The sequence below is a fragment of the Cryptomeria japonica genome, chromosome 11, assembly GCF_030272615.1.
Source record: "Cryptomeria japonica chromosome 11, Sugi_1.0, whole genome shotgun sequence".
Taxonomy (NCBI): domain Eukaryota; kingdom Viridiplantae; phylum Streptophyta; class Pinopsida; order Cupressales; family Cupressaceae; genus Cryptomeria; species Cryptomeria japonica.
Window position 1 is genome coordinate 670,578,695 of NC_081415.1, and position 144,179 is coordinate 670,722,873.

The 144,179-nt window shown below is 37.7% G+C and overlaps 1 protein-coding gene across 1 annotated transcript; it reads right to left on the minus strand.

Moving 5' to 3' along the window:
* Positions 1-21,586: 21,586 nt before the first annotated feature.
* LOC131070705 (E3 SUMO-protein ligase MMS21) lies at positions 21,587-83,963 on the minus strand. Its single transcript, XM_058006310.2, has 9 exons — positions 83,906-83,963; positions 83,685-83,742; positions 74,372-74,492; positions 74,139-74,210; positions 48,959-49,069; positions 48,742-48,852; positions 47,625-47,764; positions 22,059-22,150; positions 21,587-21,977 (listed from the first exon to the last, which is right to left on the minus strand). Exons 3-9 carry the CDS (start codon positions 74,444-74,446, stop codon positions 21,838-21,840), a joined length of 741 nt encoding a protein of 246 aa, XP_057862293.1. The 5' UTR covers positions 74,447-74,492; positions 83,685-83,742; positions 83,906-83,963; the 3' UTR covers positions 21,587-21,837.
* Positions 83,964-144,179: the final 60,216 nt, after the last annotated feature.

Here is a 144,179-nt window from a genome sequence, read left to right on the forward strand (position 1 = left end):
CAATTCTTTTGAGTTTAGCTGTTAGTCTTGAATATTTGTGTTTTAGAGTCTCGTGTGTACCTTTCACTTCTAAAAAGGAAGATGTCCTTTTTTTTTCATGGACCAATCATAGTGGAGGATATAGCTTTGGTTTTTTCTTTGCTCCTTGAATGAAGGTTTTAAAGGACTTGTGTTCATCTTACCACTTAAAATTCATCTAGCTAGAGGAAATTACTTTGTTATCATGTAGTTTACTATTAGTTTGATCTGTTCACATTTATTTCTATCGAGCTCTGATTTGTATAATTTTCTTAGTTTAAGTTAAATTTTCCATAACTTGTCTGAATTTCAATCGAGTCTTGATGGGTGCAGATGTAGGTTATCCTTTCTGAAGTAACATAGCAGACAACCTTGTATAGTCAAAGTATCTACTTCATGTTGGCTCTTATGCTACATGGATTTGTGACCTTAAAAAGATATATCTTAGAACACCTAAGAGTTTACTATCACAAGACCCTCAAATTTGGAGAGAATATGAGTTGCGGGTGATGAATTGAATATTTGCAAAGAAAACTACTTTTAATGGCATCTACTATGATAGAACTAGTTAGTACGAGACCAATACTTTGCATGTGTTATTTGTAAAATTGACATCAAGAACTCCCCAAAGTATGCCACCTAGAACCACACCGGTAGTCATAGTAACATTCAAATGCAGGTAATTTTTTATAGGTCAAAACCTTTGAGATTTCTTACTATTACAAGGTGAAGATTGGAAAAAAATAGTTTGGAAAGGAGGTCCTTAAATTACATTGGGTGTGGTGGGAGACTTAGAAGAGCCCGTGTCATGACCAAAAGGACTAAGTCGACACACATTTTGCATTTTTACTTGTAGATGTGCTCAAGCAAAGAGGAGAAAATTATTGATGTAGACTTAGATTCCACCATTGCAACTACAAGGTCTTGATACTAGAGGACAAGGAATGATTGTTCCACTCGTTGGTGTTGATGAATGAAAAATGATCTACATTTCATTGTGGATAGTGGAAGTAAAAATATACTTGATCTCTAATGAGATAGTTAAGAGGCTTAACCTAGAAAAGATGCCTCACTTGCATCCATATGACTTTGTATGGGTCATTTGATGAAGAGGCATTCACGTCAATCAATAGTTTTGTTTATCCAATTGCATTCAATTGTTTAAAGATGAGGTGGTCTATGATGTGCTATCCTTAGATTTTGTAATGTTCATTTGGGAGAATCTTAGATGTACAAGATTTATGGTATCTAGGAGGCTAGACCTTGTAGACTCATTTTCAAACTATGCAAAATTAATAAAAGGACACCAAAACTAGAGCTCCTACAAAAATGATGTCTTCGATTAGGATGAAATTATGTTTCTAATTACGTATATTAGATGAATTGATATATTAGGATTATGGTGAACCAACTGGTATATTAGATGAATTGAGATATACCTCTCTTCGAGATTACATTCTAATCTAATGTATATTTATGATGCCACAAAGAAATTTATAACTGATCTACTTACAATATTCAAAGTGAAGATCCATATCATGGGAAAACAAACAAATATAATAACTAAGACTATAAACTTGTCTAAGATGAAAGGAAAGAAATCTAACCTACACTAACCTCCATAAAATAGCATTTCTCCTTGATATTAATTATCACTAATAGATATTCTACTATAAATAAGTGAAATGAAACCCCACCTTGATCCAAGCAACCAAATCACTACTTGATGGACAAAAGACTAGAAAAGGGAGATGCAAAATCCAAAGGACAAAAAACAGTCACAAGTCCTCAAGGTTCCCATTTACAAGATTTCGCTCAAATGAAAGGAGGTTGAGCTAAAGGGGGAAATGAAAAATGAATCAATTTCATAGAGAATCCTTGCAATAGGGGAAAGCGTTGCAATAAAGCTACTTTAGTGTCCAATTTGACATCATAAGGGCGTAAATGATCATTGCTATGAAATAAAGAGGGGTTTGGGTCATCATGTACACAATGATAGGAATAAATAATCATTTATGGATGATGGAAAGGCCAAATTATTATCATAACAATCATTTTCAAACTTAGCATAGCAGCCTAGTGCAATCTTAGGTCCCATGAATGGTCCAAAATTGAGTGGAACAAGGATTTATCATGTTGTATGTATAATGGAATTTTCTACTTTCACTTCTTGATTTTCCTTCCTTATTAGGGATAAAGATGGTCTTCGGTATTACAATAGAATTGTGCAATTCTTTCCACAAGATCAATTACCAGAAGAATAAAATGAAAAATAAGATATGGATGCAAAATTATGAAATGTTATTACACCATTGAATACTAACAGTAAAAGAACTTAATTGCTTACAAAATTTTAGGTGGGGGTGACATTTGTAGATTCAATTTCAACTAAGACATAGTCCATGCTATTGTACATGAATTAATGTTGGTCACTAATTGAGAAAATACAAGGGTTAGATCATGACCATTGATTATAAATATCAACATAATTATGAACTAAATATAAATAGGAACCAAATATATAATGCATATGAAGATTTAAGTTTTACTTGAGGAGTTGAAAGCATCATTGGCTAAACACCCTCCTTTAATGACAACATTTTATATCTTGATCACCACTTGAAGATGAACAAATGTAAACCTCCATCAAAGGTTTGGTGAAGATATCTAGTAGCTACTTTTTAGTAAAATTATAAAATGCATTAATCTTTCCATAAAAAAATTGCACACAAATTCAATACATGTCTATCTCATCATGTTTCAACCATTGATTTAGCACTATAATTTTAGTTGTATGGACTAGTAGACTAGGGGTGATATTCACCATGTTAGCCTTTTATACTATTGTAATTTATTTATTTAATAGTCAATTAATTATGTCATGGAGAGGGACAACTTGGACATTCACGTGAGGTTGGGGATATTTCTTATTAATTAATATTCTCAGGTGACTTGAAATATATGTGTAAGTGCCACAGTGTGAGGAAGAAGACATTGTAAGGCATCATTGAATATTTGACATAAAGAAAAAAAGGGAATCTATGATGAATTTTAATGTATGACAAACATATATAACATTGTAAGGGGAGTTAAAAATATCTAAGGTGATGTGTAAGAAGTTGGTTGTCTTCTTTGGATTTGGAGAGTTGTAAGGGGAGTTAAAAAGTATCTAAGGTGATGTGTAAGAAGTTGGTTGTTTTCTTTGGATTTGGAGAGTTGTTATTTTGTCCTTTTATAGGCTATTTTTGCCCTCTAATAAAGTTCATGAGAAATGTATTGAAAATTATGAAAGAATACTTTAACTATTCAACACAGGTCATGAAGTCTCTTTTACATGTTGAATACTAGTATGAGTGAGTCCATTGTATTGGAAACATTTATGGTTTCTTGGATTATATTTGCCTATGCACTAGATGCAGAGGATATTAGTTTGTATTGTTGTTTTACAAATTATGTTGTTGAATTAAAGAGAGAATTCTTGTTGATTTACCCTAGATTGTCATTAATACATACTTGTACTCTTTTGGTGGTTGATTTTTGTTACACAAAAGAGTTTTCTTCATGTATATTAGTGGTCTTGTAGTTGTCATGCCCACATTTGCACATGGACATGAAAACACAAACTAACAATTTTTTTAATAAAACAATAATTAACTAACTTCTATCATGTTGAACATTATAAATTAATGTGGGCACATGTTGATGTTGTGAGTGCAACATCATGACAAGCATGCCACATGAGGTGAGGGAAGGGATAAAATGAATGGGTGTTACATAACCCATTTCACACACCCTACAATGATGGGGGTACTCTAATTAGGATTTGACATCCCAATGCAAGTGCCTCAAGGGAGGACCTCCTTGAGATATCATTCCCTCTAGGTTCATAAGTGATAGTGAATTGGTCAAGCCTCCAAAGTGTGACCTAAAACTCATAGCTAACTATACCCTAACTAAACTAAATTATATCTATTTTTTTTAAAGTTTAACTAATCAAACCAATGATAAACAAAACAATTAAATGCAACTAATAAATAAATAACAATTTTATATGAAACACTTTCAAATTTTCAATAATTTATTATACTAATTTTTTATTAAATATTAGTTATGAATGGTTTGTACTCATAAAGAATGTCACTTGACTAAATTAAAATGAAATAAAATTAAAAATCAATTTTAAATTACTCTTAAAATTTAATTTTTGAAATAAACTATACTACAATATAATTTTGAATTTTATCTAATTAATTATCATTCACTCTCAACTAAGTTAATTAATTAATCCACTTGCAAGTTCGCATCACCATAAAATGATTACAAGTCATTAAATAATTAATCTTAGCTTATTAAATAGTACAACATCAATTAATTGCAACACCTAAGGGTTTGAATTTCTTAAAAGTGTGCAAGATTAACTTATTCAAAGAAAATTAATTATCCTTAACTCCACTTAGGGCCTAACCCATTAGGGCAACACTAGAAAACCTAATCTCAAATTTTAAAAGGGCACCAACTCCCTTTCCTTGAGTTTGCACAAAGGAGGGAAAGTAGCGAAGGGGAGGTAAAAAAACAAAATTTCAAAATAAAGATTTATTTGTTATTTATATATTTAGTTTGTTTATTTATTTTATTATTATTATATTTTGATAAAAATTATCTCCTCTTTAAAAAAAATTTATCGTTATTTTGAAAAAAAATACAATAACACATACATACATACATACAAACTATTGATCCTTCAACGAGTGTTGAGTATCATGCATCTGAGCTTGGCCTGGAGGATGTTGATTTGTTCACAATGCAGATGTCAAGTTATATAGATTTTTTTATGCATTCAGAGTTGTCGTCGATGATAGCTCAGTTGCATAGTCCACTATACTCATCATTACTGTGACACGCCAAGGCTCAAATAGATGTAGATCAGTGTGACACAATTGAGATAGATCATATGGATGATTAAGTGGATGCAATCAATTTAATTTTTTTTTAATTATTTAAATAAGTTTTAACTGAATGATATATATATATATATATATATATATATTGTGTATGTTGATGTGACTTAGTTGATGATATTGTTATCATTGGACATGTGAGGTTTAAATTTTATATGTATATGTGTACATACATGTATATCTATATTTATGCATACATTCTTAAATAATTATAATCTAAAATATATTTAATGCATTGTGTAAAATTTTATTTCCAAGACTTGACAAACCCATCAGAGTAAGATTCTCATTTAGATAATTGCTCAACGAGGATCCAACATGAAGATCGGGCTCTGATCTAGAGTTCCATTTGTATGGACAATTCCCAATATTTACGTATATATACATTTGCATTTGATTTTGTTATGTTATGGTAGATTTGATGATCTCTAGACATGTATTTATCCCTAGACTTAACTAGTATACCTATCTTTAGAGAAATATAGGTAAAGTACGTCGAAAGGTATCATATTTGTTCATTATTCTACTTCAAAAATAATTATATTGTTATATTGTAATTAACATTAAATTATTAGTATATTATGATATTGTAATCAATATTAAATTATTATTAATATTAAGATATTACTATTTTTTATATTTTTATATTTCTATCAAACTCTTCACCAAAGCAAAAAATCTATTAAGACTAATTATTATTATTATTATTATATTATCATATCTTTATATTATTGTTATAATATTATATTGTCATAATTATGAAGTTAACTGTTAGGATGATGGAGATAGACAGAAAACTCAAAGTGAGTGGTGGTTTAGAGGAGAAAATAAATAAAACATTTTTTTACTTTTCATGCACTAAGTGTCACAAACATGTCAAGTTTAATGCTTATAATTTTTATTAACACATATTTGTGCATCCATTATGTGATGGAGATAGACAAAATTGATTAATAGTTAAGCTCAAAGTGAGTGGTAGTTGAGAGGAGAAAATAAATAAAATATTTTTTGATTTTTTGTGCATTTAAGTGTCACAAATACATCAAATTTAATGCTTCTAGTTTTTATTAACACATATTTGTGCATCCATTATGTGAGTGTAATACACCTTCGCCGTAATTACATATACATTTGATTTAAAATGTACATGTGTTTATATATGGATATACATTTAGATCTTAGAGACATGTTTTCCATGTTTCATGATAGTTCACATTTGTCCCTATTGATTTATGTTTGATATATTGACATGTGCATTTGCAACATGACTTGATTAATAGTTAAGCTCAAAGTGATGGAGATAGACAAAATTGATTAATAGTTAAGCTCAAAGTGAGTCGTAGTTGAGAGGAGAAAATAAATAAAATATTTTTTCTTTTTGTGCATTTAAGTGTCACAAATACATCAAATTTAATGCTTCTAGTTTTTATTAACACATATTTGTGCATCCATTATGTGAGTGTAATACACCTTCGCCGTGATTAAATATACATTTATTCTTAAATGTACATGTGTTTATATATGGATATACATTTAGATCTTAGAGACATGTTTTCCATGTTTCATGATAGTTCACATTTATCCCTATTGATTTATGTTTGATATATTGACATGTGTATTTGCAACATGACTTGATTGCACACATTTGCTTATCATATGCATACATGTGTTTGCTTATTTTCATCTATGTGCATGTTTGATTATGTTTATGTTTATGTTCATCTATGTGCAAGTTTGCGTTTATTTTTTCTATTTAGGGAATGTGTGAGTAAATGATTTATATATGTTATGTTATGTACAATATGTTGAATGAATATATGTACATGTTTCAAATTCATTTGCATGATATTACATGGGTCCAAATGTTTAGATGAACTAAATTTGTTGATTATCTTTAAGTTAAACATGATGGTGTTTCTTCTCTATCCCTTTTGATTACAAGGATTAAATAAATAGATTTAGTTTAAACTTAACAAGTTCTAATATTTAAGTTTAATTTGTAAAGTGTACTCTACACTAATTAAATAGTATATACATATCATGCTTAAAAGTGTTACATTAAGAACTTGTCACAAATTAAATAGTACTTCATGGATCCTTAAAAGCATCACCTTAAATATAAAAGCGCATTATTTAGTACTTCAACCTTAAACTCCAAATAAAGCTCAAATGTCAACTTACATTTCTTGTACATACATACTTCTCTTCTTAGTTTGGATCCTAAGAACATCAAAATTAGTATGTACACCATATTTAATTTATTTCTTTTTATTTAAATAAATATAAATAGTTTAAACTTAATAGATTATAATATTTAAATTTGATTTGTGAATTAATTCAAGCATAAAGTGGACTCTACACTAATTAAATAGTACATCATCCAAGTCTAAAGTGTCACATTAAAATTTAAAAGTGTTACAAATTATTTATTACTTCATTCTTAACTCCAAATTAAGCTCAAATGTCAACTTACATAAATCTTGGTAACAAAAATGTACATACATGCTTCACTTCTAAGTTTGGATCCTAAGAACATCTAAATTAGTATATACCATATAATTTATTTTCATTGATTTCATCATTAATTTGTGTCCAACCAAATTTAAAATTATCGTCATCAACATATTATAAGTACTTAAAACAATGGAGTTTAAACACTACTATACATTCTCGAGAACATATGTATAGTTGAGCTCAAATCATGGATATCCAACTCAAACATGTGGTTCAACTCACTCTTCAATAACATGTAATATTTTTTGATGATCATCACTATCTAGTCTCCATATTTTTTGTCCCCATGCATGTGTAATTGCATAAAGATAGAGGGAATTAGCGATTACTAGGTGACTATACTGATATACCTTGTTCTCAAATCGACAATCAATAAAAATTATCCCATGTTGAACAATTTTGACTTGTTTGAGATATATCATTTGCAGTACAACTGAACCTCCACAGTAAACAACATGAACCTAAGGTAAGACATGTGCACATAATGTTTTCACTCAAGGTATATAATATAATGTAAGGTAATTTACATGTACATATATATATATAAGTCCACCTGTGGGAAACAACATTCCATTGCTTGTTTCAAGTTGTGTTAACTTCTTCCTCTCTTCTATGCAATGCAGTAAATTATAACTAACACATATGTTTACAAGCTTTGTTATGACTATAAAAACATCTCCTCCACCAAATTTACATGAAAAAATTATTTAAAAAATATAACTATCTAGACTTTCATTAAATTTAACTGATCTAGCACTAAACTTTATATAACTACATTGTATTTATATTAAATTTATCAAGTAGACATGTACCTTTTCTAATCAATCTTGAAACATGGTTATAATCAATTGAAATCAAAGGAATTCTTAAAAGACTTCTTCCTCATCTTCATCATGTGTGTTAGTAACGAGTAGTGGCAACCAAATTCCATTCACCAACATATCCACATTGTTGGTTGTTGCATGCATTAAAGTTTTCCAAAATGCACTCATATCATAAACAAGAGAAATCTCTCATGTACAATGTCCATCTAGGACTAGTATATGTACTCATGACATAATGCAAAGATCTTATTTTCTCTACCATCTTGAATCCATGCATCAATATTCTATCCACGCCTAGATGTAAAAATTATATTACATATTTAATAAAAATTTATTTGAAATTGAAAACTTAAAAAAAGCATACTTACACATACAAACATGTATATCTATTTATACCTGATATCTCTTAAAACACTGTGAGGATGTATCGGTTCATTCTTGAAGATGTTTTGGTCTCATTTGATGTAAAATGTTTCTTCCACCATTCAAAAACATCATGTACATCTTCTATACGATCTCCCAAATAACTTATTTGATGCTTTTTTAGAGGATGTTTGATGCAAGCTCCTACGCCATCTTGTTCACCCATTTCATGCCCACTCTCAAAGAAACTTCAAACATTTAGTATTTTATAATTTCGATGATATCTACATAGTGCATAAAATGATCGTGATGATTTGAATTGTGTCACACATCCATCTGTCCCTACAATATTCTTTTTTTATTTTTACACCCCTACTTGCCAAATTCTCAAAAAAAATATAAAGCGGTGTTGTACAAAAAGTGTCATGCTCTTTATCAAAACTAATATATAAGTGATATTATTTCTTAATGACATTCATCATATGTACTATCAACACCATCCAAATCCAATTGTGCATATCAATCACACGCATGCACCATAATAGTAATCTACTTTGAAAAATAATAATCTGGTTGAATCTCTTTTTTATGTACAAAAGAGTAATTTACTACAAAGTCAACTATTATAGAACTGTCCCAGGTGGCATAGTATCTCTTATTGTTTCAAATTACTATGCTTTCCACTTAGCAAAAAGGCATGATGTAAGTACGGTTATATCAATTTTCAAAAAATACATGTAAATGTTCCAATAGGTATCTCCTCTTCTACATAGTTTAACCTTGTAGATTCTTTCCCAAAATTTGTTTGAAACTTTATCTACTTGTAACTCTTGTCTTTGTTAGGCTGATATCTTTGTTTCTCAAAGGCATTTTAGCCAAATTTTCACATGTTTCACAAAGACCTTTCATGCAATTTATCTGACCAATTGTGTTATCATCATCTAATGTATCACATAAGATGGATTTTATGAACTAACTTACCCATTTAGGAGGTGCATTTTGAAAACCATCACTTTCTTCTCTCATTTTTTGAAACACCTGATAGTAGATATCAAATTCAATATCATAATGATAAAAATTTTTAGAAACCTTGTTTATCTTCACATAATATATGGCTTTAACCTTTCAAACATTGTTTTCCCAAACTTTATATGAGGATTCAAACCACAAAAGTTTGCATACATCTCATGTTGTGTTATGTCTAGCCAATGTTTTATATAATGTTCACAATCATTGGGCCCAATCCTATGTTTGATAACATTTCTATTATTTGATGATGGATAGGTATGCTCATTCCAAAAAGCTAACATCAAGTTCCTAAAAACATCTTCAATCATGTTAGAACAAGGATCTCTACACATAATTTCCCGATTGCCTTCCGAACCATCATCCAAAACCTTTCTCCTTTTAACATATTTTGTTAGTGTCTTTCTATTGAAACCAATTTCAATCAAAAGTCAAGAGATTTGTCTATTTCTTGGTATTATTTTAATTAAAATAGATGTCAACATCACACACTTCTTAAAATGGTCTTATTCATTGATCAAAGATCATTTCCTAATGAAATCTAAACCTTCTTTAACATTTTCAACAATATTGTTTTCTAGGCATGAAGCTTTCCTCTTTTTCAATGTTGAATCTACACCCAATAATTGTAACGACTCTTTTAGATCATTACAAAGAAGTAGAAGTGATAACAATTGGGTTAAGTGTACCAAGATTATTAAAATGAGAATTGATTATTTTCTTTATGGTTTTATTCGTTTACCTCCTATTAGTAAATCTAGGTTGTTTGAAATAACATTTCAATTTCTCCATATCCATTTGAAGTAAATGACCTAAATTTCTATAAGAAATTTTTCTCTTCACTTCTTTACGTGGATTTATATGCTCATCCATACTAGTACAAGGAAGCAATATTGACCCCTCTTCTACATGCATTGTTTGAACTTGGGTCTCCTCCCTATCTTCAACAATGTGTTCTTCAACCTCATTTGCTCCAATATCTAAATTTGACTCGACTCTTGCTTGAGAAATTTCTACTTGTTGAATTTGTTCTACACAGAAAAGTCATATATACAAGAGAAGAATTTGAAATATATTTAACTACTCGAGTCAACTTATAGGTAGAAAAGAAACAAAAAAAGAGGACCTAGAGAGAGAGAGGGGACTTTTCTAGAAAAGCATAGAGAGAGAGAGAGAGAGAGAGAGATTTAAAAAGACTTAAGTCAATCGAGAGAGAAAGAGAGGACCTATCTAAAGAAGGATATATATATATATATATATATATAGAGAGAGAGAGAGAGAGAGAGGATCTTAGAGAGAAGGATAGAGAGAGGACCTAGAGAAGGATCTATAGAGAAGACCTAGGGAGGAATAGAGAGATGATATGTCTAAAGAGAGGAACTTAGAGAGAAGGATCTAGAGAGAGAAAGAGAGGAACTTAGAGAGAAGTATAGGGAGCTCGAGAGAAAGAGGACCTTAGAGAGAAGGGTAGAGATAGAGGACCTAGAGAAGGATCTAAAGCAAGAGGACCTAGGGAAGGAGAGTGAGAGAGAGAGGGGGGGCTTAGAGAGAAGGATATAGAGGATCTTATAGAGAAGGATCTAGAGAGAGAGAGGACTTTTGAAGGAAGGATAGAGAGAGAGAGAGAGAGAGAGATGACCCTAGAGAGAAGGATAAAGAGAGAGGACCTAGAGAAGGATCTAAAGAGAGAGGACCTAGGGAAGCATAGAGAGAGAGGACCTTAGAGAGAAGGCTCTAGAGAGAGAGAGAAAGAGAGAACTTAGAGAGAAGGATAGAGAGCGGACTTTAGAGAGAAGGATAGAGAGAGAGGACCTAGAGAAGGATCTAAAGAGAGAGGACCTAGGGAAGGATATAGAGAGAAGACCTATCTAGAGAGAGAGAAAGATATAGAGAGAGGACCTTAGAGAGGAGGACCTAATGTGAAAACCTATGAAGTCCTAATACACATTCAGTTGAAACAAATATAAATTATAAGTTGTTCAAATGATGTCCAACAAATTCACCTAGTAAATAATAATATATTGAACGTGTTCAACTAGTCCTAGGAGATATTGGTAGTTCAACATATATAATTCAACTTAATGTGCAATCTTATGAATTCCTAATACACAATAGAAATAAATATTTAAAATTACAAGTTTAAATGATGTCCAACAAATTTGCACCTAGTAAATAATAATATATTCTCACATGAGAACAATTGGTACTTGAGTATGAAACTTATGATTAAATAATACAAATATGATTTACTTAATATGCAAACCTATGAAGTCCTAATACATATTCAATTGAAACAAATATAAATTACAAGTTTCTCAAATGATGTCAAACAAATTCACCTAGTAAATAATAATATATGGTTGAACGTGTTCAACTCGTAGGAGATATTGGTACCAACATATACTTCAACTTTATGTGCAAACTTATGAAAGAGAGACCTAGGGAGAGGGAGGGAGCTCGAGAGGCCCTAGTTTAGGAAAAGAGAGACCTTAGAGGCTAGTAATAGTTAGAGATCTTATAGAGAGAGGGAGAGAGATCGAGAGGCTATATTGGGAAGTGAGACATAGGCTAGGAAGAGTAACTAGACCTTCTAGAGAGATATCTAGATCTAGATCTATAGGGAGATATACATATTTAATATTTAATCTCGAGGTCCTATACATGTCTACGCAAAGAGAATAGTTAGAGAGGATGAGGGAGGAATGTAAAAAGAGACCTTGCTAGGGATAAAGATGAATTTGTAAGAGATAGATAGAGATCTAGAGTTAGGGTGGAGAGAGAGAAAGAGAGACATGTGCACTCAAATAAGAGTACAAAAGGAACCCATAGAGAGATCTATCTCAAGAGAAGGTTAGAGAGAGGGATCAAGGGAGAGAGTTAGAGAGAGAGAGAGAGACTAGGCACAAAGGAAGGAGAGAAACATAGCTTAGTAAAAATAGTGGATGAGAACGAGAATTAGTAGGGGAGAGAGAGAGAGAGAGAGAGAGAGAGAGAGAGAGAGAGAGAGAGAGAGAGAGAGAGAGAGAGAGAGAGAGAGAGAGAGAGAGAGAGAGAGAGAGAGAGAGAGAGAGAGAGAGAGAGAGAGAGAGAGAGAGAGAGAGAGAGAGAAGTAGGTAGGGGTCTAGATAATGAGGAGTAACTTAAAACTAAATGAAACTAGTTCAATGATATCCCTACTACATGCTAAAAACTTATACTAAATAGGAAAGAAAATATTTTTGGAATAATATTAAATAGGGAAGAAAATATGCATACCTTGTTTCTTTCTATGATATCTTACCGAATTTGCTTCGCATAACTATTGTTCCCTTTCTACTAAATACTTTTGTGGAGTCTTACTTTGTCTTGGTTTTTTATTTCCCATTTTCTTCTTCAAGTAAAAGATGACTTGACAATTCCTCCATCAAAAGCTTTCTTTTCCAAAAAATTTCTTGATGGATAGAAATGTAAATTAATCTTGCACTATTGATATGAAAAAATGAAAAAATAAGTTCATATTTATACGCATATGCATTTGAAAAAACAAATAACTTAATCAGTCAGGTCTTCGAATGAAGACCAACCATTAAAAATAATTTTAACTATCGACCTTCATTCGAAGGCCTCCATACCATATTTTTTAATATTGTTTAAAGGAGGGGTCATTTGAACACCCCTTTTTCAAACCCCTATTTGTTCAAAGGGATTTTATGGGGTTCAAACAAAGGGGTGTTCATTCAAGCCCTCTTAGTTTCCCTTGCCCCCCTCCATCTATAATTTTTTGTAGATTTTTGGTTTTCGAGGCTCAGTTTGAGGATCAAAATGGAATCAACTTGGCAATCCAGCTGCAAGATCATAGTCCCCGAAACAATTTTTCCATCAAGTATAGTTTTAATATGTTTTAGTTTTATTATACATTTTTTTTAGTTTAATTAAACATAGATTTTTCACCGAAAATCAAGCTCTTTGATCTACACGTGAAAAAATAGTAGATAACAAGACAAAATTCTAAAAAATATCTATCCAATTGGTATTGATGTCCTTGATCCAACCAAGAAATTGATTGAATTCTAATACATACAAAAAAAGTTATGTTCCTTATAGTACACTTATGTCTAAATTGCGATTGATTTGACTCCAAAAATTAATTTTAAAAAATCAATAAAACATTATGAAACCAAATGCATATAGTAGACATCATAGTTACAAATCTAGATTCGGAAAAAATAGAATTTTATCCTTCAAAGAAAAAAAAAATTATGTGGTTTATAGTACACATCACTCTTTAAAAATGGTATTTACTTTTAAAAACTAGTTATTGAAGGAGATGGAAAAAGAAATTCAATTTGATTCGTGTGTGTGTGTCTGTGTCTGTGTCTGTGTCTGTGTCTGTGTCTGTGTGTGTGTGTGTGTCTTTATATATATAAAATGTCACAAATCACTAGTTTGCATCATCTTCAAATTCCTCACAGTTTAGTAGTTATAGATGTTGGAAAGTGAAGATTAGTTCAAAATGTTCATTACAATGTCAAGTTTGGCCAAAAAGTGTAACCCACTACAGTGGGATCACCCTAGACCCACTAGAGGCCTTTGCAATGCAAGCATGCCCACTCTACTAGTGTGACATCCCCTATGTGACCATGCAAGATTTTCAACAAGTGGTTGGCAATATGCTCTTGCGCCTCTAGCAAAACGTGCAAAAACTTAACCTCGTTTCTCAAATATTTTATTCTACTCTATCTAAGTGTACTATGCATCTTGCTCTACCTATTTCTATCTTTATCTTTTCTCTTTGGCCCTAAAGATGATTGTGCAAGCCTAGGACGCTTGTGCAAATGGCCCTTTTGGATGTCAATGCATCTTAAGGACACCAACACAACTTCTTTTTCTACAACAAATGAGTGGCCTGAGAATGGACACGCAGATCCTAGACGTATGTGCTCCTAAAAAAAAATCTAAAAGAATTAAATGAGTAAAATGAAAGTGAAAAGCAAAGAATTTTGGCCTACCTTGATGTCTAGCTCCTTGCCTCCTCCACGACAGCCCAAAGCTCCTTGCCTTTAGTAGGATGCAAGTCTCATCTACAAGACATTTTTTGTTGTGGCTTTATAGGAACATAATGAAAATCCCTATGATAAAAAGTGAAAATAACCCTTCTATGGCCCACTTCTTGAGTATATAGCCTAATTTTGCCCAAAATTTTGAATTATTTTAATAGTGGTTCTAGATCATCCTCTTTCCTGTTTTTTCCCACCTAACTAAGGGCAAAAACACAATGGGGCATATACTCACTTTATCAAATTTTTCTTTCTAACTTACTAACATTTCCTTAAGCATTCTTCTTGCCAAAGTAGCTTCTTCCGATTTTGGTGCTAAAAAGTTTTCAATTTTGCAATAATTGAGTTGAAATGTCAATGTTTTTTTGTTGAACACTCATCGCACTCATTCGCCCAGTTGATCTCTACGGCCTCTATAGTATCCTTTTTTAAGGTAATAAATTCACTTAATACACTTCATGAATTCTATGTTTACATCTTCCTAAGCTACTTTAGTGTGTTTGATCCCTCATGTCGACCAACTCACTAAAGTGGGGGCAAAATGAACCTTGTGCATTTATGACATTTACACATTGAGCATGATGCATTTATAACAAAATTCATCATTGAGATTTCATGATTCTAACTTCATGGATTGCAAAGATGAAGCATTAGCAACCTATGGCTCAAATGTGGAATCAAATTGGCTAGATGGTAGCACGATGCATAGACGCCTACGTGACACACAAATGTCACGAAATGATTCCAAATTCGAATGGGTATTCACACATTAAAATCATTTCGATGCATGTCCCTACACACAAACATGTCTAAAACGACTATTCTCACCTGTTCCAAGCAACAAAACACACTTTTATATCTTGTTTTCACATTCTAGCTATTGAATCTCATGCTCTCTCTCACAGCAAAGCTCTACCAAAATTTGTCTACACACTTGCAGCAATCAAAGATTCTCTCATTTGCAATCATGTTTATGATCTCAACAGAGGGGTCTTCGCAACGTAATGCTCTCTTATATCGTATCTCGTCTAAAAATATTATTTATTAATCTCTAAATTCATTTATTATTTATTTGTATTTAATCATCTATCATTTAATCTTTAGTAGTAGGGGTTTTTCTCCATTAAGTAGTGTTTGTTTCTATTATGCAATCTTTTTATCCAAGCTATCTATCTAGTTGTCTGTAGAGATGGATGTTTGTAGTTGTTGTCATTGATGTCAACCTGCAACTTGTGTGTTGTCATGACTGATATGATGATTGTCAAAATACGAGGAGATTCTTGGCAATTGTTGTCACTAATTGTCAGGCATTGTCATTGATATAAAGTATAGATGGATGATGGTTGCAGATGCTCTATGTTGTGGATAACCACCTTCTTGGTGTCTAATGTATACACTCAGTATAATGTGTTGATGTTGATGATGATGTTGATAATATGTTTGATGGCAAAGATGGTATAACGACAATATCACATTAAGATAAGGATTAGAAGTGTTATGATGATATCATATTCAAGACGAGGATTAGAAGTATTAATTTGATGATTAGAAGCATGGCAATAAAGTGGATGTGGTTGTGATGATCTTGTGTATGCTAGAGGATGGTAGTTTGTCTCTCTTGTTTACTTCTGAGTGAGAAAATAGGACATTTTGGTCTTTGGGAGATTGGTGGAGTATATAATTGCAAGAATGCATGCTAAAGTCAGTTTGGACAAAATGATTTGCATTCTTTTGCATTTCATGATATGGTCTTGTAAATTTGAACATAATATCTATGCTATGTGGACATTGCACTCCTATCTTTTCAAGTTCCTGGTGTTGCAACCAATGTGGTTGGTAATTGCAGTTTGTTGGCAGTCTAATTGCCTGTCGAGATTGGTCTGGAAAATACTTTGCATTTCTCTACATTGTTGTTTTTGTTGCTGCAGTTTAAAGGACATGCTTAAAATATTTGTGTTGTGTCTCAGTTCAATTTTGAGGTGTTGAAATGTTTCGCAAGTGGAATTAATGTTGTTTTGTTCATTACTTTGACTTTTGGCCCTCTTAAATGAAGTGTTATGTATCTGTTTGTGTTGTGCTAGCATGTTTTGATGTGACAATGAAAAAAAGTATTTGGGAATGTCTTCGGATGTTCAAGGAACATCCTTATGTTCTTTGTATTATGTTGAAATATATGTTTGATGCCGCATTGAGTTTGGTGTTAGTTTTTCAAGGTAATTGTTGTACTTTGACCAACAGCGTTTGTTCTCTTCCTTGTGCTACATACTTGGGTGTATGTGCTAGTATTGGAGACTATGTTAAGTTGTATTTGGGTCCTACTTTGGTTTGAGAATTGAATTAATTCATTTCGAAGATATGTTTTGGGCCGACTGGTTATGTGTTACATGGTTATCTACATATTACCTTGTTGTTGAGTTTGGAGGATGTGCGCCAGCATGTGTGATGTTTGGGATTGCTTAAAAAGTTGTAATATAATATTTTAGGTCCTTTCTATGTCCTAGATTGGACCACTTTCATTGCAATTGTGTTTGGTGGCCGACTTGATAAGACTTATGCTTGTCCCCTATTTTGACCAACCTAATTGATGTTTTGTGATGAAGAAGATAATATATATAGAAGATCAAATCAGTATAGATGTGAGTGTGTGATTCAGGATAGCGAAAAATGTGAAGTTGAGATTGAAGTGTGAGGTAAAAGTATAGGTGTCAAATTACATAATGGTTGCTTGTGTGAGCAACTACATTCAGAGGAGATTGTTGTAAGTAGTGTTGTTGAAGGCTTACTCATCTTGTTTCATATATTTGTGTACCTTGCTCAGAGATAGTCAATCTCCCTAGCAAGTTCTTTGTATCTTTCCCTGAGACAACAAATCTGAACTTGCAAGTCTCTTGTATCTTTCCCTGGGGTGGTGCACCTCAGCCTGCAAGTCCTTTTGGGAGCAGTGGGCTTTCTTAGCAATGCACCTTTGTGATTTAAATCTCACTATGGTTTTCTCCTTTTAGGTTTTCCACGTAAATCCGGTGTTCTTTTGTGTATGATATTCATTGTTTTATTTTTCATTACTGATAATCAGACTAAGGATTAATTAGTTATGAAGTTGTGATTGAAAGTATAAGTGATTGTTCAAGACTGATTCACCCCCCCCCCCCCCCTTGGGGTGTGTTAAAAAATGGAAACACCGAGACAGGGTTTGACTGAGGCAAACCCACATACAACCCCAACAATTTTTCATATCTTAGTGTGTGTGTATAGGTTACAAACAAGCCCGACGAGTGCGACGACATTTATGGCACTTATTCTCAAGTTTTTTTACCTTTGCCCATATAGACGACAGTGTGGTGCACAAACATCCCTGCGACACACTAATGCCCGAGGCCAAGGCTTTTATAGTTTAAGGGTAAAATCTTCATATTGTAAGGCTTATGTTTTTGTTGTCAAAATACTTTTATCTTATCATATGTTTTAGATATTTAGCATTTACAGTTTACAAGCATAGTTTAGTACAATTAGATTTCCCTTTTATGTATTGTTCTTCCTAGCTCACTAGAGTGCCAATAAAGTGAGGTAGTTAAGGGCTATTTGCTCCTTGAGACCTCGTCATCTTGAGGGTAGTGAATCCCCTCTTCTACAAAATCATTCTTGTACTTTAGAAAGTACATTCATGTATAATGAGAGTAATCATCAATGAAGGTGAGTGTATACTTGGCTCCTAAAAAGGAAGGAGTTGGAAAGGAGATAAGGTCACTATGTACCAACTCAACTAAGGTTGAAGTATAATAGGACATATCCTTTAAAAAGGGTTCTTGATGTTTTCCAAGAATGCACCCTCAACAAACACCCTTTGTGCATGAAACCTAAGAAGCCCAAGCACTATCTCATGTGTACTCAAATGTTGTAGAAACCTGTAATCGACATGACCGAAGCGTTCATGCCAAAGTTTACTCAAGGAATATGCATAGGCAATGTTTGATGAACCACAAGATGACTCAAAATCAAGAGACCTATATAATTTGAACCCATGGTTAACTCAAATTGAAGCAACTATTTTCTCTAAATGATGAAGTTTTTTAAATAGCATGTAGCAAAAGCTCAACTATCCTCCCATCCATAGTATGACAAATCTGATATAAAAAAATATTGGTAGAAATTTTGAGAACAAAGAGAACATCCTCCATACAAATGTTTGTCAATTGTACAATCTTTAACCCCAAAATTGACATATGTGAAGAGTTACACACTACAATCTAAGAATCACTACTATTAGAAAGTCACAAGAAAATCAAATGAATGAGTCATGTGATGTGAGGCTCTAGAGTCAACAATACAAATATCTAGTGAAGACAAAGCCTATGTGAAAGAGCTTGGCCTTTGCCTACAGTTGTGGAAGAATACTTGAGAGGATGAAATGGTGTTTTATTACATAGCTTCCTCTAAAGCCTCTAGTCTCTTCCAACATTTGGTAATGGCATGTCCCTATTTGCCATAAAAACTACAAAGTTCTCTAGATTTCTCCTTTGCCTTTGAGGAAGACTCACCAAACGTAGATGGTTTTCCATTTTCAGAAGTGGGTTGGTGATTTTGTTTTTGATTTTTGCTTTAGCTTGGAAGAACTCTCTCTACCTTATGAACATTATATCTTGGGCTTCTATATCTTCTTTCCTTTCCTTTTGGATGAATGTGTGACCTATATGATTTTTGAAACTAAAAAAATAATGTAATTGTGCCTGCTTAGTTTATGTTCTCAAGTCAAACGACTACAAAAAATATGGAAAGAAAGCATGATAAATGTCTCACCCAATGCATCCATGGTACAACAGAAAGTATAAGATAAGACGGGATTAAAAAAAGATACATTTTGTCAATTTTATCCTTCCCATAACCCTACAATAGTCACCTAAGAGACCTAAATTTTACTAGAAAGTCCCTAATAAAAAGAAAGGAATTAGGTGCAAGAGTAGTCAATTCTACCTCAATTTGTAATACATAGAGCTCATCAACAATACCAAATAGCTCCTTGTAATCTCATATCTGCTTAATAATGTGAAAAGATTCATCGTTAAACAATTTGAAAAATGTAGTGCAAGCATATCTGCACTACATTCTAATGTGGACCATGATTGCACTATAAGCAAATATGATTGCCTCATCCATATTGTTCCTATAGACAAATCTTTCATATTCCTGAGTGAACTTAAGTGGTTTATCATCTAATGTGGACCATGACCCTTTGGACACGAGTAATCTAGGAATATGAGTGAACTTAAGTGGTTTATCATCTAATGTGGACCATGACCCTTTGGACATGAGTAATCTAGGAATATGAGTGAACTTAAGTGGTTTATCATCTAATGTGGACATGAGTAATCTAGGAATATGAGTGAACTTAAGTGGTTTATCATCTAATGTGGACATGAGTAATCTAGGAATATGAGTGAACTAAGTGGTTTATCATCTAATGTGGACCATGACCCTTTGGACATGAGTAATCTAGGAATATGAGTGAACTTAAGTGGTTTATCATCTAATGTGGACCATGACCCTTTGGACATGAGTAATTTAGGCATTTGAGGTTTCCAAGAGTGATAGATCGTGTGGTGTATAAAAATCAATAGAAGATGTTTACACCATTGTATGTTTGAGTTGTGTTTACAAAATAACTAATTTAGTGGAATTAAGTGTTTTTTGATCCTTAGATCTACCAAATGACCGAATCCCCGCATCAATTTTGGTTAGAATTTGAATGTACTTTTCTAGTAACCTATACAATCCATATTTTTCGTGAATGGCCCTTTGTATCAGGTGTATTCTTCTCATTTTAAAAATAATCTACCTTTAACGTACTTAATCTCAATATTGACATATGTTGTTTTACTATATCTTCTACTCTTTACCTTTGAAATTGTCCATATGCAGAGAAATGATTGCTAGACCATTTTTAACATCTATAAATTTTAGGCCTTGTGACACATAGGACCAAGTTGCAAACCTAGGATTCGTTTGTGCCCTTAGCTGTACACTAGCCCTGCTTGACGAGACTGTATATATATGGTGGTGCACATGAGGTTGATCAGTTTTATTTCTTTACATTAATAATGTTTTATTAGAAGGCTGTTGAATAGCAAAATTCTGATTGGAACACCTGCATGGTTAGAATAGATTCTGTCAACGGTGACAACTCCAAGATAAATTTGTAAGCTTAGAATGTCGATATAAAATTAAATGAAATAAGTCGATCTGCATGCATGATGATTAAGCCAGAATCTCGATATGCTTGCCTAGAGAATATAACTATTAACATTCAGTTTTAGTTTCTTTACATTAATAATGTTTTATTAGAAGGCTGTTGAATAGCAAAATTCTGATTGGAACACCCGCATGGTTAGAATAGATTCTGTCAACGGTGACAACTCCAAGATAAATTTGTAAGCTTAGAATGTCGATATAAAATTAAATGAAATAAGTCGATCTGCATGCATGATGATTAAGCCAGAATCTCGATATGCTTGCCTAGAAAATATAACTATTAACATTCATAGCTTTGTGAAAATCAAACTTGAATAAAAGATATATGCTCAATTTATAAAAAATAAGGCAGCAGAATTCATGATTCCAATTTTCCAAAAACAAGATGTAGGAAAATGATTCCATCAAAAGCCAAGTTAGACATCAAAAACCTTTTATCTTGGATTTAATCTTATCAGTTTATTCCGCCACTCATCTAATCGCACGGTATTGATTTTTTCTCCACATATTTTAGCTTGCGAAAAAAAACAAGGAATTTTAATAAACTTGAACTTATCAAGGCCAAAATCTGGAATTTCTGAACATTATCATAAATTGACCAAACTAACAAAAGTAAAATATTATCATTTATAGCAGCATATTGAAGCTTCTTTGCACAAAAAAACTTGTTTTGGCTCAATTATGTAAATATTACTTGCATATTACAATTCAATTAAGAATTCCAGGAATTTTTCCATATCAAACTAGTCTATAGTTATATGAATAAATAAAAAGTGTCTTGCAAAAATTCTAAGCATGGCTCAACAACGAAGTCCATTAATCAGGAGATTTCTCATCTTCATTAGATGCATACCATCAATCCTCATCAATCTCAGTACAATCTGCTACAATTTGGGCTTGTGTGGATTGATCTCCTCGCAAACGTAACTCTTCAATTTCTATCTTTAGTAACGGATCACAGATGAGTATCTCAGCAGTAAGCATTTTTGGGCAACCTAAAAACAAAAAGGAACATATGAGACCATATCAAGACTAGTAGAAATGCTGGTTAAAAGAAAACAGACAAAACAAGTAACCTGCAGCAGCACATCTGCAGCCACGCTTTTTTCCAATCATCCTGATATGATTCATAACTGCCTCCTTTTCATATATATGCTTGCACTCCATGCTGCAAAGAACTCACAGTTTTCAAAATATTATTTTTCTGTAGTGCAATTATTATGTCATTCAACAAGGTTGTACATGAGAAGAACAAAATCAATTTACAAATTTCAAACTGAGAAACAACACGTGACCAACCATTTGGTACAAACCTAAACAAATTTTGCATTATTTGGCAGAATACTCATAATGCAAACATTTCTGTTTGCAGCACAATACCAGAAGCAGTACAGGCTTGGTTGCTGGTTCAGGTTTGGGTACAAGGATCTAGTATGTCAATTCGCATTAAAAAGGGGGGCTATAGTTGGATTTGGGTTCTCCAGTACAAAAACCATATAAAAATCATAAATATATACATTTTTTCAGCCTAATAACAGGAATTAAGTTTAGAATACACAATAGAATCATATGATAAATAAAACCACCATAAAAATTAAAATTTCTACTTCAATGCCAATTCATCAAACTTGAATGTCATTATAGATATTCATTGTTTAATATTAAAATAATAATATAAAAAAAAATACTATTAAAAAGGTTGGACATTGAATAGGTTGGACATGATTAAAAATCTTGTGGCAAAAGCTTTCCGTTTTGATTTCATTTATTTATTTATACACAACAATTAAAAAGAAACTTTTATTGCCATCATAATGACAGCATCAATGCCCATATATTCCACAAAAAAACTGTCCCAACACCCCCAGCAAAGCCCTCACAACCACTTCCCTCCCAAAGTACGGTCAAACTCTCCAAATCTGAGCATTAACATATTCCACAAACTTGGGCAGAAAAGACCTTGCCACCTCATCAGTATCTGAACCTTTGACACCCCCATGTGGAGATAAAAATCATGAGCTTTGCCATAGTGGTAGAAGCCGAGGGATAAAAATCATGAGCCAAAATGTAAGTGCAATGAAGCCAAGCAAAAGGTGCAACACATGGCAAGCCGAGGGATCTGTAAGAATTTGTTGAAAATAGCCAAGATCAAGAGCACATTTAATAGCACAAAGGAGATACAAAATATTTGATACGAATAAACTGTAATCTAATCAATATGCAAAATGAGATCAACTGGATCATTAAGATTACATACAATGTAGATAAATCTGCTTATAAAGGCAAGGCTAAGAGACAAGAGAGCACACAAAGATGACATGTGCCTCAATGAAATGTAAGGGTAGGTAGGAGAAATAGTAAAAGTGGTGGAATTATCATTCCACAATAAGTGGATATGATAAAGTAACAACAATATCACAGCATAAAAGGTGGAATTTCTCTTACATACACACTCCCAATGTATGTACATCCCTAAGTGTCTCATATGCAAACTACAATGTTATGCATTTACCTAAGTCAACTTCAGTAAGGTGTAATTATATCCTATATGAATAAATAATTACACCAATACCCCCCCTTAAGTGCAACTTAGGGGAATGCACTTAAGCTAACAATGCAAGATGGGTCCCGGCTACTAGGCCATGTTAGGTACCCATTTACAAATGAGATGCAATCAAGCCAATGCAAAGAAATCTCTCACAAACAAAGAAAGGGAGAAAACCAAATGGGAAAAAACTCCCCCCCCCTCCCCCCAAAAGAGAGATGAATATGTACAAGAGAACTCTCAAGGAAGTATGTGAAGGACAAAACCCCATGTGAGGAAAAAGTCCCCCGCATAAGAGAGAAGAAGAGAGACCAAGTAGCCCCCCCTAAATGTAAATCTGCACCAATGGTAGAAGCTCGAAGCTGAATGATGAAACTGCTCCACGATCGTCGAACAACATTCCTTCCCTTGGGAAAAAACAAAACCAAAGCTGTATCCATGAAGTCTCCCCAATCATGATGGGAAGATGTGTTGTTGTGTAGCTAGGTCGGATCCCTTATAGGGCCGACCTAGTGCACAAAATGCCAAGTGGCCTGTCAGCCTTGGCATTTGGATATCTCAGTTGTATGAGTCTAATTTGGGGCAGACCCTATTTGGGCGAACCACTTGTGTGTAACTTGTGAGTAAGTTAAATGTAACTTGCAACTAAGGGAGACTCATATGTAACTTGTAATATATAGGTCTAACCCTATCCTTGGCACCAAAAGTATATGGCCGACTTGAGGTCTATTAGGAGGTATTGATTCATATATATGCAAGGTCATGATTGCATCAATAGACATGAATTCAGCAGCATGAAGGACATTAAGCGTGCTCGAGGGTGACGATAAGAGCTTATCGTCTGTGGTTGGGAAGGCAACAAATCTGATGTTTGCCTGTGGTTAACAAGCACTACCATAAAATCCACATGGTATCAGAGCGGGTTCTTTCTATAGAGCCTAACCGTTTGAAGGTAGATCTTGTGCTTTTGAGGGAGTTCAATCAAAGTAATTTGCAGACTGAGAGATCTAAGTGGAGGCAAAAGTCGATTACCAAGCCTCTCAACTCAGACGTGAGCATCGCATATGCTCTACGGCGAGTAATGACCGTTGAGGTGCCGATGATCGCCATAGATTTGTCATTAGTACTCAATGACAGATTCAATCTGATGCCTTGGCGTTGAAAGTCGCCAAGTCTGGTATCGAAATGCTGACGGTAAGTGGAGTCGCTATGGACATCTCTATTTGTTTTAACATTCTATATTCGAATTCGAATTCGGGAAGGAGAACATGTTGTGGAGGATTCTCTCTGGCGATCGTAACATTTTACTAGCAAATGACGGAGATCGCTCGCTTCACGGCGCTCGTGGCTAGAGACATCGACAAGGTGGCAGCAAGCATTCTGAGGATTCAACGAAGCGACACGAGTCGGTACGCGTGCTATCGACTGCTCAGTGTAATGGAAGGTTGAGATCGAGCAACAACATAGTGGCGAGTTTTGTGATGATCACATTAAGCCGTACACAAATGTGAAATGTGTGTATGGGGACGAAAGCGAATGGAGGCACCTAATGATCAGGAATGATGGAGAAGGCCTTCGTGCAATAACGCCTTGCAACAACTCTCACGTCATCCTAGAAGCTTCGAGAGTCATATGAAGCGTTCGTTTCGCTAAAGCCTGCATAGGCATAATTGGATGGGGTTGCGAATCCGATGACATTGCAACTAAAGGTCCAGTTATTCGAGTTCTAACTTATGTCGCTCTTGAAGATCATCTGACATTTGTCCTAGGATGGGCACTGCAGCTTAGCATTCTGGCACACCCTGCTACAGGTGGATTTCTGTCGCATTTATGTGGTTGGTCCATCACTTTGTTGTGAATGGTATTAAAGGCAGTTCTTCAGATGATGCTTAAGCTATGCACGAAGCAGATATTGTGGGCAGATGATGAGTGATGGCTAGGGCCAAAGGCCATGCAGCCATCAGATCATCACTAGGTGCTTCGGTGTGATCAATCCAAGTGAATGGAAATTGCATTGCTGAGCAAAATTATAAAAGATGAGTACTGTTTATGTTTGAATAATCTTCATGAATTTTTCATTAAGTCATGCTACATCATTGAATAGTGAATCATGTATTGACATTTCCTCTAACTATCATTATCTCTCTCTCAAATGCTTCCAGGACGAATCAGAGATTGCATTCAAGAAAGGAAGATTGCTTGCATTTCTTTGTAGAGGAAGAATCAGCATTTAGAGGGAGTCTGACATATCGTCAAAAGTAACCTTGGACAAGGAGGTCAGAAGATTGATTTCAGCTTCAGAGGGAGCTTGACACTTCAGCTTCAGAGGGAGCTTGACATTTCAGCTTCTGAGGGAGCCACGTCATCAGGAACATTTGGTTAATGCATTTTTCTCTGTGATGGAGAAATTTGAGGTGAAAGCCCTCGTTAATGAGTTCTTCTCTGTGAGAGAGAAGTTCGAGGTGCAATCCCTTGTTAATGAGTTTTTCTCTGTGAGAGAGAAGTTTGAGGTGCAATCTCTTGTTAATGAGTTTTTCTCTGTAAGGGAGAAGTTCAAGGTGCAATCCCTTGTTAATGAGTTCTTCTCTGTGAGGGAGAGGTTCGAGGTGCATTCCCTTGTTAATGCATTCTTCTCTGGGAGAAGTTTGAGGTGAAAGCACTTGTTCCACCCTCTGCGAGTAGGTACGATGGAGATGCATTCTTCTCTGGGAGAAGTCTGAGGTTAAAGCCCTCGTTCCACCCTATGTGAGTAGGTATAGTGGATCCACCCTTTGCGAGTAGGCATGGTGGTAATGCACCCTTCTCTTGGAGAAGGTTGAGGTGAAAGCCCTCTTCCACCCTTTGCAAGTAGGCATGGTGAGCCCACCCTCTGCAAGTAGGTATGGTGGGTATTATGGAAGAAATTCCATGATGTGCTTGTTCATCCTCTGGGAGTAGCTATACTGAACGTATTATTCATGGGAGTAGCCATGGTGGTAGTCACTATGTGACTTGGTTATTCAAAAGGAATCCTCCCTAGCTAAGAGGGAGTGTTGTTGTGTAGCTAGGTCGGATTCCTTCTAGGGCCGACCTAGTGCACAAAATGCCAAGTAGCCTGTCGGCCTTGGCATTTGGATATCTCAGTTGTATGAGTCTAATTTGGGGCAGGCCCTATTTGGGTGAACCACTTGTGTGTAACTTGTGATTAAGTTAAATGTAACTTGCAACTAAGGGAGACTCATGTAACTTGTAATATATAGGTCTAACCCTATCCTTGGCGCCAAAAATATATGACTGACTTGAGGTCTATTAGGAGGTATTGATTCATACATATGCAAGGTCATGATTGCATCAATAGAGATGAATTCAGCAACATGAAGGACATGTAGTGTACGATAAGAGTTTATCATCTATGGTTGGGAAGGCAACAAATCTGATGTTTGCCTGTGGTTAACGAGCACTACCATAAAATCCACAAGATGTAGTTAAAAAATTCAAGATGTATGGAGTCTCTGAAAACTGCTCAAGTGTCCCCATGTTGATGCTAAAAGTTACCCCCTCCAAAGGTGGTGTACTGATCCACACTGCTGAAAAAAGCAATTCAAGATCTAGTGGAGATGAATGTAGAGCAAGTTCCAAAGACTCACATGTCTCCTGTAAGGATAAAGAGACCTCCTCCAAGTGTTGTACATAAGAATCCACAATCATGTCAACCTCGAAAGAATGATCATGTAGAGAATGAACAAGAAGGTCAGCGTGTTCCCTCGCAACAATCGAAGAATGATCATCTTCATCAAAGAGAAGATGAATATGATCAATGATGTCTCCCAAACCTGCAATGTAGGACTCCACAAACAAACCTGCAATGTCTGTCAAGTAGTCATCCCAAAAAGCTAATGCTGGAAGACAAGATATATCCTGCTGCACTGAATCACAAGAAGGCAAAATTGTCGCAACATCTGCATCATCGGGTGCAATAAGTAATGTGATATCAAGAGGAGGAGATGAAATGCAAGGCTCAAGAACCGGGTCACATGTGAGAATCCCCAAGTTCAAGTACCCAAAGTTCTCCTCGAAATCTGAATCATCATAAGAAGTGTGATCATCATGTGAAGAATCAACATCATCAAAAGGACCAAAATGTGAAAAAGAGTACAACCGAGATGCATGATCCACCACCCTAGTTGCAAGGATAGCTCCTCTCCAAGTCTCTAATGATAACCGAATCAAGTGTGAACACCATAGTTCTCTTTGTTGCCCCATGAGTGATTTGATAGATGGAAAGAAGATTATTTGTCATATGAGGTACACACAACACATCATTAAAGGAGTTATCCCCAATGGCAATAGATCCTTTCCCAATCACATTCATGTAAGTATGATTGCCCATCAAAATCGGTGGCATGTGGCAACGCTCAAATGAAGAGAACATAGACTGCGAAGATGCCATATGATGAGAAGCCCCTGAATCTAGAAGCCATCTCCCTGAATCATGACTTGTAGTAGCACAAAAAGCTTGTCCTTTATGATTCTTTCCCTTATCAATTTCCTTTTCTTTTTGAGGATGAAGGAGAAGTTGAAGTAGACATTCTAGAAGGTAAACTGATTTTGTTCTTCTCAAGAAGATGCTTCAACTCATCAATATCCTTCTTGTAACAAAAGTGTTCTTCATATCCTGACTTCTTGCAATATGCACAAAACTACTTCTCCTTAGATGATTTCCCCTTAGATGAGGATGAGGATGTAGAATCACTTTGTTGTGGAGAGGGTGGTTGTGTTTTCTCTTGTTGTGGCTTTGGCTTAGAGTGTTTCTGCTTTTGTTGGAGCCCTTTCCTTGATTCCCTTGATTAGCCACCAAAGCCATGGACTTTGAAGACTTGAGAATCCCCATTTGCCTCAACTTATCCTGCTCAAGAATCAACAATTCTGTCAATGTAACAAAAGATGGTGCCTGGTATGTACTGCTTGTCAATCTTTGAGTATGGAAGCTAGAGACAAAGGCTGCATAATCTGATGGAAGCTTGTGCACCAAATTGAAAACAAATTGATCATCATCCTTGGTTATACCACAATCCATAAGTTGTGCTCTAAGCTCATTAGCTTTGGTTGCATAATCCTCAATGGAATCAAAATTCTTGGGATCAAGACTCAGAGTTCGCTATCAAGCATGTACCCCTTAACCTTATCAATTTTTCCATACAAAGAAGCAAATTTCTCCCAAGCCTCTTTGACAGTTGTACATTTTTCAATATGAAAGATAAGATCCTTTGAAACATATTTCTTTAAAGTACCAATAGCCATAGAGTTTTTAACAAGCCAATCAACTTGAGTATTAGGATCAGCCTAAGGATCTACAGGTGTTGTTATTGTTCCATAAACATATTGTATTAAACCTTTTTCTATTAACTTGCTCCAAGCATCAATTTTCCAAGAATTATGTGCAATTAACAAAGGAAACTTAAGTGAACCCATGATGAAACAAAAGAGCACAACATCAAAAGACTAGCACAAGAGAGACCACCCCCCCCGCCCCCCCCACAAATTCACTTAATCAATGAAGCCCCAATCGCTCTGATACCATATATGAATTTGTTGAAAATAGTCAAGATCAAGAGCACATTGAATAGCACAAAGGAGAGACAAAATATTTGATAAGAACAAATTGTATTCTAATCAATATGCAAAATGAGATCAACTGGATCATTAAGATTACATACAATGTAGATAAATATGCTTATAAAGGCAAGGCTAAGAGACAAGAGCACACAATGATGACATGTGGCTCAGTGAGATGTAAGGGTAGGTAGGAGAAATAGTAAAATGTTCCATATGAGGTGGATCACCCACCGAAGGTGGAATTATCATCCCACAATAAGTGGATATGATGAAGTAACAACAATATCACACCATAAAAGGTGGAATTTCTCCTACATACACACTCCCCATGTATGCACATCCCTGAGTGTCTCATATGCAAACTACGATGTTATGCATTTACCTAAGTCAACTTAAGTAAGGTGTAATTATATCCTATATGAATAAATAATTACACCAACAGGATCGAATCAAAAAATAAAGAGTCGTTTTTTTTTTACTCTAGGCACCTACAAATTTCTAGGTTCATCCATTTTATGTCACTGATGTGTTAACTCTTGCTTGTCCTAATGATTCTTATGGTTGGATTAAAAATCACATTGAGTTCACTTTTAGCTAACAAGATGAATTCACCTGACCTTCTCACCATGCCTAGTCCTTGTGGTTGAGTTAGTGACCCAGTGAATTTTGTGCCATGTTTGCTTACGTAACCCATCCTATTTGATTGCAAATTATAAGGATGTTCCCTATGTTTACCTCACTCACCACTAATGTGAATCCTTGGTGATATTGGATCCTTGTGTTGTGGGTGAACTCGCAAAGTGTTTGTTTCCTTCGTGTGTGCTTATTTAACTTGAGTTTGATCGCATTCTACCGGCTTTTTGAAATGCTTGTGTTGGAGTGTTTGTGGAATAACCTTAAATGGTTAGTTGAACACTTAAGTCAATTAATTGCCTTTGTAAAATGGTCTTATGCATTTAATATTGAGTATATTTAGAAAGTTCATTAAGTTAAAAAAAATAGTTTAAATTCAATGCATTTGTCAATTTTAGTAAAATTGCTATGTTGGTCATTTATCATTTGACATAAAAATGTTAGTGAAAGGTTTTTTGGAATTATCTAATTGCAAATATCCAAGAGAAACAACCTTTTCTAAATAGCTTGTTAAGTGTAAAATGGAAAGGAATTTCATTTTGGGATTTTTAGGGAATTTTGAAATGAAAAGTAAAATTCGTTTTCATTCATTCTTTTTGTTCTATTTTTTTATCTCCTTGTGGGTGTGCATACTTGCTTTGGAGGATTGGATGGTGATTGCTCGTGGATTGTTAGACTAGTAGAGAGGAAGGATCTCAAAAATCTTGCAATATGTGTGTATGGAAGCAAAAATCTCTTCTAGTTTGAATAAGAATTGTATTCAAAAGACAAAGGTATTCCTCCTTTTGTTTCATGCTTATGCTTTTGGTTCATGCTTTTGACAATGCCCACAATAGGTGGTTACATATGATCTTCCATTTTCCTAGGTAGTGAATTGTGAAATAATCTAGCATAGTTATGATTGATTTTAATTTGATGTATTAAAATAATGTCGTTAAGTTGGCAAAACTTCTCCAAAATTTAATGTGATAGCATTTTTGTATTGTTGTTGTATTTGGAACAAAAGGGTATTGTTAGAAAACGGATTGATCGTTTTTCTAAGTTTTTTTTAACAATGCAAAATGGCCCGAAAACTATGCAACTAGACTATTTATGGCATAAGAGCACCATTTGATTTTAATGTTGATGTTATAGCAGGAGGAGTTCTCTTTCCCTTAACTGCTGTATTAATTATTACTAACACTTTATTCATTTCATAATCATTGCTGTCTTATTTCTGCAATTTCTTTATTTACTAAACTGTTTGTTAGTATTCCTACGTGTGTATATATTAGTTAGTATTCATTTCCTTAACGAATGATTAAGGATGGTTGTCTATCGGACTTTTGGTCTAATCGCGCCCCCTTGTTTTGACATGTTACTTTGATTGAGCTCATAACCTTTCAATTGCCTTGGTCGGGTATTTTATTCCTTCGATCGAGGGGGCATTAGAGTGTAGTATCGGTGAATGATATGCTGTGTTTATGCATGTGAAATCTGTAAAATATATATGCTGTGTGGTCAGTAGAAAATATAGCTGTGCACATACGTATGATCTTTGTGGATTGTATGCTGTACATTTTTATCCAGCAAACTCAAACAATCAAACCAAACAAATTGGAGAAAACTAGCGCTAGAGAAAGGAAGCGATATCTTCAGCATATTAACATATTGCTTCAGATTGATACCTAATAAAGAAATATTATTTCTGTATCTCTGCTATTCAACTTCTGATCCAAAATTAACATTTAAAACTATGAACTTTGAAATTATGGAGAAAATTTAGTGAATAGTGAGAAACATGAAGCTTCCGATAGTGATGAAGTTTTTTGCATGTTTCTTAAAATTGTAAAAATATAAACTTTGGATCTTAAAGCATGTGAAAGCTTTTCATTTTGTGGGATAAAATATCTGATGTTGGAAATGTGATTTCCTATCGTACAGATACAAATGTCATGTTTTTCAACCTAGTTTTCCATACTATGATCTTTCTGATCACTTTGGACATCTTCATGAAAACCATTGTGATATCACACACAGTCTTTATCTAGTTGTCTTTTCCTATAGCTCATGGGTTGTTATACCTAATTTGTAAGTGATTCTGTTTGCATGAGTGTTATGAGATCATCACACTCATTGCTGGTGTTGGTGGTTGTCACCATTCTCTTGTGTGTTATTGGTTGTTGATTGCCATATCCCTTGTGCACTATTGTTTGATTATGATTACGATGTGTTTGATTATTGGATGATACTGGCATGCCTTGTTTTCCATGCTATGACCATTCGGTGTGAATGTTGACTTAGCATGTATTAATGAACAAACTGCTATATATTTTTTGAGAGGGTTCAATCTTTTCTCAACTAAATTGAAATGAAATGATTAGTGTTGATGAATGGTAAAGCACAAAGTTGTGTAATAAAAAATATTGATACTCCCTATATCAGCCAATTCCTTCTAGTTATGGTTGGGTTGTGCATACCCAAGTGGTGATTTATGCATTGGAGCCATGTTGTGTGTGATTTCAAGTGTGGTTGTGCATTAAATTCTATTGTATTGTTGTCCCCAAGGTGTTATGCATTGGATGGTGTGTGGAACCTGTTGTGACGTTTTCACACATCACCCCATTGCAAATGGGAACCCCCTCTTTGCTTCAAGTCCTAGAGTCCTTTAGCATGTCATCTCTTGCAAATTTGAGAGAGTAGGGTCAATGTCATCATCAATCTGATTGATCGAACCTTATGGTGGCAACACATTGAATGGAAGAGGTCAAGTAAGGTCAATTTGAACAAGATTAGAAGGAAGTTTGATGGATGAATCCCTTAGATCAAAGATCACCAATTATACAGGATTTCCTTGCCATCCCAGAGGTTTGATTGCACTTTGTTGGAAGGCAGATCGCATAAGGCAAAATTTGGTTAAGTATATGAAAATTTCCTTTGCTCCCTTGCTGGAGCGAACCTACTTCCATTGCCACTTGGTAGGAGCAGCTGCACTTCCATTGCTCCCTCATAGGAGCAATATTGTTTCCTTTGCTCCTTCAAAGGAGCGGACTTCCTTCCCTTTCAATCTAGGAGGTCCAAGATACCTTTGATCATCATGAATTGCAATATGGAGCCTTGGTCAAGCAACGAATTTGATTTTCAACCAACAACCTGGCCTAATAGACAATTTGGCTAAGTATGTGCAAACTTCCATTGCTCCTTCTTGGGATCGAACTTGCTTCCTTTGCCAATGGAAAGGAGTGAATTCGCTTCCTTTGCCAATGGAAAGTGTGACATGACTTCCATTGCATACCTGAAGGTGATTTGGTAAACTTGAACAAATGAAGGAACAAATTGATAAAGACATAATGGAATGATGCTGGAAAATTTGAAGTTTAAATCATTTCCCTTGCTCCCTCATTGCAGCAAATTCACTTCCTTTGCCAATGGAAGGAAGCGAACCTACTTCCTTTGCCAATGGAAAGGAGTGACATGGCTTCCAAGGCATTCATTGAAGATAATTTGATGAATTTACACGCATGGAGAACAAAACCTTAAGGCATGAATTGATGAAAAGGGACAAATTGATGAAAAGTTGCTAAGAGCAAGCTGGATGGCGAATTCAATGCACTTCCTTTGCCAATGGAAGGAAGCGAACTTCCAAATAACCACACTAAGCAGCTAATAAATAACAATTTTGGCGCCAAAGTTTAAATTCAAAAGGAAAATGTTTAAAAAGCAATCAAGTCAGCCACCTTAAGGAAATAATATTAATTTTAGTTGAATCAATGAAGTTGGCCTAAGAACTGAAAAGACACACCTATTCCCTTGAAGGTTTATAAATGCCAAGTCAAATCAGTCATTTGAACACAAAAGCAAAGCAAATTCCTTCCCCAAACAGCAAATTTAATCTAAGAGCAGCGAATTTAATCATAATGGCAGCAATTTCATCTTCAGCAAGGCAGCCTGGGCAGAGCTAAGTGAACTTTCTATATGTTATCAGAGCTGTAGCAAACACAAATCAGACAAAATCAGAGCTATAAGGAATAAAAGACGGATAAAATTAAGTGTATAATACGTGTGTTTGATAACTACTTGTTTGTTTTGCAGGTGGTAAAGGAGGAGATCAAAGGGGCCAGATTGTAGGAAGATCAGCACAGTACTCCAATGAGGAAATTTCCACATCAAGGTCAAGGTCCAAGATACAAGGAAGATCAGAATCCTACCACACGAAAGTCTATACTATAAAGTGTATCAACAATCATCACAACTTCAAAGTGGAACATGGAAATAGATGTCTTCAAGAGGAAGGATTTCATCGGCAAGCACAAGGGTATCAAAGAAGGTGACTACACAAGAAGGATTTTGAGGTATTCAAGAACTCTCATTGCATCATGATGACATGAAGAGGTCAAAACCTTGAAGTGTAATGGAAAGGTCATACAACTATCTCAAGGCAAGATAAGCAAGCAAAGATGGAGGATTGACTCGACCATAACGATGCTTGCCATCATCATCACCACATTGAGTGATCTTGAGATGTTGAATATCAAGAGAAATTGCTCGACATTCCTTCATGATAATCTATTAAGTCTACAAGCAAACTGAGGTGTCATCCTAGTCATCATTCCACCAATCAGAGGGTTCTACATCAGCATGTCCCGATACAATGCACCTAACGCATCATATGGAGGCACAAACTCCAATGTACCTACCCCCACTATCTATTGGCCAAATATTCTAGAGAAGACATGTGTCCAAATATTGTAATTATTTCATTGGCTAAGAAGAGTTTGTTCCAACAAACCCTAATTAGGGTTTCATCTGTAATCTCGACCATTGATCTCAAATCAATCTGAACCTTTGAATTGTAATGAGCTCTCTATATAAGGCTCAAACTTCTCATTTGTAAAGGTTAATAGGAGGTTAATAGCGAATGGTTTAGAAATAGTTAGTAGCTCAAGAATAGTTTAACAGCAGATAGCAACTAGAGTAGAGTACGAGAAGAGGAGATTGTTGCAAAGAATTGTAAATGAATATACTCTTTTCATTGAAGAACCGGTGAAATGTGTTGTTCAACAAGTTGCATGGTTTACAATTCTCATTTGCTTTCATGTCAATTAGTTAAATGATAGAGCGTTGTGCATGATTCATGGTGGAACTTCTTATCCATACCACTAGCAGTTTTTCGATGGCAAATTCGCCTTGTGTGGTCAACTGGAATACTTAAATGGGCTTAAATTCAATTGTTATTCAATCATTGATATGCATTTAATTAATGGTGTCTATGCTTGATAATGATTAGAAAACCATCTAATTTCCTTAGAAGATCGCATTAAGCTTTGTGGAGTTGTTGCTTTGCATGTCAAAGCAAGGCTTAGTCGAGTTTCACCAAAGACTGTCCATCGTTCCTACATTCTTAGACTTCTTAAACCATACGTCTTTTGCGCTTTTTGTTCTCCAAACAAGTAGTTCGAATCTAAGTTCCAGCAATTCAAGCATTCAATTATTCAGCGTAAGGCCCCTTGGAGTAACAGCAATCACAATGACCAATTGTGCTTATCCACAAGTTGTGACCCGACATTAGGAACCTTGGAGTCTTCCACTTGATCACATAGTTTAGCATTTGGGAGGAATTTGCTCTAAGAGAGGATAAGATACTTTTGGGTATTTTACTCTGTGTTTGATTGTGCCTAAAAAACACATCAACAAAACCCATGTGCAATCATGTTGTGGATTACTAGTGTCTTACTTGATATCCTTGTTGTGTGTAAGTGTATCGATGATATTCTCTCTCGCAACTTGAGTTAACTAGAGTGGCATAGGCATCTATTGGACTCGACAATGGTAATATTGTAGAAAGGCGGGTAACATTTCCCCTTGGTCCCCTTCTAGAAGATCTCTTGACAGCTTGAAGAGTTCTTAGTTTGGTATCAGTTTGGTATATATGCCAGGTTGTATTATGCCTTGAGTTATGGAAAGATTGTAATCATATTATCATTGTAATTAATATTGTATTTGATATTGGTTTATGCCCATCCTTGTATTCTTCAAATGTAGACTTGTAATTGTAACAATTATTGTATTTTTTATATATTGGTAGGAAATGCATGTGTAGGCAAGTAATTCCATTATCCATGCTTTTGGAAAAAAGTGCTCAAGTGATATTATTCACGGATGGGTTATAGATATTCATTGAAACTCTATGGTGTAGTTGGTGCTCATCCAACTTGTTGACATGTCTTTTAGGATGGCGTCTAATGCAAAATAAAGTTCCCAATGGTCATTTCACTCTCTCTTGATCAAACTTAAACCGTATGCTAAGATTGCAATAAGATCAAACGGCTAACTCCAAGGTTCCTTCGTGCAACGAACGTGACTCAGTTGGCTGATGTGTTTTACTGGTAATCCAAGGGGCCTTACGAGTTCTCAAAGAAGAATAACAATTGTGCAATTTCTTGGAATTGACTCGCGGATAATTTAGCTTTGAATGGCTTGTTTTTAGGATTTCTTGATTTAAAATATGTGGAAAGTAAATGAGAAGGGTTTAGAAAGCTATTCTAAATCTAGTCTAACTTAATCTAGAGCTAAGAACAAGGAGACGAGGATTGCTCAAGTGAGACCAAACCACACTTCACTTCGCCAACACAATACAACTACACGAGGGTGATGCAATCTTCAGAGATTGTGCATTAATTTTTTATATCATCAATGAAAGCCATCAATTTGAACAACATTCACTTGATGATCGAAGTTAAGCATCCACATAGAAAAAGCTCAAACTAACCTTGCACAATTGATAATAATCAGCTACCAACCAAAGGTATGAGCAAGGGTCTACACTATAAACAACCTCATCAAATCTCATTCGTCTAACAACTTTAAAGCAAATCTAATCTAAATGAAGAGAGCAAGACCATGCAGATTGCTAAAATAGAACAAGAATACACCATCAAATCGAACAATGTATAAGTTTGCTACTTCAACAATCTCAAAAAACAATCTCTCCTCTCTTTACAAATGAGGGGGGGTCACCCCTTTATATAGGCCTCAAACCATGAAGACATGCAAACCCTAATTAGGGTTTTCCCCCAAAAGATTCCCCACACATGATGCAACAAGGTGGGAATCTGTAATAAATGCCCATGAAACCCATATACAATCAATTCAAACATGCCCAAAATAGCATCCATTCGTGCAATAAATGCACCACTTACATCAAGTTCGCCTTACATGCAATGGATATCCCATGCAAAAATCGTTCATGCTGCCATAAATGCCCATTATTCCTTCATGTGATGCCAACATGCGCAAGGAATCTATCATAAAATCATAAATGAGGTGGCTGCATGCAAAAGATTCTTTGTAAATTTAACATGCATTGACTGTGTCGTCGTTTAGTCAAAATCTTCCAGCAATAAGTGTGCCACCATTACTCGGTCAAAAGATTCTCGTCCGGGAATGGACAACCATTATCTCGTTCACTAATGGCATAAGAGATAAATTTGGCAATGACAGCTTCCAGTTCTCCTACGGAGACACTTGGCACACTTTCAATCTTGAACTCCATCAAGGTGATTTCCTCTTCGCTCTTGGAGTTCTCCCATTCCACCATCGGTTCCTGCGTCTTCTTCATTATGCTGGAAAATGAAGAAACATTCTCAGAATATTCCTTGGAAAAGGACCCTACAAAGAAGAATTCATGCAACTAGGACCTCAGGAAGTTCAGCATCACTCCGCCCTCATTCAGCTTTCTTGCGAATAATGCCTCAATCATGCTGATAATTTCTTCCTGTACCCTTCTAATTAAATCTTTTAAAGTTAAATACTCCATGCTAAATCGTTCAAAGATATCCTTTCCGAGGCAAATGGCACAAAACCACCGCGGGAAGTCGTAAATTTCATTTTCCTGGATTACCTTCCCATCAATCAATGTCTGCTTCGGAATTTTCATCAAAGCTCTAAGTCACGGTATGGTCAGGTCCTGGTAAATGTGAACATCCTCCCATAGACCATCTGCCACTTCAAGTCGGTTTAGAAGGGCAACAAATCTGGAATGAAGATGAGCCAAGTCTTCATTGAACTTTCCAGTTGCAGCAAAGACATCTTCCACCCATTCCTTGGAATGCTAGGCTATTTCCCTGATTGTTTCAGTGTCATCAATGATCTCTTAAGGAACAGAGGGAGGAGGAACAAAAGACAAATCTGCCTCCCTAAGCAGATGCTTGAAACTTTTAATATACTCACACAAGGCCCTCTTTTCACTTTTCAGCCTCTTACATTTTTCTTTCATTTTCTGCATCTTTTCTTTCATAGCCAAGGAAGATCCTTCGAAATCTTCCACAACCTGCGTCGTGGAAGCGCACCCCAAATCAATTTCCCTAATCACATAATCACTTCACGCAATTTCACTCCTATCCACGTCTATCGCGGGCTCAGCTAAATGTAGAGTCCTGGATCCAGACTCATCTCTCGTGATTTTGGAAAATTTCTAGGCAGCTTTCTTCTCTATTGGCTGATCCATTCTCTTCAAGAGTTCTTCCAATTCTCGTGCTGGATCAGTTTTCTTTTCTAATTCCTTCCTAAGTCTATCTCTCAGCCAATTAGGAGTGGAAATTGATTGATCCTGAATCTCCTTTTGCGAATGTTCCTGTGCAATATCCTCCATTTCCTCAAAGATCATCTCCACAAAACTATCCTGGCATGGCTCTTCTGGATGAGAGGAAAGTTCTTGCCTTTGCACCCTTGGGCTGATTTGGCCTGTGTGAAGTGCTGACGTTGAGAACATCGTGTGCTGGAGCACTGTCAAGAAGATTAACCTGTGGCGGATTAACTGGATTTTCTTGTGCAAACATTTCTACCTCCTGCATACTGGAAGAGCTAGCCGGCGATTGAATCCCTTCCATTCTTGCCCTTTTCTGCGGTGGTTCTTCCTATTGAGCTTCCTGCTGAATTTTCGGCTGGATTTCTTTCTTCCTTGTTGTTCTTGGCCTTTCGGAGCACTTTTTCCCTTATTAAGCTCAGCTTCTTTCTGTTGAACTTCTCCTTCTTCAGCCTGAGCTTGTGAAGATCCTTCAGTGGCCTAACTATGGGAATCTAGACTTCCCATCAACCGGTAGCTTAGACGGACATTTCCTTCTGTCAACCTCCTGAGATGTCGATCAACCCAATGTTTGATGACTTTCAATACAGGTCTGGCCAAAATGTCCCAATCATCAATTTCAAGCTCTGACCAATCTGGAAGTTGAATGGGTTGATCTTTCACCTTTTTGAATTCCGGTTGCCTTAAGTCTGAGTCCTCCTTGACCTGATCAGGCACTTGCATTATTTCACCTATCCTAATTGTGTCAAGGGGTAGCCTGGAAAACATTTTCTTCCTAACCTCAAGGTCATCCTTGGCACCTGCCCAATAATCTTCTAGGTGAAACTTGTGCACAAATTTTAATCCAGCAACCTTCTTGATTTTACGATATGGATCATATAGGATCTAGAGGTGTAAAATACCAAGCAGCAGAACGCCAATTCCTCTGCTGCTTTCTCAACTGCTGCAAGGTTTGGGCACACTTCTACATAATCACCAAGAACAACTGGGAATTCAATGGACAGCTTTCTTTTCTTCTAAATTTGGTCATAGGCCGCCAATTGCCTCATAAGCTCAAGCAACACCAGTTTATCAGATGGATACCTCAGTAATTTATATGGCTGGTATGTGAATCCCTACATCCTGATATAAGTGAACTTTGGAAACTGCAGGAATGTAGCCCCAAATTTTTGTACCAAAGCCCTGGCTTCTGGCAACACTCTCTTGCGAAGCTCGTTTTGCATAAATCTAGTCAGGTACATAGCAAAAGTGTCATTTGCCAGTTTGAAAGAATCAGTGTTGTAGAGGTGCAGCTGAGGATAACATTCATGAACTTTCAGCAGTGCTGATCCGCAGCCCATGACTCCTTTTCCTGGTAAACCATCGAAGCCACCCATCCTTGCAAGTGAATAAATTACATAAGAGCTCATATAGAAGGATTGGGTCTTCTTCTCCTTCAAATCTTTCAGTTGTTCATGAACATAATGGCTAATTAACCTAGCCCAGTCTACCAATCCATTTGCATTCATGACCTTGCCAATGAAGAAAAACATCCACGTTTCAAAATTTATGGCATGTGGACACCCCATTATTCTGCTTAACATCATGATCAAGTCCACATACTCCTGCTTGAATTCAAAAATGGTGAGCGTCTTAGGCATCTTGGAGATGTGAGGCCTAGGTTTTTGTAACCAGCTCTTGTTGATGACCTCCACACATCTATCAGGACCTGCATCGTATATTGCCTTAGCTCCATTCATAGTCTTGTAGGTCATGGAATGATGTGAGGGAATTCCAAAAGTTTCACCAATAGCCTCCGGAGTCAAGTTGGCAAAAAGTTTGCCACTTGCTGCTAAAATAGCACTTCTTTCCGAAAAGTAGTGCTTCGCGCATTCTAGGATCAATTCCAAACATTGAATAAATGGAGGAAAACCAGTTGCCGCAACAATTCCACTTCTGACAATTTTAGGAGAGGTAGGTGATGGATTATGCCCTGTTGTTCCGAACATCCTAATTCGGAAGGCAGCCAAATTGAATGTACCTAAATTTGTATAGCTGATCTCCTTCCATCTGGACACCATCTTGGACTCCGAAAGGAAGCCATTCATCTCAAATTTTATCTATGCCTGCCTACTGATGGTTGCCGCCTTGCTTGCCTTTGCCATTCTAGGAATAAATTAGCACTTCCTGCGAACAAAACCTCTTGAAAAGAATAAAATATTCTCCAAGTCTGACTTCTTGCACTTTCTCTCCAACTTTTCTTTCTCCAAATTTGCACGTGAAGAATGAATTGTACTTGTGCGTTTATATAGAATTCCTCCAACATGCTGCTAAGTTGGCAAAGGTCAATTTGGGCAGTTGTTTTGATGATGCGTCATAGTTTCCTTTCCAATACGCCATGCAATTGGACCCCACCATCGTAGTTACCAAAATGGAATTTTCCTTTAATGCCTTGAGTTGTGTGTCATGATTTGGAATATTCTCTTGCCAACTCGCCAACCTTCCATTTTTTGAATTTTGGAAGATTCACCTGAGATTCACTTTATACATCCATTGGCAGGAAAAACCCTAGGAGAGAGAAAACTTCAAGAGAGAATATTTGACCTAGGAAGAATTTTCTTGAAGCTTTTTTAACTTTCCTTGCTCTGGAGTTTTCAACAATTTTCCACCATCTCCTATTTTTTAGGGATTTTCCACAAATTAGGGCTTTGGGACCAAGAGAGAAATTTCTCCCACGAATCTAAATCTGAAAGAAATTTGAAATTTGGATGAGATTTGAAACCTAAAAATGGATTTTTAAAATTTGTTCCCCAGGGGAATTTTCTGCTTTTTCTGTCCATCCTTAACCCCCTCAACTTGCTCCTTGTCTTGGAAAATTCTCATTTTGTCTTGGGCGTGGAATCCAGATCATGGAGGAAATTTCAACTTCTTCAAGTTTATCCTTGGCGAACCCATTTTGGTGCACCTCTTTGTGCAAGAGCACTAAATCACCCTTGCGAAGGAATTTTGTATTTGTGTGATTTTCCATGACTTCTCCATTTTGGCGCTTTTCACCAGACTAGGGCACCATTTTGCTGTGATGAAGGATTTTGCAAACTTTACCCTTTTCCTTGGCATACTCATTTTAGCGCCTAACCTTCCACCTGGGCATTATTTTCTCCTTGGTCATGGATTTTTTCCTTTTGCACGTTTTCCTTGCCTGTCTTAGTTTGGCACTCTCCACCATGACTGGGGTGCTAAATCACACAAGTGATGGAACTTTGTATTTGTTAAGTTTTACATGACCCTATGGTTTTGGCGCCCTTCTCCTTCCTTGGGCACCAAATCACCATGGAGGAGGAATTTTAGACTTTCAACATTTTCCATAGCAACCTTGTCTTGGTGCCAGACCTCAACACTTGGGCGCTAATTTCATGTAGGGAAGGAATTTTCAATTTTTCCATTTTCCACGACTACTTCATTCCAGCACCCCATGACTAACCTGGGCGCCATTTTGCCATGGTAAAGGAATTTCGTCACTTTTTGGATTTCCATGGCATTAGGAATTTGGCGCCCTTCCTGGGACATTGGTGCTATTCCACCCACATGGAGGAATTCGACCTTCCTCTAACCAGACTTAGTCAATTTTAAACCTTTTCCACGATCAAGATGCAATTTGGGGAATTGAAGTGATTCTCCATTCGGACTTAGAAAATGCTTTTCCCATTCTCCGGATTTAGAAATGATCATGAACACCTGGTCTTCAGTGCCTACCTACGAAGAACCTGCCACAAAGAACCTTTCCAAAAATTGAATTTGCTTCAAAGTGTCAACATTAGAGCAAAACAGGACGCAGGGGGACTTACTAAAAAAAGAAACTTGCTAAAAATAGTAAGTTTGATTTTCGGTGAAATTAGACCAATCCTGACAGTGAAATCCCTAAAAAATAGGAACTTTCTAAAAATAGAAAGTTGCTCAGACTTCGCTCAAGTTTCACTGGGAGGTTCCTCAGAGGGTCCTAATTCCAATGTTACGCTCAGTTTTCAAAAACCCTAAAAGGAAAACCCTAAAATCTAGGACTAAAGGAAAAACCCTAAAACTGACAAAACGAGCCCTGGACTTGGCCAAAATTGCCCAAACAAAAAGCAAACTTGATCAAACTGACCCCAAAACACCTACAAACTCAGAGAACTGACGAGACTGCTACGACCAGACCCAAAAAACCAAAACCAAAAGACCAAGAGGGCCTAAAAAGTAGGCGGTCCCCATTTGGAATGGGGTGATGTGTGATTAGGTCACAACACTACGATCAATTTGATATGTCATTGTAGCATAATTGATACAGCATGCTTTGTGCTTTGGAGTTGCACGCCTTGTGTGTCATTGTGTTGTGTCATGACACCCTGTGTGTATAAAGTGTGTAATGTGACATGTTGATATTGTATTTACATAACATAAAATTTGTTTGTGTTTTGACCGCTAATGTCTTCACTGAAAGCTTGGGGCAGTACAACCCTGATTTGACCGTCAAATCATTGAGTTTGATCTTATTTGGAAAGAATAAATTTAGGTGAATAATAGCATTTTGGGTTTAAAAGAATCCCTTGATTTATATGAATTTTATACACGTTGGACATAGACTCCAAATAAATGTTTGGTTCAAACCATTTCTTAACAAACTTGGTTTGAGGCGGTTATAACTTTGCTTCAAGTCTAGCATGCTATAGGCTTGTTCAACCTAGCTCTATCTATGTCTTAGTTTGTGTGACCTCATTTTTACCTTTGAAGTTTCTTCCAAGTTATTCACTCCATTGTTTTGAAATGTGTATCTTTGTGGGAAAGCATATAGTCAAGAGTTCAATTGATTAAGGCTTTGTATCCCCAATTGACCTACCTCTTGAGGGGGTAATCCTAGTGTTTCGATGTGGAATGAAGCAATATGGCATTCTTGTTCCAATCCTTGTGTCCACGAGAGAATGGGATCGTGGACTAGTGTTTGATATCTGCCTTAAAGAAACTCTATCCTCTCACCCAAGCGTTATGGTGACTTTACCATGTCTTTCAATTGTGTCACCATGCTTGGTGCATTGATGTTTCATGCCTTGTGTGTCATTGTGTTGTGTTATGATACCTTGTGCATGCATGTAATGTGGCATCTAGATTTTACATTTACATCACAAAATAAATTGTTTTCTTGTTTTTTACCTCTAATGTCTTCGACAAAAGCTTGGGACATTACAGCCCAAGTTTGATCAAGACAAATCCAAAGTCCTCTACACATCTCCTAGCAAAATACCCTAATATACCAAATTGAAATATGAACCAATTACAAACATGTTATATTGTGGCCTCACAAAGTCCTTAGCATGGTTGAAAAAATAGAACTCTGCAATAACTCAAATGACCCAGAATTTTCAATCACTCGAGACTCTACAAGAACTTGGCTAACCAAAAAATTCAATCACTTAAAACTTGATAAAAACTTGATAAAATTTGGCAATAACTCGGCAAATTTTCTGAACATTAAAAAACACATAATTTTGAAAAAAATATTCTTCAAAAACATGTATACTATTCTAGGGAATATATAATTGATTCCATTCGTATATGGATCAAAATTTGGATATGTTAATTGTGGACTAGAGGTCCACTCCCTTCATATAAAAAAATTAACAGCAGTCTAAGAATCAACCCTTAAAAAGAGGTACCTTGGAAACTAGAGCAAACGGCTTCAGCAAATCCATCCCCATTGAAATCCCTAACAACTATTACACAATAGGAACTTCGGCTATTTTTGTGAATAACTTGTTGCACAGCAACTGAAAACTTGTTACACAACTAAGAATCTTATGAATCAATTGAAACTTGTTGAGCAACAACTGAAAACTATTGTGCAGCAACTAAAACCTTGTTACCCATCAACAAGAAATCCTGTAACGCAGCAATAAAAAACCTTCCTACACAATAACTACAAGTTACGGCTATTCCCTATCACGAGTAGCTTCAAAATTTGCATGATTTTTAATTAATTCAAAATATTTCCATGAAGCAAGGGATTAATCAATGATAATGTGGTCATCATGATCTATATTATTTTATAAATCAGAAGACGAGTTCAATTAACAAGGTGGCATATGATTATAAATTACCTAAGTTACCAAGGTCTACAACTTGGTTCCTAGTCCAGGTTCGGTTGCATGTGGATTCAGACAGAGTCCAACCCACAACTTGTGGGTTCAGCCCTACAAACCCAAGAAGAATTTTGGCACTTTTTAAGGGCCCCGTGAAGAATTTGAAAGAAATGTTAATTTTTTACTTTTTTTAAGTGTTTTTTTTTGCCAAAAAGGCAAATCCAACCCCCCCAACCCTAATTTGACCTCTTAAAACACCAAAAAGGTAAAACCTATTTCATTTTTTTCACAATAGAATGAAAAGCAAAACTCTTTGCTCCATTTTTCATTGCTCATAAAATCTGATTGCTTACCTGCCCTGAGGGGGTGTAGGGTAGGACTCCCAGGGTAGCTAATCTAGATGAGTGAATAGAGACTTGAACTGTTCACCTTCAGGGTGAGATGGGTAGCGGGTGGCCTTGCCTCTCACCCTTTCTCGCGAGATCTCCCCGGACCAGCACTTTCTCGCAGAGAAACTACTTTCTTCCGGGGGTTCAGGATGGCCTGCTGATTGAACCCGTGTTAACGGATGCTCGAGTAACCCAACTCTAGATTGATGCTCGGACAGTGAGTGCCCCCCAGGCCCTACAATTCTATGGGGAATTCGAAAATGAAAGCTCAGGTAGGCGGGAGTAGAACTGTTCACTCTTCTGCCTAATCCTTCTTCACCCCCGGTGGGAGGGGGTGTTGGAATCCAGCTGGAATGGCCTTCCGAACTGCCCTGCTTTCTTGTAATGTCCCCTATTTAATCTTGCCCTCATTATAATCAAAACTGCTTGCTTCCTCTCTTTATGAATTCTGAAATTGGTTATGAAGTTTGATGCCCCATTGAATGGATCGACTGATCTTCTTCTTGGTTTGATGCCTTTTTCAAATGATGTCTCCTTCACTTTATACCCTTCATGGAGACCAAGGGTCACATATTTTGGTTATTAAAAGATACATCTGTTTGGCAAAACTATTGCCATTTTACTTCTTATCTAATCTTCACCCATCTCTCACTTCTCAAATCTGTCTTTACTGCTTTTCGAATCTGCATATATCCCATTTAAGATCTACATATCTTCCTCTTCTAGATCTACATATCTTACTTTCTTCTTTCCTTCTCAAATCTCATTTAAGATCCCTCCATATATTTATGCTCTGAATATGCTCTAGATCTTCTCCAATTCCACTTCCTTTCCCTCATTCCATTTGATCCCTCTTCCCTTTTATATCTCCCAATATGAGGGAGAGGTCACACCTCTTCATCATGTATGCCCTTTGGCAAAAGACTCGACCTTTCACAATTCCCCCCTTTGAAATAGTATAACCCTTCATAGTTTATGTCCTTTGAAAGAGACACAACCTTTCATCATTAGCAGCCTTTGAAAGTGTGCAGCCCTTCATTTCCTCCCCATTTCTTCGTCTACCATTTATCCTTCTTTTATTCCTATCCTCCATTCTCTCTTCCTTCCTCTCCCCTCTTTCAAATGAATTCTTCTCCCTTTTATATCTTGTGTTTGAGGGAGTCACAACTCTTCTTGCCATGCCTCTTGACCTTTCATTAAAATTAATTAACTTGTAATTACATTATATTTTATTATTATTATTTTATATTTTAATTTTATTATTATTATGTATTATTAAATCTTATTTCAGGAAAGGGACATTACAACCCTGTCCTGAAAGCATCTCCGGGAAGCAGTAAAAAACGCAACTGATGGAAACATTAGGTGCCTTAATAAAAGCAGACTCTCCACAGGCCAAAGATAGTGTATTGTAGTACATGGACTGTCAGAATTAGTTAAATCTGTTAAACAGTTAAACAATGAACCATTGATAAAAACTTTGGAAAACAAGCTACTTCAGATAATAGTCTTAGTGGCATCCTCACCATCAATTACAGAAGCTAACAACTTACCAAAACAAACTTAATTGCTACTACCGCTGCCAATGCTAGTGCCAGTGCCAATGCCACTCCCAGTGGCACTGTTTGTGGTTCTTTTAATTTACCACTGCATATGAAGGAGAATGATGATATTTTTGATGACCCATATGATATTTGATCAATGATGGCTGATTGTTGAAAGTTGACATTATTATTTTTGAACTAAAACATTAATATGATGGCATATTTACTATTTTGCTGTGTTATTTGAACTTACACTTTAATATACATCATGACAGCCGAGTTTTGACTATTAATATGGTGGTGTATTTTGCTATGTTATTTGACTATTAGCATAGTGGTGTATTTTTAACTTAAATCTGTATATATGTATATATTTTTTATTTTTCTATGTTTTTGTACTAATGAACCCAAAACCCCAAAAAAAAATTGACTGAACCAACCTGCGAACCCAAACCTTGAACCCGAACCCGAGCCCAAACCAGGACCGGTAACTTAGTAAATTACATATCTATATTAATATTTTACAAATTTCATCCATGGAAAGCATGGGCCAAAAATAATTTTGTTGGAGTTTTAAGACCTTTGAGGATCTAGAGGCAGCAAAGCAACCCCCAAGGGGATCAAGGGGCAATGCCACTTGTAGGGGCACTGCTTCAGGGAATTAGTGCTGATAAATAAAATTTGAACAAGCAATACTTCTTCTCATTCAAATTTCAAATAGTGTTGCTTTTAATGGAATAAATAGAGGAATCATAATAATGCTCCATGGACCATACCCACATTTAATGCAAAGACTAACCATAAACATGTAAACAGCCAAATCTGTTAACACTAATGAGCTTTTCTAGCAACCTGTTCCCCAGAAACAACCTACTGAGTTTTACCTAAGGCGGCAGTATAGTTCTAAAGCAATAATGTAAATATCTATGCTATCTATTTACAAAAATATTCTATAGTAATTACATACAAATAATTAAAGCAATGTGAAGAAAAAATAAACTATTAAGGAAAGTCTTCACTTTATTTGTTTTTAGATATCTTCATCTCTTTAATTTGGACATTTAAAACCTAAAGTTATCTAAAAGATATATTTTAATATCACTGGAGGGGGCTCTAATCAATTGCAGGCACATAGCAATCTCCTTGTGTTTCCAGCATATTTTTAAAGAATTTTATCTTTGCCAAACCATTTTCATACTCTCTCACCAAAATAGTACTTAAAACCTTTATGAGCAATGCAAAACAAAATGTGGATTTTTGAAATAGCCAAGGCACCATCCATACCTGCGTACAGGATCTTTAAGCTCAGTCACGGGTTTCCCAGTCAAAGGACAACTTGTGTTTACAAGGTTGCACTGACTGCTAGTCATAATAATTTCCTCATGCTCCTCTCCAGGCATTGGTTCATCTGCATGACGAACCCTCTGAAAGAAACCAAATAAGAAATTGCACAATTCACATGTTATCTTTCAAACAACTAAAATGCCCTTAGTTTCCATGGAATAGCAAAACATTATTTGGCATGAAAATGAAATGGCATCATCCTTTTTATTTCCCCCAAAAAGAATATCTACACTAAAAAGGGAATCATAAAGAAAGACACATTTTGAAGTTGATAAATTTAACCTTTGTAAATAAAAAGTTATCTCAAAGATGATCTTGATAACAAATAAATTATTACTATCATAAGAAAATCCTACAACTGACATTATTAAGATTAAACAATGCTAAAAACAATGAAAGGTCTAAGCCATGCAAAGATGAACTAATAGACTAGTGAAATGTTAGTTTCACCCTTCACTTGACAGTAAATATAATCAAAGAGCAACATTTCAGGCAGCCAAATATCCTTTAATCAAATTGCTGCAATGTGAAATTGGTAAAGAAGCATAAGTGATGTTGAGCATTCTGTGAAAAGGTGAGAGATTTGCCTTGCGATGGATTAATAGTGTTTAAACTGTGAGATCTCTGCAATATAAACTGAGAACAACATTAAAGCAAACCATTATAAGCCAGACTTTTCAGATGATTAAGAACCTAGATAAACCTACCATAAAGTTCACATACAAACTGACGAGCCTTCATGCCTGTGTTATGCATATCATAGAAGAAAGGATTCCAGATAGAAATCACCCAGCAATTTAAATATCTCTTCATCTAAATGATTATTGTGATGGTGGTGACAAAATTCAACCCTGAAAAAATCAACCTTATAGAGACGGCTTATAGAAAATGGCTCTCAGGCAACACACAAAATTGGAAGAGACATTCATCTACGTCAGTACTCTTATACAGATTGGGATTTCAAAATTCAGTACTGAATAATTCAAAAAAATCTTTTATCATCTAGACCATTAATCAGGTTACATACTCTCTTTAATTTTGAGAATAACGACCTTACCCAAATAGCTTCCTTAAACTGCTTGTAGAACACATGATTTTCAGGAACACAAGGAGTATCTGCTTCTAGTTGAGAAATATGCTCATCCAAAAGCTTCTTAAAATCTGTTGACTTCAGATTAGGAAATGTAAAACAAAAACAAAGCAAAGTCAGTCAATACAAGTTCTAATTGGAAACTGGTGAATTTTTTTATAAGAAACCTTTCTATCTTGAGTACCTCATTTGAAGAATTGTAATCCTTTCCAACTGCCTGAAGAGCTGTACTTAGATGTACGATATCATCAGAAAGAGGGATCAATTCCAGAGTTGCTTTATCCAATTGCTTCACCTTTTTTAGGCCCCTCAAAATACAATCAACATATTAGAGGTATAACATAAGTTCAACCCTTAAGCTAAATTTATTTATATTTCATGTAAAAGGGCACATACAAAGATGTTTCTAAAACAAAATATTGAATCCACTTCATAGAACAACATTTATCAGAAGATAAAACCATCAAAATATACACACACCACTATTATTAATATACCAACCATGGTTCCCCCATTCATGAGGTAACTGATAAAAGAAAATTGATTCTATTCCTCAAGGAAATTTCCTCTTAATTATTTCACGAAGATCAATTTTCATGGAGCTTATATGAGAAAATTCAGGGCAGGCAAATGTCATTGCCCTACTCAGAAATTCTTCAGGGCAATTTTGTGATGTCCCCATCCTAGTCAGGGTTTTAGAGTTGATGAGTTAGCTTATTTTCTGGACCCTCGTAGGCTAACAGGGTATGGACAGAGGGCCATGGGGACTGTGGATGGAGGATGATGTTCTTCAGTTCAGAGTTGGGTTCAGTTCAGGCTTCGTTTGAGCCATTTCTGACTCCATTTGAGAAATTTTCTATTTATAGATGGTAAGTTGGTTATTTTTAGACAGGCCTCTAGTCACATGGGTTTTGGGAGCTTTATCTCCAGCTTCTGATGGTTCATCTTTTGGAGTCATATTGAGAGAGATGTTAATTTTTCAGTGAATTACAAGCAATATTTAATTAATGACGTTTATTATAAAGTCACATTGACTTTTTAATAAAATATTTCACTTAAATTTATTTAAGTGTTACATCCCACCTATGCCCTAGTTGATTTTGTGCAGTATTTACGGCCTGATACATGTTAACCCCAGTGCATTTTTGATATACTTGTAAGATGTATAATGTCCCTAGTTTTATACTTTAAATGAAGGATTTGTTCAGATGATTATGCATATGTGAATGATGATAATTATGCTTTCTATGATGATTTGATGTACTTTGATTGATTAAATTGATGAAATTGCAGTTAACAATATGATATCATGTTTCACTTTTGTCATGAATTATTAATTGTCAGAACTAGGCAAGATTTGGATCTAACCGATTTTCGTGGGCCAAGTGTGTGCAGGAGACCGTCGTCCTCCACGAAAGGAGGGAAAGTATCATCGGGTCGGGAGGTGAAAGGAAGGAAAGAACTCAATGCCATTTGAAAACCTAACCTAAGCCAGGTAAACCTATGTTGATCTTGTTAGACCTTGTTAGCCAGTGCGCTAGGTAACCTAGTAGGTCAGTGCAAAGAATTTTGGGTTTATAACCCTAGGGTTTGCCGCTTCTTGAGGTAATTATTATTTATTATTATTTAATTAATCATTTCATTATTATTAATCAAATTTAGCTAGGATTAATGTTACTTTTATTATATAAATATATATTTATGTATATGTATATATATGTTACATATATATCCTATATGAATACCTGGGTACGGGAGTACGTATACCTGGTCGTATACGTACTACCGCAGACAGGTATTCGTAGGGTGTATGGGCCTCATATATATAAATATAAATAAATAGGTATATTTAATTAATTTATAATTTGTACGGCAATGTTTATTTTTAATTAAATAAATTATTATTTGCCAACTTTAAATTGGCAACTATAATTTAAGTGAAGGTTATGTGAAGGGGAGATATGAAGTATGTCCCTCCTAAAGTTGCTTGGTGATTGGCTTAAAAAAAAAATATTATGACAATATTGAAAGGAATGTAAGTTTTTAATAAAACCATAATACATCGCTCCACCTTGCCTCATGATTTTATCGAGTATACAGAGGTTTGATAAAAAAAAAAATAGAGAAAGCAAGTTTAAAGAAAAAAGAGAGATTAAACGTATGAACAATACTCCCTTATACATTTTGATATCATTTGAAAAGAAATTTGGAAAGCACATAATATATATATTATTTTTCCTACATTTCATACTATATCGATGGGAAAACATATTTTTCATAGGAAGCATGTTTGAGTGCCGAGAATGCTTATCGCGTGAAGGAGAAGCTTCATGAGGAAGGAAAAATGCAGATCACGTGAGGAAATAAGCAAGCCCTGCGTGACTCCTTGGGCGATTTGAGAATTCCGCCTGGTATTAGGGCGTAGCAATGAGGATAAACGTTTTGGCCACATACATAAGCGGAAAAAGGAAGGAAGGAGGATTCATTCTCTCATTATTCAACCTTGACAGCAGAGAAAGGGGTTTGCTCGACATTTTCTTGTCTTTTGGCTGCTATTTTCTATATATTTTGCTGGAGAATCTCCATCACTAGTCTGCGTTTTAGGAAATAAGAGTTTCAGTTAGAGACAACTTGGAGAAAGATTTCTTCTAAGAAATCAGGTCATGATACCACTTCCTAAACCCTGCGAATTTGTTCATATTTCTTCCATTAATCTTAAATTTCGAAATTATAAAAGGAAAATTGCAGAAATTTCTCTGTTATATTTAAATGCTTGTAGTTTAGTGAATTACTTGGAATTCATGTGGGGATTGAAACCCTTCTGCATTTTTATGAAGTACATACGTTGTTGTTTTCTGCTAGAGCAAATAATAACCAGCATGATGAAATTCCATAAAATTTTGTGTAGGGTTTTGGGTAGTTTGTAAATGAAATAAGAAAGAAGGTATGTATACATATATGTTTGTATATATATAGGTATATATACAAATATGTATGTAAAGATGCCTGCAGGTCTGAGAATTACTATTTTATTCCTTTCAAACTTGTTTAGGAAGAGAGGGAAGAAATTAAGAACATATACCTCTGTTTTGATAAGGGTTAAACTTGTGTAAAAGAAAATACCTTCTATTTCTGCAGTATTTTTTATAATTAAACAGATATGCTTACTGTTGGAATATTAGTTAAGGTATGAGTGAATGTAATTACTTCTTACCTGTATAACTATGAAGTGCATAATTATACGTAAAAATATATATACATGCATATAAAGTATATATATATATATATATATATATATATGTAGAAGTATAACCTTGTGAGGGTAATTTATTTTGAAAAGGCAAGACATCTCTATTATTGTAGTACTGCTATTATCTTTCCAAACAAGGAATTTAATTCTTCAGCAGTCTCGATAGTATAACTGAAACCAAACAGCAAACTGCAGGTCTATGAGATAGATTTACATGCATTCCGCAGTTAAACTACAGTAGCAGCCTTTGTAAAAACCTAAGCATATTATTGCAAACCTCTACTTACGATCTGGCTGTTACGTTGCTTAAAGAAAATTAAGCCTAAACCTGAAGAGTCTGATAATACTTAAGTGTATGTGAGGGTGCGGGTACAGGTGCACATTCGCACATGTACTTTGACTTATAACGACAAGTATGTACCAGTGTGGTTTATAACTGGTAATACTTGACGTATACGTAAAGGTATTTGTGCTCTTGTGTCCGTGTATGTGTACCTTAACATGCACTGGTAAGCATATTTCGGCATAGTGGTGCAGACTTATACCATTCAATGGAAGGGTGTTCATTTCCTAGACAACGTAATGAAGATTTCGACCTCTTATTCAAGATTATTCAGAATCTCCCTTAGACTGCAAGCTAGGACAGCTCTAAGATAACATTTTCTGAATGAGATTACCTCTCTAGTTTAAGAAATTAACCCATACCCTAGCCTGGGAAGGCAGTGGGTAGAAGAGCACTATTGTTCATGATGCAGTTAGCATCGCTATAGGGAGGTCACTCTCAAGATGCCAGGACAGCAGAGACATGTCTGGCAAGTTATATTCCATACTCAGGAATTGTGCATACAATTGCCGGCTCTTATGCCCCCTAACTTCCCAAGCCTGGGATTCAATTGTTACATTAGAAAACATTGTAGTTTGAATGAGAAAGAAAATAATGATAACACCGAGTACTAAAATTGTATCCAATGAATGCTAACACAAAAGTTGGGCCTTAGTTCCTTTTGGAGTTCAGTTGAACTCTTAGAGCCTAGACTTATTGCCGAGAAGGGTGAGATCATTGACAGTGCGTTAATTCATGCTTACAATGTAAAACCTTGGCCGAGGTGGTGCTACGTAATGCATGCACTCATCTAATCTTTAGTACCGGATACACCTCTAGTCAGAGTGTCATACTAGTAGGGAGTTACCCTTAGTGTATGACTGACTAAGAGTGTAGGTCCTAACACCAAGTCTCAGATGGCATTGAGTTCTCTTTTTCCTTTACCTCCCTGCAAAGGGCCAGGCCAATCTGAAGGATATGGCATGGGGAACTAGACAGTCCGTGGTTGAGCGTAAAAGCGTCCTAATGATACTTTCCCTCCTCACCAGTATCATGACAGAGTTTTGAAGTTCAAAACATAGCATCAGTTGCAAAGTACTCTCTAAACCCTTTCTCTCTTTAATTTCATACAAAGTTATTTATTTATTATTCTTACATGTATGCTTAATTTTAGTTCAATGTAATTTAATCTTTCAATTATCGTTATTCTTGTTTCCTGTTTTTTTTTTTTTTTAAATTCCCTTCCTTTATGTTATTTGCTATGTTTATGTTAACGGCTATATTTGCAACAGTTAGATTATTTGAATTAATATCTCTTTTAAATTTTTAGCATGTTACCTTAAGTGAGTTATTATTTTTCTCCATAGTTGGGCGCCCATATTAAAAGTGTTTTAACACTTAATGATATTTTTCAAACCCTAAACGCAACCCTAATTAAAAATTGTGGGTTTTTGCATAAAGCCGCTCCCTTGAGAAATCAAACTCATTAATTTGTTGATCATTTGATATCTCTTCCTCTCTAAGTTTTGGAGCTTGAGGGTTTCAGACCGGATTCTTCATTGGAGAACATCTATTCTTCAGTGCATGGTAATGGTGAGACTATGAAAGATCAGTTGAATTGTTGCAGCTGTGGTTGGCTTCATTCAAAAGTCAAATTGGTGATGATTGCAGGCAGATTTGGCTTCTTAAAGGGCAGATCTGTTGTAGGTTTTATTTTTACTGTTATTGCTGTTAATTTTCTGTGGTTTGGAGGCCTCCTTTCCCAAACACATAGCTTGCTCATTAAATTGGCACCAACTTCTACTGTTTAGGCATCTTATTATTAAAATAAGAGCAGATCTGAATTGTTTCCTGAATAAAAATCAGAACTTTGTAAGTTGCTGATTTAATCTTTTCATTTCAATAAATTGGCTAAGGACCTACGGGTATACTTCTAAAATCTCCAATTTATTGTTTCAGCTGATTATTTCATGTATTATTTTCAATATGTGTTGAAAATTAAGAAACCCCTTCTGCAACTTCTGCCTATTTCTGAAAGACCATCTTTAATAATCAAAAATACAAAAAGAATTGCAAAATTACAGCAGGTTGAAGAATTGAACCAGCAAGGGTTCATCACAAATTTATTAGTGGTGGATCTTTTTTCCAAGGGTGGGTCCAGTACAAATGATGAAACAGAGGCCCTTCTTGAAGATAACTAGATTGCTTCCATGCGTTGCACAAAACTGATTATAGGAGATTCTTAGATGATAATTTCTAGCCTAGTCCAACCAGCTACTAATAGTTAGAAGCTAAATAATTACCTGTAAGAGGCATGTAAATTGTGAGAAATTTGAGGAAGTAATCTTCCTAAACTTTCCCTGAAACTGCAATCCGGGGGTTCCTGCCCTAGGGCAAGAATGAAAGCATGCTCCGGTAACAGTATCAAACATTGATGCTCTGGCAAGCGACTGGACAGAACCTTTCTAGATTGATGCTCGAATAGATGGGCAACTGAGCGAGGGTGAATGAAGGTTTGAACAAACTAGCCTATAAAATGGTAGGGCGCATGCTCCTTCACAGTTAGTTCCCCTCCCCGGTGGCTAGCCTAACAAATATATCCGGTCTCCCCACTATCCTATTGCGCCTACCTCCCTTCACCCCCGGTGGGAGGATAGCCTATCGTTAATCCGGCTTTCTCGACTAATCGGAAGGATAGGATAGAATTCTAGAGTCGCTGCTTCCATGCATAGTCCAATGGAACTCCCACAACTATTTCTGGGTGGGAGGCATAGAATGAAAGAACTCTATTGGCCGGGTTGGATCCGATAACTCCTCGACCTAAGGGAGGGAGGGCCAGCCAATACAGAGAGGACCATCGGGCGGGTTAACCCTCCTCCCAACAGCCCCACTGAGACTAACCTTCACTGAACAGGAGAGTCGTTTCAGGGATGCAACAAGGCTGCATTTATCTAACTAATGCTGGTATTGAACAGCTCCAATTCTCATCCTTGATGAGCAACAATCAAAATTAGTTGGAGGACCTCCTTCCCATTCAACCCATGGATCTTTCTTTTCTCTCTAAGGGAAAAGTCCACAAAAAAATTTAGCCATCTTAAGTGGGTTATTAGACTTGTTTAAAGCAGCAAGGTTAGGCAATATTGTATCCCTCCCAGAGTGGAATTTCTTTTCTGATTGGGCATAATCATGATACTTCAAGGTTCCCTATTTACCCCATTGCATGGCAACAGAAGAGGTCAGTTGGCATCAGTATTAAAAGGCCCTTGCCTTTTACATTAATTGGCACAGAAAAATAGGATTTTATCCTGCAGCAGAGTGAAGGTAATCTACTTCATTATGTCTTATCATTCTGGAAATTGGTCTCTCTTTTCTCTGTGCAGGATTTTTCAAGGCTTGGTCCTCACAGCTGTCAGAGGTGCAGTCATGCAGAGGTAGTGTGTGATTCATTGTATCGATGGGTTGTGTCAGACCAGAGGCTAAAGAAGACCTTAATTCCAGAACTAGATACTCTAAGATTTACAAAACCAATCCTTGGCCAGGATGGAATTGATAAAAGTGAGATTTTTAGAAGCCAGGCTTCTAGTGCAACTAACTTCAAGGAAAAAATGAAGGTCAGGGCTGTGGACTTATCAATCCGGGACTGGATTCTCCACAGCTTGCTCCAAGAAGCAGAAAGTATTATTCTATGTTAAAGTTCAGACAAGAAAAAGAAGGTCAGGATCAAAAAAGATTCAATCACAAGCATGGCTGAGGAAATCTGTGCCCTCCAGCCAGCAATTCAAATGGTATTTCTCAGGAGTTGGCCTCCTACTATAAGGATTTGGCAATGTATGGGCATGATTTGAGGGTCATCCTTTGGGACGGCCATTTGAGGGCTTCCAGTCTTTTTATGCTGTCTTCTCTTTCAAGAGATAGTTTGTTTCATTCTGAGAAATGGACTTTCTTGAAGCCAGAAGTACAATTCTGCTTCACAGAAGATTCTAAAAAGCCAGACGTGTGGCCATGAAAAAGGAGAGGCCATCTGTCAAGGTTGTGTGTTGGGGAAGGAATGGAGGCTTCTGCAAGTCATGGGCTTGGAAAAGTCCCAGAATTTATCGAAAGCACATCCCTCTTCAAATTTGCAGGTGCTCTATTTTTTGCTTTGCTTTTCTTGGGTGATGGCTGGATCCTAGTCAGTCAACAAGGTTAATGATTTTTTGCATTTGATGGGATGGGCAGTTTGTCATTTAGGATATGCACTTTTAAGTGCAGGAGGTATTTTGAAATGTCATATTTACTACGTTACCTGGGGACATGTCCCCAGGCTAAAATCCCCCGTCCCTGAAACGTCCCGACTTGGGGACGGCTAGGGGACATCCCCCCTGCTGTCCCCAAATTTGCAAAATATGCAGGAAACATCCCGGAAACTTGGGGATGGCAGTGATTCTCAAAGGGGACATCCCCCATTCCCTGGACGATTGGGGATGCCTGTGACGTCCTCTAACCATCCTGGGGATGGCCAGCCGTCCCCCTTTTCCCAGCACAATTAAAAATTAAAAAAAGGCTAAAATACTCAAAAAAAACATTCTTTTATTTCTTTTGTGGTCCCCACACCTCAGCAGTAGTACATTTCTGGGATGATGGATTAACTGTATTTTGAGAGTGAAATATTGATGGTTGCCATTTTTGTTCAGTTTGTTTCAGTAAATAAGTTATTACATATTCGAATCTATTGGTTGCCCACATTTTGGAAGGCATGTTGCATTATATATACAGATCAGACAATAAATTTTTGAGAGGTAATTTTGATTAAGTAATTTTCACTGATATGAAAGGTAAACAGGTCTGAATCATAGCCAAAAGCACTCAGAAATATGAATATAATGCTTGGTAATGAGTTTCACAAACACCCGAAACTTGGTAGTGCATAAAGAAGCAGTTGTAGGTCATGATAGTAATGGAATACTATCAAAATATCTTCCAACCAGAAAGAAACAATGAACTACATGCAAACAAGTGCATATTGACAATGAATTTTCAATTATGAATGCATATTGAGTATTGACAATGAATTCTGAACACAAATATGGTATGTTAAGGTTCTATAATGTACATATAAATGCTTTATCCATGTTTTCGTATGAATATAATGTATATATACATGCTTTATCTATTTTTCATATGAGCATTTAAAATTTCCCTATATATTTTTAATTTTCCCTATACTTTATATAGCCATCCCCCTTTGCCGTCCCCCCGCCGTCCCCAAAATTGGCAAAAAAATTTGCCGTCCCAGAAACTCATCCCGCCATCCCTGTCCCGGAAACTCAGGGTAACATAGCATATTTAGACTGTATAAATCAGACACCAGTTTTTAATCAGTTAATGTAATATATATACTACTTCAAATTTCATGGATGAGGATCCCAATTTAACCCTTAACTAATTGAAAATATACCAACCATGGTGAAGTATATATAAATTGTTTTGACAAAAATAGATCTGTACAACCATTTATGTAAAACAAAATTTTAAAAATTGGTATGGCAAGTTGTGTGGGATACTAAAGTGATTTTGAAGATGGCATGGAAGATGAAATACTCAAAGCATTGCTATTGAAAACTAGATTCATCTTGATTGACAATGATCCACCTTCTGTTTAAATAAATTAATATCCCCTTGTGAGGTGTGTTGGCACATGCCCTAAATGCAAAAATTTCCCAAGTCTTTTGTCCTCTTTGTTGCTATGGCCCTACTTTACCCATAATTGATATTCAATCAAAGAATTCCTTCAATGGACCCCCTTGGTCGATATACACTTTGTGTTGTGCTTTACTTCCCGTTACATCCTTGTCATGTGCCTAAACTTCAAAATGTAAACAAATTCTAACTGTGAATAATGCAATCCCAAAACTGGGTACCCGCTATGGATAGCTAACTCAGGTAACCACAAATAAAAACAGGCAATAAACTATAACAACAAATTATAATAGTCCTTAAGTATTTAGAAAATTAAAAAGACATGAATAGACTCAATCTTCTTTTCAATCACCTACAAGCACACAGGCCCATTACCTTGACAGGAATATTCAAGAATAATTCAAAAACAGCTCTATAATGATCCAGTAAACCCTTCACTTATTACACAACCTTGGAGGTGAAAATGTATTCTATGCTCTATGTATGGCAGTATGTCCCAAAATAAAATAATACTTGTCTTCCTTTTTGTCTCACATTCCTTTTTTCTAAAAATAGTCTACGGACTCTACTCTCATTTCCCCTTTGATAAATTCCCACTCATATGCCACATGATTATGGTCTCATTTGACTCCTTCACAGAAATTTCTTGATTGGTATTCTATTTTTTTATATGCCTTTTGAATACAATGTCTTAGACTCCACGAATCTCCCTCTTTTCATTGCACGGCCTTCTCTTCCTTTTTGGTTATTCTGATTTTAAGAATACTAATCATCAGTGGTAGGGAAAAGAATAGACACCCCCACTCAGCAACCTCAAACATGCCAAAATAGAAACCGTTGTGCAATCAAGCCAAGAATACAAGCCGCCAAGAATTTGAAACTGCTGCTACCATATAATGACTTGACCAGGAATAGAAATTCCATGCAAGGATCAAGCTGACCACTGACCTAAGGATTGATATGGAATTTTGAATTTGTAACTGCCGCCACAAATAGAACAGCCATCAGGATAAAGGAGAGTAACCACTAACCATAATGTGATTAATCTACTGACCAAGTCGGGCCCAATGGTAACCAATTGGTGCACAACATATTTTAAGATCTTCTATAAATAATCCCATGACCAGGTTGATGTCAGCTGCCTTAAGAAATGGACGTAGAAGAGGATAGGCGATGAATGAACCAGCACAGAAGAAAAATGACTTATTCAAACAAAATTTGAAAAGAAAAAAGCAGTTGCAAAACCTAGAACCACAAACAAAAATGAGAGAAGGAAAGGAAAATGAAATTGTTCGAGATATTTTTTTTTTCTGTAGGATCACCTTTTTGCCCAGATGCACCTGCATCAATGAGGATCTTTGGGTTAATTTCCAAGCTTGGCTGACATTTCAAACTTTCAAGATTTCCTATCATGGCCTCTTTTCAAAGCTAATTTTTAAGTAGGCCTACCAATCACTTCATTTTCAAAAAGGTCACTTGAATATTATTTAGCTCCTATGTAAAATTTTTAAAAGTGCTTTCTACACTTTATTCAAATGTAATTCAAAGGGGGGAAGGGGCGCCTTTGGACATAATATAAAAATTATTTTTAAATTCTTGGAAGAAAACTAAATTAAAATGAAATAAAATAATTTGTAGGGCTCAAAAAAGGCAACTACAAAAACAGGTGAAGGCACAAAGCAAATAATCCAATTATGTGATTCGCGTTTCCTTCCAAATTGAATCATTCGAGGACAAAAACCCTTGATATGAGAGATCTTGAGGATGAAAACTCTCTTGGTTTCCATATTTAAATTTGAGGACAGAAACCCTCTTATCCATTAGAGGTGATTCCATCCAAAAATCACAATTGTGCTGATTTGTTGGAGATTTATTGAAGATTTGAAGTCATTTTTCAGTTGCTAAAGTGTCACTACAGTGTAAAAGGTTAGATTTGCTGATTTTGAAGGGGTTATGAAAATTGTTGCTGTTTGTGAGATATTTCAGCCATCGGATCCATTGTAATACATGTTTCCAACCATCAATTTGAAAAGGATTTATGTTGTTTATGAAGGTTTAAATCTGCCAAGTATCATATATTCCACCGTTGTACGACCACATAGTTGCTGATTTTCAGAAATTCCAGAACATTTGCTGCTATTTCCTTGATATGGCTAGGGCTTCAAGGTGTTAGATTATTTTACCAGTCATTGATGGCTTATTGAGGAAGGCTTCAGACCTGTTGCCATCTTTTGAAAGCGTTTACAAACCTATTCATGCAATTCCCAGCCACCACAGTATAATGTCAGCTCTATTTTTGCATGTTTGGTGTCCATTTCAAGGGTTTGCACCCTTTGGTACAACTGTACAAACTGTTGTAAGTGAAATTTCTGAAAAAATAGATATTGATGCTCATCTAAATTGTTGTATACTTGTCAGGGATATTAATTTATCATTTTGGTGCCTCATTCTAGATCTGATTGCTGCTATAAAAGATGCTCACTTACTGTCATAACACTCAGATCTGCTTTCATTAATAACCAAGGTTACCCCAAGTTTCTGGGACTAGCGGATGGGGGGACATGAGGGACGTTTTTCCAAGTCACTGATTTTTCGAGCCATTTTTGGTGATGGCTAGGGGAACACAAAGGGGATGGCTATATACAATATAGGGAAAATTTTGAAGAATTGTTGAATATTAAAATATACATGTACATCATACAATGATGTTAAGTATGCTTCATGAAAGGCTGGGAAAAGCAATATATATCTATATACTATATAGCATATGCATGTATATATGTGGCTTTTCCCAGCCTTTCATGAAGCATACTTTAACCATACTTTAACATCAGTCTTCCTTTTGAAAAATTGCATCAACAAGCTTATCCCTAGAACCTTCAACCAAACCAAATCTAATTTCATCTCCAAATCCAATTCTACCCAACCCTCTTGCACTCCCATGGCTTCCCTTCCATACATTGAAGGCATCTCCCACAAAATATCCAAAATCCTTCTTAGGAAGGCCCTTTGTTTCACTTTCAAACCTTGCTCTACTTTATGAAACCACATCCCTCCTCTTAAGGACCCTAGGGACATCTATCTCGAGTCCGGAGTCTACAAAATTGTCTATTCTTGTGGCGTCCCCTACATAGGTGAGACAGGCCGCTCTTTTAGAACCAGTATCAAAGAAAACATGGCTGACATTAGGCATGACCGTTCGCTCAAAACAGCCCTTGCTGACCACTCCTCCACCAAACACCATATTTGCTTAGAAAACACACAAATCCTATCCAAAGAAAATAACCTCTTTAAGAGGAAGCTCAAGGAAGCCATTGTAATCCACATCCACCCTTCTAACCTTAACTGAGATAAGGGATGGAACCTAAGTTTTTCTTGGCTACCTCTCTTATATAGCCTTAGAATCCACCACCTCACCCCCCCTCTTCCCTCCCATTGAATCATCCTCTCCCCTGCATGTTTTCTCTCTTTCCCTTGGTCCCTCGTTCCTCTCCTTGTTTGTTTCCTATCTTCCCCCCCTTCCCTTCCTTACCCGGTTTTTCCTCTCTTCCCTTTGTTTCATTTCTTTACCTCAGTCTTCCTTCCTTGGTTTTCTTTTTTCTTTTGTGGGTCTCTCCTCTTAGTTCGTTTTAGCATAATGTTTCTTGTTATTTTATTAATTTTTTTTTTTGTTCTTTTCCTTCATTTAGTTCCCAATCTTCAACTCCTTCACTTGTTTTTTATTCCTTTCATTTATCTTCTTATTTGCTCCTTTTATTTGTCTCATTTTGTTCCTTTCTTTTATTTCTCTTTGTTTATTTTCTCTATCCATTCTTAAAGATTCCTTTATTAGGTTTCCTCCTTTTTAGTAATTACTTTTTTTCTTGTTTCCTCTTTCTTAATAAGTTTAATTAAGACATTTGACTTGTTCACAGTAAACCACATGTATAGAGAAGCGACTTCTGAGGCTGATAGATTGGCTGGCATGGCCATTGACGGAGAGGAAATCAATTGAGGAAAGGTTATTATAGTGGGATGTCATGGAGATGTGTCAGGCCTCTTGTAAATGCCTCCAGCATTACCTGCTTCTTGAAGCCTTTTTCTGTTTTGTGTTTTGCTGAAGACTGGTGTCTCAAAGAATCACAGTCTTCCCTCGCTGTGGCTCTCTGCAATTCATTCCTGAATTTTTTATCTGAGTGCTCTCTTTATGGTGATGGATCGGTTGTCTGATGTTTGCATGGGGGATCTTGCTTGGTGTAATGTCCCTTCCTTTGGATTATGGTTTCGTAACTCTTATCCAGTGTTGGCTAAGAGCAATCGTGGTTGATCTTTGGCATAACTGGCAGATTGACTTCTCAAATGGATGTCTAGGTCTCTATTTCTGGCTGATCCATTCTTCTCACTGAGGACACTACTGTGGGTGTTCTAGGGGAATAAACTCACTGTAATGGATGCCTGTGTTTGGAATTCCTAGATCTAAGGGCTTGGGAAACTTGAGAAGAATTAATCTCTTAGGTGGTGTTTTAAGATACACCTCCCCTTGTTTGGTAACATCCTCTTTTTTGATCAATACAAATTATTGCTTAAATATCAAAAAAGTTCAATTAAGACATTTTATATCTTTTATAGCAAATTTTCCTCCTTTTAACTTTTTGGCTTGTTTTACTCTTATCTCTTCCACTCATATTTCCCATTTTCACTTATTTTCTTATTAATCCACTTTTTTTGTCATTTTTGTTTTCTCTTGTTTTTTGTTTATTTCCACTTATTATGTTTAATTAAGATATTTTATATCTAATATATCAAATATCTTCATTAAACATTTGTCTCAGCTTTACTTTTTCATTATCATTTACTTAAGCACATTATTCTCTTCTTCATCTAATATTATAGGTTTTCTTTAGTTCATCTTTTTCTTCCCCTTAAAACTATTTTTAAGTTTCTTATTTATCTAACTTCATCTTTAATTTTCCAATTTGTTATTTTAAGATTTTCTTGTTCAATTTGTTTAAGATGCTCATATATGATATATTGAATATATTTAAACATATTAAACATCTTGTTATTATTCTCCCTTTGCTTTCCTATTATCTTACTTAAGCTATTCTTTCTTTTTAGAAATTTATTAATTGTTCTCAATCATTTGTGTTTTCTCTTATTTGGGCAAGTTTAGTTTAGACTTTAGTCTATATCTATTATTCTATTTTTTTATATTTCTTTTTGTCAATAATTAATTCCTTGCCATACTTCGAATCACATGCCTTCTACCTTCTTCCCCAACAACCTCTTTTTATTCAGTCTTAGCCTTCAATCAATCATTTTTCTCCTTCAGGTGCTCTTTATAATCCTGATGATGGATCACAGAGTGTGATCCAAAGCGTTGATGCAAAAACAATTGTACACAGTTGAATCCAGAGATCTTAAGTAGCAAACATCATGGACTGTGGAGATCTGATGGATTTAATCAGTCTATTATGTTCATACATACATAATACATACAGACACCATAACACCTTGATTTCATATATTCTTCTTGCTAGTAGCATTTTAAGCTTTGATATAAAAAAATTCTGCTTCTAAATGTGTGGTAACTTTCTATGCTAATATTTTTCAATTGGCAATTGCCAATAGTTCTTTGTGTATCCCATTTCAATCAAATGATATGCTAGTTTCCAAAGTCATTAGCTCCTCTTTTTCATCCCAAAGCCATTAGTTCTTATTTTTTGTCAAATTGATCTGAGGGTAAAGTGGACAAAACCAGCTTGCTTGTTGATACATTGTTACTCGTTTATTGTCAACCACATTGATACTGGAGAAAATAAAGCAATCAGTTAGATAACGTCTGCATTTCCAAAATTTGAAGGAGCACAATGCAATGTAGTTCTATTGAAGAACAGATACAGTGCATTGCAATTGTGATTTCATCCAAATTTAAGGATTCCTGTGTTTCATGTTAATTCTGAATGCCAGTGATACACATATAGATACACATGGATTTTATACACACACATACAGGTAGAAGAGCATCCTGTCGGAAGCCTCACCGACCTATTTTCTTCTAGACTTTTGTTTTTTTCGTCATGTATTGCATTTCTCTTTTCTGTCTACATAGCTGTAAATGTCATCAGGCACACTTTTCTTTGTTAGAGTACTGTGGTGGCAATTTTAGGAATTTTTATGTAGGCTCACTTTCCATTGCATGTAAATTGAGTAAAAATTATTTAATTTGTTTTTGGTAGTGAATTTTGTCAGTTAACTATGTTGAGAAAATTTGTACATTTGTCTTGGAATTACACAGTTTCTTTGTCTAAAGTAGCTTGCAATCATTTTAACTCTATGAAAATATTATTGTGGTTTACTGTGGCACATCTGCAAACCAGATCTGTTCTTCTAACATATTCAAATTTCAAATTGGTGGATGTATATGTTAAAAAATTGGTGAATATATGGAAGTGTTCTTTTATTTTTAAAAAAATTGGGCTTTGCACTGGGGACGTCCTGCCGTCCCCAGGACAGTGTGAAGTTCCCAGCATGAAGCCCAGGCATCCCCTGTGACAGGACATTTCCTGCAAATTTCCACTGAAAGGGGCAGCCTGGGGACATCCCCTAGGCATCCCCAGGACAAGGATGGGGGTTTTAGGCCCGGGTACATCCCCAGGTAGCACTGTTAATAACTTATGGTGCATGTGGATGTGTACTCAAAAGATTTCATAATTTTGCCAGCTATTATACATCAGATCTACTTCTGCGATTGTCATATTTTTGTCATTTGAGGGTTCCAAAACTCATACCAGCTTGTGAGATGTTGATAGTTGTGCATTTTCATTGATAAGCGTTTTGCAAATTTGCCATATTGCTGATCAGCAGTGATTTCAATAGAATTTGGCATTGACATTTGGTATTTGATCGTCATTACAGCTTGCACATGTCTTAAAATTCATCTATTTCTTGAAGTTATACGATTGGGAACATTGCATTTCCTTTCCCAGCATGCCTTTCTTCCAATTGCAAAAGTCTTCATTTCCCCAATTCCCCGCATTTTGAACTTTCAAGATTCTCCTTTCTAGCATGCCTTTACTTCGAGTCCTTGTTTCCACAATTCCCCACATTTGGACTTCTACAATTTCCCTTCCCAACATGCCTTTCCTTTAAATCCCAATTCCTTGAATCCCCATTTCCTCTCATTTCAAACTTTCAAGATTTCCCTTCTCAACATGCCTTTCCTTCAAATCCCCAACTCCCCACATTTTAGACTTTCAAGATTTTCCTTCCCCGCATGACTATGCTTCAAGTCCTCAATTCCAAGAGTCACAAATTCTCCACACATCAAACATTTGGGACTTCCCTTCTTAACATGCCTTTCCATCAAGCCCCTATTCTCCAAGCTTTGATTTCAAAATTGTGAGGTTTCCCTTCCCAACAAGCCTTTCTTTCAATTCTCCATTCTCCAAGTTCCCCCTAGTCCCATTTTCAAATTTTCAAGCCAACCAAACCTTCTTCAAAGTTCATCCACACAACACATGTGCCTTCAACCCTTGATTCCCTACACCTCCATACTTTTGATTATTTGTCTCCTACGAACTTTTAGGTTTTCCCTACTTGTCTATCCCTTCCTGAAACCCAATCTTTGCTCCCTCGTTTTCCTACTCCCTTGTTTCCCACAAATATTCGGGGTTTGCCTTTCCTCTTTGCACTCCCTATGAAGGACCACCTGGGTTCTACCCTCAATCAATCCTCACTTATGCAAACCTTGAAGGTTTTTTGTGCCAACCTACCTCTTGCAATATTGTTTGCAAAGTTCTAAAATTCCCAATGTTCTACCATTCTACCTTCCCAGGCTCATGGACCTCTATCTTCCCATGCACCTTATATCCCTACACCCCAACCCATAGTCCTTCACCCATATATTCCTCTCACAAACTTCTCAATCCCCTCTTACGCTAATGGACCCTTTGTGCATGCAAATCACCCTACCCCCTCATTCAAATGCAAGGCCCACCTACGTCCTTACATTTTCTTGGACACCACTAATGCTCGAATTGACCGCAATCAATGTGTACAATCACTCAAGTCTTGCCAAAATGCCATTGGACTCCTCAAAGGTACAGATCCATGTGTGAAGCCATATAGAGAAAATAAACGCAAGTATGAACACTTACACGCCATAAATGAAAACCCTAGCATTATAAGTATGTGTTGAGACCTCTCTAAGCACAAGAAGACTACTTTAATGTTCCAAAACATCCAACAACAAATCTGTGGTGGATTTTGTTGTGTGGGTGTTTTATGCTACTTTCAATGCTTTGACATGTGGTAGGCACCCCTTGTTTTCCTACCCAACGTTTTGAGGGTGTTGTGATGCTATATATGTGCAATTTTCTGCTTGCATAAGGATTGATCGCTGAGCTAGTTTCCTAGGTGCATTACATTTTAGGTTGTTTGAGGGCATCAGAGTATTCAATGAATGTAATGCATGTAAATGGATGTCTCCATGGCACTTTGTAATTATTAAAGGGGGTGCTTGAACCTAGTTGCAGGTCCTCTCTTGCCACATTTGTTGGCATGAATATAACAAGGGTTAGATGAATATGTGATAGATTCTAAAGAATTACATGCTCTTTGTAATGGTCTTTCCTTTGTTTCATATGGTCATTTTCAGTTCTATGATAGTCTACTAAGTATGCCTAGTTGCCTAAGTGTCAGCTCTGATTTGTATGTGTATACATATCTTGTTACATTTATGCTCTACAAGTTTATTCCCCTTTATCTTGTAGATCGTGAATCTATTGTCCAATGGAGTAGGCACCAGTCTAGGAGGTGAAGGACCAAACACTCCTTATATCGGTCATTTTTTGTCCTCATTAGTTTAGGAGAAGATTAGAGCTCCACATGCTTTCATGATTTAGAATTATAACCCAAGGATTATTTTTAAGTGGTCACAAATAGCTAAATCGTTAGTGAACCATGTCGTGCATGCCTTGCATCTTGCACTTTTGTATGAAAAATTAAGTGGATTTACTTTTGGGGATATTGTAATACTACCATCTTTGGATGCATGTGGAAGGATGTAGTTCTCAGCTTAATAAGAGGTTTTATAAGTTTGGAGACAAGCACATTGGATATAGCTGCTACTGATTTAGTCATGTTCATCATCATCTAATATATGTCTTATTAAGGATACCTCTAGGAATACCCTCCCAAGTTTACATGGACCCATAGCTGAAGGTGACTTTATCCACTCACACTCATTGGTCCATTAATGCTACAATCTGATTATTAGCGCTGCCCATCGCTATGTTGATGCTCTCTGGCCTTAGGTGTTGTTGGCGCTTGTCATTAGGATTTGTGGGATTACATGTCTAAGAGCCAACAAGATGTCCTTCAGCTTAGATGCCACGATTTGGGGATTTATCTTCCATAGAATTCACCCAGAACTTACACCTAGCCTCCTGGGAAAACCAAAGCCAGAATCGCCCAACTTATCATTTAACATTTGTACATTTTAGAATGTAACATGTCTATTGGGAAAACTTGAACACAAATCTCTTTTATGAAAGCCTCGATGATTTACCACACTCATCCCACTTGATGTAATTAAAAAATGAAAAAAGAATAATCAATACAGAATTTTTTTATCAACCGACCTGGACTCTAAGGTTTGCCAAAATCATTTCTCAGATTAATTTTGGGTTTGTTACAACTTGGGTGTCAAAACCATCATTTGTGATTGAGATAAATTAATGGCAATATAACACAATAAACTTGTGAGATTTTGCCAAGAACAAGGGCACAATGAAAAGTATTAAAATAGAGACAAAAGAATGACAAGAACAAACTGTATTCTCATCAATATGAAAATGATCAACTGGATTCATCAATACAATGAATATAGGCCTTCTTATATAGGCAAGGCCATATGGATGTACGAGCACACAATCATGACATGTGGCTCAATGAAAAACAAGGGTAGGTAAGAAATACTAGGGGTAGGTAGCAAAAATAATATAATATTCCACAAGAGGTGGATGACCCACCGAATGTGGAGTGTAACAGCAAAATAAGACCACAAAAGGTGGAATTTCTCCTACAAGCTCTATCCCTATGTGCACACTTCCCTAAGTGTCTCAAATCCAAACTACGAAAAAATGCATTATCCTAAGTTAACTTAAGTAAAGTGTAATAATATCCATAATGAATATTTATTTACACCAACACCCCCCCTTAAGTGCAACTTAGGGGAATGAAGACTCAAGTCAACAATGCAAGATGGGTCCCGACTACTAGGCCATGATAGGTACCCATGTACAATATGCAAATGCAAGAAAAACTACGCAATGCAATCTCTCACAAACGGAAAAAGGGAGAAAACCCAGTGGGAAAAAACTCCCCCCCAAAAGAGAGATGAAAGTACAAAAGACTCTCAAAGAAGGACAAAACCTCAAAGAGGAAAAAGTCCCCCCCCATAAGAGAGGAAGGAGAAGTCAGCTGACCCCCCCTAATGACACATCCTGCACCCCCAAGAGAGCTCGCAACTGCTGGAACTTACTCTCGGTGAAAGGTTTGGTGAATATGTTTGCAACCTGCTCCGCTGTAGGACAATACTGCAAATCAATGACCTGCTCCTGAATGAGCTCTCGGATATAGTGCATATGAATCTCGATGTGTTTGGTCCGCTAGTGCTGGACCGGGTTCTTCGAGATAGCAATAGCACTCTGATTGTCGCAATATAGAACTGTCGGTCGTGGAGTGGTGAACCCAAACTCTGTGAGAATCTGCTGAAGCCAAATGGTCTCAATTGCTGCGTTAACAGCGCCTCGATACTCAGCCTCAGTCGAAGAGAGAGCAATAGCATGTTGCTTCTTGCTCTGCCAACAAATGGGGCCTGAACCAAGGTGAAAACTGTAACCAGAAGTAGACTTACGATCATCAAGATCGCCAGCCCAATCGGAGTCTGTAACCAACCAAGCGAAGTCCTGTGCTTGCTGCATAGTGAATCCCATAGTGATGTGTACCCTGGATGTAATGAAGGATGCGTTTGGCGGCTTTCCAATGAAGCTCATGTGGTTCCTGCATGAAGCGAGAAACCATGCCAACTGCAAATGAAATATCAGGGCGTGTATGAGTCAAGTAGATGAGACTACCCACAAGCTAACGATACAAAGTGGCATCAACTGGTGGAGAAGAACACTGAGCCTCAAGCTTGACTCCTGAAAGAAAGGGAGTCAAGGCAGGCTTACAATCAGCCATATGAAAGCGTGCAAGTAGATCAAGAGCATACTTGGGCTGCGATAGTGTAATCCCGGAAGGTGACTGTGAAATCTCTATCCCGAGAAAGTAGTGCAAAAGACCCAAGTCAGTCATAGCAAATCTGTCATGCAAAGCAGATTTGACTCTGCTAATGATGGATGCAGTACTCCCTGTAATGATCAAGTCATCAACATAGAGCACAAGTATCAAGTGAGAGTCATCCTGTCGCAAAATGTAGACATTCGGGTCGGAATGACACCTGGTGAACCCTGCTGAGAGAAGAAAGGAATCCATCTTGGCATACCAAGCCCTGGGGGCCTGCTTAAGGCCATAGAGAGATTTCCTTAGTCTGCAAACCAAGGAAGTATCTTGGATGAAACCCTGTGGCTGCTCCATATAAATCTCCTCATCAAGATCACCATGAAGAAAAGCACTCTTCACATCCATCTAATATACAGCCCAACCATGAGCTGCAGCAATAGCAAGTGTCAAGCGAATGGAGTTCATCTTGGCTACGGGTGCAAAGGTCTCAGTATAGTCAACACTTGCTACCTGGGAGAAACCTTTCGCAACAAGTCAAGCCTTGTACTTATCCACACTACCATCCGCAGCATACTTAGTCCGATAGATCCACTTACATCGAACCATCTTTCTCCCCTTAGGGAGATGGACTAAATCCCATGTGTTGTTCCTCATCAAGGAACTATACTCTTCCTCCATAGCTTGGTCCCACTCAGGAACCCCTGATGCTTCCCAAAATGTCTGTGGATTGGAAGCGGTAGCAATGAATGCATGTGGAAGATCCTGATGCTATGATCGAGTTCTCCGTGTATCTGAAGGATCCCCAACAAGAGAACCCGCGGACTCAAGTGTCTGTCGAGCCCAACGAGGTCTAGGTGGAGGTGGAGAACGAGGCTCCTCAACTACAAGTGGACCCTGCAAAGGTGTAACCCTGCGAGCCGGAGTTGAAGGAATCTCATCATCTAAATCACAGGCATCACTATCCACAATGGAGGAAGGTGGAGGAGGTAGAGAGGCTAAGCTAGGAGAGCTTTCCTCGAAGTGAACACTCCTCTCAATGAACACCTCATGTGTCTCAAGATCCATCAATCTATATGCCTTAACACCCTCAGGATATCCAACAAATATGCAAGGCCGACTCTGAGGTTCCAATGCCTTGCGTTTCTATGGAGGTATACGAGCCCATGTTGGACACCCAAAGACTCTGAAATGTCTCACAATCGGTTTCCTACCAGCCCAAGCCTCAAAAGGAGTAATACCTTGCAAAGCTTTGTAAGGAACCCGATTCTGGATGTGTGTGGCACAACTGATAGCCTCGGCCCAAAAGGCGGGATCAAGAGAACATGCATGAATCATACAGCTAGCCATTTCTTTGAGAGTTCTATTCTTGCGTTCTGCAACTTCGTTCTGCTGTGGAGTGTATGCTACAGAATGTTGAAGATCAATCCCCTCAAATGTACAAAAATCATCAAGTCTTTTGTTCACATATTCCCTTCCATTATCTGTGCAAAGAATCTTCACCACTTTCCCGGATTGCTTCTCCACACGATTCTTGAAGTCCTGAAATCTGTCAAATACTTCACTCTTATGAATGAGAAAGTCGACCCAAGTGAAGCGGGAGTAGTCATCAATGAAGGTGAGGACATAGCGGGCCTTACTAAATGAAGGTGCTGGAAATGGACCTGCTACATCGCTGCGAACAAGTTGAAGAACTTCCAAAGCTCTCCAAGCTTTCCCCTTATCAAACTTCTCCTCGGGATGCTTGCCCATGGAACACCCTGAACATACACCCTCTGAAAAACTGATTCGAGGTAGACCTGTGACCATGTCTTTAGTGCTGAGCTGCTGAAGATAGCGGTAGTTGAGGTGACCAAACTGCTCATGCCATAGCTTAATTTCGGAATTTGAATGAGTAAGCAAGGCCCTAGAAGGTGAACTTGGCACAAAGTGGGAGAATGAATAAAGCCTTGAGTTGTCATTGACTTGTCCCACTGCTACCAAGGCATCATCATCAAGTTCCTTTACCACAACTGAATCTGGTGTAAACTCAACCTTTTTCCCATTTCCATAGTGAGTGATTTGGTAGATAGAGAGAAGGTTGGTAGACAAGTTAGGAACATAGAGAACATTCTCAAATGTTCCATCATCCATGTCAACTGAACCTTTCCCTTCAACCTCTACTTGTGTATCATCACCTATGTAAATGTGAGGTACCTTAGATGGCTCCAATGAAGAAAACTGCTCCTTTGTAGAACCCATGTGATATGAGGCACCCAAGTCAAGTATCCATTGCGGTGAAGAACCTGTTGTAGCCACAAATGCTTGCCCTTTTCCCTTAGAATGTGAGGAAGAGGAAGGAGATGAATCCTTCTTTGTGTAGGCGAATGGCAAGTTGATGTTGTGTTTCTTGAGAAGATTTGTCAACTCATCAACTTGCTTGGTGTGGCATCGATGCTCATCATGACCATACTTCTTGCAATATGCACAAGTTGGTTTATCCTTCTTATGTGGTGTCCCCTTCTTGGAAGAGGATGATTGTCCTTTTTCCTGTTGTGGCTTAGACTTGGAGTGCTTCTTCTTGTTGGAATCTTTGCCTTGACTTCCTTGATTCCCTTGATTAGCCACCAAAGCCCGGGACTTTGAAGACTTGAGAAGCCCCATGTTCAACAACTTAGATTGTTCCAATATCAACATTTCTGTGAAAGCATCAAATGAAGGCATAACATAGGAACTCCCCACTGTCAAATGATGAGTTTGGAAGCTAGACACAAATGCTGCATATTCTGGTGCAAGCTTGTCCAACAAGTTGAATATCAACTGAGCATCTTTTTTGTCAATTCCACAATCCTTAAGCTTTGCTCTTAGCTCATTTGCTTTGGTGACATAATCTTGGATTGTATCAAAACTCTTGGGATCCAAGTTGGTGAGCTCATTGTCAATCTTATACCCTCTGATTTCATCAACTTGACCATACAATTTCTGAAACATATCCCAAGCATCTTTGATTGTAGTACACTTCTCAATATGAAAGATGAGGTCATCTGATACATACTTGCGCAAAGTTCCAAGAGCCATGCAATTCTTAGTGAGCCATTCTAACTGAGCATTAGGATCAGCCTTAGGATCAGGTGGTGCTGCTATTGTTCCATCTATGTAATGTGTGAGACCTTTTTCCATTAATTTGCTCCATACTTTAATTTTCCATGATGCATAATTATGTGGAGTTAAAGGTGGAAATTTATGAGGACTCATTGCAACAAAAATGAAAGAGCACAAGGAAAGAGAGGCACAATCACACAAGACACCCCCCCAAATTCACTCAATCAAAGAACCCCCCCCCCCAAAAGTGATGATTTGGCACTTTATACTTAGTGCATGTACAATGGGCCACTTGCAAAAAATGGCAAAGTGGACTTCTGATTTCAATTTTACAACTGCCTCAATAAGGCCAAAAGAGACTCAAACTAATCATGCAAGAGATCTAAACTAAGATCCAAGCAATTTACAAGTACCAAATTGGCCAAATAAGACCAATATCTGAAAGTACAATTTCTACTTAAAATCTCTGAAATCTGATCATAGATTATAAAAGTAGATGAAAAAACATGCACTTTCAAAAAAAATGGCACCTGAAAAGGAGGTCGTATGAGCTCAAACGAGGCCTTTGAAGTTGCAGAATTGAGGATTAGACAGGTACAGCTGAGAAAATCCAAAAATTCCGAAACACCTGTGCACCAAAACCAGAAAATAACCACACCACTGCGAAGAGCACGAAAAATTAGCCCAAATCAAAAAAAATTGCACCCAGAAAGGAGCAAAATTGAGCAAGTTATGGGCCTCCAAAGTTGACCCAAAATCCAAACTGCTCAACGAAGAGGGGTCTAAAAATTTCCAAAGAAAATGCTGACTGGGCGTTGCTAACTGGGCAGAAGGTACGGATCCCTTTCAAACTGGAAAATAATTCTTAGAAAAAAAAAAAATTTTTTTTTTTTTTTTTGAAAAAAATTTGAAAATTCCGTACCATACCGCTCAAATTGGGCAGAAAATTTCCTCCACACCCAAAAATCGATTTTCGCCAAAATAGGTCGAATTTATACTCGATTTTTATGGAAACGGCCTCCCGGACGCAATGGTGAGGTCAAAAACGCTCTAAGATGCCTCCAAAAAATGCAGTTCCTTAGATCCGAAAATAAAAGTCTTCCGTGATGTCTCCAAAAACCAATCAATGAAGCCCCAATGGCTCTGATACCATGTGAGATTTTGCCAAGAACAAGGGCACAATGAAAAGTATTAAAATAGAAATAAAAGAATGACAAGAACAAACTGTATTCTCATCAATATGAAAATGATCAACTGGATTCATCAATACAATGAATATAGGCCTTCTTATATAGGCAAGGCCATATGGATGTACGAGCACACAATCATGACATGTGGCTCAATGAAAAACAAGGGTAGGTAAGAAATACTAAGGGTAGGTAGGAGAAATAATATAATATTCCACAAGAGGTGGATGACTCACTGAATGTGGAGTGTAACAGCAAAATAAGACCACAAAAGGTGGAATTTCTCCTACAAGCTCTATCCCTATGTGCACACTTCCCTAAGTGTCTCAAATCCAAACTACGAAGAAATGCATTATCCTAAGTTAACTTAAGTAAAGTGTAATAATATCCATAATGAATATTTATTTACCCCAACAAAACTGAAAAGCCAAACTAAAGCTTATTTTAACATTTCATAAAGTCAAATTAGAAAACTATGTCGGGACTTCTGATTACTATAAAAAGCAGTATAAATCCAATCTGATTATTACTTGAAAGTCTCGAACCCATGTAGATGCAAAATAAAGGGATAGTGTGTTACCAAATCAGACTTATTCTCCTTCTCTAAATCCTGTGCAATCATTTTGATTGTCACCAGCAAGTTCCGTACATCCTAAGAAAAGAAAAAAATCTATAAATAAATAATGCTTGAACTGAAAAATATTCACAGGTTACAGTGAAAACTGCTTGAAGGCATACAGGGTAAATACAACATAATAAAAACCTTTTTGAAACATTCTGCAGTCAAGTTTTAACTTTACATCCATCACTTACAGCTATCAGCGAGTGGTTTGATGTCTCCAAGTTGGAAACAGTAACACCAATTCTATCTGCTGTAGACATTGCCATTTGCAGATGCTAAGATTCACACGCAAACTTAACATCGCCTCATCCCCTGAAGACAAATAGAAGACAAGAACGTAAGTCATATTTCTATTTGTCCAGGTCACTCTTCACCTAATGTGCCATAGTTTCTACAGGTGATAAGCGCAACCCATTACAGGAATAAATATAGGGCATTTCCTTATTTTCATTATTTTTGGTAACTTTATATTATTGAAAACTATGACATCTAATTTACCAGAATATTTAACATTTTATATTTATCCAAAACTTTAAGACAATTCTTAGCTTCATTTATATTTATTATATGCTTAATATATAATTTAAAATAATTTAACAATTAATATTATAAAATAGTTTTAAAATTAAAATTACTATATATCATATTAGTATGTCGTTTATTAAACTATATGTAATAGTTATATAATAAAATTTAAAAAGTTATAAATTAAAAACTTGTATACTTAAGAGTATTAATAAAGATAAAATATATTTATTTTTAATATATAATTAATATATTTAATTTTTTAAATATATTTATGATTTTGTATGGACATACCCAGTTCCCCCAAAGAAAAATGTTGTACCAGCATACCATACCCACATATCCAATTTTGATTACGATTCCAATTTGGCAACTTAGTATATTTATGAACAAATTTTACAATGATTTTGCAGATTGATATATGCCTGCTAAATCTAACAGTAGTATACTTCCACAGGATTCTACCTCTGAGATCTTGATATAAAATTTCCATTTTTTCATATGACTTGAGGAACAGAAGAACAAAAGTTTACATATGATTTGAACCTGCTGTAAATCCATAAGTAACCATAGCATTCCAAAAATATTAGATTAAGACTTAAATTGAATGAGTTGAATGACACCACTGCACATTTGATGCATTTGCCATAATTCCTCAACTAAGACTTTTCATATATGAACCATTGAACATATGAGTGTCTTGGCTTGCTGATGCAGATTGTTCATAATTGTCATTATGTTCAGAGAAGGAATTGCTCTTGTGAAAGTTGTTTCTTCTTCTGATATCTTTGCACTTTGGGCCATAATTATATCAAGATTCAACAATATAACTAGAGGGTGATACCTGACTAGGTAAATTGAGGATGAAAACCTCTATTCTGCATTTACTGTTGTAGGATAGGCATGCCCGTCTCTTTAAGGCCATGTCACAAGAAATTTTTTAATCTTGAGAAGTTTCAACTTACTGGATTTATTGTAACTTTTGGATTTGAATGGTTACCTTCCACATTGGACTCTCTATCTGCTCTACATGCTACAAACATGAATTAGAAATAGTGCTGGGAAATCTGTTCGAGTGGCGGATGGAATAGGCAATAGTTCTGATTCTCTGAAGGATTTAAAACAGTTAATATTTATTACCAATCTACAAGGTGCCAAAGTTGCTCAGCATTATGATGTTGTCTTATCTATAGTATGGATAGTGCTTTACTTTTAAATCAAGCAACACTCAAGGAAGATGACAAGCATCGAGAGAAATTTTCAATAAATAAAAATTCCAGAAACAATTTATTCTTTTGATGGATTTTGTCAATTGACCCCGAGGGCTTTAATAGTTATTTAAATCCAAACTTCAAGATATCCTATGGAAAAGATGTCCCTCTATTGGAATGAAGTAATATGCTAAAACAGGTCCTATAGAAGCAAGTGATTTTTTTGCCCATGAAAATTGCCTATGTGGCAAACAGCGGGTTCGAGTTTCACCTAATCACCTTCAAGTTCACGGAAAGGTAGCTCCTCACTTATTGCCTAAATTTTTCGTATCTTAAGTTTGGTAGAAAGAATCTATACAGCAAAAGTTGATGAAACAAAGGTTGGTTGATTCCAAATGATTTGCCTTATTTTTAAGAAATTAGAGAATTAAATCCTACTTTTTTGTGTCCATCTATTTGTGCAAGCAATATTGACTTTTTCTAAACATTATGATATCTGGACAAGATTGCTTAACATCGTGGAGGTTTCCAAATTCTGAACATCCTAATCATTTATTCCACTTTCAATAAAACCAATATCACAGGATCAGATTTCATTATCTGTAATATATACTTTTTGCAAAAAAAACAAAAACTTAAAAGTCTATAGTTCAATGCCACAATAAAGGATCCATCCAAATTTCTTACCAGAATGACAACAAGACAAACGTCTCAAATGTAGACTAGTATACCTATATTCTAAAAAAGATATATGTAAAATAATGCCGAGAGATAATAATGCTGCACTCTTTCACTTTCATTAAAGATGTAACAGTTTCATATACTTAGAGACAAGTGGCAATGATTCTATTTTATTCAGAGTAATAAAATAATACTTATAGAGAAACTGAAACATGCATGCATTTACCTGTCATCTACACGTCAAATTTATTCAAAATCAATTTTTTGTTTACGGATATTTGAATGTCATTGTAGATGCCTCTTGACATAATAACATCATTCTCAATTCCATCAGCCACCTGTATCTGAAACCCCATATGATGGGACTAGTTATCCAGTGGTTAAACTCAAACAAAATTCCCCCTGCACTTCAAAGCACATTGGCCATACTTAATGCAATCAAGGCATCTTAGTGGAATCCTAGAGAAGCTCGCTTATGAGGAACCTTCAAAAACATTACGGGAGGGATCTTATTCTAGTTCTCAGAACACTTTCCTGGATAACATGCAAACAACATTAAACACTAGACTTTAAGGTCTAGGCATTTCAGCTCATAAAATGAAACACACGTGATCATGGATAAATTTATAACACAAATACTCCTTATTCAGAGCTCAAATAATTATTGACATGAAAATAAATAGCCAAAGTCTAAAAGGGAAAAAGGGAAAAATTAACTTATATAATATATCATTAGTGGGTATCTCTAAAAGTCTGCCCAAAACTCACAAGTCCAGCAAAGCAGAAATCGTAACATTTAAAATTAAAAATGAACTTCCAAGTCATTTTTCTTTTCCTTCCATGTTCCAGTCATACAGCCAGCAGAAAAGTGACCTATGAGCAAGTATATGCAACTACAATTTGGCTCTTGGAATTTCTTTTTTCATTTTCACCAGAGGCCAAGTGTGTAAATCATTTTTAGCCGAGAATCAGAAAGGAATCGAGCAGAAGGCTGTTTTCATCTATTAAATTAAAATACTACTGTCATTTACAGTTTGAAGGCATTTTGCACGTATGCAGTGGCATCAAAAATCAATCTATATAACAACGATGCAAAACAATTTGCCCTAAAAATAGTCAACAAGGATTTCAATAGCATGCAAATAATACATCTCCAGCAAGCCTGATCTAGCGGAAAGGAAAAGCAACTGCTATGGTGACAACCATGTTCTATCTGTTATGATGGGCCTGGATGATAGTAGGTGCAAGCTCCTGGTGAATTTGAGCAGAATGGAAACCTCAACAACATGGCTTCTATGCTAAAAAGAGTTCCATGCAGCAGTAATGGTGCATTCAAGGGTTTTAGCTGCCATTGTGGTGAATCTTAAAGTGGGCCTATCAAAAAAATAACAATTCAATTTAAGTCATATCCTTGCAACATAAGGCCAAGAATAGCCAAAACTTGGCCATGTAAGGCCTACCTCGAGAATTGGTAATGGCCTCTAGGAACTGTAATTATGAACATACAGCAAATAGAGATGGCCAAGTTGAATTCAGAGACAATAAAGCACCCATTCTTAGATATTAAAAGCACTTGAAAAACGAAAGTATCACCGTATAAATACATGAATTGCGTGATAATTTGGTTTGCGTTGAGATCTACTGGTTAAGACTTATTGTCCTTAAAAAAAACTCTATTCAAGTTGAGTTATGTCCTTGCGATGTGAGCCTAAGAATAGCCAAAAATGGATAATGTAAACCCTAACTCTAGAATTGTCAATACCCAGGTCTGAACCGCTGGCCCTGTGAGTAAATGATCTGAACACAAACTTATGTCTACATTTATTTTCTTCCAAGATCATAGTGAAATACATGTAGTAAATGCACAATCGTATGTATTTCTTAAGAAGTGGTCTGCGGATCGAAATCTAGAATTACTCCTCACCGAAAAAACATATGTTGGGGTTTAAAATCTTCCAAATTTCAAATGAAATTAAATGCTGTGAATTGAAGTCAGTAGAACATGAAAGGCATACCTGAAATTATAGTGTTGGCTTATGCATTGGACTGTAGAATTTACTTGATGCAAGGTCAAGTTTGGATTTAAATTTAATAGGAATTTGAGTTCTAATGCTAGATGCCACTTGAAAGAAAAAGCAAAGCACGGGCAAAGGTTTTAACGATTCAAAAAAAACATTGCTTTGTTGTCATTTTTATTTTTTAGTTTTTTTCTTCACTTTATAAATAAAGGATGCCTGTCTATTAGATAGAGTAATTGATTATTATAATTAGATTAGTGGAAATATAGAGCATTAATCATTTAGTTAATTGTTCTTGAATCCTTTTTTACAATTCACAATCATGTATTTCAATAAATAGTTCAGTGAAGAATTTTTGACTTGAAAATAATTATTAAAATAAATTGAATATAATTAGTAAAAAGTCATTACTAATTAGAGTTATTATGAATAGATTTGAAATATTTGTATCTATTTAATTTTATACAATAACAAGGGCTGAAGAGCAGCATAGTTTCTGCCGGAAGTTGGAAGAGCAAAATTATGTTTCTGTGTTTTGTTTGTGTGTGATGTTAAATACGAAATCGTTAATTTCTAGATGGTCGTCAATTTTATTTTTTTAAATCTTTATATTGCATTTCATTAAGGGTGGTTGATTTTGTCTCTTTCCATACTATTTGAATGGGAATCTAATTGAATAACTTGCTATAGCTTTCTCAAAAAATTTAAAAAACATTTTTATAAATCCATGGCTTAGAGCATTGTAAGATCATATGGAAATGAACTTTATGTTTGCTTGTTTGTACTTCTTTATTCAAATTATATACTATATGTAAGGAACGCAAACACAATTTATAAAGGGTTTTTATAATATTTTTTAAATTGATTTGAATATAATTTTTTTGAAGAATTGAAATTGAATTTGGGAAAACTGAGATGAAAAATAACTCTTGGGGATTATTATATACAGGTGCATAAATGTTGATTGTAGAATTGAATTTCTTGTTTTCTTGTTTCTATCCATGTTTCGGAGCAGCATAATATTCCCCAGATACAGGTCCTATATTTATTTGGTACTATAAACAACACATTTGCTCGAGTTGTTATCTAGATTCTTCCATTCGCCAGATAAAGGTTCTATATTTATTTGATAGTTGAGATAACACATTCGATTATATTTAAGGGGTTGTATATAGATCTCTTTTCTCAATGCTAGTCTATGAGTTTCTCACAAATTTCCTTTTATTTCAAACAAAACACACGAACATAATATTGCTCTTCGAACTTTCACATTTTAGTGTGTAACTGAAAATTGGAAGATAGCTACAACAGTAAATAGCTGCGATAAAAGATTGGAAGGAAATGCACAACTGAGTGGGTTTGGAATTTGGCATATGTCTCTGTTAGTATTGTGAGAAATGTAGAGGAAAAGAATTTAATGATGCTCAAGCAGATTCTAATAAAGTAATTTTGAAATTTCTGAAATTCTCAAGGTATTTTAATGCAATCATTCTATCTAAGAATTGATAGATTATTAATTTATTTATAATCATAATAACATGAAACATATTAACAAAATTATGCATAATAAATATCATTGCTTACTGGATAGGAATGCTCTTTTCTTTTTGGTATTGTCTGGGCACTAATAAAATGACAGCTTTGTTTTGGCATGCATAGCAAATGGATTTCTTTGGCTATCCTCTTTGCAATATTCAACATCAAATAATATTCTGATATCTATATAGACAATTCTTTATCAAAGCTCCTACATATATTAATTAGTAATTACAGATAGTACAAGATAATAGCCATAAGAAAATAATAGAAATTGTATGCATTGAATTTTAAACTGATAATAAGAAATAACTAGCTGCAAGCATGTTGAATCCACTTTATTTTGTAGATGCACACCTGAAAGATACCACTCTTTTGTAGGTGCACACTTGAAAGATACCACTCTTTTGTAGGTGCACACTTGAAAGATACCACTCGGTAGGTTACATAAAAAATTATAAACAACACTCAGATCAGACATCTCAATGCAAAAAGATGCATAACATGTTATTAAAAGCCTCACCTATGACAGCTAAAAAGATAAGATGATTCCTTTTGGTTTTCAAGTTGCCTCATGCTGTGATATAAAAATTATCAATAAAAGGTCAGAAGAGGGATTATTTAATGATTTTTGCCAAAGCTTTCATCTGGGCGGAGAGTTTATTGCAGACACAGGGGAGCAGTATTATGCAGCGAAGGTGTTGAGTCTTTTCTGAAGCATTAATCTGAGTGTGGTTTATATTTTGCTTATAACCAATCACAAGAAAGAAAGACTGTCATGAGCTGAGAGACGAGAGTATTGGAGCAGAGCTGGGAGCTTCGAATCCATGTGGAGACGTAATAGTTTTCTACAGGCAGGTGTGATCATTGTCTAGAAGCTGAGGGAGTATGTTGTCAAGCTGATTTTCTGAAGTGCTTCCAATGCTGAAGCAAATACACATATCATAAGTCCCAAAGAATTATACAAAAGGGGAAGTTGCCTATCGGATGTTAGCCTGTACCAGAAGGGCGTTTGGTATGTTCTATACTGCTAAGAATTCTTTGGCTTCTAAAGGAAATTATTCAGTATACAATACTGGTATGAGGTTGCAGATTTGTATTTATTGTGTTATGAATTTCTGATTCTGCAACAATTTAATACACAAGCTCTAAAATCATATATGCAAGATTTGTAGCAAAATTCACAACAGAATTGAATCTATTAAAGCCAAATTTAGAATTGAATACATTTATCTGTGCTATCTGTGGAAACTATTTTCATTTTGCTATTTACCCCATTTAGGGACATTTCATTTTGAGTAGGCACAAGCACTAGATAGAAGTATTCGAATGACACAAACAAGCACAACACTTTGAAGAGCTTAAAAAGACCTTTTCCCTTCTAAAAACAGGGTCAAATGAAATGTGGTTTGACAAACTAATGCTTTGCCAAAGTTTGGAAAAATTGGGAGTGTGCAATAATAACCCTAAATGAAACATCCAAAATTTCGCTAGAAAATAACTAATTCTCTGTGAACATTTGGAACTCTTAAGTGTACAGTCAGCTTCTGCAACTTGATTCATGTGTCATGTTCCACGAATGGGCCTTGAAGTTGTTTTAGCATAAGGGGCTAGTTTCAATAGGAACATTAAGTCACCAAGTTAGCCAGCTTGACTAACTGCCCCAGTTTTGGATCATTGCACATAATCACCACGTGTTGCTGCAAAAATATAAGGCTTAGCCACTAGGTGAATGCCAATCCTCTCTTCACATGTTTTCTGCTGCTCTTCCTTGCTTGTGCACTTAACTGCTTTGGTGCCTCAATTGGCAGCAAACATGCTGTTATAACCTATCCAGTAGGTCACTAAATAAATCAAATAATTACACAACTAACTCAATCGGTAGCAAACATGCTGTTATAGCCTCTCCAAACATGCACAATTCTTAGAAATGGCCTACTCATCTGAGCTTGTTTCCTTTGACTCTGCCTACATATCCCACCAGGTGAGTCATGCTCATGAAGTTTTCGTAGAGGACTGTCTACTTCTGCCAACAACAGGAGATAGCTGTGTATCAGCTACGCAGGGGCACAGTTAAAGATAAGATAGAGAAATTTTGGCACCACATTTTTGTTGGTGTATGACTTTCTCAAAGAGAGAAAAACATTGGAAAGGAAACATAGAGGAGTTAGCATAAGCTGTATTTGTGTCAAGTATATTCGGCAGTACGAATCATTTTGTCAAACAAATGACATGCAAGCACGATTAAGAATCTCAACAAAAAACCTTCGATATGTTATATTATTGTACATGTTCTATATCCAATATCTGCTGAAATTATCTCATATTCTGTGACAACTATACATTTACATAAGCTACTCACTTGATCCGCTCATATGGCAATCATTGGGTTGTGAACTGATTCATTCTTGCAATTAAGTTCTCTATATTGTCGTCAGTCCACGGCCCAACAGAATCCTACTGATGTCTATTTTCAGAATTACTAGTAGCAATTGAAAAGCAATGAAAAGCAGCGAGGCAGCAACGATATGAGAAGGTGGCTCACTTTGGAGATTGTAACCAATATCTGATAACATTATCTCATATTCTGGGACAATACAAAATATTGAATAACGCGCATGGTTGTCTTTGTTGTGTAGGTTATAACATGGCTTCAGATATGTTTGTCTCCTTCAAAAGAACTTGAATCATATCTTTATGTTTGATGTTTCCATATGGGTATCTGGCTTTGGATTCCCTTGTGTCCTTTGAATCCGTAATCATGTCATCATGTTCAGATTTTTCATGATGTGGATATTTGGGTTTTGATTCCCTCCTGTCCTGTGAACAATTTTTTCCGTGCGAGTATTTGGCCTTTGATTCCCTTCTGTCCTTTGAATACTGTCTAATGTCTTTGAGTGAGGTTTTTCTATACGGGCATTTATGTTTAGATTCCCCTGCGTTTTCTGAATCCTTATACGTTTCTTTATGTGAGATTTTTCCATGTGGGTATTTGTATTTTGATTTCCGTGTGCCCTCTACATCTTGAATCATGTCTATATGTGCAGCATTTGCATGTCGATGATTGAGTTTTGGTTCTTCTGTTTCATCTGAATCCGACTGAGGGAAACAGGTCTGTGCAAGTAGTGCAAAAGACGCTTGAAAAACTCTATTGAAGACACAAAGTGGAGTTTTGCCGGGCGTGGAAAGCTAATCCTCATCATTCAAGTTTTTATTCATTAATTTTTTTCTATTCTGTCTACCATATTTTATGCAAAGAAAGCAAATATTGTAACCAACCTCATTGAGTAGTGCATGGCAAAATATGGCTGGGCTCATTGTCACAGGTACCAGAAAGAAGCGTCTTTCACTACCTTGGTAAAAAAACTGACAGGCTAGGGTTCGATTCCTAAGGCTCAGTTTTTTAACAGCTTTGCAGAAAAAGAAACTCTAAAGAAGTCTTTGAGCTATATAATAGGGTTTCTGGAACTGAATGTAATTACTACAAGAAAAAGAGTAACAATAAATGTAAGAAAAATGCAATAGGAGCTTACCAGAAGTGAAATGTGCTGATCAAAGCAATCCAGTTGGTCGTGTGAATTGTTCCAAAACCTGAAGCATGCACATTAAATTTTGCAGCTCACAATGGATTTTATCTATTATCAGGGAAGAGGATTTAATAGAGTAGATAAAAGCTGGATAACGTGAAGTATAGATAATGATTGAAAAAAAACAGTGGAAAACCTTGAGCAATCGTTCGCCCAAGGAAGATTACCATGAATCCATGAAAATCACAAACGCCACAAAAACAACGCAAAAAATAGATAATATATTCTAATTATTTTAGTTACTGTTTATTTAATGTCAAGCGTAAAAATCGCCCATATTGGGTGAAAAATTATGAGCCAATAATATTGCAGGAAATCAATTTTTTATTTTGTTAAAATTTTCACATCTATCTTTTACTAGAGATTAAAATAGATTAATATTTGTTTGAAAAAAAAAAATATTTGCAATTTAATTTGTCAAAAACTAATTACTAATCATAGCCAATACTTCTATGTCTATGGCAGTAACTAATAATATATTATATATTATACAAATAATAGATACATAAAAAATAACAAAATTATTAATAAGAAAAATATTAAAAATCAATCAAAACATTAAATATGATCAATTGTTAAAGAAAAATGTGATAATTGTTGAATACACAAATATGATTATTATTATTATATTATTAACTATTACAATATGACAAGGGTCAATTTTAATCATAGGGGTTTTTAATCACCCATATCTATCAATCCATTATGTGAGTATTAATATGTGTAGTCACATAAATCTGTCCATTTTAATTTAATGAATATTTCGTATTTATTTGATTAAAAATCCACTAGCCATCAATTAATTAAATTAATATTTAATTAATTCATCCCCAAACATTCTTCTATTAATTAAATAAATTATTCAATTTATTTTAATTAATTCATTAAATCCAATTCCAATCAATTAAATAAATAAATCAATTTATTTAATTAAATCCCCCTTTCCCTCTTTTAAATAAATTAACATTTATTTAAATCATTTTAAAACCCCCCCCCACTTGCATTTTCCTACAAATGCAACTTGCACACATTTTGAAATAAATGAATTTTTATTTTAATAAAATCCTATTTTCCCTCACCCACCAAATCCACTTGCAAAATCTAATCACCTTCTAGATTCTTCTAACCCCTTCCTAATTAGCCTAATCCATCCCCTAATTATTGTCACATTCCTAAGCAAAATGGAGTCACTTCTCAAAATGGCCCAAAGTCTTTGATAACCATTGAAGGCTTCCAACTTTCAACCACTTAATTCCTCAAAGTCTTTGAAAACCATTAAAGGCTTCCAACTTTCAACCACTTAATTCCCTAAAGTCTCCAATAACCATTAATGGTTAACCCAAACCTTCCCACATGGTTAAAACATTTGTTTTGACTCAACCTCTACCCAACCCAAGGGTCTCATCAAGCCTTTAAAGCTTTGACCATGATTATCTCTTAATCATTTGCACAAAGGTTTATCCTTGCATTAACTCCTAATCCAGTGGGTAATCCTAATTTAGGCTTGACCCTTAGCCTTTAGATAACCATGAGGTCTTCTCAGGCCTTTAATGCCTCCAACCTCTTCTTTCAACCCAATCCTGTGTTGACACTTGTCATTATTTTATTGGTGCCAATTGTGCACATGGATCCCCAACTTTCAAGCTTGACCCTTGATTAAACCTTTCAATCCTGGCCATCCATTGCTCCATTTTTCCTATAAATAGAGCCCATTCCTTCATAATCCAGATCCTGAAAACTTGTATGCATTTAGACTATAGCCATTTTAGAGAGCATTTAGCATAGCATAACTAAATCTTGTCTTTTTGGTAAAATCAATCATTTTAGCATTAAAAATAGCTTTTCATTTCATGTTTAGAGCTATTCTACAATCTCAATCCTCCATAAGCATCCATAGTGCAAAAAGCTGCTGAGAGCTACACTATTTTGGAACTTGGAGAGGAGAGGAACAAGGGAGAAAGAACTAATATCATGTTAAGAGATAGTTGGAGATATCTCATTGTCTTACTTCTTTAGTTAGATATATTTAGCATGTTTTTAATATCTCCTTTGGAATGCCTTCATTGTGTTTGGTTTTTAGATTGATTAACTCTAACATCTTGTGTGTTTTATGTTGTTTGATCAAGAACTAACAATTGTGTCATTTAGGAGGGCATCATTTGGTGAACCTGACGTGAATCCAAGCACCAAAAACATAATCATTTTTTTTAACTAACATGTCTGAATGTTGAAATTGCCACACAGGTCGCGCTTCGGCGCTATTGAACGCGTTTTAGCGCTTTTGAAAAATCTATTTTAGCGCTATTGACACTAAAATAGCGCTATTAACAACATTCCAGCGCTATTGACGGCATTTCAGTGTTATTGTTCCAGTTTCAACGCTACTGACACTATTTTAGCGCTTTTGTCTATTCGGGATTCTGGTTTTCTTTCAGCGCTACGGTGTAAAATAGCGCTTCTGATACCTCAGACTAGCGCTTTTGTATCAATTAGCGCTTTTGTATAAAAAGCAGAATAGCGCTATTGTGACAGGGTGTTGTCCAATTCGCTTTGTAACCAAGAATCAAAATTTAGGCTTGTATAAGCCCACACTAACGTTTGGCCATTTACCAAGTGCAGGTTCTAATCTTGTTGTGTGCAGGGGGAGGAGTTAGTAGACACCATAAAATCTTTTCTTTTTACTTTCTTTAAAAAGTTGGTTAAAAAGAATTCATTTTCCTTTTTTGCACAAAATTAAAAATCAAACCTCACATTTTACTTTGAAGTGCATAAAACGAACCTAACACTTGTTTTTGGTGCTTAAAAAGAACACTCACCTTTCTTTGCAAAATAAAAAGAACAACAAACTCAAAAGTTTTGCTTTCATTGCAAGTTAGGGATACATTTTTGTTTTGGTGCTTAAAATTAATCCACTTGTCTTTATTTTTGGCAAAAACAAAAATTTTCCTTCAAAGCAAAACGTGTTTTTCATTAAGTTGACCAGGATTTCTCAATTCTAGATTACAAAACATATTGCTTTGAAGCTAAAAATGAACACCATGGCTGTTGGAGCAACATCTCCAAATAGTTAAATCACATTGTAAATGCTGGACTAAAAAGAACAAGTGTTTTTCGTATTTGGCACGCTTGTGCAAAACAGTCAGTCGAGTGGACCTACTTCTAACACACACTATCCTCTCCCTTGGCTCTCGTGGTCCTAGGTGCAAGAGAAAAGTGTTAGTAACACTCAAATTTTATCTTTTTAAGAGAGACCTGCCAAGGGATCGATACTCTTGGGAACGACCTCGAGCGGTAAATCCTTCGAGCCGCTATAGAAATCAGGTGAGAGCAAAAGCTGTAGCCTTGGGTATAGCTGTTCCTACAGTGTAACTAGCCGAAAGGACAAATGGGCCCCACCACCAGTTACAAGGCTCTTAAGTGAGTCACTGTAGAATGAACTTATGTCCAAAGCCATCGAACATGACTAAACACCTTTAAGTAGTAGCCCACCTGTTCTATTGATTGAGGATATTTGAGGTATAATTTAGTGCAAGAGCATAGATGGTTTTGCTCCCAAGATACTCACCATACATATTTCCTTGAGTAGAAACATAGCTTTTTGAAAGGTCACTTGTGGCTTGATAAAAGTGGTGACTCCCCCATCATGGGGATCATCTATTTGTTATGCTCGTGCAAGACTTAGTATATCACATCCTTACCTGCCACGGCGGGATTCATAAGGTATGTAGTACCAAAGTCGAAGAAATATCAAGATGTGGGCTAAATTTATCACAACTGGCCATTTGACCTTAGGGGTAAAGAGTGTTTGAAGTGTGTTCGTTTTACAGACCTAGTGCAAATTGAGCCGACTTCAGGCTTTGGAATTACACCTTAAAATAAATCTAAAGGAAAGATCAGAAACAAGTCCAAGGATTGGGTTGATCTAGACCCATACTCATTTGTGCCTTTGAGGCTACAATCTTGTGTTTGTGTGCTTGCTTTGTTTTCTTGTCAAAGAAAAATCAGAAAATCAATTCCAAAAACAAAGTATTCGTCCAACATCTGTCAACACAACCAAAAATACCAAAAACAAGGCACAAACAACACAGAGTCACAACTTTTATGACCATTCTTCACATCTTGCGAAGGAAGAAGTGTCAGCAGAATATCAACTTGAAAAGGAGACCATTGAGCTCAAAGGATTTACTCAAAAGGAGGAAATTCTTCTATATCAATAGACAAATCTTTGTCTCCCATAGAGTCTTTCTACATCGCATGCGTCTATACCTTCAAGGTAAAACAAACGAGTTTGATTCAGAATCATTGAACCGCAGAGCTTTTATGCAATATAGAGCTCTGAGTTATCACAAAAATCAAGGAGGAAAGATTAACCCCAAATTCTTCCCAAACATCTGTATCACCTACAACACAGCTCGAGAAGTGCCACCAACGCCCGAAAGGGAAGAGATAGAGTTTGTCCCATTTGTGACACAAAGTTTTTATTGAAGTTGAAAACATTTTTTCCATCATCCCACTCATACATCATCACTTCATCATCAATCCATCCCAAAACTCTCAAAACATTAAGAGGTTCTTGTCCCAAAATTCTTTTTTAGATATTGCTTGAAATCAAACACATCACATCACTTTTTAGATTGTTTCTACATCTAGGATAAGCTCATCCTAAGAGACACATCTACGCAGGTTAAAACTAGTTCATGAGTGAATCCTCTCATTACTAGGTAGTTAAATCTGTAACACATCTCAGATTTCTCTACACCTTATCACATCAAAACTTATCAAAACAAGCAAGCAATTCAAAGAAGGAATTTTGGTTACATCTACCTTAGAGTGCTAGAGACCTACATACCGCCAATCCACTAAAACATCCATCCTTCATCAAACAACTCATCATCATCTTCAATCAACTTCAAAAACAAATTTGCAAACAAAATGGCTCAAACCCGATCACGATCAAGGCAGCGAGAAATAGAAATTGAGGAAGAAGAGGACAACCTCAATGAATTTCAAGAAGCACTTGGAGGAAATGTGAATGATGAAAACCCAAGTACTCCCACTCCTTCAACAATCGAAAGGGTTCAGCATAACCCTCATTTTAACAGATTATTTGATGAAATATTAAGGAGCAATGCGGATGCTCACTTTTTAAGACTCGCTCAAGAAGGAGCCAAACTCCCCTCAGACTTTGATCTTGCTCAAATAAGACAAGCATCAGAAAGACAAAGTCGCCATGAGGAGGAAAGGCGTAGAGATCCCATCAGATATAACATCCCTCGAGGTAACCCACCACCTCCTCCTCCTAATGAAATGGAGATGTTGCGGCAACAAGTTGAGAATCTCGCCCAACAACTTCATAGTGGTGTTAAGACCAATCAATTCTCACTTAACGACATCTGTCCCTATCCGTTTGATAGGAATATTTATATGCCACCCTTTCCACGCGGGTTCGAAACACCAAAATTCGAAAAATATAGAGGAAAGGGAGATCCCCGCGATCATGTCCGAGAATTTCATTCCGCTTGTCTCGAAGTCGCATATGAAGACACATACTTAATGCGCCTTTTTCCCCAAAGCTTGGGAGGAACAACCACATCATGGTTTTCCCGACTACCAGGTGGCATAAGAACATTTGAGGAACTCATCTAGAAGTTCCTATCTCATTACTCTTATAATATTGAACGCGACATCACCATGGCTGATCTATGCAACACCAAACAAAAACCAGGTGAACTATTCTCAGTATTCCTGCAACGATGGTGCCAAATGTCTAGCAGACGTTCTCTTCAGTTACCTGAACGAGAACTAGTGGAAATTTTCATTTCCAACTTAAACGAAGAAATGGAATTTCACTGGATGTCAAAGACACCGACTCTTTTAACGATATGATCACCAAGGGTATAAAATGTGAAAGGGCGCTCATCAAAAAAGGACTCATCAAAATCTTTAATGAACCCAAAGATGGTCCTCGCCCGCGCTTCAATAGTGATAAACCCAACTTCTGGAATAAAAATAAGAATATCGTCAACGATGGAGTTGTGGATGCTCGAACTATCCAAAATGCACAACCTGTGGTTCGATTTGCAGGACAAAATCCTCCACCTCAAAATAACACAAATGTTCCTCTTAATCAAGGTCGCATCACATCTCATGATGAACCAAGACCTCGTCCACAAAAACAAAAACGCACATACACTCCCTTAGGGGAACCCATTGAAACAGTGATGCGACAACTCATTTCTCAGAATTTGATCACTCTACCTAAGTTATCAAATTATGAGCCTCAGGTCAAACCGGCATGGTGGAGAGATACTGAACATTGTGAATTCCATCAAGGAAGAGGACACAAGACAAGTAATTGTCACCGATTGAAAGATCTCATTCAGGATCTTATTGACCGAGGAGAAATTGAAATTGAAGGGCATGACCCAAAAACAACCAATAATGATCATCAGATGTTCAAAAATCCACTTCCATCGCAGGATCAAAGGGGTCCTTCCACGTCCAGACGAGGTCCTGATACCACTGATTATACGCAAGCTGCGTATAATTACACTGTCAATCACCTGTATGATACCAGTGAACAAATTGCAACTATCACCTTCAAAAATCCCACCTCAAATTGCAATGTTGTTACGCGTCACGGCAAAGTCACCATCAAGGCAGCTCCTCAAGGCACCACCTCCATCCCAAAGCAGTACAATCTTGTGGAACAATTAGATAAAACGCCTGCACTTATATCCATTTTAGAGCTATTACGCCTATCACCATCTCATAAAACTATCTTGGATCAAGCACTCCAAGAGGCGTCAGTCCCTGCAAACCTGAACACGGACCAATTTCAAGCCATGGTTGGAAATCTAAAGTCATCACCTTGTCTCACTTTTTCTGAAAGTGACAACTCTTCGTTCCAACAACCTCATAATGCCTCACTCCACATTGAAGGCTTTGTCAACCAACACAGGATCAAGCGAGTCTTGATCGATAATGGAGCAGGCCTAAACATTTGTACACTACAGTTGGTCACAGCATTGGGATATGCAATAGAATCAGTGGATCCTCGCAAGAAGATCACCATCAAGGCCTATGATGATGCAGAGCGTTCATCCAAAGGAGCTGTGGTACTACCAATCCGAGTCGGTCCTGTGGTAAAGCACATAATTTGTCAGGTTCTGGACCTTCCTCTGCCATACAATCTATTATTAGGGAGACCTTGGATACATGCCATGCAAGCTGTTCCATCTACCTACCATCAATGTATCAAGTTCCCACATAACGGTACAAAGATCACAATCCTGGGCGATGCAAATCCCTTTGCATTTTGCCATAATATCAGCCATCAACCAGAAATTACTGTTCCTAATAATAGGGAAGCCATTTCCTCCACATCATATGTAAATCCCGCCTCTCTTGCCAGTTCAAACACCCCTATACCCAAGCAAGAAAAGCTTAAGATGAAAGTCGCAGAGGAAGGTCCTGGAGAATACAACTTGAGTCAGCTCTTTTGTGTGGGACAAATGCCCACTTCGCCTAGAACACATGGTAAACCACAGCAGTTACTCCAGCAACCACTAATCACGCCTGCATGTGCCTTGACGCCTTTCATCCTTGGAAAGAGTCAAGAGGAAGAGACACAAGATGAGGACCTAGCGGAATGGATCTATAAAGATCCCATCACCACTGATAAACCGCGAGTTACACTTCCTACGGAACAATATGGCAAAGGCCTCCTCATTATGCAAAGAATGGGATATGATGGTCAAAGTGCTTTGGGATCCTGCAAACAAGGACGACATGAACCGCTGCTGCCAGAGTTCAAGCCCAAAGGTAATACAGGCCTAGGTTTTGAAAAAGAGATCCTTCCTAAACTCAGATTCAAAGGAAAACCTAGCAAACCATATTGCCCACCTACTGCAAAGAGGACACCTTTCATACTCAAAGCACCATCAAACACTATCCCCACTGCCCCATCGAGGCTCACAACCCCACCGCAACCATCACCAGTGCCAAACATACCACCAATCGCACCAGTAATCCCATCAATAACACTAATAGCAGCAACAACTATCTCCGAACCCGCAGCAGCATCTATGGCACCAGCCATTCCAACAGAAGTCACTAAATCAACACTGCCGATACTTCCAGTGACAAATCCTTTAAATCCCATCACGGTTCATGCAGCACCGATCACTACAAAGATACATAAACCAATCACACCTGCCGTGTTCAACTCCAAAGACATCCCAGTATGGTATAGCAATCGGATGCTGGAAAGTGATTCAGAGACCGACTCACATGAGTGGGAATTCGATTCAGTGCAACTTAATACTTCAGATGAGGAAGACACATCACCACCTCCGCCACGCAAAGACATTCCTGTTTACGGAGAAGCACAGATAAAGACCACTTGGGTACCTGAGCTGGAAACATCTTCCACAGACCCTACGTCTCATCCTACGCCTGATTCTGACAGGGAGAGTACCATCAACAACCTTCACCACACGGTCTTGACCCTCACTGATACCTCTAACGCACTTAACTTAATCGATGAAGTAATGCCCATTATCCACCCTGAACTCATTGAATGGAACCAACCAAATCCCCCATGTCTTGACCTCTTCCAGAACGATGAGGCTATCATTGACTTTTTGGAATTAAGGGATAATCTACCAAGCGGGGATCACAAAGTTGGATTCGCCATTGAACTTAATAGCGCAGCATACTTCGGGGCGGATGCCAAACCCTTCAGCTGCAAAAATATAACAATAAAACATGGATCTTCTAGTGAAAACCACACTGTGGCACTGTTTGATCCGACAAAAGTAAAAAGAAAGAGCGTATCCAATGGTGAAAACCTCTCTGAGGCGCCTGAGGATGAAGGGTTTGACATTCTCCCTGCTAGTACACAACAGGAACGATCGACGATTCTCATTGAGGAGACTAAAGAATACAATGTGGGGACTCCTGAAAACCCTCATATCATACATCTGGCATCTCTTCTCACTCCAGAGGAACAACCTAAGTTTATAGAGTTCTTCCAGAAGCGTTAGATCAACTTTGCATGGTCATATGCAGACATGCCTGGGCTTGATCCTGATTTAGTCATGCATCACCTCACTGTAGCAGAAGGAGCCAAACCTGTCAAACAGAAGCTTCGTAAGATGCATCCCCAGATTGCAGTGCTAGTCAAAACAGAACTCAAGAAACTCCTAGATGTTGGTTTCATTAGACCAATTGATTATGCAGAATGGATCTCCAATATTGTGCCTGTCGGCAAACCAAAAGGGGGCATCCGCATTTGTACAGACTTTAGAGATCTGAATAAGGCATGTCCTAAAGATGACTTCCCCCTTCCAAATATTGACATCATAGTGGATCTAACAGCAGGACATGCCATGCTTTCACTCATGGATGGCTTTTCAGGATACAATCAAATAAAGATCGCACCAGAGGATCAACATAAGACAACCTTCACGTGTCCATGGGGCACATACTGCTGGAATGTAATGCCTTTTGGTCTAAAGAATGCAGGAGCGACCTATCAAAGAGCAATGACCACCATCTTCCATGACATGATGCATACTATGATGGAAGATTATGTGGATGACTTACTAGCAAAATCACTTACTAGAGAAGGACATCTCCACATCTTAGATCAAATCTTTGATAGACTGGAACAATATCATGTTCGACTCAACCCAAAGAAATGTGTCTTTGGAGTGACCTCCGGGAAGCTTCTAGGATACATTGTCTCAAGCAAAGGCATTGAGGTCGACCCAGCAAAGGTAAAAGAAATCATGGACATGCCACCTCCAAAGAATATCAGTCAGCTAAGGACATTACAAGGGCGGCTTCAATCCATCCGAAGATTCATTGCATAATTGGCTGATAAGTGTCACCCATTTACACACCTGCTACACAAGAACATCCGCTTTCAGTGGGATGACAAATGCCAGCAAGCATTTCAGGAACTTAAAGACTATCTCATGAATCCACCATTGTTGATGCCACCAGATCCAAGTAGACCGTTGTTACTCTATATTTCAGCAACAAGTACAACATTGGGTGTACTACTAGCACAACATAATGCAGAAGGAAAAGAGTGTGCTGTATACTACATCTCTCGCACACTGGTTGGCTATGAACTCAATTACACACCTATTGAGCGAGCTTGCCTAGCAGTAATCCTAGCAGCCACTAAATTGCGGCACTATCTGTTGACACACAAGGTACACCTCATCGCAAAGATTGATCCACTCAAGTATTTACTCAGCAAAGCAGCATTGACAGGTCGCTTGGCCAAATGGGTGATGATTCTAAGTGAATTTGACATCGAGTATGTAGACCGTAAAGCTATCAAAGGTCAAGTTATTGCAGATCAGTTGGCCGATGCACCACTCATAGGTGATCATCCCCTCATTTCCAATTTTCCAGATGAAGAGATATTCATAATCACAGCAGCACAACCATGGAAATTATATTTTGATGGTTCATACACTAGGCACGGCTCGGGGGCAGGCATTCTATTTATCACACCTCAAGGTGACAGCATCCCGAAGTCTTACAGGCTCACCTTTCCATGCACAAACAACATAGCAGAGTATGAGGCCTTGATCACGGGACTCAGATTAGCCATACAATGGAAATTACAAGAACTACAAGTATATGGCGACTCACAACTGGTCATTCGACAAGCAACTGATGAATATCAGACCAAAGATGATAAACTCATGCCATACAAGCAAATGGTGGACACTCTAAAGACATCATTTACTACTATCACTTTTGAGCAGATACCAAGAGATCAGAATCGAGCTGCTGACGCTATGGCTACCATCGCATCTCTATTAGATCTTCCACAGAATTCAACACGCTACGAGTTCTTGGTAGAACAGCTTTGGATTCCCGCTTATGATATCCCCGAATCCGAAATGATATGTCGCCTTGTTGGTTCCGAATCCCCATGGTATGGTGAGTTCTACACCTATCTCCGTGATCACACCCTTCCTCCCAACCAATCAAATAACCAACGAAAAACCTTCATTCGCCAAACTGGTCGATATACCATTATTGCCAAAACCCTATACCGACGTAGTCTTGATGGTACTCTCCTTCGATGTCTGGAACAAGATGAGATAACAAAGGCTTTGGAAGAGGTACATGAAGGAATTTGCGGGACTCACTCAAGTGGTCCATCACTAGCCAAGAAGATCATGCGAGCTGGATACTATTGGCCCTCTATGGAAAAGGATTCCTACTATTTTGTCAGGAAATGCAAGAAATGTCAAGTTCACGGCGACCTGATACATGCACCGGCCCAGGAACTGCAACCAATCACGACACCATGGCCTTTCTGTCAATGGGGCCTTGACCTTGTGGGTAAGATTCATCCATCTTCATCCAATGGCCATAAATTCATTATTACCGCCACCGAATATTTCACCAAGTGGATCGAAGCTGTTCCACTTACCCAAGTCACCGGCAAGCAGATCGCCTCATTCATCCTCAATTACATCATCTGTCGGTATGGTGTACCCATGTCCATTGTCACAGATAACGGTCTCCCTTTCAAAAATCAGGATGTCCGTGAACTTTGTGAGAAATTTCATATCCAACATCGCTTTTCCACTCCCTATTATCCACAAGGCAATGGTCAGGCCGAAGCATCCAATAAAAACATATTAAGAATCCTAAAGAAGACAGTCAATGATGCCGGCCGTGATTGGCATGTTCAATTGAATCCAGCATTATGGGCATATCGAACTAGCATTCGAACCCCTACAGGTGCAACTCCTTATTCATTGGTCTATGGTGCAGAAGCTATCTTACCTATTGAGGTCAAGATACCGTCACTACGGGTTTCCTTGCACAATCTCATAGATGATGAAGCATACAGAGTCTCACGCCTTCAGGACTTAGAGTTACTTGATGAGAAACGACAAGCTGCATACAATCACCTCAAAGCCTATCAGCAGTGCATGAGTAGAAGTTACAATCACCGAGTTAGATCTCGTACATTTGAGGTAGGTGATCTTGTTCTTCGAGAAAATCCTCGCAACCAACCAAATAGAGAACATCAAGGCAAGTTTGAATCAAACTGGCTGGGCCCATATGTTGTCACTGCTGTATTCGGGTCCGGGGCATATCAGTTGGCTACATCAGAAGGAGAATCGCTTGCAGATCCAATCAATAGCATGCACCTCAAACGGTTTTATACCTAAGGTATACAGAGCATCAGGCTCCCCTACATATCAAGAAAATATCAAAAACATTCAGAAAATGTCCTGAAGAAAATACAAAAACATTCAAAAAAGTAAAGAAAAATCATGCATCCAAACGGTGAACAAACACTCCGGTGGCACCTTGGGTAAGTACGGTGGTGAAAACCTGGCAAACAGGCGCCACTCGTAAAAACAATGGCTCCAGTATCTTTCAGGCTCGTTGCGATCACATTCATGCACACACACATCCATCCATCCAAACTATGGCTTGTTATTTAATCTGCAATTAAGAAAGTACTCCACGCGTCTAGCATCCCACCTTTTCATAGTCCGGTCTACAAACTGGGGGCAATACCCTTACCCTCGTGATAGAAGTGGATTCTACATTGTCTTATGATTCATTAAGTTCTTCATTCAAAAACATCTCGCAAAAATACCAAAAACATTCAAAAATGTCTCAACACAAAATCCAAAAACATTCAAAAATGTCCCAGAAAATATCAAAAACATTCAAAAACAACACAAAATCCAAAAACATTCAAAAATGACTCTCAAAATACCAAAAACATTCAAAACAATTCAAAATCCAAAAACATCGAAAAACCCATCAAAAATCACACAAAAACATTGCAACACCTTGTACATATTCATCCGATCAGATGCAAAACAAACATTGACAAACTACTCACACAATGACCATTTATCAATCAAACCAAAGCAATCGACATCAATAATCCAAACCTGTCTTTAACCAAGGATGTATCCTTCCTTGCCAAAACAAAGACAAGATGACGTTTTCTTTGACAAGAAAATTATGTTAAGCTATCAAATACTTGGTTGATTTGTGAGTACAATCGTTTGTTTATCTGTATCGGGATCTTTTCAGCATTGTTTTGTTTTGTTTGCGCATCATTTCCGATGAAGTTTTGGGGCATGTACTAATGGTGTCTACGTAGGAAGTTCACCAAGCTACGTGATCTTATGCAAAATGCAGTCATAGATCACTACGGCTTGCTGACTACAGCGTATATCTCGACCATATGAGCATGAACCATTACCAAGGATCCTTATTCTTTATTCTTTATGCATATATACTGTTTGTTTACAGGTACAATGCTCATTCTTTGGTTCCTCTTCCTCCAAATTGGATAAAGGTTTTATTTCTTAGTACGGTATGCACTTGTCTCAGGATATGATCAGCCTAAGATCAAGGAGGACGATCCAAGTCATGCACGAAAGGAGATAATCCTTGTCTGTTCCGCAAGCAATACTCTGGTCGACTTGACCCTTATATCAAGTCGTTTGTATTAACTTGCTATATTAAAATCCATGAAAGAAATACTCAGGTCATCTTGAATTATTGTGTCAAGATGCTTGTATTCTCTTCCAACATTTTAAAGCTCAATGATGAAAATAGAGCACTATGGATCGCCATTTCATCTCATCTGTTTATATATTGCATTCCGTTGCATATCACCCATCCGTTCACTTATTCATATAGAGGTTTTATATGCAAAAATGAGAAAATTAAGCTGGTCTTGGATACAATCACGACCGAGTACTCTGATACATCATCAGTGCATCATGCAAAGTCTTAAAAACCTTGCATTCCTCATGACAATATCATCATTGCATTTAGGTACATCTTGCATTATGTCCATTCATGTCATTTTTAAACTTAAAACATTGCATCTAGTTCCTTATTGACATTAGTTTTCATTAAAAATCATTTTCATCATTGCATCAATCATAAATAATTAGATTCATTCATGGGATCAAATTGTCTTTGGTTGTTTTAAATCATTTACTCAACATTTCATCCAGTGTAAATTATCCATTATCATCTTATCAACTTATTATTACACACATCCATTTATCCATTTAGTTACAAAATGCATTCATTCATTCATTAATAAACATCTTATTATGTTCATTTTAGGATTCATTTCACATCGCATTCATTATCCTCTTTTTAATTGTATTAAGGTACAGTTATTACAAATATTAGTTATAGTATCATCCCACTTTCATATTTAATGCATTTTAGATTCATAAGACCATTTGTTTACAAAACATTGGTTCATACCATTTCATATATCCATTTTACGTATGCATTTAAAACACATTATCATATAAACATTTGTACTTTACATTTGTTTATCCATCTGCATTCATTTAGGCATCATCATATAAACACTTGCACTTTACATTTGTTTATCCATCTGCATTCATTTAGGCAACATCATATAAACACTTGCACTTTACATTTGTTTATCCATCTGCATTCATTTAGGCATCATCATATAAACATTTGTACTTTACATTTTGTTTATCCATATTACATTCATCTAAAAACACATCTATATGCATATCCATACATAACATCATTCATTCAAACATCTCACATCATAAATCATCTCATCATTACATTGCAATAGGAAACATCAAAAATCTTGTTCATGCATCAAGCATAAGCATATATCCTCATCATGGCATTCCATACATAAAGCATTACATCACAAATCAAATACATTAATAAACATATCATCCTGCATTCATATGTCAGTATCTCACATCATAAATCATCATAAAAACATACATAAAAAGAAACATCTCATCAAATGCATACATGTACACATATACATTTAAGTAATAAATCCTCATCATGCATAAACATCCATACATCATCACATGCATAATCATCACAATATGGGATCCCCTCATATATATCAACTCATATATCAGAGTACAATGAAGTCTACAAAAATCGGCTACCAAAGAGCCATCCAAGATACAGTCCAAAAAATAGACAATGATACAATACATGTATGCAAAAATGCTCTCTCAAATGCCACTCTGGCCAGATGCTGTACCTGCTCCACCCCTACCTACTCCACCACTGGTACCGGCACCACCTGATCCATCTCTCCGTGGAGGCCTCATCGAACCCCCACTCCCTCCTGCATCCCCTGATCTCTCCTGACGTAGAGGACCCATCACACCCCCACTGCTCTGCATCCTCTGCGATCGCTCGGATCTGGCCTGTCGCATCTGTGAATAGCTGAGAGCTCGCTGGCTGATCGGTACCACCTGCTCATATAACCCTTGCCAGTACTCTATCTCCGCCTGAGCCCGTCGCATCTCCCTCATAACCTCCCCTGAAGGCCCCTGTGCACCAGTCCGCACTCTCTCCTGCAGCTCCGCCAATCTCTCCACCGCAGTATCTCTCTCCCGCAGCACCACTGTCAGCTCTGACTCACGTGCAAATAGCTGCACATCTCTAGCTGCTACCTCCGCCTCCAATCTCTCTACTCGGGTCTGCAAATAACCTATCATGTGCTCCCGCAGATCCCCAGTCGCTCCCTCCCCCATGGCCATGGCTGCCGCACCTGTATCATCCCCTCCACTAGGTCCCTCCCCTGCACTACCCTCTCCTGCACCTGTATCCATAGGGATCTCTCTCTCCATCCCCCTCCCACTCAGCTGCACTCCTCCCTGCATCAAAGGACCCTGTGATATCTGCAGTGGTAACCCCCCTCTCCCTCTCCGCTGTCTCGGCATCCCCATCCCTCCACCTCCTCCACCACCTCCTCCTCCTCCTCCTCCTCCTCCACCTCCTCCACCACCACCTCCTCCTCCTCCTCCTCCTCCTCGTCCTCCTCCTCCTCCTCTCCGTCCCCGTCCCCTCTCATCCTCAAAGGCTGGGATCGGCTCTGCCGGGTCTGATATCCGTCGGATCGGGTGCGCCGCCCGATACTGTGTATACTCTGCTGTAACCCCTGCATCCACGACCCTCGGTCGTAGATCCCATGGCCTCGCCTGCAGTGTCCGGAACTCTGCCAATGCCTGATCATACGGTAGCACTGGACCCCATGCATACCGCTCTCGAATAACTCGAGCATACTCTTCCGATCCGCTCGGCAGTCCCTGCTGCCGTCCAAACTGCCTCATCACCCGTCTTGGCACCTGTCTCTCTACGTGATAAGAGGTCCTCCCAATGAGGAATCGGGTCATAAAGCAATACGGCAGTGCCTCTGCATCATCCTCCCATGGCTCACACTCCAAGTATGGCCTCCAGATCACTGCATCTAGGTCATCCAATGCTCGCCTCCACCACTCTAGCTTCCCCAAGTGGGGCTGGCTCATCATACCACTATACATGAACATATAGGGCTGGTCCATGGCTCGGAATCTCAGACTCACTGGTCGAGTCACTGGTAGGTGCTCCCATGCCCACACATGCAGCAACGTCATGCCCACTGCTAGAGACCCCCGCCCTCTGTACACTACCTCGTGTAACTCCTGATACATGTGCGCTAACACGCACGGCCCCCAGGCATATCGAGTCCCCTCTGTCACCATCATCTCTATCACCTGTCCCCATCCGACCGCCAATCTATGTGACCGCCTGTCTGGACACAGAAGTCCTCCCACGATCCCTGACAATACTGCTGGAAGGGGCTCATATAGTGCCGCTATATCCTCCCAAGCAATCGACCCATCATCAATGTATACATCCTCATCAAATATCCTCTGGCAAGACACCGTCCCCCAAGATCGATCATATGTCACCAGCTGCCCTCGAATCGGAATCCGAAGAATACGCCACACGTCCTCTAAAGTCACCGTCATCTCTCCCTGAGACAGGTGGAACGTGCAAGTCTCACTGTGCCATCGCTCTGCTAATGCTGTAATCAGGCCGTGATTCATCCGAATCACGGGCATGTGCATCACCTCATAGAGCCTAGTAGCTGCAATACAATCTATCTCTAGCTGTGTCAAACGATCTCACAACCCCTGTGTCGCGGGGTGGCGCTCGCGTAGCTGCAACACGCGTAGATCCTCCTGCACATAGACATTCATCCAAACACCATCAGTTGTTTTGTTATCAAACTTTCTTAAGTTTAAACCTAGACTATCATCAGATACTTTGATCAAGTATCTTCGGGTCTCAACAGGTAAGCAATCATGGCCGCCTAGACTTCAACAGGCATTTATCCTAACAAATGACCTAAGTCTCATCGGGCTGCTATGGTTCAAAACAACTCCCACTTCACCTCGTCATCCATCCATCGCTAGGCATCAGGAGATTTGTTTTGTCCGAAACTGGGGCATCTTGTTATCCTAAGGCAAAAGCGCTATTTAATCTACAATAGCGCTCATTCTGAACAATAGCGCTACAAAAACATCAATAGCGCTCAAACAGCCCCACAATAGCGCTATAAAAAACAAAAGCGCTAAAACCATTCTACAATAGCGCTATTACGAGCCAATAGCGCTCAATTAACTATACCGTAGCGCTAATTTCTCAAAAGCGCTCAAACTTGCCTACAAAAGCGCTAAATACATGCAAAAGCGCTAAAACTAGCCTACAAAAGCGCTATTGCGGCACAATAGCGCTAATTCATGGAGCAAAAGCGCTAAAAACCTAGTTCCAGCGCTCTTGCTCCGACTTGACTTGAACTTAGCTAAAAACATACCAAAAATGCATAAAAAGTGAGTTTTCGAATTTGCGTACCGCTGGTCCATAGTCGGCTGGGCGCTGGTACCGGCGGACTCGCTCAAATCGGTGCTCGGTGATAGGAAACGGCATCGTAGCTCCTCGTTGCTCCTCCAAATGTCACTGTCAGAGCTCTAGTTTTCAACTGGTCGCGGTCACAAATGATCCTATTTTACCCCCTTTCACCCCATTTATACCCCCCGCCGTCACCGTAACTTCGCCCCGCTCATCGCCGTGGTCCCCGTGAACTTCCCGAGCCCCCCATTTCTCCATGTTTCCCCCGCTTTCTTCTATTTTTCACCAGTATACCTCACTTCTTCCCTTCTATCACCTTGCCAATTTTCATTCTTTTTCGAGAGATCGCCCGATTTTTCAAAAAAATTCGGCCCATCTCTCGAGGGGGCATACCACCCATTAAATTTACATTTTATGGGGCATTTCTTCACACTAGTTTTTCTTTCTTTGAAACGACGCGATAAACCGCACCGTCTCAAAGAGGGGCAAATGTAGTCACATAAATCTGTCCATTTTAATTTAATGAATATTTCGTATTTATTTGATTAAAAATCCACTAGCCATCAATTAATTAAATTAATATTTAATTAATTCATCTCCAAACATTCTTCTATTAATTAAATAAATTATTCAATTTATTTTAATTAATTCATTAAATCCAATTCCAATCAATTAAATAAATAAATCAATTTATTTAATTAAATCCCCCTTTCCCTCTTTTAAATAAATTAACATTTATTTAAATCATTTTAAAACCCCCCCCCACTTGCATTTTCCTACAAATGCAACTTGCACACATTTTGAAATAAATGAATTTTTATTTTAATAAAATCCTATTTTCCCTCACCCACCAAATCCACTTGCAAAATCTAATCACCTTCTAGATTCTTCTAACCCCTTCCTAATTAGCCTAATCCATCCCCTAATTATTGTCACATTCCTAAGCAAAATGGAGTCACTTCTCAAAATGGCCCAAAGTCTTTGATAACCATTGAAGGCTTCCAACTTTCAACCACTTAATTCCTCAAAGTCTTTGAAAACCATTAAAGGCTTCCAACTTTCAACCACTTAATTCCCTAAAGTCTCCAATAACCATTAATGGTTAACCCAAACCTTCCCACATGGTTAAAACATTTGTTTTGACTCAACCTCTACCCAACCCAAGGGTCTCATCAAGCCTTTAAAGCTTTGACCATGATTATCTCTTAATCATTTGCACAAAGGTTTATCCTTGCATTAACTCCTAATCCAGTGGGTAATCCTATTTTAGGTTTGACCCTTAGCCTTTAGATAACCATGAGGTCTTCTCAGGCCTTTAATGCCTCCAACCTCTTCTTTCAACCCAATCCTGTGTTGACACTTGTCATTATTTTATTGGTGCCAATTGTGCACATGGATCCCCAACTTTCAAGCTTGACCCTTGATTAAACCTTTCAATCCTGGCCATCCATTGCTCCATTTTTCCTATAAATAGAGCCCATTCCTTCATAATCCAGATCCTGAAAACTTGTATGCATTTAGACTATAGCCATTTTAGAGAGCATTTAGCATAGCATAACTAAATCTTGTCTTTTTGGTAAAATCAATCATTTTAGCATTAAAAATAGCTTTTCATTTCATGTTTAGAGCTATTCTACAATCTCAATCCTCCATAAGCATCCATAGTGCAAAAAGCTGCTGAGAGCTACACTATTTTGGAACTTGGAGAGGAGAGGAACAAGGGAGAAAGAACTAATATCATGTTAAGAGATAGTTGGAGATATCTCATTGTCTTATTTCTTTAGTTAGATATATTTAGCATGTTTTTAATATCTCCTTTGGAATGCCTTCATTGTGTTTGGTTTTTAGATTGATTAACTCTAACATCTTGTGTGTTTTATGTTGTTTGATCAAGAACTAACAATTGTGTCATTTAGGAGGGCATCAATATGTCTTTCAATGTAATTACATAGTGTTTAAGATTATTTTTTAAATAGTATATTTAATTGGATAGATATGAATGACATCACAAATGGCATTCAAGTATACATCACAAATGTTAAAGTCAACAATGTACTTTTATGGTGATGTATAAAATATTTTATATGTCATTTGAGTCATTGATTGAATTGACAAAATTTAAAAACAAAAAAAAAATGATTTTTGCAATGACTATTCTCAACATGAACCAATAGAGAGAAAGATAAATAACATTTTTTAAATTATTAAATGAAAAAAGTAATTATAGACTATAGAATTGTCATTCAAAAATTTTAATTATGTATGATGACTGATTAAACTAATTAAAAAGTTGGATGCAATGAATGCATTAATATCCTAAAAATTATTAAGGGAGAAAGTATTCAATAGTCTTTGTGAATGCTTTGAGCTATTCAAAAATTATGTATTTTAATATTATAGTATTGTTAGTCTTGGCTATTCTTAACATGTATTGTTTAGCTTCTAGTTCTCAACTAGCGCATAACAAGATTGGGTTTCTTATGGTCCAAAATTGTGTTATCCCTCATTGGATTCCTAAGGAATGGGGGCAAATTAAGCATGGGGAGATCACTAAATACCTTGGCATTCATTTTGGTTTGGGGGTCTCTATTTCTCAAATGTGGGATTGGTTGTTGGAAAGGTTTAAAAATAAGTTGTTTAATTGGAGTAACAAGTTCTTATCGTTAGCTAGTAAGATTCAAGTTGTTAATAATATTCTCATAGCCACACATGTATATTATTCTTCTTATTGGATGTCTTCCAAAAAAAGATATGAAGATTTGGTCAAAATTATTAGACAATTCCTTTGGTCCAAGTGGGATGGTAGTGTTGGATTTATTGCTTCTTCTTGCTCTCATTGCATTCAACTGAGACATAAAGGAGGTTTGGGTATCATAGACCCAAAAACTCAAGGTTTATGCCTTGTTGTTAAATGGATTATAAGAGATACTGGTAGGGATGAACCTTGGAAAAGTTTGGCTCGTTATCGCATTCTTAATGCTTCAATCAAAAGAAAGTGGCAAGATGTAAATTAGTTTGACAAAATCTTCATTTCTCCTTATTTCACAATTAAATCTTCTTTTCCTTTTTAGTCAATTTGGAAGGCTTGACAAGAAGTTTGTCAATTCTTGAAGTGGAATGGAACTTCCTTGCAATATGGATTCAATTTTGCTTCAATGTCTATTTGGTGGAACAAACTAGTCACTTATCATACCCAACCAATAGCTCTTAGCTTTCCTAAACATGCTTATTATATGTTCAAAAAGGGGATCTGACAGTTTAAAGACATTTGAGATTTTCAGACATTTGATTGAGCATCTTGGTAGTCCACTAAAGAAAATTATGGGTTAAGCAGCAATTATAAACATTTTATGATTTTTGTGCAATCATTAATCCCCATTGAACTTTCTATGAAAATATGCACCCCTTTAGAATGCAATTTTTTTAAGGATTCGAAATGGTTGGCTCGTAATCACTTCAAATTTCTTCCCTTAAAGAAACTTTGTTGATTTTACCTCACTAGTCTCCTACTCCTCATCTAAATTCTAAGGGGAAGTGTAGATTTAGCATTTAATTTTGGACAAAAATGAGTGCACAAATTTGGAAATCAAAAACTGATTTTGATACTGAATTGCTAGCTTGGAAAATCTTACATTGCAAGCTACTTGTAGGGGATAGATTGAAGTGTATTTTGGTTCAAATGGCTACTTGTCCTTTATGTTCTTGTGTTGAAAGCATGAAACATATTTTTTGGGATTGCACTCAAGCTAAAAAGCAATGGGCTACTGTTTTTAAAAACTTTTCAACCATTTTTTGTCGTGATTTGAATTGGAAGGAGGATATTTTTTGTTATGGAATGCATAACAATGTGGTGGTTGATTCTATTGGACAAATCATTTTAAAGCATATTTGGAAAATGAGATGTAATGCTATGTTTTCAAGTAATTGTCATCATGCAACTATTATTCTATGGCTTTACTTTGACATCTTTCTTCAAGTGGCTTCCCTTTTCTCCCAGTCCCAGGTTTTGAGAAAAAAGAATGTTGATGTTGTGAACAAGCCTCGGCTAATCAAAGAGCAGATTACCCAGTTTCAGAATTTGCACACTCTTGATTACAATCAAGGTTTATGTCAAGTTGTGAAATAATTTATAACCTTAGTTCAGTCATTCTCTATCTATATTGTTCATTGTATTCTCTTATTTCATTTCAATTACCTACTAGTAGCTTCATTTTGTAATTACATTATTTCAATATATATAAAATAAAATTAAAATTAGAAAAAGATCAAGGTAAGATAGGTCCGGTGCAAAATATTATAGTATTATCAATTTTAATTTCAAAAAAATTAGTGTTGTTTTTTATAATTAATAATTAAATTAAATGAATTGTCAGTTTTGGCATAATGTGATCTTTAAATTTTGGTGTTGTGGTTCTTTCTATCAAATTTTTAATTCCACTTGGATGTTATTGTTAAGTTATTGTGTTGGGGATAAAGTCTCTCATTTTTTACCTCGCCAATTAATACCTGTCACAACCCAAATTGTATTGGACTTAATTATTATTAATAATTGGACATGATTTGAGATAATTAGAATAATAATTAGAATGTTGATTGTTGACTTTGTAATTATTTTAAAATGGCATTGTGAATTAGTTAGTCACTTTGTTCTATTTGAAATACATGTAAATTTCGATGTTGATTATTGATTTATGTACCGACATACTGATGTCAAATTGATTTCATGAGTGGGTTGTAGGTAATAAGGTGAGAAAACGAGAATGTGGCCCAAGCAAAGGTCACCTAGCCTTCTAGCAACAAATTGTGTGATGGAATATGCACACACATACACGTAGTTTTGCATGAATGCGTGACTTCAATGAAATAAGAAGATTTGATGATTTAATTTTGATTTATGAGGATTAATCTGAAATGATGAAATAAAACATTACTTGATTTAATTTGGACAAATTTATTATTAGATTTAGACAAATACTTAAAATTATATTAAACTTAAATATAATGTTTTAATTCCAATTATGATTATTTTTAGAAATATTTTCAAATAAGAGAAAAGCAAGTACCATGACTTATTTTAAGTAAATGTGTTTCTTTTATTTTAGTTCCTTGTTTTCAAATAGTTTGACTAAAGGATCAAATTCTATTTTTGTCACATGTAAGTTTGAACAAGTGTGGAGACATAACTTCTCAACCATAGCATGTAGAGGAAGTTAAAAAACATAGAATCATTAAGTTCAATAGAAAAAACTACCACATAAATACCACCTGTATCATCCAATCGCCCAAAATTTTGGGAAGAAGAAAATAATTAACAAAATGAAATGTACTACAAGTATTGATTTCTTGGACGTCTTCTAGAAAATTTTATTCATCTTCCTTGTTTTTACCACCAACATGACATTGTTGTAAATCTAGTTATTACATTCCTCCAACCAAATTTGTTCTTGCAATGGGACTCCAAATAAGATACAAAATTTAATTATTTTTCTTTACAACTTTGTCCAAATGTTAAGATAGCTTCCCATTGTTTTATTTTTTATTTTTTTAATTGGAATTTTTTTTAAAAGATTACAAAATTAAGACAGTCAATAGACTATTTGTTGTGAAAACTTAGACACAAAACAAAAAAAATTATAGCCATAGTCAAAAGGCTGAGACAATAACAACATAACAACTTGTAGCAAAGGAAATACAAAGGGCATACAATTAAGAATAGAGCCACAAGACAACAACAAATCATGTAGCTCATAACCTAAGTTGCACTAGCAAAGACATGAACCTGAAAAGGAGACCCTAGATGTTGTGCCAAAAAGATAGGTCTTCTTAAATTTGAGCAACAAATCCACTTGGCATTTGGTTTGTTGGGCTAAATATCCTTCTTTAAGCTCTTTCCCAATATCAAAAAAAGACACCATATCTTGAATTTTAACATTTGTTGAAGTTGTTTTGCACATACAATATCTAAGTGATTGCTAGTCTTACTTTCCTCCTTGGTTCCTCCCTGCAATTGGGAACACAAAAAAATAGTGAGTATGATATCAAAGTAAAACTCTAGTATTTCACCTTCTTGATGAATATCATAATTTGAAAACATGGCAATACGTCTGTTTTTCCAAATATTAATTAAAATAGTATGCCTCATAGAATTAGCAACAATGTTCTTCTAAAGATTAAAAGCCAGAAGAGCCTCTTTCCAGTGAAGATCATGATAAAAAATGGCAGGAATATATCTAAAGATAGCAGACCACTTTCTTTTGGCCCATGTGTAGTCCCAAAATATGTGTTTTAAGATTTCACTTTGATGGCAAAAAAGGCATTTATTGGTCTGGAACTTCATATATCTTAGTCTATCACCAACGGGGAGCTTGGAATGTAGAATTTTCCGAGCCAAGATCTAAACATTGGCCTCAACTCTAGATTGTCAAATCTGAGCACTTAATTTTCTCCAAGTTCTCTCTAGAAATTTACAATTCCATTTTTTATTTAGTCTGAGATTTAAAGGAAGGACAAGTAGGAGATTTAGATATATTTCTTTAAGTGGAAAAAAGGCAAACTGATGTTTCGACAACCACCACCAATCTCTGAAAAAAGTTACATTTTAAAGGTGTGCAAATCTTCATAACCAACTTAGGAGAAACAAAGGATTTCACAAAGCTAATAAACCCTTTGAACCTGTTATTTAAACCAAAATGACTTTTAATATTTAACCAATTATACCACTCCATAGAAGATAAATCCCACAAATACCATAACTAACAGACTCCCTTTTTGAATAAGAATGAGGCTCGTCTTGGAAAGGCAACAACAAGAGGTTGGCCATGATATTGGACCAACCTATTCCACCAAATAGAGTTGGAGCCAAACAAGTAAGAGGTCTTTCCAGTTCAAAAACTTACAAACTTCCTACCACACCTTCCAAATAGATTATAAGGAAGCAGAAGCTCTAATATTGAAGAAAGGAGCCAATAAGAGTTTGTCTTCTCACATCACAGCTCGCCATTTACTCTAAACTGAGGCTTGACTAATATGAAAATGAACAAGACTTTCCATGGTTCATCTCCATTAATAGCATGAATTATCCATTTTATTGCTAAACAAACTCCTTGGGTCTTGGGATCCAAAATGCCCAACCCACCTTTAGCCTTGGGCTGAATACAATGCAACCATGAAGTGCATTTGAAACCAACCTTATCACTCTAATTAGACCATAGAAAGTGACGGACGAGTTTGACAATGTCATCATAGCTTTTTTTAGAAGGCATCCAACATGAAGAATAATATACATGTGAGGCTAAGAATATACAGTTCACGACTTGAATATTTCCTACCATAGAAAGAAACTTGTTTTTCCAAGTAAGTAGCTTAACTCTCATTTTATTAAGGAACTACCTCCACGTCTCAGAAAGAGACACGCCCACCCCAAAGGGAATGCCTAGGTAATGCGAGATTTGACCATGCTTAATTTGGTTCCATTTCAAAGGAATCCAAGGAGAAGCATTATCTATTTGTGTCAAAAGAAATTCAATTTTATGATGGGCTACCTTAGACCCAACAACAGAGAAGTAAAGGTTAAGGACCTCCATCACATTAGAGATCTCTTCTTCAGAATTCTGAAGGAAAAGCATGCCATCATCATTAAAAATGTGAGTTAATGACAACCACATTATTAGGAATAGAGATCCCCTTGATTAGATTCATTTCATTGAAATTTTGCAACAAGTATCTAGGAGCATCAGCAATAATGACATAAAGGAAAGGAGATAATGGACAACCTTGTCTGATAGAGAGTTGTAAAGGGAAGGGATCAGACATTTCCTTATTAACTATCAGTTGGGCATTGGCTTCTTTGAACAAAATTGCAACATGTTTACATAATTTGGGGCCAAAGCCCAACCATTGCAACATTTTGAGAATGAAACTCCAACGCATTCAATTATAGGTTTTATCAAAGTCCAACTTAACTATGATAGCATTTCGGTTTGATTATTGAGCCCATACCATAGTTTCCCATGCAAGGATAAGATTATCAAGAATTTGCATCCCTCCAAGGAAACCTATTTGTTCAAGTTTGATAATACATTAAGTCGCAGGCTTGATCTTTGTAGATGGACACCAACCTACAATTGCATCTTCATTTTCTCCTTTATGCGCAAGTTTGATAAGTCCCCTATTAATATCTAGGCCTAAAGAGCCCAACTCCAAATCTTCCAAATAAACCATATAAAAGTCATCTTTGATATATTGCCACATAATTTGATAAAACTCCACCAAAAGCTCATCTATACCAGGACTTTTATTAGCAACCATAGAGAAAACAACATGCTCTAACTCATAAATGGATAGAGTATGATCAAGGAATTGACTATAATCAACATCCAGTTTCTTTGGAATATGATCTTTAATTATATCCTCAAAAACAAATTGGACATCTTGCCAATGTGAGTCTTCTTTAAAAAGTTCCTCATAAAAATTCTGAAACAAAGTTGTTATCTCTTTAGAATTCGTGTGGAGGTTCCCTTTTTCATCTTTGATTTCCCCAATATACTATATTTTATGTTTATAGTTGAGAAAAATTGAAAAAATATTTGGAATCTTTGTTGCCCTCCTTAGCCCAATGGAGCCTAGCTCTGATTTTAGCACCTTGTCCCTTATAGTTGTCTAGTTTTTGAATTTAGGCCTCTAAAGAAGCTATAGAAGTTTATAAATTGATGTCACCTGGAATTGTAATCAAAAGTTTTGTATAATTTTCAAGTTTTTATTTGAGGGATTTTTCCTTATGTCTATGTTGTCATGCCATTCTTCTTCCAAAGGCATGAAGGAATTCAACACATTGTGAGATAGCATAGTGCCACCATTCCCTATAGGAGTCTCCCTCTTTTGGCTTGGGGATAGACTTCCAAAGACCCACCAAGTCAACTACACAAGAAGGATTCCTCAAGTGAGAAGTATTTAGTTTTTATGGCAGACTTGAATCATTGTTAGACCTTACTTTTCCTGAAATGGTACAAATGATGGGAAGTGATCCGAGAGAGTAGATGAGTAATCAACTTTAACACAAAGGCCATGTGGATCTTGAACTATAAACAAATTAGGGGAAATGTATAATCTATCTAATCTACTCAATTTCATGTCATCCTCAAATCTGCAATTAGACCAGGTGAACCAATTATTGTCTTGGCTAAGACTTAAATTGTGTATAGGGTCGATGACTCTAATGGTATTATGACAATTTAACCATTTATAAAAAAATTCATTACTCAGCTTGGTAGGGCTTGACCAACTACGATCATTTGGACGTTCAACCATATTAAAGTCGCCTCCAATAACCCAATCGACATTAGGAAGGTTATTGGCCATCCAGTCCCATAAAGCAATTATTTCTTTTCTACAATTAGGAGCATAAACAAAACAAAATCCGATGGGTTGTCCATTGATAAATGTGAGGGCCCACACAGTTGTGTGAAGGGTTTTCACCCTTGTCAATAACAAGCTTATTTACCCAAAGAGAAAACCCAATAATAGCCCCTCCCCTCCCATCTTGGAATAGAGAAGAGGAAAGACGCATACCATTAAGTTTAACTTCTTGGAGAAACACAATGTTTGGTTTCCAATTGGCAACTATATCTTTTACACCATATTTGTGATGAGGGAAAGACATCCCTCTAACATTCCAAGGCATAATTTTGAAATTCATGGCAAGGAGGAGATGGAAGGATCTTCCTCATGAGGCAAAGCTTCAAAACGATTGGCTAAGAAAGGGGCTGATTAATAGTGCCCAAATCATGTTTAGGAGGAGATGAAGATATTGATATTTGTCTAACCAAATGAGTCTGATCAAGGGCACCCTTAACCACATTATTAGGAGAAGGGGATCTAGATCTTAGTCTCACGGAAGGGCCGAAAGAGGAAGAATTATGGTTCACAGATTTGGGATTATATTGTGGAGAGGAGTGAAGCAACCTTTGATGAGAATAAGCCTTATTCTTGCCTGATGGCTCAGATGGTTTCTTTCTTTTCCTAACTATTTTCCATCCTTCCTCCACCATAATGACTGGAAGTTTCCTTAATATGTGTATTAACAATGGGATTATTCAAGCTAATTTGGCTATGGGCAAAATCTTTAGGCGTAGAAAACTAAGGTTGATTGGGCTGAGTAGAGAAAAATAAATAAAAAATTGAATTGACTAATTGTACCTTCTTTTATAAAACATCATCATACTATATACTACCTCTTGCCTTAACAAATATCATTTTTTTTATTCCTTTATTAATATATAAAAAAATAATCTTACTGATTAGCACAATACGTAATTCTATATCATGCTTTTCCCAACATCTCTAAATACTTGGTAGAGTAATTAAGACCTTTTACTTTGAAATTATATGTTGGGGGTTCAAATCCTCTTTACCTTGCCTTATTTATTTTGAGACTAAAGAAGTATGCATGTATTTATTTATTTATTTATAAGTTTTAGTTAGATTTGGAAATCAAGAATATTCTTCACTATGAACATCACTATAATTATTTTGTATAAAATCTAGTTATATTTAGAATTTATGTGTTTTCTTGCTTCTTAAAGAATGGTAAATGGATATTCATTAAAATGATTAATGCATAAAATCATATTTAAATTTAAGTCATGACAACATTTCAAAGTAGTTTAAATATTTTGGAGGTTGTGTATGAACAACCACACATTTTTCGAAAGTTATCAATTTTCTTATCTTAATGCTTACTAAGAGGGGTATTTTTATTTTTTATTTAATGGGAGCTATGTGAGATGATTAGATATATATATTTATGGATGAGTGTCAAATATGGGTAAACAAAGAAGGGTAGATCACAACTTTAAATTTTTCTATCGATAGTTAGCTTAAAATGCTTTGGCCAAAGTTGTTATTGATCATTTGATACTAGATGATTGTTTACTTTTACTCTCATCCATACCATGGTGATAAAACTTGCATGTCCATAAGTGAAATGTTAGTTAATTGCATCATGTTGCATTAGTGTCCATCTCACTCGTTGATTCTGGATTGCTAGGTACTTTGTGTAGGGTTGGGATCTCTTTGTCACATGAAGAGCACCGAGGAAGCTCTTGTTTTGTGGTTGGGAAAAAAAGCATCTGGGCCACATTCTCATCTCATAGTTTGTAGATGAAAAGGAGTCTGTAGCGATCAAAGACTTTTCATTTATATAATATCATCGTGCACATTTATTGATGTAAATGACCTTATGGTCTTATTATTATACTATTCCTCTTTATGAGATGAAAATTGTATTCAAACATTAATATACATTATCCCATATTTATTATTTATGAAAAATTGTGAGTGATTTTTATAATTAAATTTTATGGATGTTTATGTCTTTACATTTAATATTAGAGCCCTAGGTTTAACACTAGGGTCTTGTTGTCTACCTCATTAAAAGATATGAATTTTGACACAGGAAAAAACATAATCAACTAAATTTCCACTAGAAATGTCAATCAAGGTGGGTTTAACAACTATCCAAACAATGAGGAGAATGATAGGTTTGATCGAATCCTCAACCTCTTGACCAAGCAGGGAACTAGAATGGATAATCTTGAGCAGGAGATTAGAGGAACCCATGGAGGTCAAAATGAAAACCCTAGAAATGAGGAATAGACAAATGAAGATTAGAGGAATGAGGAGTGGAATAGGAAAAATGAAGAGAGTGGGGGAACAATCAAGGTAATATTTTTGAAAGAACTAAGGACCTCAAGTTAGTCACACCACCTAAATTTGATGGTAAGACTATCAATGATGAAGTGGAGGCCTAGATAATTGAAATGGAAAAGTACTTTGAACTCCATAACTTGTCTAATCAGTCCTGAGCTATGTGGTGTGCATACCAGCTCATCGAAGGACGGGGACCTAGTGAGATAGTGAGAGGGCAGAGAAGCATTTTCCACCCTTTAGCTTTTTAGGAAGAGATGGCTACCTCAACATTTCTTTGATAAGAAGATGACCAAATTTAAAAACCTAATGCAAGGCAATATGATGGTGACATAGTACTAGGAGATTTTTTCTCTTATGTTGAAATATGTACCATAATACCATATAGATGAACATTTTAGAATCCATAAGTTCATTATAGGACTGAATTATGGATGAGGTATCTGAAAGGGCAAAAAAATAGGAGAAAAAGCTTCTACAAATGGCTAGTTTTTGTAGAAGGCAAAATGTCAACACTACATTTGGATATAAGAAGAGGAAGTTCTAGGGAAATTGGTGCAATCACGACAGAAGGGTCCTCAAGGAGAACAATCTGGACCATGCAGCAAGAGTTAATACAATAGAATAAACACAATGTGATGGATGTTGTTTATGGTGAAAAGTGGAAACAACAATATTGAAAGACTAAATGAATTCAACCACAAAACCCTAGCCTAACAATCAACAAAGATCCACCATAACATATGAAGATTACCTAAGACAATGCAAATCAAATGAAATCACAAAGATTATACCATCACATGTCCAATAGGGTTTGGATCTCCATTCTTCCTATCTCCATTGATCTTGCTTGATATATTTGCTCTCAGATTTTATGTGTGCACAAGAGCTCAACAAAGAACGGAAATGTGGTTGCAAGTAGGCTTGATCGCATATGAAAGTTCAAATGTTAGAATGCTTGATTATGTCATTAGGGTTGATAATGAAGGAAGCATCTCCTTATATAGAAGACACTATACAAAATGGAGGGATAAGATTGAGAGGTGTAAAAGATAAATGGTCGGCTAAGATTAGAGGGTAGGTAGAGAAAATAAGAAAATAATGAGAGGGTAGGTAGTGTATGAATTAAGAGATGAATGACATGTGTCATGGGTAGAAGAGGATAATGAATTAATTAAACAAATAAAGATTTATTTAATTAATAGAAGAAGTGGGATCAATTAAATAAATAAAAGTATTTATTTAATTTAGGAAAGAATAATTTAAATAAATAAATGTATTTATTTAAATGAGAAATAAGGCTAGAAGAGGATAAATGAATTAATTAAATAAATAAAGATTTATTTAATTAATAGAAGAATTAGGCTAAAATAATTAAATAAATAAAGATATTTATTTAATTAGACAGGACAATTTTAGGTGTCTACATTTTGCCCCTCTTTGAGACAATGCAGCTTGTCACATTGTTTCAAAGAAGATAATATGAACTGATACAAAGTTGCCCCAAGATGGGAATGATATGCCCCCTCGAGAGATTGGATGAAAATGTCTGAAAAGATCGCAGACAATCTCTCGATAAGAACGAAAGGCTAGAAAGGACTGACAAGATATGATAGAGTGATAGAGTCACGGGATAAAGAAGACTGACTCGGGAAACGAGGGCTAGGGCTAGGGGTAGGGCAGTCTATAAAATAGACCACAAGGGGAAAACATCCTCATTATCATCCACACATCTAAGAGATCAGGGTGCAGAGAGAGAATAGAGCAGCAACAGTCAACAGCGATGGTATTGGTGCACAGATTTGATCGCATTCGCCAATTTCAAAGGCCAGCAGATGCAGGAGAGTCGGTAAGTACCACAAAACCTCCTTGTACTTTGTCGCATTAATTATTGTCATAAATGCATGTCAAGTGGGGTAGAGAAATAAATGCGCTTTAGATATGTCTAGAAAAAATGTCAAGCGGGGTAAAAACATCAAGGCGCGTCTGCGTTGGTGCCAAGCGCGTTTGGGTTGGCTAGGTGCATCTGTGTTTGTGCTAGGTGTGTCTATGAAGGAAAAGGCGTTTGTGTCAAATGTGATAGCGTCTATGTTGTGCAGACACGTTTATTCTATATGGGTGTGTTTGTGTCATGAAAGTGTGTTTATGTCTTCTAGGTCGAATCGGCAGTTCTGTGATAGAACATACGTTGCCAATTAGGAAACTACTCAAGAGGATACACTCAACCAGAGGCCTTAGGATAGGATAGATCAAGGCACTTTGTGATAAACAGGGAGTACCAAGACATAGTACTTTGTGATGAATAGGGAGTACTAATATGAGCAGCACTTTGTGATGAACAGGGAGTACAAAATATGAGCAACACTTTGTGATGAACAATGAGTGTCACTAGGATAGAACACCATATGATAAATATAAGCACTGGGATAAAAAGAAGCATTTTGTGATGAACAGTGAATACCACTTTGACTGACACAGTTGATTTGCTTGACTACAGGAGTACCTACCTATGCTGGAGTCACGAGAGAGATTCCCATCGACTCAGAGTTTGAGAGCAGAGCTGACAGTTGATGAGAGAGCTGCTATTGAGGTTATGGGCTTACGCCACATTCTGTATGTGCCTAAGTTTCGGGCGAACATGGGTTTGGTGACTGCACTTGCTGAGAGATGGCACTCAGAGACTTGTAGTTTTCATTTGTCGATGGGTGAGATGACAGTCACCTTAGAGGATGTTTATAGGATACTGAGGATATCGATCGATGGGGAGTTGATACCCTATGATCGAGATGGAGACAGGGATGCCCCAAGACGAGTGTTCCAGGATCCGGGACTAGAGATGAGGTTTGGACACGTGGCATGCGACACCATGAGACAGACTGGATTGGCACTACCAGCAGTACTGGCAGGAGTTATCAATGGGTTCTTATGTCCTAATAGGGCTACACGAGGATTGGTCATGGGCTGGAGGAGCACATTGGAGACGCTGGTGACACAGCATACCAGATTTGCCTGGGGACCATGTGTACTGGCTCATTTGTATTACGAGCTTCATCAGTTCGTATATCATGGATCCGTAGGATTGGGCTGCAGAGTGACATTGTTGCAGGTGTGGGCTTATGAGCATCTGTCGGTGACACGACCAATTCATTTCAGAGGCAGGGGTCATGGACACAGTTTTGTTCACTTATATGATATGATTACATCGCAGCCACGGATTGGCAGGTTGGAGTACTGGCGCTAAGTCATCGATGAGATTGACACTGTGGTATGGAGGTTGTACCGAGAGTGCGAGGAGTGGGAGGATGACGCAGTTGAGCTGCCATATACATTCAGGAGCAGGTATCTGATTGGGCGGACGCCATATGTGTTGGAGAGGCAGTTGGTTGACAAAGTGGGTAGGCAGTTCGACAGGATTCAGCGGATGCAATGGGGTTCTGGGATGTATGCTTGGACAGTGAGGGCTCAGGCGCACTTCAGGCCATTGTTGTCATATGATCAGGCAGTTATGCAGATGATAGAGATGATTCCCTTGCCCTGGGATATGTGGCTAGAGATAGAGGATGCAAGGATGGATCCAGAGTATACTGCATATTGGGCGGAGCATCCATTTCCACGGTTGACAGATCCAGGAGAGCTGATAGATGGAGATGGTAGAGGGGATGAGGATGATGATGGAGATGGTAGAGGTAGAGGTCGACGGAGGAGGTGGGGTGCAGTAGGAGAGAGGAGAGTGGCTCCGCGGAGAGAGGAGAGTGGAGAGGAGAGACAGGCTCGGGTGGTGAGAGGTAGAGGTGGGTTGCCTTTATAGGTGCTAGCAGCACAGGGTCCCAGACAGGTGCAGGGACAGGTACAGGGATGAGGACAGGAGCAGAGGCAGCCACAGGAGCAGCCACAGGTACAGGGGGCCGAGGAGGAGGATGAGCTACTAGAGTTGAGGGAGATCTGCCAGGGATAGGCAAATGAGATCCAGGATCTTGAGTGTGAGAGGGATAGGCTCAGGAGACAGCTGAGAGACACTGAGCAGGAGAGAGATCAGGCTATCCAGTGCTATACAAAGGCTGAGACAACACTGAGAGCCGGGAGGCAGGCGGTAGAGGACATAGGGGTTGGATATGCCTATGTTCTGCGGGCAGGGGAGGAGATAAGCTACTGGTGAGACCTATACTACGGGGTAGTGCCACCAGATCAGCGGGCTAGGAGTTTCCGTAGACCATCGCAGACAACGACGACCACCGGAGGGAGGGATAGGAGATAGGCGTCTAGCGATGGGGTCATGGGTCCTCCACCACCACCAGACAAAGGGGACAAGAGAGACGATCTTGGGGCGGGTCCTTCCAGGGCTCAGACTTTGTCGAGGCCAAGCGGCTCTTAGGGAGGCAATTCATCATAGCCTTAGAGGGCTCCCTATGTATCAGTTGTGTACCATTTTGTATGATGATGTAGACACCTTCGGGTGATTGTAGCCATATGTATTTTGAAATCATTGTATCATGACACTTATGATTATATATATATGAGATGATTCATGATTGCAGCAGCTATATGCATGTGGACCTATGTGATGCAAAGTTTCTATGTGATGCATGTGTCTATATGATGCTTATGATATGGATGCAAATATGTACATGATGAAATGCAATACTTTTGTTCTTTTATGTTTTATATGTTATGCATGATGCAAATGTGAATGTATGAAATGCAGATGAATATGATATGGCAAATAACTATTTACATGATGAAATGAAAAATGTGCTAACATGTGTTGTGTGTAGGATGTGATGCGATTGTAATATCTATATGTATGTATGAAATGCTAATATGTGGTAATGCATGTGCAACTACATGAAATGCAAAAAAAATTATTTTGTCATTATACTCAGTCGTGTGATAACAGGCTACACAGACTAGAGAAGGACGATGGAGGTCAATCAAGAAAGGGGGATGAAAGACAAAAGATATGAAAGTGAAAGAGATTCTTGTGCGTTATCATCATTGAGATTTATTATGGCAAGTAGGTTATGACAATCTAGGCATATGTTCAACCCAGAAAATCTTTGTACCTGTTTGCATGGAGATAAGACAGTTGCAAACAAGGAATGCCCTAGTTCACACTAGACTCACAATGTCCTCATATCCTCAGACAAGTCATAGCATTACTAAGTGACAATCCACATACATCAAAAAAAAAAAAGGTGACGATACCCCATCCTCACCTTTCTAGTCAAAGACATCCTGGAGATAGAATCTCTAGTCAGAGACATCCTAGAAAAGCTAAAAGATATGTCACCAAAAGACAAAATCAAAAGAAAACCAAGACTCGACACCAACATCCACTGTAGTCCTCAAGTTTAGTGTCTCTTGTCACTTGTATAAGTCTATTTGATTGTGGTCACAATGTTTACTTTCACAAAAGGATAGATAGCACTGAACCATAATGTTGTCTGAGTCTGTTGAAAGATTTGATTTCTTGAAGCCCATTGTTGCTATTGTGTCTCATCTGAAAATGACTGAATCCATGCAACTGATACTTTATTGCGGAGAAGACAAAACTTTATTGCGGATTGTGATGCAAGTGTTGCTTTATTGCAAATTGTGCGCGGATAGACTAAAGAAAGTTGGAAGAAATTATACTCCTTGAAACATGTGATGCTCTCAGTTCCACACCCATCACTAGACGTAGGATTTGCCTTAGCCACAGATAGGAGCTGATTTATTATGGATGGAAAGGGGTGAAAAAAGGGGGATTACTATGAATGGCTAACCAATTCTAGGTAGATCAATAACAAGCCATGATGGGAATGGGTAAGTTTGTTATGAACAGATAGGCTGTGAGTGTGTGCAAAGTGAAAGGATGAGATTGAATCCTGAAGGAGGGAGGAGCAATGTCTCTACGCATGGCGTCGGTGACCCAGTTTTCACCATGGTACTTGCCCAAGGCGCCACTGAAGTGGTTTTCACCGTTGGACGAAATTATTTCTCTTTACTTTTTTTTATTTTTCAATTTTTTTTGTGTCACAAGGCGCATGTTTTCCAGGTTTTCACCAAGTAACGATTTTTTATGTTTTATGATTTTTTTTGTATTTTTGTATTTTTGTATTTTTTTTGTATTTTTGAATTGGGATACTCTAAAGAGCTATGTGTAAAACCTGCGAAGGTGCATGCTATTGATAGGATCCTCCAAAGATTCGCCTTCTGTGGTTGAGAGTTGATATGCACCAGATCCATAGGATGTTGTGATGATGTAAGGACAGAGCCAATTTGGTTCAAACTTGTCCTTCTCTCTGTCTTGCTGATTTTTAGGATTTTCTCTGAGAACTAAGTCACCTACCTCAAATGTGCAAGGCTTTACCTTATGATTGTAACTGTGACTCATTCGTTGTTGATAAGCCTTGAGATGATTAAAAGTAGTTTGTCTTCGTTCATCCAATAGTTCAAGTTCTTGTAGGCGAGAGACCCTATAGTCTTCATCACTAATAATGTTTTGCAAAGAGACTCGTAAAGAGGGCAACTCAACCTCAATAGGCAAGATAGCTTCAGCGTCGTAAACAAGTGAATAAGGTGTAGCTTTTGTAGGTGTGCGGACGCTTGTGCGAGAAGCCCAAAGTGTGGGATCAAGTTGGATATGCCAATTGCAGCCAACGTCGTCAACTGTCTTTTTTAGGATTTTAAGGATTGTTTTATTAGACGCCTCAGCTTGACCATTACCTTGGGGATAATAAGGTGTGGAGAAACAATGAGTAATATGGAAGCGATCACAAAGTTCATGAACATCTTGATTTTTGAAGGGACGCCCATTGTCGGTGATGATGGAAATAGGAATATCGTATCGACAAATGATATAGTTGAGAATGAATGTAGCAATTTGTTTTCTAGTAACTTGTGTAAGAGGTACGTCTTAGATCCATTTTGTGAAATACTCCCTAGTAGTGATGATGAATTTATGGCCATTGGAGGAAGGAGGGTGAATCTTGCCTATGAGATTGAGTCCCCACCGACAAAAGGGCCAAGGAGTCGCCATTGGTTGAAGTTCTTGTGCTGGCGCATGAATTAGGTCTCCATGAAGTTGATACTGCTTACATTTCTTGACAAACTGATATGAGTCTTTTTCCATATTGGGCTAGTAATAGCCAGTTCTGATGAGTTTCTTGGCTAAGGTAGGACCACTAGAATGCGGACCACATATCCCTTCATGAACTTCACATAACACAACCTAAGCTTCATCTCTTTTTAAACATCTAAGAAGAGTGTCATCTAGATCTTGACGGTATAGGATATCAGCTAAAATGACGTATCAAGAAGATTGGCTAATGAAAGTGCGACGTTGGTTATTGGATAAGTCAGGAGGAAGAGTATTATTGCGAAGGTATGTGAAAATGGAACCATATAATTGGGAATCAGGATTGACAACACATATCATCTCAGTAGGAGTGATCTCATACGAGGGAACCAAAAGGTTATCCACCAAGAACTCATAGCGGGTTTCATTCTGTGGTAGATTGATTAGTGAAGCAATAGTAGCCATGGCATCTGCGGCTCGATTTTGCTCTCTTGGTATTTGCTCAAAGTCTAACTTCGTGAAACGTTGTTTCAGGTCATCCACCATTCTTTTGTAAGGCATTAATTTTTCATCCTTTGTTTGGTAGTTATCGATTGCTTGGCGAATTACAAGTTGAGAGTCCCCAAAAACATGAAGTTCCTGGATCTTCCATTGTACTGCAATTTGTAATCCAGTTGTTAGTGCTTCGTATTATGCTATGTTATTAGTGCAAGGGAGTGATAATCAATATGATTTTGGTATGGAATCCCCTTAAGGTGTGATGAAGAGGATGCCAACTCCTGCACCATGCTGTGTGTATGAGCCGTCAAAGTATAGCTGCCAAGGCTTTGCGTGTGATATTATCAAGATGGATTCGTCTGGAAATTTTGAAGTTAGAGGAGCATCATCTATCATGGGAGCAACTGCTAATTGATCTGCGATAGCTTGCCCTTTTATGGATTTTTTGTCCACATATTCAATGTCAAATTCACTCAGGAGCATCACCCATTTGGCGAGTCGACCAGTAAGTGTTGTTTTATTGAGAAGGTATTTCAATGGATCGATCCTTGCGACCAACTTAGTTTTATGAGTTAGCATGTAGTGTCATAATTTCTGCAAAGCAAAGACCACAGCGAGACATGCATGCTTAATTGGTGTGTAGTTTAGCTCATATCCCACCAACGTGCGACTGATATAGTAGACTGCCTTTTCTTTGCCCTCAGCATCTTGTTGTGCTAAGAGTGCCCCCAGTGTTGTTGAAGTAGCGGATATGTATAGTAATAGGGGTTGAACTGGAACTGGTGGCATCAAGACTGGCGGATTGAGAAGATAATCTTTGAGTATCTGGAAAGCCTGTTGACAGTTATCATCCCATTTGAATTTGATGTTTTTGTGTAGCAAGTGCTGAAAAGGATGACATTTATCTGCAAGTTGTGCTATGAATCTTCGTATGGATTGGAGTCTCTCTTGCAAAGATCGAAGTTGACTGATATTTCTTGGTGGTTGCATCTCTAGGATTGCCTTGACTTTTGCTAGATTGGCTTCGAAGACAATGAATCCTAGGAGCTTCCCGGAGGTTACTCCAAAGACACGTTTCTTGGGGTTTAATCTTACTTTGTATTTTTCCAACCGATCAAAAATGACTGAAAGTATGTCCAAATGTGTATCTTTGTCTATTGATTTGCCCAAAAGGTCATCAACATAATCTTCCACAGTAACATGCATGAGATCATGAAAGATAGTAGTCACGGCTCTTTGATATGTAGCGCCTGCATTTTTTAGCCCAAAGGGCATGACATTCCAGTAGAAAGTTCCCCAAGGACAAGTGAATGTTGTTTTGTGCTGATCCTCAGATGCAATCTTTATTTGATTATAACCAAAGAATCCATCCATCAAAGATAACATCGCATGACCCGCTGTGAGATCTACGATTAAGTCAATATTCGGCAATGGAAAGTCATCCTTAGGACAAGCTTTGTTGATGTCTCTGAAATATGTGCATATTTTGATGCTATGATATGGTTTACTGATGGGTACTAGGTTAGAGATCCACTCAGGATAATCAATTGGGTGTATGAAGCTGACATCCAATAATTTTTCAAGCTCTACTTTGACTAATAATGCCACTTGTGGATGCATCTTTCTTAACTTCTGTTTGACTGGTTTTGCCCCTGGTTTGACTATCAGATGATGCATTACTAAATCCAGATCTAGTCCAGGCATATCAACATATGACCATGCAAAATTGATTTGTCGCTTTGTGAAGAAACTTATGAACTTTGATCTTTCTGTCTCTGTGAGAGATTGTGCCAAAAATATGTTATGTGGAACTTCTTCTGTACCAATGTTTGTTTTGATGGTTTCCTCCACTAACATAGATGATTTTTCTTCATATGATGTTGGGAGAATGTCAAGCCTTCCATATTCGGGTGCCTCAGAGAGGTTTTCACCCTCAGATACATTCTTTCTTTTTACTTTTGTGGGGTCAGACAGTGCCACAGTGTGGTTTTCACCATAAGACCCTTGATTTGTTTTTAGTTTTATGTTTTTGCGACTGGAAGGCCCAGCACCCTCACTAAAATATGCCACGTTGTTGAGTTCTATAGTGTATCCCGCCTTATGGTCCCTAGAGGGAAGATCATCTTCTATGCCTAGATAGTCGATAAAGGCTTCATCATTTTGGAATGTGTCGAACTGTATAGGTCCTTCATGGTCCCAGTCAATAAGTTGGTGGTGAACAAGGGGAAGGATGTCTTCAAAGTTAGCAGGACTAGGGGTGAAGATGCAGTTATATTTAGGTATGTCGAGGTAATCATCGAGGTCATCGTTGGCACTCTCCTCATCTGTCTCAATCATGAATGAATCCAAATTGTCATCGCTAGTAGCGCATTCCAGGACAGGTGTCCTCATTCTATGTGATTTTGACCTAGAAACTAGAGGTAAGGACTGTGTGGGATCCTTAGGGGTTGTTTCTTGACCAGTTTTATTTTTTTATAAAATTCCTCTTCTTCTGTAGGTTCACCTGGTTCTTTGAATGTCTCAGTGAGTTCATAGTCACTGGAGGACTTGTCCGAACCCCATTCCCATTCATTGGAGTCAGTGGAATAACGGTTTTCTTGTTGAACTTTGGCAGCTTTGATTTGTAATGATTCTCCTGTCTTTTGAGTATTTATCTTGGAAGACATGAAACCAAGTCCTTTTGAGTGTTCCTTTTTGAATGTCAATTCAGGTTGTAAAGGTTCAATGATGCCTTCCTTTCTTAAGCCCAGAGGACTTTTGCCATCATACCCAATTTTTTGTAAAATCTTGAATCCTTTGCCATATTTCTCACATGGTAGGCTAATGTGATCTTGTGTACCATTTTCAAGGTCTTTGTAAAGCATTTTCTATAAATCTTCTTCTTCCACTTCACCCCATCTTTGGAAGATAGTAGGACCCCATTTTAGTGTAATGATAGACACCCGTTTAGAAGGATGTGGTCATCCATATTCCTTTGGTGAGCTCATAACTTGTTGTAAGCACATGGTCTGATTCAAAGTGTATTCACCCATGCCCTTGTCCTGGTATTTCCCTTTAAGCTCATCTTGTTTTGATGTCGAAGGTTTTAATGATTCAGGATCAACATATGGAGAAGAAGGGGTAGCCTCCCTATTACTTGGAATGATCATCTCGGTTTTTGGTCTCAAATTATTGCAGTACATGAATGGATTAGGATCACCATTAATTGTTATTTCAACTCTGTTGTGAGGAAACTTAATGCATTGGTGATATGTAGATGGGACTGCCCTCATTTCATGAATCCAAGGACGTCCTAGTAATATATTGTATGTAAGATCCAGGTCTAGGACTTGACAAACCATATCCTTTGTAACTGGTCCAACTCTGAGAGGCAATATCACTGTACCTTTGGATGAACATTCTTCATCATCATATGCTTTGATGGTGATTTTGTTTATAGAATTCACAAATTTGTCTGAATATCCCAATTGTTTAATGGTACTCAATGTACAAATGTTTAGACCAGCTCCTCCATCTATCAAGACTCATTTTATTCGGTGTTTGTGTAGGAAAGCTTCAATGTGTAAAGGTGCATTATGTGGTTGGTTCACGGAGGCATCATCAGCTTTTGTGAATGTGAGAGAATGTGGAATGGAAAGGTATCCCACCATGGCTTGAAACTGGTCCACGTTCAGATTAGTAGGGATAGAAGTGTCTCTCAAGATTTTGTCAAGAATGGCTTTATGTGAGGGGCATATGCGTAAGAGCTCAAGGATTGAGATAAGCACGGGTGTCTTCCCTAACTATTCTACAAGGTCATACTCAGGTTTGGTTGATGAGGAAGAGGTGTTTTTAGCTGGAGCACCTTGCAAAATGAATTTACCTCGATGAGTTGTAACATTACATTCAGAGGTAGGTTTGGAAGAGGATCCAATTCCTTTTAGGACAATCTTAGGTCTTTGGGTAGAATTCTCAGGTGTTTTGTCCTTGATGATAATGGTAGAGACATCATTGTCCATTGAAATGTGATTGATAGTTGAATCATAGTTATAGGATGCTCTGGTATAATTGGTTTGGTCATCTGTGGCTTTAGCTTTTCCCTTGTCATGCTTTGGGAATGGTTCCTTAAACATTTCATGTTCTTGATTGGATGAGTGTCCTTCAATCTCAATGTTACCTCTACCAATGAGATCCTGTATGATGTTCTTCAGTCGATGACAATTTCCTATTTTATGACCCTTGCTCTTATGAAATTCACAATACTCATCATCATTCCACCAATTTGGTTTAACCTTTGGCTCATGTGGAGGCAGATCTGGAATTGTTATTATCTTGTTTGCCACTAGCTTTTTGAAAACTGAATCTAGTGGTTCTCCTAATGGGGTGTACTTCCTTCATGATTTGGAAGTTGTTTGAGTATTCACTTGATTGTTTGTAGAGCTTGATCTAGAAAAAAAAAATTGGGGTTGTACTGTATTGGCATCCACAACACCATCATTGACTATGTTCTTATTTTTATTCCAAAATCTTGGCTTATCTTTTCCTTTAAAGTCATCTTTGTTTTCCTTGAATATTTTAATGACTCCTTGTTCAATTAGGACCTTCTCTGTTGCTAAGCCTTTTTCAATGACATCTTTGAAGGTGGACAAACAAGCTTTTCTTAGGTCATAACCAATGTCTTTGTTAACATTTTGGGTGAACATCTCTACCATTTATTTTTGTGGAATTTCACAAGAGCATCTGTTGGCTAGATTCCTCCATTTTTGTAAAAATGATGAAAAAGACTCTCCATCTTTTTGTTGTGTTGCACAAAGTAGTGACTGATATGTCTATCTCTATGTTGTATGAGAAATGTTGGATAAATGCCTCTGCTAAGTCACCCCATGACTTAATTCTAGGTGGAAGTTGGGAGAACCATTCCATAGCTTGATCACCTAAGCTTTGTGGGAATAATCTCATCAAATATGTCTCTTTTGTTGCGACCTCAATGCATACTGTGAAAAATTGTCTTATATGTGCCTTAGGATCCCCTTTTCCTCTGTACTTATCAAACTTAGGTGTCACAAAGTGTGTAGGAAATGGAGGCATTGGAATGCTTTTTTCAAATGGATAGGGACATATGTCTCTCATTGTGTAAGCTGGCTTCGGTGTATTTATATCCTCCATTTTCTTTTGTAAGTCCTTAATTTGTTGTTCCAAATTGTTCTGAGGTGGAGACCAACTTCTTGGACCATACCCCATGCCTGAACCACCGGGTGGAGGAGGAGCATGTTGCATATATGGATGGTATTGATCATACACATGTTCATATGGAGGAGGTCTATAATGATGTTGCGTATATGGACCACTTGGTATAAAGTCATGATGAGGAATACAATATATGTTTTGTCCATGTATACCATACTCTACAGGCATGTCATGAGTTTGTTCTAATGTGTTGCCCCCAAATTTGACACGGGGTTTCCTTGTGTCCAAATTTTGATCATGCATTTGGATATCCAATTGCTTTGGTGGTTGGTCCTTAGCATCGGTATGTGATTGAGTATATTTTTCTGCATAAGATCTCCATAATGGTCTACGAAGGTCTGTAGCATATGCTTGACCATGTGTATGTGGGACCTCGGGTTTTTGAAACAAAGATGATGGTGATCCAGGCACAAGATGTGGTCCTCTATTGCCTCCACTATTAGGCCTCCTTTGATCCATGTTGAGGTGAGGTTGTTGCAAAGGTCGATGTTCCATTATTTGAGACATGTCAAAATCATGAGGAATCTTGGCTCCACTTTGTGCCATCACTTGTAAGAAGTATTGTCTATCTCTCCTCATTATTTCCTCAACCAATCTATTAAAACGGGGATCCATAATGGAGTCTTCCACTTCTGCTGAATGTACGGAAAAGTTGTCCATATTGTCATTGTGTGTATCATTGTTGTTTGTAGTGTCCATGTTCTCAACATTTGGAATGTTTCTATAGGCATCCATGTCAGGTAATGTAGTGTGATCAGAATTGAAAAAGATATCATTGTCATACTCATAGGAACTCATGTTTGCGGACTTTTGAGCCTCTTTAATTTCTCTCCTAGATTTTTGGGAATGGGTTTCAACCATGAACTAGGTATTGACCAAGATGTGTGAGACTAGATGAAAATGGAAAGAGTATGGAAGACCAAGAGTTGGATGGAATGTAAATGAATATGAGGTTTACTTGCAATGCCCAAAAGTGTAAGACCAAAATGTGTAGGGGAAAAAGCGAGACTAGGCTAACATGTCCTAATCCTACCTTTTGACACACATTACGGAATACGAAAGAGCCTAGAGGTATCACACAATTGGCTACTTCTTTTTGGTGAAAGAGAGAGCCACGGGCTACCTATTAGGGTTTCTATTCCTTTGTTGTAATTGAAAGGTAAAATTATGCAAGTTCAATTCCTAACCCCAAAATGCAATTATGAACTAATAACAAGATTGCAGAATTGAAGTTAAACAATGGAAAGATGCAAACACAAGGACAAGACAAGAATGCAGATGCGTACCCAGAGTTAAAATTTGAGTGAGAATGTTTGGGACGGGGGCGCGGGCGCCACTGTCCTGATTCTGTTCCTGAAACTGCACCTGAAACTGCCACTTTGTAACCTGGAAAACTGTCGGAAATGTTAAAAATTGCTGTCTGTCAGGAGGACCAGAGCGCCCAGCGCCCCTATCGTAGGGATCAGGGCACCTAGTGCCCCTGTCCCAGGGATCAGGGCACCTAGCGCCCCTGTCCTGGCAGGACCAGGGCGCCCCACGCCCCTGTCCTGGTCTTCTGCTCTGAAACTTGGTGTATGGTTCAGTCTCCGTCTGCTTCTTTCGAATCTGCAACTTGCGGCGTCGTCTGAATCCCGAAATCTGCACTTATATCTGAAAAGGTGTTTGGGCGGCTATATAGGGTTTTGCCTTAGTCAAACCCCCGCTTTGGTGATTTCCACCTCCATGAATAGCCAAGTTGTATTGTAAAAGTAATGTGTGTGCAGACCTTGTGTGTGTGCAAGATCTAAAATGCAAGTAAGCAAACTAGAGCAACCTAGAAAGTAAACCCTAATTGCTTGTAAATGACAATGTAAATGCTCCAAATCAAGATGTAGAGTGATCTAAAGCATGAATATAAATGATGTAAGGAAGCTTATGCAAAGACATGAAAACAACATGAAATCATACCCAACCCCAAGGGGGGGTACAAGCCAATCTTCAGTCGGTGATCCCTTATTGCTCTTCAATGCCTTCAAAGCCCTAAATGGATGAATGAAATTGATGGATGCTTGATGGATGGATGTTGAATGTTGTTGAAGTCTTCAAAGATCTGCTCTTTCGCTGCATAGAAGGTCCCTGAAAATAAAATTCGGATCCTTTCAAATGAAGAAAGAGAGCTCTTATGTATGAAACCTTAGGTCTTAATTCCAACTTTTGGCCGACCTAGAGATTGAATATCCCGCCAATTTCTTGGGGTTAAGCTTTATTTTATGATTGGATCGCGCTCCTAAAATTTTGAGAAAAATGTCTAGGACCGTGTGCACTCCGGGCGCCACGGTCCCGACAACTTTTCACCAATTTTTCAGAGCCGTCGGATATGATGATTTTAGAGCGAATCCCAAAGTTACAGGTGATTTCGAGATGTTTTGACCCCCAAAATCAAGCCCCCAAGCTCAGAATAGGGCCTAATTAGGGTTTTTGATTAAATGATGTATTGGAGGAATAAAATGAAAGGGGCACACTTTAATGAAAGGGCCCAACTTTATGATGTGGAAGATGATGAAATAGAACCTTAGACCTAATTAATTTGATTAATTAAGTGCTAAAGGGGGAATGTAATGCAAAATGCAAACTGCGCCAAGGCGGGTGCTAAACTAGGTGTGAAATTGTACTGCTTTAGCAAGTGCGTACAATTTACGATGCTACATTTAGCCCCCACTTTAGCGATCATATGAGTACTACGTGCATATGCAAGCTAAAGTACAGGAAATTAAACATTATTTGAAAAAGGATATATCCATAAGTTCATCGAACAAAGCCCCCAGCGGTATTTGCAGTACACAGTTAGGAACCGCACCCTACAAAACACACGTTAGATCACAAAATCACCTAATGCTTACTAAGGAAGGTGATGAAATTTGTGAGTAGCTATATGCCCCCCCTGTTTCGGCTTGCTTATTAGGGAGGTGAAACAGGGTAGCATGTTTACTTACAACAAATTGTGTGAACGATTATTGATGAGAGATGTTCACTACAAAGGCTTCATCAGAGCACATTTTGGAACATCAAAGGAGTAAGGGAACAAAAATATGATTCCTACGCAACAAACGGTTTGAAAATCGCATCTCCCAAACTCAAGTTATGATGAAATGAGTGATAGAGGAAAAATTAGGGTTTTGAAAGTAAAGGTAAAGAAATGAAAGTATATACCTTGAAAGTGACTATTGCATTTATCACTTTGTTGATTTCTGAGTATTGTTCATTGCAGCGGAGCCCACACGGCCATCATCATGCCTTCATGACGACTGGAGCGTCCCACGAGGATTGAGATCATGTGACAGGCCGTGATCGACGACGAGCCACTGAACGAGGTGAGTTGGCTGAACTTTGACTTTGACTTTCTGCATTTCCGTTGACTCTGATTTTCTGTGATCGAATGCGGGCCCTGGAATCTGACCCTGGGTCCCACCCAGGGCGCCATGGTCCCTTCAGGGCGCCATGGTCCTTTCAGGGTGCCATGGTCCCTGTGGGGCGCCATGGTCCCTGAAGGGCGCCATGGTCCTCTCAGGGCGCCATGGTCCCCTCAAGGCGCCATGGTCCCAATTAGGACTTGGCAAGGGTCAACTTTCGATGTTCGTCAGTTTGCGTATTTGGCATAGATGATTTTGATGATTGATTACTGATTACACTATTGTTTTTGTATTGCAGGGTCTCCCATACATGAGAGAGCACATGGCGGGGCAGATTCTTCGTAGTTTGCGAGATCAGATTCCCCGGCTGACTTAGGCAAAGAGAGACACATTATCTATAGTAGGTTTGTGGTATATGATTCTTATGCCGGCCATTCGATTTCATCCTGCGATGCTGATGGCACTCATGGAGCGATGGGATCCTAACACATGTACATTCCAGCTTCCAGTAGGGGAGATGACAGTGACACTTGAGGATGTGTACCGCATACTTCGCCTACCGATCAGAGGAGCTACCGTGACATATGTGATCGATCGGTCAGCAGAGGATCATCAGAGGGAGCAGGTATACTGCATAGGGAGAGTCATGCCGAGTGAGATGAGAGGTCGCATCATGGTCAGTTGGCTCTTACATCCTACAGGAGAGGTGCCCCTCATGAGACGTCTTATGATTGCCATCATTGCACTAGCCGTCTGCCCTAATGGGCGAGGTACACACATGCATGGGGGTCTCACATGGTGCATCAGGGCTATGGAGAGACATAGGAGAGTATACGCCTGGGGTCGGAGTATGCTTGCACATCTCTATCACGACCTCGAGGAGTATGTTTTCGGACAGGGTTGCAGCTTGATGACATGCACACTTCTGCAGGTGTGGATATTTGAGCACTTTACATGCACCAGGCCTGCCGGCTATCTGATGAGTGCGGCTAGCGAGCGACCTAGGGTATTTGCTTATCCACTTACCAGCGAGTGGAGATTTTGGGGATCTACTGTATTGGAGAATGATAGTTGATAAGTTGACAGCTGAGGTGACTGTATGGAGGCCATATTTGCAGATGCACAGATGGGATGGGATGGAGAGACAACTAGCATGCTTACAGAGGAACCGCCTACTGAGAGGACGATATCCACATATCATAGTCCCATTCTACTTTGACCGAGTACGGAGGCAGTTTGGGCTAGAGCAGTGTGTTCCAGCCGATGTACCCATCTACACTCGACACTCACGAGTCCTTCCCAGACCCAGAGCAGTAGCGAGACCTACGATAGATGATATCGAGATCACAGATATAGAGGGGTCCGACCAGGATGTGGTCACTGATTATGTCGCAGATCCCGGAGCACAACGCAGGTATCTTTCCTGGTTTGTGAGGACATACCCGGGGCCTATCTTTCCGCCAGATCACCCGACAGGCCATCCAGGTCCATGGAGACATGGAGACCGAGATGAGGATCAGGGATCCAGATCGGAGGAGCCAGAGGAGGGAGAGGGTCATGAGGAGGCAGGAGGTCCTAATCCACCCATAAGAGATCAGCCTAGTGCCGAGGAGGAGGAAGGAGAGGAGGATGACATAGATAGAGATGATGATGAGGAGAACGAGGATGCGGATGAGGACGAGGATGACGAGGAGGAGGATAGAGATGATGATGAGGAGTCAGATGCAGCTCCCCATCATTCAAGAGATGATACCATAGCCTTAGATCCTCCCGTTATTCCCGAAAAGGGGGAACACGAGGCGATACGGAGACCTGTACCCATCGCGCACAAATCATTCGAGCATGGGGAGCCTAGTAGTTCCCAGTCACAGATGCTACCATATCACGATCCCTACTGGCGTGAGGGAGATCCAGGTATAGTAGGTTTATATTGATTGATTAATGTTTTGATGATATAAAATGGTACTAATACACAATCTGTTCTACTGCTACAGCTAATGTGCAGGAGTGGCGTTCTCTGATCCAGCAAGCAGTGACAGATATTTCCATGACAGCACAGATCCCTAGTTCCTCATAGGTTGCCTATAGACCTCAAGGGAACGCGGGTCGGCATGATGACTTGTTTTCCCCATTTCGAGTACAGGTGGAGATATGGAGGGAGAGAGAGCGAGCTCTATCAGAGGACCTTCAGCGGACACAGTGTGATCTAGCAGCAGCTCAGGCCGAGGCTACCTCGTATCGCGCGATCCTTATGGATAGGGATCGTAGGAGTTCCTCTCGGAGTCACTCACGATCTATATCACGCTATACGCCTATGGGTCCACTTGCACGGCCAGATTAGGAGGGAGCATCTAGTCGTCACTCTCCAGCCACTAGCCCTAGGGATAGGAGATGATCTTATGATGTAGGGTAGGTCACTTTTTGGATGTATAGTGACCTACCTTTGTATATTGATCCACACACACACACACACACACACACACACATATATATACATGCTTCTTTGTCTCAAACGTGTTATCTTTAATGCCTAAAACAATGTGTATTTTGATTAAAGTTAATACATTTGGTAGATGTATATGTATGTTCTGAATTTAATTCCCATGTGATTGATTTCTCAATGCTCCATGATTAAATTGATACATGTGTAACTTAATTAAAATATTTAATCAAGTACTACATTGATGATAGAGAAGAAATATGTGTTAAGCCTAAAAATCATATAAGTAACATGATACAACTCTACTTAACACATAAAGACATTGTATAATATGCCATCATAATGAAAATGAATTCAAGACAAACCGTAAAATAAAGAAACACGCTTGTCAGGAACGAAGCAATATAGATTAAACATGTGTGGGGGAAAAAGCGAGACTAGGTTAATCATGCCCTAATCCTACCTTTTGACACACATTACGGAATACGAAAGAGCCTAGAGATATCGCACAATTGGCTACTTCTTTTTGTGAAAGAGAGAGCCACGGGATATCTATTAGGATTTCTATTCCCTTGTTGAAATTGTAAGATCAAGTAATGCAAGTTCAAACCCTAATCCCAAAATGCAAGTATGAACTAATAACAAGATTGCAGAATTGAGATTAAACAATGAACAACTGTAAATACAAGGATGAAATAAGAATGCAGATGTGTACCCGGAGTCAAAATCGGACTGAAAATGTGCGGGACGGGGGTGCGTGCGCCACTGTCCTGAAAACTGCTGTTCTGCACTCTGAAACACTGTCGGAAAGCTTTCTGAAAGTTGTCTGTCCGGAGGACCAGGGCGCCCAGCACCTCTGTCCCAGGGACCAGGGCGCCCAGCGCCCCTGTCCCAGTCTTCTGCTCTGCAATTTGATACAGAGTGCTATCTCGACCTTCTCTCTCCGGATCTGTATCCCGCGGCGTCGTCTGAATCCCGAAACCTGCAATGATATCTGAAAGAGGGTGTATGGGCAGCTATATTAGGTTTTGCCTTAGTCAAACCCCCGCTTCGGTGATTTACACCTCCACGAATAGCCAAGTTGTTTTGTAAAATGTATTGTGTGTGCAGACCTAGTGTGTGTGCAAGGTCCTAAAATGCAAGAAAGCAAACTAGAGCAACCTAGAAAGTAAACCCTAATTGCTTGTAAATGATAACGTAAATGCTCTAAATCAAGATGCAAAGTGATCTAAAGCATGAATAAATGATGTATTGAAGCTTATGTAAAGACATGAAAATAACATGAAATCATACCCAACCCTCAAGGGAGGAGTACAAGTTAATCTTCAGTCGGTAATCTCCTATTGTTCTTCAATGTCTTCCAAGCCCTAAATGGATGAATGAAATTTATAAATGCTTGATAGAGGGATGTTGTAAGATGTTGAAGTCTTCAAAGATCTGCTCTTTCGCTACATATGAAGTTCCTGAAAACTAAAATCGAATCCCTTCAAATGAAGAAAGAGAGCTCTTATGTATGAAACCCTAGGTCGCAATTTCGTCTTTTGGCCGACCTAGAGATTGAATATCCCGCCAATTTCTTGGGGTTAAGCTTTATTTTATGATTGGATCGCGCTCCTAAAATATTGGGAAAAATGTCCGGGACCGTGTGCACTCCGGGCGCCACGGTCCCGACAACTTTTCACCAAATTTTTAGGACCGTCAGATATGATGATTTTAGAGAGAATCCCGAAGTTACAGATGATTTCGAGATGTTTTGACCCCCGAAATTAAGCCCCCAAGCTCAGAATAGGGCCTAATTAGGGTTTTTGATTAAGTAGTGTATTGGAGGAATAAAATGAAAGGGGCACGCTTTAATGAAAGGGCCCAACTTTGTGATGTGGAAAATAGTGAAATAGAACCTTTAGACCTAATCAATTCGATTAATTAAGTGCTAAAGGGGAAATGCCATGCAAAGTGCAACCGCGCCAAGGCGGGTGCTAAACTAGGTGTTAAATTGTACTGCTTTAGCAAGTGCGTACAATTTATGACGTTACATTTAGCCCCCACTTTAGCGGTCATATGAGTACTACGTGCATATGCAAGCTAAAGTACAGAAAGTAAACATTATTTGAAAAAGGATATATCCATAAGTTGTCAGACGAAGCCCCCAACGGCATCTGCAGTACACAGTTAGGAACCGCACCCTACAAAACACACGTTAGATCACAAAAATCACCTAATGCTTACTAAGGAAAGTGATGAAATTTGTGAGTAGCTGTATGCCCCCCCTGTTTCGACTTGCTTATGAGGGAGGTGAAACAGGGTAGCATGTTTACTTACGACAAATTGTGTAAGAGAGTATTGATGAGGGATGTTCACTGAAAAGGCTTCATCAGAGCACTTTTTGGAACATCCCAAGAGTCAGGGACTGAAAATACGATTCCTACGCAACAAACGGTTCAAAAATTGCATCTCCCAAACTCAAGTTATGATGAAATGAGTGAAAGAGGAAAATTAGGGTTTTGAAAATAAAGGTACCGGAATGAACGTATATACCGTGAAAGAGACACTTGCATTTGTCACTTTGTTGATTCTGAGTACTGTTCATTGCAACGGAGCCCACATAGCTATCATCATGCCTTCACGACGACCGGAGCGTCCCACGAGGGTTGAGATCCTGCGCCAGGCCATGATTGACGACGAGCCGCTGGACGAGGTGAGTTGACTGAACTTTGACTTTTGATTTTCTGCATTTTGACTTTTCTGTGATCATATGCGGGCCCTGAAGGCTGACCCGGGGCCCACCCAGGGTGCCATGGTCCCTGTGGGGTGCCCTGGTCCCCCCAGGGCGCCATGGTCCCTTTAGGGCGCCATGGTCCCTTTAGGGCGCCATGGTCCCTAACAGGGTGCCATGGTCCCCTCAGGGCGCCATGGTCCCTGACAAGGCGCCATGGTCCCTGACAGGACACTATGGTCCCCAATCAGGGCTTGGCGAGGGGTTTCAGGACTAGCACACGATGTTCGACAGTTTGCATTAGCGATTTTGATGATTGAGTACTGATTACGGTTATGTTTTTGTGTTGCAGGGCCTTCCGTACATGAGAGAGCATACAGCGGGACATATTCTTCGCAGTTTACGAGATCAGATTCCGCGGCTTACTCAGTCAGAGAGAGACACACTGTCGATAGTAGGATTATGGTATGTGATCCTCATGCCAGCCATTCGGTTCCATCCTGCGATGCTGATGGCATTGATGGAGCGATGGGATCCTGACACATGCACATTTCATCTTCTAGTAGGGGAGCTGATGGTTACACTCGAGGATGTGTACCGTATACTTCGTCTGCCTATCAGAGGAGCGACTGTTACATACGCGACTGATCGGTCAGCGGAGGATCATCAGAGAGAGCAGGTGTATTGCATAGGGAGAGTCATGCCGAGCGAGATGAGAGGTCGCATCATGGTCAGCTGGCTCTTACATCCTACAGGGGAGGTACCCCTTCTGAGACGCCTTATGATAGCCATCATAGCACTAGCCGTCTGCCCTAATGGGCGAGGGATGCACATGCATGGGGGTCTCACATGGTGTATTAGAGCGATGGAGAGACACAGGAGAGTGTATGCTTGGGGTCGAAGTATGCTTGCACATCTCTATCACGACCTTGAGGAGTACGTATCTGGACAGGGGTTCAGTTTGATGACATGCACACTTCTGCAGGTGTGGATTTTAGAGCACTTCACATGCACTAGGCCCGTCGGCTTTTTGCTGAGTACAGCGAGCGAGCGACCTAGGGTGTTCGCTTATCCACTTACCAGCGAGTGGAGATTTGGAGATTTATTATATTGGAGAGTGATTTTTGACAGACTGACAGCCGAGGTGACAGTGTGGAGACCTTACCTACGGATGCACAGATGGGATGGGATGGAGAGACAGTTAGCATGCTTACAGAGGAACCGCCTACTGCAGGGACGATATTCACACATCATAGTCCCTTTCTACTTCGACTGAGTACGGAGGCAGTTCGGGCCAGAGCAGTGTGTTCCAGCCGATGTGCCCATCTATACTTGACACTTGCGGGTCCTTCCCAGACCTAGAGCAGTAGCGAGACTGACGATAAATGACATTGAGACTACAGACTTAGGGGGATCTGATCAGGATGTAGTCACTAACTACTCTGCAGAGCCTGGAGCACAACACAGGTACGTCTCATGGTTTATGAGATCATATCCAGGTCCTATCTTTCCACCAGATCATCCGACAGGCTATCCAGGCCCATGGAGACATGGAGACCAAGACGAGGACCAGGGATCTAGGTCAGAGGAGCCAGAGGAGGGAGAGGGTCATGAGGAGGTGGGAGATCCTGATCCACCTACAGGCGATCAGCCCAGTGCCGAGGAGGAGGAGGAGGATACAGATAGAGAGGAGGACGAGGGAGATGCAGGTGATGATGCAGATGAGGATGAGGATGAGGATGACGAGGAGGACGAGGAGGAGGAGGATAGAGATGATGAGGAGGAGTCAGATGCAGCTCCCCACCATTCAGGAGACGATACCATAGCTCTGGATCCACCTCTTATTCCCCAACAGGGGGAACATGAGGCGATACGGAGACCTGTTCCTAGTACCGTCCAGCCCACACCCATCGTGCACAGATTATTCAAGCGAGGGGAGCCTAGTGGTGCCCAGGAACAGATGCTACCATATCATGATCCCTACTGGCGTGAGGGAGATCCAGGTATAGTAGTTTTATATTGATTGATTAATGTTTTGATGATATAGAATGGTACTAACAAAAAATCTGTTCTACTGCCACAGCTAATGTGCAGGAGTGGCGTTCCTTAATTCAGCAGGCAATGACAGACATTTCCATGATAGCACAGATCCCCAGTTCCTCACAGATTGCCTATAGGCCTCAGGGGAACGCGGGTCGGCATGAGGACTTGTTTTCCCCATTTCAAGTATAGGTAGATATATGGAGGAAGAGAGAGAGAGTCCTATCAGAGGACCTCCAGCAGGCGCGACAGAGAGAGAGAGTCCTATTAGAGGACCTCCAGCAGGCGCGACGAGATCTAGTAGCGGCTCAGATCGAGGCTACCACCTATCGCGTGATCCTTATGGATAGGGATCGTAGGAGTTCCTCTCGGAGTCACTCACGGTCTGTATCGCGCTACACACCCATGGGTCCACCTTCACGACCAGATCAGGAGGGAGCGTCTAGTCGACACTCTCCAGCCACTAGCCCTAGGGATAGGAGATGATTTTATGATGTAAAAGAGAGGTCACATTTTGTATATACAGTGACCTATATTTGTATACGATCCACACACACACATATATATATATATATATATATGTATATATACATGCTTCTCTTTTGTCTCAAATGTGTTATCTTTAATGCTTAAAACAATGTATATTTTGTTTTGATTAAATCTAATACATCTGGTAAATGTACATGTATGTTCAGAATTTAATTTCCATGTGATTGATTTCTCAATGCTCCATGATTAAATTGATACATGTGTGACTGAATTAAATATTTAATCAAGTACTACATTGATGATAAGGAAGACATATGCATTAAGTCTAAGAATCATATAACTAATGTGATTTAATTCTGAACTTAAACACAACATGATACGATTCTACTTAACACATAAAGACACTGTATAATATGTTAGCATAATGGAATGTAAATCTTTTACAATTTACATAAATGAATTCAAGACAAACCATGAAGTAAAGAAACACACTTGTCAAGAACGAAGCAAAACATCATAACATTTAATTCTATTTTGCTTTAATTAAGAGACACTAACATATTATCCAATGTTTGAAGAATTGAAAAGAAGATAAATAAGGAATGAAGAATTAAGCATAATATCTACGCAAGTGCATAGCATTTATAGGTTCTTTAAGAGACGTACCGTCTACATCCGCTATTTTGTAAGCACCTGATCCATAATCCTCAATGACGATGTATGGTCCAAGCCAATTAGGACTGAATTTTCCCTTTTCTGCAGGTAAGGCATTCACATTGCGCTGATTCTCATAGAGGACTAAGTCACCTACTGAGAAGGAACGTTGAATAACCTTATCATTATAGCTTCGTTGTAGAGTTTTGTGATACGCTTGAATATGCTCAAGAGCGTTTATACGCTGTTCATCAAGCATCTCAAGCTGTTGAAGTCGTTGTTCTCTATAAGAGTCATCATCTACTATACCTTTGAGAGAAACCCTAAGTGATGGAATCTCTAGCTCTAAAGACATAATAGCGTCAGCACCATAAACAAGATTATAAGGAGTAGTTCCTGTGGCAATTCGTACACTCGTTCGGTAAGCCCAAAGAGCATAGATTAGCTGGTTACTCCAATCCTTACCATGCTTATTCACGGTTTTGCAAAGAATTTGTTCAATTATTTTATTGGATGATTCGGCTTGACCATTTGACTGAGGATAGTATGGTGTAGAAAATCGATGTTTGATATGATACTTCTCGAGGAATTTCTTCACATCCTTGTTCTTAAATGATGTCCCATTATCTGAGATTATAGTAGAAGGTATCCCGAATCGAGAAATGATGTTTTCTAGAAGAAATTGACAAATCACTTCAGCAGTGGTAGAGCGAAGGGGAATAGCTTCTACCCACTTCGTAAAGTAATCTGTTGCAGTTATAATGAAGGTGTGTCCTTGAGATGAAGGAGGAGAGATTTTACCAATAAGATCCAAACCCCATGCGGAAAAAGGCCAAGAAGCTACTTGAGAACGGAGTTCTTGGGCAGGAGCATGAATCAGATTATTGTGTTGTTGACATTGATGACATTTTTTAACAAATGAAAAGGAATCCTTCTGCATAGTTTGCCAATAGTATCCCATACGAAGCAATCTATGAACCAAGGATTTGCCCCCAAAATGCCCCCCATAGGCACCTGAATGTGCCTCTTCAAGAGCAACAGGGATTTCCGACTTGTTAAGACAATGAAGGAGAAGACCATCATAACCCCTTCGGTAAAGGACATTAGAAAGAATGATATACCTAGCAGACAGCTTGCGGATTCTTGCCCTAGTGTTCCTATTAGCGGAATCAGGAAAGGTACCATCGGTCAAATATCTTACGATATGCGAGTACCATTCATCTGAGTCTATAAAATCACAACATGTTACCAAGCTAGAATTGTCTACAATAGCTGGAGAAATAAGGTTGTGAATAACAAATTTAAGATCAACCACAGGGTCCTCTAAAGATACAAGAGAAGCCACACATGCCATTGCATCCGCATGTCGATTATCTTTTCGAGGAACAGGTTCCATGGTATAAGAATCAAATTTCTGTAATAAAGAGATAGCAAGATCTTTATATTGTGATAATTTGTCTTGTTTTGCTTGATATATTCCTGTTACTTGTCTTATAATCAATTACGAATCTTCATAGATATGTATGTGTTTTATGTTCAGAGCTAAGGCTGCTTTTATTCCCGCTATAAGAGCCTCATACTCAGCAATGTTATTGGTACATAGGAAATTTAGACGATAGGATAAGGGAATGGGTTTCTTTGTAGGAGAAATCAGAACAACACCTGCCCCCGATCCCATACGACACTTAGAGCCATCAAAGTATAACTCCCAAGTTTCATCTTTCTCTATAGAAAGAATGAAGTCGTTAGGAAAGGACTCAGGGTTAGGGAAGGAGAAAGGTGAAGGGGCCTCAACTAAGTGATCGGTCAACGCTTGTCCTTTAATTGCTCTTTGTGAAACAAATTTAAGGTCAAATTCAGTTAACATCATAACCCACTTAGCTAGACGTCCTGATAAATCAGTTTTAGAGAAAAGATGCTTCAAAGGATCAAACTTTACCATGACATGGACTTCTGAATTTAAAAGATAATGTCTCAATTTCTGAGTCGCAAATACCAAGGCCAAGCATTGTCTTTCTATTGTAGAATATCGGGTCTCATAATCGAGTAAGGTACGACTTATGTAATAAACCGGACATTCCTTACCATCTTTATCATGTTGTGCCAACAATGCTGCGAGAGCATGAGAGGAAGCAGCTGTATACAAAAGGAAGGGTTTAGAAGGTTCGGCAGGTTGAAGAATAGGAGGACTAGCCAAATACACTTTTAAATCTTCAAATGCTTGCTGACAATCCTCATTCCATTGAAAAGTGATATCCTTTTTAAGAAGTTGAGTAAAAGGAAAGGTACGATCCGCAAGCTGAGACACAAACCTACGAATAGCTTGAATCTTTCCTTGTAATCTTTTAAGTTGAGACACATTTCTAGGAGGTGGCATGTTGACAATAGCATCTATTTTCTTAGTATCCACCTCAATCCCACGATGCGAAACTATGAACCCCAATAGTTTTCCACTATCCACACCAAAAACACATTTGCGGGGATTCAAGCGCATGTGATATTTACAAATTCTTTCAAAGATTTGACGAAGGATTTTAACATGATCCATGCGAAGAAAGGAGTTGGCCAAAATATCATCAACATAATCCTCTAAAATCTTATGCATATAATCATGAAAGATAAGGGTCATCACTCGTTGATAAGTTGCACCGGCGTTTTTAAGTCCAAAAGGCATCATTATCCAACAAAACGTACCCCAAGGAGTGGTGAAAGCAGTTTTGAATTGATCTTGAGGGTTAATAAAAATTTGATTGTAGCCTGAAAAACCATCCCTGAAGGATAACAAGGCACGTCCTGCCGTAGAATCAACTATCATGTCAATGTTTGGAAGAGGGAAATCATCTTTTAAAGAAGCCTTATTTAGATCTCGAAAGTCAGTACACATTCTTATTTTGTTGTCTGGTTTAGCCACAACGACAATATTTGAAATCCATGGGGAATAGTCAATAGGGCGGATAAATCCAGCCTCCAATAATTTTTCAATCTCAGCCTTAACAAGCAGAGCCACCTTAGGATTCATTTTTCGAATCTTTTGTTTCACGGGCTTAGCATCAGGAACTAAGACAATATTATGAGTAACGATCTTAGGATCTATACCAGGCATGTCAGAATATGCCCAAGCAAAGATCTCAGGGAATTCATGCAATAGCTCTTCATATTGTTTCTGTTCCTCTTCATCCAAACATTTCCCAATTTTAATGACTTTCTCTTTATTGCAAGGATCCATCTTAACATCAGTGGTGTCACTTATGAGAAGATTACTTTGTTGAGGAGTATCCTTTAACTGAGGGAATTCTTTCACAATCTTGTCATTATCAATCTCTTTTCCAAAATAGGCTTCAGTGTTCAAACAATAAGGGAGTCCCCTATTGTGATGATAACGAGGAAGAGTGTCATAGGCTCCCAAGAACTCAGCTAAAGCATCATCGGTAGGGAAGACATCCAAAGCACAGGCACACGAAGGATCCCCATCAATATACTCAGGATGTTGTATTGATAAAGATGTAGAGATAGCATTAACACTAATGCATGGTCTTTTAGAAGCTTTAGTACGTTTGCAGGGATTAAAGCCAAGTCCAAAGGCATAATTGTGAAAATTAGTCTCTAGAGGAACTCTTATCCCTTGTTCATGAGCACCACAACCTTTTCCATGATACCCATGTTTAGCAAAAATGCGAAAACCATGACCATAACGATCAGCTATTTCAAGAAGAGAAGGTGATTTTTCATAAGACAAAGAATCAAATTCTTCATAATTAGAGATGTGAGGAGAAGAAGTTTGAGAGGCGGCCACAAAATTATTACTCATAGATTCAGGTAAGGTTGATTGATTTTTAGTTTCTTCTTTCTTTTCAACTTTATGATTTTCAGCTTCTTCCTTCTTTTCAACTTTAATTTCTCTAGAAGGAACCTTATATTCACCCACAAAGGTAGGATTAAAATCAAGGGATCCCCAATCGTTGTCTTCGAGGATCTTCCCAGGATCAAAATCCTTCTTATGTGTAGTTTCAAGTCGAGAAGAATCTTCTCCAAGAGCTCCAGACTCATCCAAAGAATTTTGATCATTGGAGAGCGAGGATTCACCGATAGGTATTTTATTTAAAGATTCATCACTAGATGAGGACGACTTAGAAGAACCCCCCTTAGAAGTGGATGTTTGCAAACAAGCTTGAAAATTAGTATCACCTATCAAGGTATATGTCTTATTGTTATAAATAAATTTAACTTGTCTATGCAATGTAGAAGGGACAACTTGCATACTGTGAATCCAAGGTCTCCCCAGTAGCAAGTTGTACATTAGATTTCCCGACATAACATGGATAGGTGTAGGCAAAGTAACAGGCCCCACTGTGATGGGTAAGGTGATAGTACCTAATGAAATTTTAGCCACATTATCAAAGCCTTGAATAGGACGAGAGTCCGGTTCAATTAAGGATGTATCCACATTCATCTTATGCAAAAGATTAATGCTACACACATTAAGACCAGAGCCATTATCTACTAGTGTTCGCCTTATAGCAGTGTCTTTCATGATAACCACAATCATCAAGGGATCATATTGATGTTGGATTTCACTAGTAGGCAACTCATCTTGGGTAAACACAATTTGAGCTTTAGGATTCATCACGGAGTTAACCAAAGATGCTATATTACTAGATGTATTCGGTGGAGGAACATTCAAATCTTTCAAGGCATCTTGTAACATTCCATGATGAGCGGAAGAAGTTTGAATCAGATCCCAAAGGGATATCTTAGCAGGGGTAGCTTTAAGTTGTTCTATGAGATCATATTCCTTTCCAAGAACTTGTGAAATACGTGGACCTTGAGGAAGAATCGGTTGAGGATTCGGAAGGGAAACTGGGATAACAGGAGGAGGACTAGGCTGCCTATTATTTCTGGTATGATAAGTATGGGCAACCGCATGATAGCTCTCTCTAGTTATTTGCTTGGCATAATTATAAGGACTTATAGGTTTTCTTCCTTGCACAGTGATGATTGGTTTATTCGGAGTACAAAAGGGATCATGATCATACCCTCCTTGGATAGTAAGGAGAGGTGACTTAGAAACTTGAAAGGTGGGAGAAGGATAAGCTCCTTGGACTTCAAAGAGAGGCTTTTTATGCTCATTCAAGTTTATCATGTTAACTAATTTAGAAGTTTTGTTCTTGTTTAAAGATTTCGATAAAGCCACAAAGTCATCAAGAGCATCATCCAACAAAGCATGATCATATCTATTGAAAGGTTTATCTTTTGATTCAAAAGGAGACATCTCCTCGTAGAGGGGATTGGTGAAAACAACCATGTTACTAGATTTAGTAGAAGAGTTGATAGGAATGTACCCTTGAGAGGACTCATTCAACTTATCTTTCTCATCACAACGAAATGGCATAGTAACAAGGTTTATGAGTTTTTGGTAAAATGAAGGTTTGACATCTTTAGGGTTTAAAAACTCATCTAAAGCTTCATCTAATTCGTCTTGGCTATACTCATAATAATCATCGAAAGCATGAACATTTTGCAAATAAAAATCTGACATTTTGAAAAGATTACACAAAACTTAAACACCCAATGCAAAGAAACACACCTTTTTTTTTTTCTTTTTCTTTTTAATGAAAATGAAATGAAAACACACTAAATCTAGATCTAGATCTAACAAATGTAATGCAAGAGGAAGCAATGATAGATTCACGTCGGGTTCACCAAAATGTGTGGGGGAAAAAGCGAGACTAGGTTAATCATGCCCTAATCCTACCTTTTGACACACATTACGGAATACGAAAGAGCCTAGAGATATCGCACAATTGGCTACTTCTTTTTGTGAAAGAGAGAGCCACGGGATATCTATTAGGATTTCTATTCCCTTGTTGAAATTGTAAGATCAAGTAATGCAAGTTCAAACCCTAATCCCAAAATGCAAGTATGAACTAATAACAAGATTGCAGAATTGAGATTAAACAATGAATAGCTGTAAATACAAGGATGAAATAAGAATGCAGATGTGTACCCGGAGTCAAAATCGGACTAAAAATGTGCGGGACGGGGGCGCGGGCGCCACTGTCCTGAAAACTGCTGTTCTGCACTCTGAAACAGTGTCGGAAAGCTGTCTGTCCGGAGGACCAGGGCGCCCAACGCCTCTGTCCCAGGGACCAGGGCGCCCAGCGCCCCTGTCCTGGCAAGACCAGGGCGCCCAGCGCCCCTGTCCCAGTCTTCTGCTCTGCAATTTGATACAAAGTGCTGTCTCGACCTTCTCTCTCCGGATCTGTATCTCGCGGCGTCGTCTGAATCCCGAAACCTGCAATGATATCTGAAAGAGGGTGTATGGGCGGCTATATAGGGTTTTGCCTTAGTCAAACCCCCGCTTCGGTGATTTCCACCTCCACGAATAGCCAAGTTGTTTTGTAAAATGTATTGTGTGTGCAGACCTAGTGTGTGTGCAAGGTCCTAAAATGCAAGAAAGCAAACTAGAGCAACCTAGAAAGTAAACCCTAATTGCTTGTAA

Bases quoted from the DNA above. Each gene is read 5' to 3' on its own strand.
- LOC131070705 (XM_058006310.2), bottom strand. From the start codon at position 74,446: ATGGCAATGTCTACAGCAGATAGAATTGGTGTTACTGTTTCCAACTTG. The intron at 48,853-48,958 runs GTACTCAAGATA...CCTAATCTGAAG, and splicing joins ATTACAATTCTTCAAATGAG to TCAACAGATTTTAAGAAGCT. The intron at 22,151-47,624 runs GTATGGATGGTG...AGTTCTTTGCAG, and splicing joins CTTAAAGATCCTGTACGCAG to CATGGAGTGCAAGCATATAT.